The following is a 144,179-nucleotide window of genomic DNA, read 5'->3' as shown; positions in this document are numbered from 1 at the left end:
AGATTGAAAGAATACATCGAATTGGACCGGACAGACAAACTACAAGAGACAGACCAAGACCCGTAATAATGCGAATATTAAATTATGCGGATAAAGCTCGACTAATGGACGCTTATCGAAAACATCCTAATCTAATGTACCAAGATGAGAAGATTCTGTTATTTCAGGACTTTTCCTATATGGTGGCCACAAAACGCCGCGAGTTTTCACCAATATGTAAATGCCTATTTGAATCTGGATACAAGTTTGCACTTCTGTACCCGGCTAAATTGAAAATCAATCACGACGGGAAAGCATATATATTCGATTCTCCACTAGCCGCCAAAAAGTATGTGGACTCTCTGATATTATCAAAATCCCCCCGCAAGGAAGGAGCAGACTGAGGCAGATTGAGTATAAAAACTTGCCTTTCATCTTATCTCCCTTTATCTTCTTTCTTTTCTTCTTTTTTTTTTTTTAAACTGCATTATAGTCATATTCAAGTGTCAATGGAAAAAAAATGTTTGGGAAAATGTTTTAATTTGGAGTGTAGAGAAAATATGGAAATTTTTTGCTTCCTCCACCTTTTCTCTCTGTCCTACTTCTCCCTGTTGTGTAATATTTTTCATATAGGGATTAAGTGGACAGGAGAATTGGTGTGGAAGGAACAAAACAATATACATAAAAGTATTGATGTGAATGTAAAACATTGGCAGCAAAAAAATCATAAAAACAGAATATTATCTGGGTTCGAGGGGGAGGGGGAGAGGGGGGGTGAAGGGAGGGGGGGAGGGGAGGCGGGAGGGGGGAAAAACTTGATTGTTCAAAGATGTTAAAATGTAGTTCTAACTGTAGAAATGTTTATGATAATGCCAGGAATAACCAAGCATATCGAAAACCCAATTATCCGTACGCTGGGACGGATAGGGCCAAGATATATGTACAAACCAAATACATGAAGCCAAGAGAAGGTGTGGGTTAATATGCCAGAAATTAAAACAAATCAGGAAAAAAGAGAGATCAAGTTTGTGACATGGAATATAGAAGGCATTAACACTCCAGTAAAAAAAAAGAAAATATTAACAGCACTTAAACGGATGAAACCAGATGTCGTTTTTTTACAAGAAACGCACTGGAAAGCATCAGATAAGAACACTTTTAGAGATTCATGGACAGGTAGCTGTTATACTGCATTGTTTAATTCCAAACGCAGGGGAGTATTAATTATGTTTCATAAACAATTACAACATCAAGTTAAGTCTATACTTAGTGATCCTGAGGGCCGGTATCTATTCTTGAAAGTAGAAATTCAGGAGGTACAATATACACTAGCCACGATATACGCCCCCAATAGCCCTAACGCTTCATTTTTCACCACTATTTATACAAAACTAATTGATTGGGCAGAAGGAGAGATCATACTGGGCGGTGATTTTAATTGTGTCCAATCAATTGGTCTAGATAGGACGTCTTCCACTAATACTCTAAAGAATAACCCATCCACATTTTCACTATTATCCAATGCATTACATTTATGTGACCCCTGGCGCACTCACTATCCGATTAATCGCGAATATACTTTTTTTTCCCACCCACATAATTCTTCATCACGGATTGATTTTTGGCTTGTCGCAGAAACACTAATAAGTAAAATTGTCCAGACACATATTGAACCAATTATAATATCAGATCACGCACCTGTTTGGTTTACTTTAACACTACCCCGACCTATAGTCAAATCATTTAATTGGAGATTCCCTTCACATATGGAAAAATCAATAGACTTTTGCACACACTTAAATTCAGCGTTCCAAAATTATTCTAATGATAATATATTACACAAAGAGGATATTAATTTATTTTGGGCCACCTCAAAACCAGTAGTGAGAGGGCAAATACTGGAATATATGTCGAGGAGACGTCGTCTTCTAACTTCACAATTAAAAGACTTAGGGGCAAACTTAACAGAAACATATAATACATTTCTGCTAAATGAAACAATAGAAAATCGAGAAGAATATAAAAAGGCTAAACAACTATATGATATAGTCTGTACGGAGAAGGCACAATTCGCATATAACAACCAGCGTAATAAATTTTTTAGAAGAGGTAATAAAACGGGTAAAATATTAGCCAATTTGATTAGACCTTATTCTTCAACTTCATTCATTAAACAAATAGGTACAACAGATGACAATAAAACAACGGATACCACTCAAATCTCAGAAACATTTGTACAATATTATAAATCCCTATACACTTCACCAATAGATGACCCTGTAACAGGGATGGATTTTCTCAAAAAAGCTAAATTACCTACTTTAACAGAAGAGGAAAGGAAATCCTTAATTGAACCGATTACAGATAAAGAAATACTTTCAATAATAAAATTATTAAAAAAAGGGAAATCCCCCGGACCTGATGGACTGGGGGCAGAATATTATAAGATACTAGCCCAGCAAATAGTTCCCCATTTAACAACATTATTTAATTCACTATTAACAGGCCATATGCCACCTTCTGGGTTCAACGAGGCAAGAATAGTGGTATTCCCCAAACCTAATAAAGATCCTACGTTGGTACAATCATACCGTCCAATATCGTTACTAAATCAAGATATGAAGATATTTACAAAATTGATAGCGGATCGCTTACAATATGTATTACAACGTACCTTACACCCTGCCCAAAATGGCTTTGTGAAAGGCAGAACATCGGTACACAACATACGAATGTTAATGGCTGCGATCCACCACGCCCAGAAAACAAAACTTTGCAATGCATTAATAGTAAGCTGTGACGCCGATAAGGCATTTGACCGGGTATCGTGGACCCATATCCAACGGACATTGCAAATACAAAAATTTGGATCCCAATTTATAGAAATATTTCGTATGTTGTATAACCGACCCATGACATTCTTAACAATAAATGGGCTTAACTCTCCCAGGTTCCAATTGTATAGAGGTACACGACAAGGGTGCCCGCTATCACCATTATTTTTTAATATTGCATTAGATTCATTGATCCGTACATGTGAACTGGAAACATCATGGGAAGGAATAAAGATAGGGACATACAACATCAAAGTATCGGCATTCGCTGATGATTTGTTGTTGTATATTAAAGAACCAAAACTTTGCATGTCCGGATTAATGAATATTTTCCAAATATTTCATCAGATATCAGGTTTTTTAATTAACCACCATAAGTCAGAAGCCTTAGCAATAGGAACAAGTACTATAAATCAGGGAGACCAAAGATTCCCCTTTACTTGGGCGAAAGACAGTATGCGCTACTTGGGACTACGCATTCCACAAAAGAAAACAGATATGTACAGCTATAATATTATCTATGGTATAAAACAAATGCTAAAAGACTTTACGAAATGGCAATATTTACCTCTTTCATACTATGGAAGATGCCATTTATATAAAATGGTATCATTCCCGCGCCTTCTATATATTGTACAGATGATGCCTTTTTTGGTTGCCAAACGGGACGTACATACTATAAATCAAGCATTAACAAAATTCATATGGGCAAACAAACGACCGAGAATCTCATTATTTAAACTACAACAATCAATAACATTAGGAGGGGTGAACCTGCCATCTATAGAAGACTATGCAATGGCAGCTAATTATAGATATGCGCTAGATTGGGCAAGAGGCATAAATAATTATGTTAACTTAGATCTGGAACAATCCATGATACCACAAACTGACTTAAGTGCCATTTTACACACCCCACTCAATTCTTTAAATGTGGAAATAAAAAACAACCCATTGTTATACACTACATGCTTGGCATGGCAAACTTTGAGAAAACGAAGGAGACTACCCATACAAATCTCGGGGTTCAGATCATTACTAGATAATGTACAATTTCCAGCTGGTGAAAATAATACCACTATCCGTAGCTGGCATAGACAAGGTTTACGTTGTATATACCAATTTATGGATAAAAATGGTTTAAATATTTTAACTTTAGAACAGTTAAAAAGTAAATATCCAGACATAGATTTCCCATACTTTGCCTATTTCCAAATACGAAGCTATATACAAGGTATATTACCCCAATTAAGGTTAATAGATAGTACATTTCCACTGGATAGAGTGATACGACTCAAACAAGATTGTGGATATTCTACATCATTAATACAGGATTTAACCAGGAGAAAAATAGATCTCCAAAAAATAAAGACAGGACTTGCCAAATGGCAAGACACATCTGAAAATATAAATATACAAAAGATCATACAATGGAACAATAAATTAAAAAAACAATTAGTATCCTCATCATATATGGAGATGCAAGACAAAATACTCCATCGAGCATATTATACACCCAAACTGAGATATCTAACTGGGGCATCAGACAACTCAAGATGTTTTAAATGTAATATGGAAAACGCAGATATTATACACTGCATGTGGGAATGCTCGATCATACAAATATTTTGGGGGGAAGTCCAGAAATATATAAATAATGAAATAGGGATTCCATTTGTTGTATCAAAACATTGGCTATTTTGGAACCACTACACACCCCAGAATAAAAATGTAACACAAAATACAAAACAATTACTAGCCCGAATAGCAGCAGCGGCTAAAAAGGCGATTTTATCCCAATGGATAAATAATGAGCCAATACCTATAGCCCTAATGACATCTAGACTCCAGTTTCTTTATCAGATGGATTGGGCAGAGTGCATTCTAGAGGTGGAAATTAAATCCAACAAATTTTTTGCTATATGGCTATTATATATAAAAACATTGCAAATGACAACTAAAGATCAAATACGTAAAATAGCGGGAAAAACTACATGGTATAATACAAGACTATTAGCTACAGGAACTACACCATTTTAGAAAAATATACATCATATTATAAAGACTTGAATGGGGGAGGGGAGGGGGGCGGGAGGGGGGAAGAGGAGAGGGACGGACCCAGAGAAAATAAATCATATTTAGTCTGGTTGAAGGATGAAGATAGGAACCAACAAATAAAGATATGGACAACTTAATGCTTATTAATTATAAATTGGGTTTAATGTAATGTATACAAAACACTTCAAATGATGTACATTGTAAACAAATATTTTGGAATACGAGATGTGACATATATGCATGAAAACAAAATATGTAAAATGCAAATGTTTATGAAATATGTAATTTTAACTTTTATACATTAATAAAGAAATATTAAAAAAAAAAAAAGAATGGGAATGTGGCAGTCTAAGTGGCAATCAACCACAGAGTCTGCTAAGGGGCGCAGCTGTGCTCAATCATGCAAATACCAGTACAACTATAAAAGTTCATATAAACTTTTTTTTATTATTTAAAACATAATAGACAAAATATACAATTTCATGAAAGTGCACTTTACAAAAAAATAAACATGTAAGACAAACAAGACTCACAACATATAACACTAAAAAGTCATTAATTAAATGGCTGAGGCTATGAGGCTAGAAATGGCTCTTTATCACTTTTGGGCATAGGTAAGTAGATACAATGAGATGAATGCAACCTTATATTTACCAGTCCCGCTCTTGTTGGATAGTCCTTGGTATTGATCTGTAATCCTGTATAGAGTAGCAGACAACAGGTTTGCAGTTTCCCTAATTTTACCAGAGTTGCGCTCCGGACAATGGAATTGTAGGAGGTACTCCTGCACCAATAGGACTCCAGCAAGCCACAATGGGAACTTTAGCAAGCGTTTTTTTAGCAGCAGTATTCTGGAAAAGTGACACAGTTCAAAACGCGTTTCTCCGCCTATGTAGAACACATCAGCGGCTTCCTCAGTTGAACTGTGCATTAGTATACAAGCGGGTTTTGTGGCGAGCGCAGCGAGCCCCACGAGGGTACGCGCATTACTTCAGACATATTACGTTTCCACTCACCACGCTTTGGGCTCGATGGCTCACCACACTATATATAATCAACTCCACGCCGATGTGGATAGTGGGGGTATGAAAAGGTCGGAGGACGTGTACCACCACCCCTCGCCGGCTCGATGCGCTCGCCACGCTTTGGGTTGACGTTGATCATGGTGTTGCGTTAACAATGGGGGGGGGGGGGCATTTGACATAAATAACCATCAGGGTGGGTTTACAATAAAAAATCGGGTCTGGGGGGCATTTAACATTGGGTCCAATGTAAAATCAGATCTCAGGGACCATTTTTACATTGGGTCCAATGTAAAAATCGCGTTGGTCGCATCGCATGCCATTATAATGGCATGCGATGCGACCGATTTTTAAAGTGCGTTAAAAACGTCTTTAAAGCCCAAAAATCGGGTCGGTCGGGTCCCATCGCATACCTTAAGTTAAGGTATGCGATGGGACCCGACGGGCGCCGTGCTAGGAAACAAGTACCAATTTTTTTTATTTTATTTTTACGGTACTTGTTTCCTAGCACGGCCACACCGATTCACATCGGGGTGGTCGTGTCGGAAAAATCGCGTCGATCGCATCGCATGCGATTTGGTCGCATGTGATGCGATCGACGCGACCGACCCGATTTTTTGATTGAATCAAATGTGAATAGGGTCCCTGGGGTCCCAACCCGAAGCGTGGCGAGCGCAGCGAGCCCACGAGGGGCGGCGGTGCGCGTCCTCCAACCTTTTCATTCCCCTACCATCCACGTCGGCGTGGAGTTGAGAATATATAGTGTGGCGAGCGCAGCGAGCCCGAAGCGTGGCGAGCGCAGCGTATACCTGTGAAGTTATACGCGTCCGCTCGCCACGCTTCGGGCTCGGTGGCTCGCTGTGCTCGCCACACTATATATTCTCAACTCCACGCCGTGGATAGTAGGGGAATGAAAAGGGCGGAGGACGCGCACCGCCGCCGCTCCCCACGCTTCGGGTTGGCGTCTATCGTGGGGTAACGACGGGGCCATATATAATGTGAAATGGGTCATATTGTCCCATTTCACATTTTTTCAATGTGAGATGAACTTAATCAAGTCCATCTCATCTTGTGCCATTATAATGGCACAAGACCGACGCGATGCTCATGATTTCAATGTTAAAAAATATTTTAACATTGAAGCCTATGGCAAAATCGGGGGCATCGCGTCGGTCGCGTCGGGACCAATGTTAATGGTCCCGACCGACGCAATGCCCCCGATTTTTTACCTTTGCCGGCAAAATGGACCTGATTTCAAAGGAAATCGGGTCCATCGTTGGGATCGTGTACCTTAACTTAAAGGTACACGATCCCAACAATTGTGACCGTGCTAGGAAACAAGAACCATTTTTACATTCGCCAGCAGGGGACGGGGAGCCGCTCATTACATATTCACTTCACACTGGTCCAGCTCATTACACGAGCGGGACCAGCGCAGCGCTCCCTGCACAGCATCCCTGCCAGCTCTACCAGGGGGTCAGTTTGTGCTGCCTGTATCCCCAGGAGCCCTCCCCGCACCCACATTCTGGGTTCAGGCAGGGAGACTTCCATCTAAACAGGTTTCGCTGCACATCGCCATCAGAAGCACTGAATACTGGCCATAGTATCTAACAACATGGAACCGCTATCAGATTATCCTGTGACTCATTAAGGTTGATCTTAGTTTACAAAATAATTTTAATAAAACTTCCAAACATGTAAAAATAAAAAAAATAAAAACACTGGAGGTCATGTGTAATATTTCTCTGTACTTGCAAACTTCAGCTTTCCCCTGAAGTGGAGATGTTGCCAATAGCAACCAGAATCTATTTATAGCACAGATGTCGACAGACACTAAAAAAGTGAAAACCTAATGTCAACATTTTCCTGTGTTAAACATTTCCATTCCAACTGTTTGCTTGTGTCGACCTTTTTCATGTACCAACCATTCTTGATCAACTGAATGACTATCGAGCATACCCATATGAAGTAATGGGAATGGGTTGGGTTTGTTTGGTCTACAGCAGTGGTAGCCAACCCTAGCCCTCGAGAGCTACCAACAGTTCACATTTTCCAGACAACCTAGCTGCTGCACAGCTGCACTCATTAATCACTGACACATTTTAAAAGATCCACAGATGGAGCTAATTAGCTCACTTGTGATTCTGTGAGGAGACCTGCAAAACATGCACTGTTGGTAGCTCTCGAGGACTAGGGTTGGCTACCCCAGGTCTACAGCATGCTGGTTGACAAGCATTAGGTCGACACCATTAGGTCGACATGGCTTTTGGTCGACAGGTCATTAGGTTGACACAAGCATTAGGTCTACATGGTCTAGGTCGACAGTCACAAGGTCGACATGGGGGTATTCTTGACACGTGTTTTTTTACATGAATGTCCTGATAATCCTAATCCCCCGGAATGGCCAGGAGGCTCCCCTGGAAATGTGGGTAATTCTCCTGCAATGGCTCCAGCCTTCCACACCCCCACTCGAGTCGGCCCTGCTTCCTGCTGTGCAATGCCTGTAATACCGGCACTGCACAGTAACCACAATGATGTGATCACAATGACCATGCCTCCCACTCATAGGCTCCTTTGGTGAGCTCCGCCTCTGGCCCTGCCTACTTTTGTTCACACTCACCGGCCGTGCCCTCTAATTTCAAGAGTTGGCTGCTCTTTCCTTGAGAGGGCAACCTCGAAGTCAGAAACTTTGATTTAATTGTATATGGCCGGTTCTGTCCAGCTCTGCATGGAGACCCATAGAGGTACAAAATATTATATTGGTTGCCAGTATAAATATATGTTCAATTTGCCACCTACATCCTTAGCCATGTCGACATCATCGAACGTCGACAAGGCTTAGGTCAACAGGGTTGAAAGGTCGACATAAGCATTAGGTCAACAATAGCTAGGTCGACAGTCAAAATGTCAACATGGAATTTACTGGTCAACCCAATGCATGTCGACCTAATATTGGTCGACACAATGACCCATACCCTTCCTTTCACACTCCAAAATATATACTGGTAGGCAGGGCTATTTTTCAGCAGGCTCCAGCAGGAACTGAGGCCCTCATTCTAGTTCACTCTTTCTGACAAAATATTTCTTAGATGGACAAAACCATGTGCACTGCAGGTGAGGCAGGTGTAAAACCCCACCCAAATCTAATTATCTCTGCACAAGTAACACCTGCCTCACCTGCAGTGCACATGGTTTTGTCCATCTAAGAAATATTTTGTCAGAAAAAGTGAACTAGAATAAGGGCCTCAGTTCCTGCTGGAGCCTGCTGAAAAATAGCCCTGCTGGTAGGTTAATTGGCTCAGATAAAAATGTTTTTTTTTTTTTAACCCTAGCCTGACTACATGTAGTAGGGATAATAGATTGCAAGCTCCACTTGGCAGGGACTAATGTGAATGGTGAAATATTCTCTGTATAGCGCTACGTTATATGCGTGCGCTATATAAATAACTGGTAATAAATAGAAAGGAGCTGGGTAAGAGGAGGACAAGGGCATTTCATGGAGCACTCTCAATGCATTTAGGTGGGAAACTGTATATAATTGCATTATTTAAACAAGCTGGTGGATAAGTGAATTTAGAGGGCATACACAGTAACCTAAACAATGCCCACTCAACTTATGTACATGGTGAATAAAACCACATTTAGGCATTAGAAGGGTCAAATTTCACAATCCAAACTTCTTTTAACTACATGTTTTAGGTCTCACCACTAGATGTCACTGTTCTCCTTCCACAGTAACAGCGGAATTTGATTTTATATTTGTGTGTGAAAAATTGCATACAAAGTACAAACTTATTACAGTAGACAGCTTGGATAATTCACTTGTTTTATTAACCCTTTAGTATCAGGGAGGCTCAGCTAATGTATATAAAATGATAATCAATGCTTTCACAGCCGATGCATTATAGAACATGTTAAAGTTTATTACATGACTGCCTACTTCATACTTGCCTACCTGACCCTCTCCATGAGGGAGAAAATGCTGTGGTGACTTCTCTGGTAATGTATGATTGCCATCACCTGTGGTGAAACACCTTTCTTATCAATTACCTAGCTCCCCACAGGTGGTGGCAATCATACATTACCAGGGAAGTCCAGGAACAAAGCATTTTCTCCAGCATGGAGAGGGTCAGGTAGGCAAGTATGGCCTACTTTCAGTTGCACACGTCATCTGTCCTGCACTCTGCTACTCTGAGGACTGTGACCAAATTACACCACGTAACCTTTATCTTTTTGGACCAAGGCAATGCATGATTATTATTACAAACAAAACAGAACCCACCTCCTCCTCTCGCCTAGGGTGACCAACTCATCCCTTTAAAACGGGACACATTAATTACACAGGTTCTGTGGAAGTTTAAAACCAGGTGAAATTGAGTCTTGAGGTGTGGCAGTTTAAAACCAGGTGAAAGCCAGGTACAGAACCTGTGTAATTAATATGTGTCCCGGATTAAAGGGATGAGTTGGTCACCCTACTCCCGCCTAATGTGTCAACTAAAAAAAGAAAAGACCGCAATGTTTCGTTTTAAAATTAATGCAGATGTTCCCAAACGTGGTCCTCAAGACACCCCAACAGTTCAGGTGTTAAATAGATCCATGGCTCAGCACAAATCAAATTCACTGAGGTACTAATTAGGTCACCTGTGGCTGGATATGGGTAACACCTGGGCCGTTGGGTTGCCTTGAGGTTTTTTGGGTACCTCTGGACTATAGTTTAAGTTCTAGGATCGCTATTGCACAGATGTATCCTCATACACTTGTCCTTATTGCACCATGGCAGAAATGGTGGGCACGCCCATAGAAATGCTGGGCGGGCCCCAGGGAACGCAGGCGTTCCTCTGCCTGCTGGGGGCGGGCGGATGACATCACATGACATCAGCGCCCATCCCCAATTTGGAGAAGACCATGCAGCCGAAAAGTAAGTCCTGGGCTACCCTTCGGCTGCGTGCAGAGGAAAAGTCATTCGATGGTGAGTAACAATCAAATGATTTTTCCTCTGTCCAGGCACTTGGCAGCAGAGGTGTAAGAATATACATCCGCTCGTAGCGAGGGTGATTCGGGTGGCGTTTGTTCGGTGAGGCAGCAATAACCTGCTCGCTAGGCTCCGAATAAATGCAGCCTAGCATGCAGGTCTGAATTACCCCCAATGTCCACAGCTGCCCACAGTAGTGCAGATACATAACGCCCACTGTAATAGCTCCACATACGCACATGTTTATGTGTCACTATTACCCCCCTCCTCCTCTCTCTATTTCCCTACACTTACCTAAATCTGGCTGGCAGCTCATCCTGTCCTGAGACTACGGACTCATGTGTGGCTCCGCCCTCCTAAGAAATACAGTGTCACAATGGTGGATACAGACCAGATCAAGTAATAATCCCATTCATAAAGAACTTGATTGAGATCCATTTCTGGCAACCACTCCAGCTAGGGTGGCTGTTTTTTTTAATTAGGAGGCCAATCACGGGATTGAAAAAATGCCCAGGGATTGGCATCACAAACACCAGCTCTGTGCAGAGTAAGCATTTGTGTAACTGCTGCTTGCATTGAGTTAAGCCAGGGGACAATGTACTGCCACTATTGGAGAGCTATTTGTTAGTTTTGCTGGTAAAGCAATGATACATACTGGGTCGTACTGTAGAGGTTTCAGGATTTCTTGTTGTCACACCAGGGGTCTGAGTCAACGAGACAGAGACCTCTGGTGGGGACCTGGACCGGTACCTGAACCGGGGAGGTTGGAGAGGACCCTTACGTATATGATGCGTGACAGTGCACCCGAAGCCAATGAACAGTCAATGGTAAAATACAACCGAGTTTTATTAGCAGATGGTTGTAAGACACAAGCAGTAAAGTATGCAGATGATTAGTACAGTCTATGTAGATGGCAATACTTTACAGCTGGATGATGATATGGTATCGATGGTGGAACATCGGATCCGGAATATCGGATATGAAGTTGGAGACTGTGGGTCCGGAATGACGGACGGAAACTGGAAGCTGAGAATCCGGAATATCGGACTTAGTAATGGCGGAACATCGATGGTAGATGATGACGGAACATCGGAAGGACCAGAGTCCTGGAGCTAGGCTTGAGTGCTGGGCTGTGGAAGCAGGATCGCAGGAGATGGAGTGCCTGGAACTTCACAGGAGATGGAATGCCTGGAGTACACTGCAGAAACGGAGATAACAACACCAGCAGGAAACCACTTGTGGATACAAGGACAGCTGAACACACACTGGAGACAACTGAAGCACTAGCAATGATTCTGAGAGCTCCCTGCATACTTATACCCACTGGGTGGCCAGGATTGGCCGGGCAGGTATGACAGGGAGATCAGAACCATCAGGATTGGATAGTGCAAACATGTGACTGGGAAAAACATGGCAGCCCCATGTCTGCTATGGCGGGAAAGAGTGTTTGTAAAAGCCATGCTTGTGGCCGGGAGCAATGGCGGCGGACAGACGGATTGCCGTGCACTGGGTACTGTCACTGTGGGTGAGGAGAGCGGTGCGCCGCGCAGCCGCGGACTCAGCAGCGCTGAGAGGAATGGAGGATGACAGCGATGATGGCGCACGGTAGACAGGACGCCGGCAGGGATGACATCTGAACCGCAAGCTGAGCCTGCGGAGGCACTTAGCCGGTAAGATAGCCTGTCTTAATACTCGGATCGTGGCACTTGTTAATGAATGACACTCTGTTGATCTCTAAAAGGCTGAGACATGTAGTTTATCATTTTAGAACTTAAATATTGAACAGCAAGACGTCTCATATAGATTAAGCAATATGTATATTCAAAAAATCGCATATTCAAAAAATCGCTGGCAATATGGTTGCTGAGCGACCATATTGCCAGCGATTGGAGTGTGCACTGGTGATAAATCTTCAGATGTGCGCTCCCGTTTTCAGTCCCCTAATGGTCGTTGGTCGGAGGAACATGCTCCTCCGACCAGCGACTTCACCTGCCTTTTCTCCCGGCAGTGTGGAATTTTCATCAGGGACCATCTCTGTTCGCTGATGAAAATGGAAAACACTGAGCAATATGATTGCTGAGCAATATATTGTCAGCGATCAGATTGCTCTGTGTGTACACAGCTTTAGCATACTGCTTGCGCAGGGCTTTCAGTTTATTTACTACCTGTTGCTGTGTTTTGATGATGCCACGGGCAGACAGGATTTTGGCGATGTTATAATAAACTGTGGAGTCCTTCACTTTGCCAGAGACTTGCTTTTTTATCTACTGCTCTCGTCTCACAGCCAGCAGCTCCAAAACTTCCTCATCCCTCCAGTGCGCCATCTCTGCTCTCTTCTGTGCAGCATTTAATGGTCGTAACATGTCTCCTGATTACATCCTCCAATGAGCTTGTTTTTTGGCATCTTGTGTGAAAAACCTATGTCTAGGCTGTTCACAATGCCGTACACCCGTGTATTACCCAGGAAAAACCCTGCAAAAAACCTGTGTGTAATTTCCGGGGCATAACACCCGGGAATTTCAAAGACCCTTTCACACAGAGAAGCGACACGGGAAATTACCGCTCGCCCTGGCAAATACCTGGGTTTTTGCGGCAGTGAGAACGGGGTATGAGAAAGTAACACTGATTGACAATCAATTTTGCATGCTGTTGTGCAAATGGAATTATAGGCAATTAGCAGGGCAGCCGAGAAGAATGCCGGGCCCTGGTAAAATGTTGGGGGCGTGGCCTAAGTGTGGGAGGTGTGGGCACCTCCCACACTTATGTCCCGCCCCCAAAATGTTTAGAGGAGGGTGAAAGAAAACTCTGAAAACTGTAATCTCAGCAGCAGCACACACCTACAGCATGTGCTGTGCAAGTGTGTGCTGCTGTTGATACCCGGGAGGGACGGAGGGGGAAGGGAGGGGTCGGACCAGGGCCCTGTGGGGCCCCTCCAGCAAGCCTGGGCCCGGGTAATTAGTACCCGCTCCCCCCCACCTCTCGGCTGCCCTGGCAATTAGCAAGACACCCCCAATAAAGTAGTTGTTCTGCAGGTGCAGATCAGATCACTTCTCAGCTCCTATGCTTTCTGGCTGATGTTTTGGTCACTTTTGAAAGCTGGCGGTGCTTTCCCTCTAGTGGTAGCATGGAGATGGAGTCTACAACCCATACAAGTGGCTAGGGTTACCACCTTTTTGTTGAGAGATTCCCGGACAGTGACCCGCCCCTTCACTTACCCACATCCCTCCACTCCCTGCAAAATAACCCTAAGCCTCCCCTGCAGTGCCTAACCTTAACCCACCTTTCCCGCAGCCTAATCCTAAGTGTCCCCCATTTCCCTGCAACTAATCCCCCCCCCCCCCCCCACAGAAGCCTAAACCTAACCCCTACACTTTATCCCTACCTAATCTTAAATTTTAAATATCCTGAGGCCGGGTAACGCTGACTATTCCCCACCTGCGGCTGAACCCAGTGTCTGCTGCACTTCAGGCGCTACTCACACTCCCTGTAGATTGCTCCTCGAGCCAGCTGGACTGAGCGGTGACCTGCTTACTGCGCCGTCCCGTGGACTTCCGGCCGGACGCGCTGCTGCCGCTGGACTGGAGAGGACAGGTGAGAGCTGCAGCGCCCCGTGTGAACCACTCGGCGTTCCCAGCCTGTCACACGGCGGCTCCTTCACCTGGCGAGCTATTATAAAAATTGCGCCTGCACTGCTCGTGGTCCTGCTGTCAATCAGGAGCTGCCGCACTCGATTGGCTGGCTGGCCGCGAGCAGGGCAGGCATAATATTTTAAATAGCCGCAGGTCCTGCTTGTCCTCCGAGTCCTTACACAGTCGCAGCTGGCTGTCCCCGGCAGCGCTGTGCAGGATCTCCGGTCTCCAGTTCCCGGACATTGTATAGTCCGGGAACGGCACCCGTCCGGACTCCGGACACCAGGTCTAATTACCGGACTGTCCGGAGTAATCCCGGATGGGTGGTAACCCTACAAGTGGCTCAGGTAGTGCAGCTTATCCAGGATGGCACATCAATGCGAACTGTGGCAAGAAGGTTTGCTGTGTCTGTCAGCGTAGTGTCCAGAGCATGGAGGCACTACCAGGAGACAGGCCAGTACATCAGGAGATGTGGAGGAGGCAGTAGGAGGGCAACAATGTAGCAGCAGGACCGCTACCTCTGCCTTTGTGCAAGGAGGAGCAGGAGGAGCACTGCCAGAGCCCTGCAAAATGACCTCCAGGAGGCCACAAATGTGCATGTGTCTACTCAAATGGTCAGAAAGAGACTCCATGAGGGTGGTATGAGGGCCCGACGTCCACAGGTGGGGGTTGTGCTTACAGCCCAACACCATGCAGGACGTTTGAAATTTGCCAGAGAACACCAAGATTGGCAAATTCGCCACTGGCGCCCTGTGCTCTTCACAGATGAAAGCAGGTTCCCACTGAGCACAGCACAGGACAGACGTGAGAGAGTCTGGAGACACCAAGGTGAACGTTCTGCTGCCTGCAACATCCTCCAGCATGACCGGTTTGGCAGTGGGTAAGTAATGGTGTGGGGTGGCATTTCTTTGGGGGCCGCACAGCCCTCCATGTGCTCGGCAGAGGTAGCCTGACTGCCATTAGGTACCGAGATGAGATCCTCAGATCCCTTGTGAGACCATATGCTGGTGTGGTTGGCCCTGGGATCCTCCTAATGCAAGACAATGCTAGACCTCATGTGGCTAGAGTATGTCAGCAGTTTCTGCAAGACGAAGGCATTGATGCTATGAACTGGCCCGCCCATTCCCAAGACCTGAATCCAATTAAGCACATCTGGGACATCATGTCTCCCACCATCCACCAACGCCATGTTGCACCACAGACTGTCCAGGAGTTGGCGGATGCTTTAGTCTAGATTTGGGTTAGGAGGTTTTCCTCAAGAGACCATCCGCCACCTCATCAGGAGCATGCCCAGGGATTTTTGTAAGAACTTACCATTCGAATCCCTTTCTCTGATATGGTCCTGGTGACACAGCTCACATTGGGATGTAGGAGGGTCCGCAGGAGCCAGGCACCTATACTAAAGCTTTTAGAGTGGTAGGCTCCTCCTACTGCATCCCAGAATCCTCAGTTGCACAAACTTAAAAATTTTTATAACCATCATAACATGAAACATCATGAACACTGGCAATACTTACTGAGAGTAAGGGAGGGATCGCTGTGTCACCAGGACCATATCAGAGAAAGGGATTCGAACGGTAAGTTCTTACAAAAATCCCTTTTTCTCTTTCAATGGTCCTGGTGACACAGCTCACATTGGGACGTTCAAGAGCCGGTCCTTTGGGAGGGTACGCTCAGGTTTGCAGCTCTCATCACTGCTCGCCTGAATGATGCGTCCTACGACGCAAACTCATGGAACCTGTAGAATTTGGCAAAAAGTGTGAACAGATGACTAAGTGGCGGCCCTGCATACTTGCTCAGCTGTAGCCCCATGGCACACCGCCCAAGAGGTGGCAACAGACCTGGTGGTATGTGCGTTTATCCTGGCCGGAACAGGTGTACCAACCTTAGTATATGCAAAAGCAATAACCGATCTCAACCACCTGGCAATTGTCTGTTTAGAAGCGGGCCAGCCTATCTTGTGTACATCATACAAGACCAATAAGGTATCCGTCTTCCGAAAACCTTTAACTCTGTCCACATAAATGCGCAAGGCACGCACCACATCCAAATTCCTCAATTTGTCCCTTTTCCTAGAACCCTCTGGGGGTTGAAACACAGGCAGAACAACCTTAATGGTTCAAAAGGAGGCTTTGGAAGACCAGAGACAAATCCCAGGGTGCCACTGGTTGTTTGTTTGTGTGGTGGTTTCAACCTGAAAACTCACTGAAGGAAGGTTTGCACCTCCAGAAGTACAGTCACTCTCTTCTGAAAGAAGATTGACAGAGCTGATATTTGTACTTTAAGCGATTGGAGACTGAGACCTGAAGAAAATCCATCCTGAAGGAATTCAAGCAATTTTGACAGTCGAAACCTGGACGTATGAGACTTCTGTCGCTTACACCACCTAATATAGGTCTTCCAGACCCTATAGTAGTTGGCCGAAGACACCGACTTCCTGGCCTTAATCATGGTATTCACCACTGCCTCAGAGAAACCTTTGCTCTTCAAAATGGTGGTTTCAATAGCCAAGCCGTCAAAGTTAGCCAAGCGAAATCCAGATGGAAGAACGGTCCTTGGCTTAGTAAGTCTGGCCTTTGAGGTAGGCGCCACGATTCCACTGACAGTTTCCGAACACTCGAATACCAAGACCTCCTTGGCCAATCCGGAGCTATTAGTATTACCAGAATTCCTTGGGACCTGATTCTCTTCAGAACCCTTGCAATCATCGGAAACGGCGGAAAAATATATGCCAGATTCCCCATCCAGGGAACGGTCATTGCATCCACAGCCGACGCTAAGGGATCCCTCGTCCTGGAGAAGAATTTGGGAACCTGACGGTTGAACCTGGACGCCATTAGATCCACCTCCGGGGTCCCCCATCGAGATGCAATCTGTTGGAATATCTGTGGATTCTACATCCATTCCCCTTTGAGCAGCTCCTCCCTGCTCAAGAAATCGGCCTCGACATTCTTCACCCCAGGGATGAATATCGCCGATAAGGCCGGAACATTCTGCTCCACCCATAAGAAAATCCGAGATACCTCTCACATGGCCAGTTTGCTGCGTGTGCCTCCCTGATGATTCAGGTACGCCACAGCCGTGGTGTTGTCCGCCTGGACCTTTATGGGGAGACCCCTCAGCCTGTCTTCTGCCAGGGATAATGCCTTCCAAACAGCCCGGAGCTCCAGGATATTTATCGGCAGTGCTGACTCCACCGTAGTCCACAGGCCCTGAAGCCTCAAGTCCAGGACCACTGCTCCCCAGCCCCTGAGACTGGCATCGGTAGTGACTACCAGCCAGTCCCAAGACTGAAGAGACCGACCCCAACTGAAGGGAATCCACATCTGTCCACCATTGTAGGGAAGACCTGGTTTCTAACGTCAGCTTTATCCTCTCCGACTTCATGGTCTGTTTGTTCCCCGACCAAGACGTCAGAATGTTCCATTGGAAGTTTCGAGAATGGAACCTGGCAAACTGTAGCGTCTCGAAAGTCGCCACCATTTTGTCCAGCAATTTTAAGCACTTCCAAACCGAGGGATCTGGTGCTTCCAGAATTGACCTCACCAGGAGGGACATGTCCTTGGCTTTTGTGTCTGGCAGGAATATTCTATGTAAATGAGTATCCAGGATAACTCCCAAGAATTGGATCCTCTGAGAAGGGACCAGTTGAGACTTTTGAAAGTTTAAAAGCCAAACGTGAACTTGCAAAAACTGAATAGCCTCCGCCAAATGTTTCTGCAAGGTCTCTGCTGAATCTGCTTTGAACAGCAGATAGTCCAGATAAGGTATCACAATGATACCCTTCAATCGGAGAACGGCCGCCATCACTGACATGATCTTGGTGAATAGTCTTGGAGCTGTGGCCAGTCCAAAGGGCAACACCTGGAATCGAAAATGCCGGTCCCCTATTGCAAACCTTAGGAGTGTTTGGTGCTCCAGGTGAATTGGGACATGCCAGTATGCGTCCTTGATATCCATGGACGCCAAAAATTCTCCCTGGTCCAGGCTGAGAATAACAGACTGCAAAGACTCCATCTTGAAGTGGTCCACCCACAGGTGGAGATTTAAAGATTTTAAATTTAAGATCTGTCTGAAGGTACCGGCTTGGGCACTAAAAACAGAATGGAATAAAAGACTTTCTTCCACTCCTCCCGAGGCACCGGGATCACCACTCCTTTTTCTAGAAGGGACTGAGCCGCCCCCAAAAGAGCAGTTCGAAATCGTGACTCCTTCTCAGAGAAAGACCTTTGAAAGGGATTTTGTATCCCTGTGATACAATGTCCAACACCCAAGGATCCCGATCCAACAATGCCCAAGCTTCCCGGAACCATAACAGCCGACCCCCCACTTTGATAACAGCTCCCCAGACAGTCATGCCGAGGGTTTATCTTCACCTTTGGTGTTCGGTTTCTTGTGGAAAGAGCCGAATCTAGATTTTGGGGCCTTTCCCTTTAGATGACTGAAATTTTCCCCTGAATGACTGTCCTCGAAAGGACGCACCCCCTCTAGGGGCGGGCCGAAAGGACGGCCGAAAGGCTGAAAACTTAGAAGATTGGGTACTTGTTTCCTATCTGGGCGCCCACGATTTTAATCGCGGGCATCGGGGGTAAAATCGGGGCCATCGCGGCCGATAAAAAATCGGGTGCGATGGGCCAGACGCGATGCCCGCGATTTTCCCATAGAGAACAATGTTAAATGCCTCAATTTACCCGCGATGACCACGATTTACCATAGGAAACAATGTTAAATGGATCAATTTACCCAAATCAGCATAGGAACAATAGTAAATGGGCCAAAAACACCCCTGAACATTGAAATGTCCCCCCAAAAGTAGTTGACGCCACCCCGCCATCAACGTGAACCCGAAGCGTGGCGAGCGCAGCGAGGCCGCGAGGGGCGGCGGTACGCGTCCTCCGACCTTTTCATGCCCTACTATCCACTAGGGCGTGGAGTGAGAATAGAATAGTGTGGCGAGCCCGAAGGGTGGCGAGCCCCGCGAGGGGACGCGGATACCTTCACAGGTAAACGCGTCCCTTCGCGGGCTTCCCAGGTGTCCGCGTCGCCATGGACACCTGGGAAGCCCGCGAGGGGACGCGTATAACTGTGAAGGTATCCGCATCCCCTCGCGGGGCTCGCCACGCTTCGGGCAGTAGGGCATGAAAAGGTCGGAGGACGCGTACCGCCGCCGCTCGCCACGCTTCGGGTTCACGTTGATGGCGGGGTGGCGTCAACTACTTTTGGGGGGACATTTTTATGTTCAGGGGTGTTTTTGCCCCATTTCCCATTGTTCCCTATGATAATTTGGGGAAATTGATCCATTTAACATTGTTTCCTATGGTAAATCGTGGTCATCGCGGGTCAATTGGGACATTTAACATTGGTCCCTATGTAAAATCGCGGTAATCGCATCGGTCGCATCGCATGTCATTATAATGGCATGCGATGTACCCGCGATGGGCGCCCAGATAGGAAACAAGTACCGAAGATTGCTTTGCTGAGGGGGCAGGCAGAAATGTACTTTTGCCCCCGTGGCCTGCTTAATAATCTCCTCCAGCTCAGATCCAAACAGTAGTTCACCTTTAAAGGGCAATGCCTCTAAGGCCTTTTTGGATTCATTATCCGCCTCCCAGGCCTTGTGCCACAGGACTCTCCTAGCATTAACGGAGACCATGGGATACCCTAGAAGCCAACTTGAGAGCTTCCTCCTCTGCCTCAAGCACATATTCAGCAGCTGCCTTCAGCTTTTCAGCCAGCAGCAACACACCTGGGTCAGCATGCAATATAGTACACAAATTGCTAACCCAAACAATCATAGCTTTTGAAACCTGGGCTGACGCTATAAGGGGCCTGAGTGTAAACCCCACCACCTCAAATATGGCTTTGAGGTTTCCTTCAAGTTTCTTGTCCACGGGGTCCTTAAAAGCCGCACCCCCTTGGACTGGTAGCACAGTCGCTTTTGAAAGCCTTGCCACAGAAGCATCCACTACAGGCACTTTTTCCCAGAGGACTGTATGAGCCTCAGGCATAGGATAAAGACTCAAAAACCTCTTTGGCATTTGAAGTCTCTTATCGGGCGTTTTCCAAGCCCCTTCCAAAATATCCTGCAAACCTTCATCTGCCGGGAAGGTGACAGCCTCTCTACGCTGCCGTTTAAACACCCCTCTGACAGGAGTCTTGTCCTCTTCAGACAAATCCAAAGCCTGCTTGACAGCAGCAATCAAATCCTCCACTCCAGGGGCCGAGCAATCCTCAGAATCATCACCCTGGTCCCAGAGGATGTCTGACGTGCATTCTCCTTCCTCATCTGACTCAACAGCCAGCAAAGGCACTGATTAAGACCGTTTAGGAGTCCCCTTGGCATCATTATCAAATCTATCAAGCAGCTCATTAAATCTGCTAATACCCTTTGCAGTATCCTGCATCACCTGCAACAGGCCATGATCTGCTTGGGCCAGAGGCAAGGAGCCTGAGGACTGCTGAGAGGATGACATAGGTTTAGGGGAAGACACCACAACATCTCTCTGCCTGTCCAACAGCTGCACTAAGGCATTAACTGACCTGCCAAGGGCACTGGCCCACGCAGGCTCTGTTTGCTCTACCCTCTGGGGTTCACTGCCCATGGGTCTCACAACTGCGCAAGCAGGGCACAATCCCCCCTTGGTCATCTGTTCAGTGGCAAATTGTAGTGCACAAACACTGCACGCTCAATGCAATTAGGGCTCCCTCCCCCAAGGCCACAGACTGTTGCTCTACCATGATGCAAATAAATCACACAGTGCAAAATGAACAGGTGTTATACACAGAGTCAATATATATCACAGCCACTTATCTGTCTGAAGCTCTTCTCAGTTAAGGGGGGAAACGATGCCCAGGAAATCCACACTCAGCCAGTAATCAGCCACCTCAGCTCCGCAGACTGCGTGTCCCGAGATGGCGCTAAGCAGAGTGAAGGAAGAGACCAAAGTCCCCGCTGCTGTGGGGTCTGTAGCTTTTTGGCGCCAACTACCCCCAGTCAGCCGCTCCCACTACTGGACTTCCTCATTCCTAGTGTCTCCCCCTCACCTGGGGACCACTTGGAACATGCCTGTAACACACTGCTGTCCTTTTGATGAAGAAGCTCAGTGTGAAAGCTCCTCAGAAAATGGCCGCCGCCATCACGGAGCGCCTGTCCCCCATGACCCCCACCTAGCGTGGAGCCGGTTCAAGTGCCCTCCGGAGCCCAGGCAGCTTCTTAGCAGAAGCTGTCAGTGCCGCACAGGGAGACCAGACAGTGTCTCCCCTGTGCGCAGTGAGCTGACAGGACGCGCTTCTGTCAGCTCCTGCAGCGCTGGCAGTGTGAGGATTCTGTGAGAATCCTCAGCACTGCGCCCTACCAATAAGTGTAAAAATTAATAAAATAAAAAACACCTATCTGACTCTAATCTTCGGCTGCGCAGCAGCTTTTTCAGTATAGCACCCACTCCGGTGGGCACCTAAAACAAACTGAGGATTCTGGGATGCAGTGGGAGGAGCCTACCACTCTAAAAGCTTTAGTATAGGTGCCTGGCTCCTGCGGACCCTCCTACATCCCAATGTGAGCTGTCACCAGGACCATTGAAAGAGAAATTAGTTATATTAGTAAAACAGTGGGACCTATTTATTAAGATAGAAGCTTGTGAAGATGCTTATTTCCACATGATGGGCAGCATGGACAGTGTAATGGTTAGCATTACTGCCTCACAGCACTGAGGTCATGGGTTCGATTCCCACCATGGCCCTACCTGTGCGGGGTTTGCATGTTCTCTGGGTACTCCGGTTTTGAGCATTAATTCTGGAGGGCACTGGTCTGCCAAATTTAGTGTATGCAAAGGCAATAAACTACCTTAACCATCTAGCAATGGTCTGCTTAGAAGCTGGCCACCCTCTCTTATGTACGTCATACAGTACCAGTAACAAGTCAGTCTTACGAAACTCCTTCACTCTGTCCACGTAAACGCGCAGTGCACGAACAACATTAAATTTCTTCAGTTTGTCCTTATTCCGAACCTCCTCTGGTGGACAAAACATTGCTTCAGCTAGACACACGTCTAGTTGAAGCAATAGCCAATAGAATCATCATTTTCCAGTTCAGAACGTCTGCACCTCCGGCATCAAAGCCACTTTCTTTTGAAAGAAAATAGACAAGGCTGACAACTGCACCTTCAAGGATTGCAGGCTCAACCCAGTGGAAAATTCATCCTGCAGGAATTCTAGAAACCTTAAATCTTGAGGTGCAAACTTTCTATCTCACACCACCTAATGTACGTTTTCCAAACTCTGGATGAAAGAGAAAAACTCACTTTGATCTTTTAATGTGTGGCCCATTGTCATGTCAGCCTATTGCTTGTAACATAGTAATTAAGGCTGAAAAAGACATTAGCCCATCGAGTTCAACCTATTTGACTTGTACCTACTGACTTGAGTAAGTCATATCTATACGATTCCCTTAGTGGCCAAAAATGTATCCAGTTTTTATTAAATTTTATTAAATTCATAGTTACTGTAACCATCCCCACCGGCAATGAGTTCCAAAATTTTACTGCTCTAATGGGGAAGAATTCTCTTCTTAATTCAGTACGGAATTTATTTTCCTCGAGCCTCAGTACATGCCCGCATGTCCTAAGTATAGGCCTGTTAGTGATCAAATCATCTCCCAGTTCCATATGATTCCCAATCCTGTATTTGAACATACTAATCATATCACCTCGACCTCCTTTTCTCCAGTGAAAACATATTCAGCCTGGTTAACCTGACTTTGTATTCTAGTGATTCGAGACCTTTTACTAGCTTAGTCGCCCTTCTGTTCCCATTCATTTATGTCCTTTTTAAAGGTGTGGTGCCCAGAATTGAACACAATATTCCAAGTGTGGTCTCACCAGTGCCTTGTAAAGAGGCACTATCACATTGGCATCCCTTGAATCCGTGCCCCTTTTAATGCATGCCAGTGTCCGGTTTGCTTTTGCTGCAGCACTTGAGCAGTGTGCACTATTACCCAATTTTTCATCTATGATGACTCCCAAGTCCTTCTCTACAGCAGAATTTCCTATAACTCCATTTAGCCTATAAGAAGCTTGTATAAACCTTTTGACCATGCTGACCATGTCATCAATATGTCGACCTAGTGAGTGTCATTCCCCCAAATCCTCATTATATTCAGCATGGCCCCCAATAGCCAATGGCCATATTTAGAGGTCATTAGCCATTGTAGCCTGTAGGCTAGGTTTTCTGATGGAGTGGGAGCTTTGCATATGATCCCAGCAGCCTATGACAGCACATGTGAGGCCCAACGGCTGCACATGTGTAGTAGGTAATCCTGGTCTCAAGCATAAGAAATCACTATTATTCACAGTTAAGATGGTTGGGCTCTTACCGAAGCCAAGCACATTTCCACCAAGCACATTTTATTAAATAGCAGCACACAATTTCCAGTTGCCACTATATGTGGTGGAAAAAAAAAGAATTGTTTGCAGGTTCGGGTATGGCATAACTTTTACTATATACTCCAAACATGCCAAGAAGTCTAAAAGCCCTTAATAGCAGCAAGGCCAAAGTTTCCCTACTCCTGGTTATGCTAATCTTGATACAGGGGACCATGCCCACTAAAACAAAAATAGGATTTATGGTCTTACTATGGGAATTTGTTTTCTTTGAGTCCATAGGCGCACAGGAAGAATCCTTACAGTGGGTATATTCTTGGCTGACAGTCACCAAAATAGTTAAGTCAGAACTCCAACAGTGTTTTTCCTCCCAGCCCCCTATACCCCATCCCCAGCCCGCCAGTTTAGTAGCAAGCCCAAGGCAGGACTGGGCAAGGGAGTAGGACTACACATGAAACACGCACTACCAGACTTTTTGGAAGTCAAGACCACCCACACCACAAATATAGGAAAATCCTCCGCAAGTCAGGAGTGACAGGGAGGGTGTCCTGTGCCTTCTATGGACTCAAAGGATTTACCAAGGTAAGACCATAAATCCTATTTTCTTTTCAACCACGGGAAGAAACCTTACAGTGGAAGGTCTTAAAGCTGTCCCTGTTAGTGGCAGGGATGCACAGAAGACGCAAAGGTGTCAAATGCATAGAAATGGATAAAGGTCTGTGAGGAAGACCAAGTGGTCATTTTACACAATTGTTCAGCTGGAGCTCCTGTGAAAGCTGCCCACGAAGTATCCACAGATTTAGTGGAATGAGCAGTAACTCCCAGCGGAATAGGAATGTGGCCAGACAATGCCCGGAATTGATAGTTTTGGTCTCTGAGAGCAAACCGAAGAAACATTTGATGATCTGTTCTGATTGGACATGTAGATATGCATCCTGGATGTCCAGGTATGCCATGTAATCTCCTGGCTGCAGGGAAAGAATAATTGAGCGCAGGGACTCCATGCAAAACAGGGATTCGCAGATATGCAATGAGGTCCATGAAGTTCAATATCAGTCTATAAGTTCACCATTCTACGGCTGATGCTGCGGGGATATGCAACAGAAGTCTCTATAGCTGCTACCCTGGCAAGAGGTGCTAGAGCGGCCACGCCAGACGGCCTGTCACCTGGCCGTGCCACCCATGTAAAATAATAAACAATTAAAAATAAAAAACGGGCTGAGCCCTGAAAAATGGTGCCTGCTCTGCCTTGGCACCAAAAGAAAAACTGACGGGCTGGTGCTTTGGGGTGAGGTATAGGGGACTGGGAGGCCAGGCACTGTGGGAGTTTTGACTTAACTATTTTGGTGCCTGCCAGCCAAGCCTATACCCACTGCAAGCATTCTTCCTGTGCACCATACTGGACAAAAAAGAAAAGTCCATTCACTTGGACTTCTAAGTTTACCTGCTGAAGCTCTATTTATAATTATTCTTTCAGCAACATCTTCTGTTGGACAACATCCACACCAACTCACTACACTAAATTTGAATTTGTGTTATTAGCGGGTAGGTGTTTCTCTTGCCGATGCATACATATCACTTCGTAATTAATGTTGCCTTTTATTCCCTTTACCCACATTCAACCTTTGCTTCCCGAATTTGCCTTTTTTTCCCCACACAGGATTCATCTCCAGAGGCACACGAATACTCATATACACCTTATTTTGCTCCATTTCTTCCTAAACCATTCCAAAATCCCCCCAGAAATATGGAGACACACCTCTTACTTTCATTACACCTCTGCTCCAAAATCACTGACCGTCTCTAAATGACCCCTATATGACCTTTACTCTACAATTATTTAGACACATAGATTTAAATCTGCTCCCTATAATGTAGGTTTATACAAGATGGGATTTTTCAGTTTGTGAATCTATTTCAATGTCCCCAAATGTTAAGTCCTATGAAATATATGTATTGTGTGTTATTTACAGTATGAGTAGAATATACACTAGTGTTCATTCTAGCACCTGCTATCTTTGAAAACCCATGCCGTTCCTCTTCCCTGCCTGGGGTGTCACTGTTGGCTGTAGTGCTTCTAGCACAGCGTGGACTGTATATCAGCACTGATATGCAAACCATACCAGTTCTAGAAACACCACAGCAGACAGCGACACCCCAGGCAGGGAAGAGGAACGGCATGGGTTTTCAAAGATAGCGGGTGTTAGAAAGAACACTATACACCAATGTAAGGATAAGGATGTGTAGTCTCATGGCAATGAAAATGTATTAAAGTGACATGTTATTCTAAGAAATAGTACAACTAAGGAAAACTGATGATGACATTAACACACAGTGAATATATGTGACAATATTAGCACAGATATACATTTATCTGGCAAATACAACAGAATACTTAAGGTGGGTACACACTATATGATTTGCAGTAACTATATGCACGATAACTATATCATCGTACATATCGTTCAGTGTGTACCTGTTAATGATGTGTGCTCCTGCAGACCATCAACAATAACCCCTATCATCTGACAAACATGTAGTCGCTGACAATATCGTCAGGTTTAACTGCATGTTCACTGAACAATATTGTTCAGTGTTTAAATCGCATAACATTCATGTAATAATGGGACCTACCCAAGTGCAGTGTTGTAACCTGCAAAAAGTCATGCCAAAACGTTCACTGACAGCACATATGTAAAAAAATAATTGAGTAAAAAGCACACGTGCAAAGTATTAAATCAGGAAAGTCTGAAGTAATCCGTGCTATGAAAAGCTGGCTACTAACATAAATGTTCACTCTTCCTTACATAGATGGTTCAAGGAGTTTCAGAAAAACAAGAAAAATAAAATATTGATCTTTATGCATGGTTTGCTTGACCCGATTCTTCTAGATCAGTGATTCCCAACCCTGGTCCTCAAGTACCCCCAACAGTGCATGTTTTCCTGGTCACCCAGCAGGTGCACTCATTATTCAGATTCATTTTAAAAGATCCACAGGAGGAGCTAATTATGTCACTTGTGATTCTGTGAGGAGACCTGCAAAACATGCACTGTGTGCGGTCCTGAGAACCACGGTTGGGAACCACTGTTCTAGATCACATCTTCTCAAAGTCGGTCCTCAGGACCCCACACAGTGCATGTTTTATAGGTCTCCTCACAGAATCAAGTGAAATAATTAACTCCAACTGTGGATCTTTTTAAATGTGTCAGTCAGTAATGAGTGCACCTGTCGGGTGACCTGGGAAACGTGAACTGTATGGGGTCCTGAGAACCGAGTTTGAGAACTACTGGTCTAGATCTATTGCTAGGAGCTTGATGAAGATCAGATCATGAAATTTATGAAATTGATGTAGGAATACAAAAGAGTTTCTCAACCTTTTTCTATTGGACTTTATAAATTCTAATAAAAACCTAACTCGTACGGCCATTTCCAGCACAGTGCTGAAAGGATGCAAACGTGATATGGGAATAAAAAGTAAAACACACAGCCATTTACCACACAAACATTTCTTTAGTCTTAATAATAAATCATTTAATATTTTCCAGGGTCCATATTTTCAGAGGAAAACAAAAACAAAAAACACACAAGTACTTTATATATTTCCCAAGCTATAGAAACAATAAAAAACAGTGCAGATGCAGTTTAATAGAACTATTTTATATATTTATTTGAAAAATACTTACAAAAGCAAATGTTTTGACACTAAAATATTTAATTTTTACTCTAAACTGTTAACGTCAGAGGGTTTAAGCATGCAGTGGTAACAGTCATCTGTTATAAGCTTGCTACAATTATTGGAGGGAAGAACAAAGGGGTGGGCAAGCCTAATCTTAAACATCTGTGGCCTTGCCACCCCTCCTCTCCCACCCTCCTTACAGTAGTCAAGAGTTGTGCTTAACTAACTGCACGGTTAATGCGGAGTTTGTTTTTCAACTAACACTTAAGCCCCTTGACTGCACGCTGGTTTATTATAACGAGTTCAGCAAGTGCCTGGCCTGCTTAATACTATACACCACACTACCGGTGGGAATTCCAGGTATTTTCTGGCAGGAAAAGCTATTAAAAAGGTACAGTCGAGGGAGGACAGAAAATACTGTAAAACACCCTGTTGGATATCAGTGTGTGGGTTACGGAAACAGATATTGTCCTTTGGTGGCATAGACACCACAAGGGAAGCTACATATAACTGCAAACAGTTATATTTTACTCTAATTATCAACACTGCAATATAGAACTATTGCTAACTGAAGCGGGGTCTGAAAGAGCAAAGGTAATGGTTTACAAAAAACAAACCTAGAGTCGTATGTACTTGATTTCTCCGTTATAGAGTATTTGATAAACACCCTGTACACACGAACTCTCTCTAATAAGCAGATTATTGCTGGATGAGCACCATACTGACAAAGTAGAAAATCTTCAATTGTTGTCACTGTGTTGAGTGGAAGAATGGGTTGTCAGAAATTCACACACCTGAAGGAGCAGCGAGCAGGTTGAGTGCACACTTCGGGGAAATGATCTGCTTGTTCTGGATGTTGGGGTTAGCCTTTCTGCACCAGTTGGGCAATCTAAAATAATAATTTGGATTCTAAATCTTGCTCACAAATCTAGCACAAAGGGACTTTCCACAGGCTTAAAGGTGTTAAGACAACACTGGCGATCACTCTACAAACAAATATCCTTTGCGTTACAAGGCTTGGATCAAAAGGTGTAAGATGCAAATCTGGCAGGTTTTCGCAAAAACCTATTCATAGGTTTGCCGAGCGGTTATAAAAATACATTTACCTCCCATTTCTAGGCATGGCAGAAGTACCCCTCCAGCTGGCTGTACCATAGACGTCAGAGGCGGATGAAAGTGTCCGATGTGGGGAGTATGGTGGAGGCTGCCTCCAACCACCCATTTGCGGTGCAAAACTATTGTGTCTCCAGTCTTGCTCTGGTGGCATGTCTACTCTCTTTGGACCCTGAATCCTTGGCTGTGGAGCAAAAACATTTCCCCATGTATCTCCTTTACCCACGGAAGTACTACGTGGCATTCTTAAGGTACAGTACTCTGAAGTTGGTAGAGGTGGTGGTGGCCTGCGGTTCATTGCTGGGGAATCATAACCTCCATAGCCCGATGTCTGCTGAAAGATTCCATTGGGTAGTCTTCTGGCAGATGAGCCCAAGAAGCTAGAATTGACCATGTTTTGGTCAGGTCCATTTGTCTGCACTATGCGACCTGGCCGCTGGTGGTAGCTCACACTACTTTGCTCTACAGCTCCTGGTTGTTGCCACAAGTCACCTGCAGACCTCTGCAGTGTACTGGAGTATACGTTGGAATGCATCTTGGGTGTTCTTGGGAGAGTTGCATAGCTCAATGCCACATCTGAGAATTCGCTACCTCGGACACTTTCACTCCTGTCAGGCAAAGCCAAAAACTTTTGGACATTCGGGTCTCCTAAAAAGACAAAAATGAAAAAAGGAAGCATTCGCATTATATTATTTCTAGTAAAAATATACTTCAATATTAAACTAATATTAAGAAAACTATTTAAAATCCATAAAAGAGGAACCAAATACACATATTATTTACTATGCAATACCTCCATATCAGATTATATAGCGTTACTACTTAAGGCAAATTATCTACCTTCGTTAAGGATATCAAGCAGGGGTCCCGAGCGAACTATATAGTGCATACACGCTGAACGATCTTGTTAATGCTATTGTTTAGATGACAATGAATATTGTGCATCGGTAACTATATATTGCGTGCACACACTAGATCAGTGATTTTCAACCTTTTTACCTTGCGGCACACTAAATAAGATTTTAAAATTGCCAAGGCACACCATGAGATCCCCACAGGGCAAAACACATTGGCCCCCACAGGAAAAAAACAAACCTATTGCTCCCCATATAAAAAACAATCACACTGGTCCCCAGAGGTAACACAAATAAAATATGTTGGCCCTTTAAATAAGAAGAAGAGACCAGTAAATAACACTTGGACTGGTGGTGGCTGTAAACTAGTTTGGGCATCTCTAGATCTGGAGGCACACTTGAGAACAGCTCAAGGCACACTAGTGTGCCACGGCACAGTGGTTGAAAAACACTGCACTAGATGATATGCACAATATATTGTTAATGATATAGGCTACAGTGTGTATGCGTCTTAAGACATGCCTGAATATCAGGATCAGGGCAGAGTAGTTAAGGTTTAGCATCTCTGTGTTTTACAAAACTATAGTTGGCTTCATTAAATACTGAATTAATCAGCAGCCATTAAACTCTTGTTTAAGAACAGCAATTTATTTACATATTCTATAAATGTATAAGTAAATGGTAATAAAATATACTGCTTGTAATCATGAATAAATCTGATTCGCACTAGATTGCAATGCTATATGGTACAGGTCTTTTGAACCCATTTAGATGAAGGTGATTTTTGTAGCATCCAGTGGCACCAAGTGGGGAAAGTGTGGAAATGAGAAGAAAACCTGATTATTTCTGATATATATGTATTGAAATTGACTTTAGGCTTGACTCTGATTCACTTGCAAGCAAATTCTCTCTCTGATGGACAGAACCATGTGCACTGCATGGGGGGGGGGGCAGATTTAACATATGCAGAGAGAGTCAGATTTGGGTGTTATTTTGTTTCTGTGCATACTGGCTGCTTTATGTTAACACTGCAATATAGACACCAGTTTGGAGTACAAACACCACCCAAATCTAACACTCTCTGCAAATGTTACATCGGCTCCACATACAGTGCACATGGTTTTGTCCATTAAAGGAGTTAGCTTTTGTGATTGAACCAGAATCAGGCCCTTTGTTCGCGGTATTGAGCGGATATCCTGAACACCGTCAATGATTTAGAAAGTTTGGTTCATTTGGTCTAGAGTGTCTATGTCGACCCTAAAAAAGGTAGACTCATAAAATTGATGTGAGAAAATGATGGACAAGAAAAGGCCAACATAAAAAATGGCTAACAACTGAAAAAGTTGACAGGAGTTTTTTTTTTTTGTTTTAAAGGTGTTTGGGGTGTCAATTTTTTACTTTTAGCACATAAACCCCCAAATTAGTGTAGCAAATGTGCTTGCCATGCTTAAAACAAGATGTCTCCCTGCGTTTGCCATAAGTTACTGCTCCCAATCATAGTTCACATAGAATAGATGGTAAAACAAAAAAGTTATAAAAATTAAAAATAATTGTGAATAACCCATGTCGACAATATTCTGTGTTGATCATTGTCATGTTGATCTTTTGACCTTGTACATCTAATGTACGTCAACCAATTGTGGTCAACCTATCGCCCTTCAACCTCATTAATGACTATCTAAAGTCTGTATATGCGGTTGGCACACAAGAAAGAGGCAATCTTAAAGGAGTGGATCTGCTGATGTCACCTACACATTTATAGTAAAGTGGGGTTCTGGAGAAAACCCTGGTACCTAATATCACTAAAATAGTGCACAAAAAATAAAAGAAGAGGAAGGAAAGGAATGGGAGGAGGTGGAACCAGGAAGGCGAGGCTGGGGATTGGGAGGCGGGGTCACAAAGTTTTCACTATGGGTCCCTGCTCCTAGATACTTAATCTATGATATGTGTGCCCCAACTGATTTATCCTTTGGTACAGTCACACCAAAACAGCTCCTCTAGGCATACCAGGTCCCATGAGACTCTGCTAGTGGTGAATTTAATCTTTGCATATTATATTGAAAATCAAAAAGTCAGAGCTACTTTATAGGCCATATAAAAAAGACAACACAAAGGACATAATGGGTAAAGCGAGTGATAACACTACTGTAAATGAAGATCATTGCAGACTTAAATAAATAAAAAAGAAACAAAAAAACACATGCAGGAGGGTTGTGTGCAATTACCTGGTGGCCTGTGTGCCTCACCCACCATGCTGGGCGCCAGTACCTCATGAGATGGGTGCTGCATCTGGGTTGGGTAGTGCTGGGGTTCATAGGATAAGACATTAGGATTGTGGGAATAAGGGTATGAGGAGGAGCTGTGAGAGCGATGACTGCTGTCCACAAGCGGTTTCCTCTCATTGGATGCCTCCTTTTAACAAAATGAAACAGAAAAAAAAAACAAATAACAAAAAACCCATAAACAAGATGTTAACGTGTAGCAGGATCAAATATCATCATAAACCAATTTTTTTGCACAACAAACAGGGATAATATGTGGCTAAACACATGCTACACACAAATCCCCCTGTAGCTGAACAGTACAGACCATATACATAATGTGGATTTACAATCGTGAAAATATATTATTAATATTTAGGATAAAGGAGTAGTCCAAAATAAAATAAGCACCAGAGGAAATACAGTTTTGACAGGGAAAAACAAAACAAAACTGTGGATCTAGTGGTAGTTGGTCATTACATACAAATTTTGGGCCAGATGTACTAAGCTTCAAAAGTGATAAAATGGAGAGTGATAAACAGCCAGCCAATCAGCTCCTACCTGCCATGTCACAGACTGTGTTTGAAAAAGGTCAGGCAGGAGCTGATTGGCTGGCTGTTTATCACTCTCCACTTTATCACTTTTGAAGCTTAGTGCATCTGGACCAAAGATAGAATAGTGCAGGTAATATTTGTCCCAGAAAATAAAGCGGTGACCTTTTGTAGTTGCCAATTTTAGTTTTCACACCAAATGTTAAAGCACACTCCTCATACAGTAACCCACAGTAACATAAGATGTAGTGAAATGATGGCGTGTTGAGAAATGCCTCTCCTAAAAAGCACCCCATAGAAAAATGATTAAATAAAGCCAAGCCTTTATTATACATATGGCCCTGTCCACTAGCAGGATAAGCAAAGCAGTTAGTAGCACCATTAGCCCCTCCCATGGCCTTAAAAAGCATGAAGTTTAAATTGGAAGTTGTTTATGCACATCTGGCTAACATTTGTCTGATCTCAAGTTGTCATACATTCCAGTGAAGTCGTTACTACTTACAAAACTGTGAGAAGAGACCAGGGTCTCTGCTCTGCTAGAGATGACAGTCCCACTGAGGCTCCGTGCCAGCCGCCGAAAATTCTCTGCACTGTACAGCTCGTCGTCGTCTGGTTCCCTGCTTTGGTCCCTGCCATGAGCGACCTGCAGGCGCACACAGAATTTGGCAAGTGGCAGAAATGCTCGCAGCATACAGCACCAATTACATCTGCCACTTTTTTGTTTATAGAGCCACCTAACTCATATGTTTGGTCTTTTATAGCATGAACAATTTCCAACCTGTTGGGATGTCACAGGCTAGATTTGCTAAAAGTTAATTTGGCCAGGACGCAAATCAAGTTTAATGTTGAAATCCTTTGAGAGAAATCAGAAAACTTGTTTGCATACATATACATTATATATATATATTTACAAAAACTCCTCCAGTTAATTTTCCCCACAACCCCCCTTGATTCCAAATCTAATGGGCCTGGCATCCAGGATTCCGGCCACAATAAAGCTTCATCCTAATGTGTTGTACGGGAAATAAAAACTTAAAGAATGGGTGGGATTGTGGGTAAAATTAATATATATGGAGATCTTTTAACCAGTTGTTATTAATAAGCCAAATTACCATATAGCAAAGCAGCCCATCATGGAGTGGATTAGTGCTGAAGGCAAAGCATAAGCAAGACTCTAGCTCTGTTACTAATATGTTAAACAGCAAAATAGAGAAAAGAGCATATGAAATGAACAAGCCATGGGCATTCCATATGGTGTGCATCATCATAGTTGTCGCAGAAGTACGTCTTCCAACACTCACGCATGCTACCAAGCATAATGGGACATTCAGCACAACAATACCTGAAATATCACCCACTCCAAGTCTAAATATAATTAACTATTATGCGGACACCACAAAGCCTAGACAAAATTCCACGTGCATTGGGATCAGTGCCCAGTTTTGCCTCAAATGCAGGAGACCAAACTGGATGCGATCCATTGATTAGGTCAGGGACGGGAAACCTTCTGCCCTTCAGCTGCTGTTGAACAGATCCCAGCATGCCCTGCAACAATTGTAGCAGGCCACATAGCAAAACTGTAACAAGGCTTGCTGGGATGTGTAGTTCCACAACACCTGGAGGGCCGAAGGTTCCGCATCCCTGAATTAGGTGCACAGGCAAAACCGTTAAGGCCACCATTTAAGAGTCAGATTTGGCCTGTTTTCTTCAGATTCAGATGGATCTGACATGAGCTCCCTCAGATTAGATGTGTGACTGTCTCAGATACATCTGACGAAAAAAAAAATCTTTGGTGGTGCACCAAAGATCCGTCTGATCTGAAGCTGTCAGGGGCCCTTTACAAATCTGATCAGATACACTGGGGCAAAAAAGTATTTGGACAGCCACCGACTGTGCAAGTTGACCCAATTAAAAAGATGAGAGAGGTCTGTAATTTCTATCATAGGTACACTTCAACTGTGAGAGACAGAATGTGGAAAAAAAACAAGAAATCACATTGTATGATTTTTAAAACAATTTGTATATTCTTGCAGAAAATAAATATTTGGACAACTACCAACCAGCAAGATTTCTGGCTCTCACAGACCTGTTACTTCTTTAAGAAGCTCTTCTATCATCCACTCGTTACCTGTATTATTGCCACCTGTTTGAACTGGTTATATGTAACCACGCCCTCAAACAGTCTGCAACCACTCCACCATGGCCAAGACCAGTGAGCTGTCTAAGGATACCAGGGACAAAATTGTAGAGCTGGACAAGGCTGGGATGAGCTACTCAACAATATGCAAACAGCTTAGTGAGAAGAGATCAACTGTTGGCAAAATTATTAAGAAATACAAGATCACAGACAATCTCCCTTGACCTGGGGCTCAAAATCTCACCACGTGGGGTATCAATGATTTTGAGAACGTTGAGGAATCAGCCAAGAACTACATGTGGAGACCTGGTCAATGACCTCAAGAGAGCTGGGACCACAGTCACAAAAGGTTACCATTAGTAACACACTACGTCATCATGAATTCACATACTGCAGCACTCTAAAGGCTGCACATGTCCAGGCCCGTCTAAGGTTTACCAGTAATTATCTGGATGATCCCGAGGAGGATTGGGAGAATGTCATGTGGTCAGAGGAGAGCAAAATATAACTTTTTGGTAAAAAAAACTCCACTCGCCGTGTTTGGAGGGAGAAGAATGAGAAGTGGCATCCCAAAAACACCATACCCACTGGGAAGCATGGGGGTGGAATCATCATGCTTTAGGGCTGCTTTTATAACTTTTTGGTTGTCCAAATATTTATTTTCCGCAAGAATATACAATTTGTTTTTCCCCCATATTCTGTCTCTCACAGTTGAAGTGTACCTATGATGGAAATTACAGACCTCTCTCATCTCATCAAGTGGGTCAACTTACAGAATCGGTGGCTGTACAAATACACAGAGTGAAAATTTAACCCAGGGTCAGATCAGATTCCTGGGAGAGCTCATTGGAAATCTCAAGAGATTTATAGCTTCAGATAGGTTTGAGTAGTGGATGGATGGCTTGACCTAATATGGTATAATTGGCCCTACAGGTGCAGCTGGTAGGTAACCTTTCATACGTTACAGATCTCTAACCACCTTTACCATGTGATGCCCAATAACAAATGTAATATCTGGCATGTTATTTCAGAGACTACTACCAGTCACAGGAAGAGACTTACCTTCCCCCACCCAAGTTACCACACCCACGTTACCTTAGACACAGGTGAATGCGAGGTTCCACAGAGACTACGCTCTATCTCAGCTGTTGGAGTCCTTGAAAGACCACGGCCAGCGACATACTGAATCTTTCTTGCTGATGTGTTGTCCAAAACTGATGAAACTGATGAAAACAGAACGGTAAAGTCAATTATAGCAACACAATCACAATTCAGCAGAATCTGAATAATCATCAACATGTAGCACTGCTTGTAAGGTCAAGATGAAATGTGGGTAGCAAACACAAATTTAATGTGCACAGACAGATGCGGTGCTGGGAACATAAATAATCTCTAAATCACAAATCAGTGCTAGAATATATATATATATATATATATATATATATATTATAACTGATATGCTCCTGACTGTAAATGAGACTGTTATTCAGCCCAGACCATCACGTGATATTTGATTTAATCAATAAAAGGAGAACAGGTTCTCACCTGGTTTTCCAAATGTCTGTCTGGCATTCTCAGATCTCCACTGCACATTCCTGTTGCCTGGAAATGTCTGCAGACTGGTATTATACAATGCATCCAAATCTGTAATGTCTTGCTCGGAATCATGCTTCCAATCCTGACGTAAATCAAGGGAACTCTTTGATAAACCGTACCTTACAGGCTTTCGAATGGGTGAGAAACTTGGACGAGCATGGTGGTCCACATTTGAGTCATCCATATTGGCGTTATTATAATACCTGCTGACACTATCAACCCACTGGTTCGTGGGCGCAGAAGCAGGCAAATGAACCGTACTTCCAAATTTCACCTTCTTCTCTGTTTTGTAGTAATACTTTCTGCAATTAGCATTGTCATCTATATCTCCTGGTAACACTTCCTTAGTTGACACCATGTTTTGTTTGTTGAGATGGGGCATACTAGACCCATTTATATTACAAGACCCATCCTCCGAGTCTGGAGATGTACTTGTTTGATCTGTGCTAACGGATTTATTCTCTTGAATGACAAGAGGCTGAGAACTGGAGTCCGTATCCAAAAGATTGAAGGAATTCTGTATTGGTGAAGACTTCTGCTCAGAACTGTCTATTCCAGTAAAATTCACACCAAAACTGCTTCTCTTTGGTGAGCCCCCTTGCAGCCTTTGGAACTGTTGTGCCAGAGAGCGCACTAACCCCTTGCTTTTTGGTGCCTCCGATTTGCTAGACTCAGTGATGTTCGTCTCGCACTGTTTATCTAACAAGGTTGCCTCGCTGTTTGTTCTTGAGGACACGTTGCCTGGTTGAAGGTTGAAAACCTTTGTGCCAGCTGGAGAAACTGGTGCGACAAAGCATGAACCAACCTGGTCTTCACTTGTATGAATTTCTGTACTGACAGATTTGTTACAATGACTCGGTGGGTTGCCTTTGTCTGGAGACGGAGCTTGTGTACGGCGTGCCCAAGGGAATAGTAATGATGGTAAAGAACCAGATTTAATGCCATTGAGCTTCATCTTCCGTAGAGTTAAGGGACCATCTTTAGCTTGGTGTTCCTCGGCAACCATACCGTTTTCAGGACTTCCATCATTATTTCTCTCACTCTTTAACCTCTTGTTTTGTAGATCCTGGCTATAATCATCCGCTCTTACCATTTTCTCAACTGTGCTGTGTGCCGATGTTGAGGCACTCTCTGGTGAGTCGGGATCTGTAGGAGCGCGGTAGTGTGAAAATGTTTTGCTACATGGGCTATGCTCAGAAGCGGACAAGCTGGAAGACTCAGCGGATGATGGAAGCAACTCATGGCTAGAAGCAAACGGGTGTGTTAATGGAGTGGATGCAAAGTCCTCCTTTGTGGTGGTCTCCGGCATTACCTGTCGGATCATTGGAACTTTGTCCGAGATAGCCTGGTCACTGCAATGATATGTGACATTTTTACATATTATTTTTTTAAACAGGTATTTTAAAGGGAAATTGGGGCAGATGTATTAAGCCTGGTGAAGAGATGAAGTGGAGATAAAGTGGAAGGTGATAACACACAGCCAATCAAACCCCAACTGACAATTTCTCGAACATAGCATAGATTGGCTCATGTGTTATTTCCTTCCACTTTATCTCTTCACCAGGCTTAATACATCTGCCCCATTATGCCTAATTATGAAGAAAATACAATTTGTCTTCACACTCAAAAGAAAGACACCAACGCCATTTGCTGCCAGATATAGAATGTAAGGATAAAAGGGATCCAATGGTACTTTCCAAAGTACACAAACTTCTTATATTTGGCAAAGAGACGGAAAAGGAACGACAAAATGTATGCATGTCATAATCAGGTAAATTTCCAAATTAATAGTAAATTTACAATAAGTTTGCAAATAGGACAGAACATCATAGAGGCAAAATTTAGTTAAGCACCTACAAGGGCAGCAAAATGCAAATAACAATGATACAACCAAGCGGCATGAAATTAATGCAGAAGAACTTCTGTACTGTAGCTGGGAAGGAAGGGGGAGAGTTCCTGTAGTCATTAATTGTACATTTCTTGATTGGTGGATTTGTTTCACTAATCCTGGAAAGTAACTTAAAGTGCTACATATATAATGTACATTTCTATTCTTTTCCTCATTTGTATTACCTGCTGAGATGTCCCACTTAAAGGAAAACTATAGAGCTCTAAAATAAAATATTCTGGCTGTAGAATGATCAGCAGGGTACTGAATGATCAGCAGTCTATAAATGTGACCGACCCAAGGAAATCTTGAGTACCGTAAATACAGTACATGGTTAACCCTTTGAGTGCCAAGTGAATTTGTCAAAATAGGTGTGAAAATTCCCATGCAAACATTTTTATTCATCATAATGATCTGTAATATTTACCTTATATATAAAATATAATCTTTTTTTACACAACATTTTTTTACTTGATTTTATATAACAAATGTGAGAGATGCTGCCATTTTTGGCGGATATTTTGAACATCTCTCACAGAGATGTTGGCACTCAACGGGTTAAACAGACCTCCAAATGCTTGATGCCTTGACTGCGGCTTCCTCTGCAAGGCAGGCTAAGCAACTTAAGAGAGCGGGACTCAATTGTCGAAGCATGACTCTTGTTCATGCAGTATATCCCTGAACACTGCTTCTGAATACTCATGGAGGTCAAAAGGCAAGGCTAGCTGCTTCCTTCAAAGCACAAATCAAGCAGAAATGTCCTTCCATGCACATCAAACAAAGTGCCATTTATTCAAGACCCCATGCTGATCAAACTAAAGCCAGTTTTTATTTTCAGTATAGCTTTCCTTTAAAAGGTGTTCTAAGTCAAGTAAAAAGCAACAGTTCACTGGTTCATTCCTAGTTAAGGAAGTTTCATGGCAGCTACCTTGTAGATTGGTTTATAGCTCCCCCTTGTGGAGAGGGGTAAGCTGGTGGCAGCCGTTGAGGAATTGTCGGCAGCAGCATGCGATCCTGGAGGCTCCGTGCTTTTCGTAAACACATTTGCAACTTCTTATCTGCTAGGGCTCTGCAGTGTGTACTAGATCTGGCATCATGCATGGCAAGTCTGAATTTAGCTAAAATGCAAAAGAAAACATAGCAGAAACAAATGCACGCACACAAACCAAAATAATAAAAAATAGGATGCAGAAAACAGCATAACATGGAAACATGCAATACAGAGGATAAAAAAAAACCAACAAAAACAAAATAAAAAAGAAATGTCTTTAAGTCATCAAAATGAGCATTTATGTAAGCAATGCATCTTGGGCATGTTAGTTGTACCAACTTAATGGATATGAAACAGACTGGTAGCAGGAACAGCCATTGTTGTTAATTACATGCCATCCAAAATGAGCCATATCATTAAGATAATGGTCTGCTGCGTTTAAGACATAATTTCTTATTGCAATTACCCAAAAGCGTAAAAAGAAAACAAAATGGTAAGGTGTGTTTTAAAGCAACGACAGCCTGGGTGATTGCAAAACTGGGCAGACAATTATCTGATGCTGAAATAACTCCTGTTGGAAGGTATGTAGAATGAAATTTAAGGCTTTAGCTAAAGTAGCATAGCACAGATGACAAAAAATGTTACTGTATTTTATTATAAAGCACAATAAAAACAAAGAGAACATTTGCAACAGGTAAAATGAAGCAAACTGCACCAAATAGTAAGTTCACTCTACAACAGTTTCTTGGTATTGTATTTAATGGTGTGGATAGAACTGGCTTACGCAGGTGTGATTTTAACTACTAATAACCCTCAATACCTAGATAAGGCAAAACGCATCAGGCAATTATTGAGTGTTTGTGTGGGACATTACAGTAACCTTGGTAGATAACCCTTTTCTGTGGATGCTAACCATACATTCAATCAACTTCCATCCATCTAAAACCTGGTATGAAAGCAAATGACTATCCATAATTTGTTCCCAAACGACAGAAATAAGATTGATGGAATGTCAGTCATTGTCTATTGACCGGGGTGGTGAGCAATTGGCGGATACTTTTTTTCCAAACATCTAGTTCAATATTTGGTTGAAAATCGGTGTGAACAGGCGCTTTGACTATCCAATCAGTTGCCTCAAGACTTAACTAAATGTCTATAGCAGCTGGAGTAAAGACAGAATGAATTCAATAAGAAGCACTGGTACCGAGATAATGACGGAAGTCCAAGGGGAAGGGGCAAATGGGCTTATTTTGGGTAGAGCACTCGTACAAGAAATTTTAACAGCTTTGAACTAGAGTACCACAGTCCTTGGCTATTAATGTGTTCTGTGAAAGAATACAATGAACTCATTTCTAGTTAATATTTTTCCTTTTCTAAGCTCAGAAACCTCCACAGACGACATCCCATTCCAGGCATGGATGAATCGAGCATCTCTGTCCGCATAACACAAGATTTTTTTTTTTAGTCGTTTCTGCGTGATACCATCTGAACTATAATTGTACAGTTATAACTGAAAAAAATCAATGCTAAAATGAAGCAGTGGTTTTGAAACCAGATATTACAAACTGTAATAGGGGAGAAGGACTTGATATCATTCGTAGCGTTGTCACCAAAGAGCAGTAACAGTAGTGTTGGATATATCAAACGATCCTCCTCCTGATACTAGATCGCACATTAGACGAAACAGGATTGTTGTTCTCACAGAACAATTCCGCAATAGCATTTGATGGGTGGTTATCACTCCCAGAGTTTCCAGATTACTACAGAACAAAATATCTATGTATGATTTGTGGTAACCCTAAGGTACTACTTATACCACATTCTCATTGCCAAGCAAATTACAAATCTTGACCCAGTAAATTTGCCTTTCAACGTGTTTTTTTATAAGTGAAAAGCAGGGTTGGAGACCTGGGAATGTCAAACCGGGTTGACCCGTTCACACTGCAAAAGGACCAGTGTAGAAAGGAAAATTACCGGGTAGAACTGCTTCACCCGGTAATTTGCCTAGCAGTGAGAACACGGGTCTGAAGCTGCAGTCCAAATCCCGGGGAAAAGCTGTGTTGTTCACACTGGTAGTGATGTGACCTAATACTAATGAACATCACTGAGCACACTTGCATGAAAGTCAGTGCATGGAACATAAGTGAGGCCTTTCTTGAGGGCACCAATGAGCAATAATCAACATTCCAAAAGGGAGAATGACTAGGTGGAAATGTCTAGCCTTATTTTGCCATAAAGGGCACTGCTGATACTGTGGTTGCAAAGACTGGCAGTAGTAACAAGTACAGTACCTTAAGAATGTACAACTTTTCTATTCTGATCCGACTTACAGCTGAATGAAAGTTATTTATGTGGCAGATGTCACGTGAAATATATTTGGAAGCAAATGCGCTGTTTCCACACTGCAAAGCCTCTTTTGCTAAAAACACAAGCAAAGCAACAAAAGCAGAAACAAAGCAATGAAGAACTTTATTTCAGTCAACAGCAAATTGCAAGGACTCTGCTGAAAGAGAGACATCGGTCGTCACCTTCCACAGCCGATAGCTGAGCCACACAATGTAAAGCATGCCATGTTAAACAATACGCATTGAAAGCAGAGTAAAGCATTGGTTATGAGTTACTTACAAATCGCTTCATTACACAGTGCCAAAGCTGTAGAGTAATCTCCCTTCTGCTCCAGCCTCATTGACTGCTCGAAGACGGAGTCTGCCTCCTGCATGGACCGCTCAAAGCTGTCACTCCTCCCTGCAATAATCACACACAATCCTCCGGTTTTCTATTGCTCATGTAGCGTACATAAAAATGAGCGCCTTCCGCCAGCTTCTTTATAGTTGCTGTAGCCACAAGGGCATTTCTTGCAGCTTCTCGGCAACATTATTTAGCCAGTGTTTTGCGAGAGGTTTGTGCAATCAACACTGAATAACAGGGCTGCCAAGTAGGGTTCACAAAACTTTCTGTTGTTAATACTAAAACAAAAATAAATTGCATTCCTTATACTCAATAAAATCCCAATAACCAATGCAAACCTGCCCATCTTTCATCCTAGGTCACAAGTCAAACTACAAGAACAAGAGTGCACGTAAGAGAAAGGGAACCCTATGGCCCTAATTCAATTCAGGGTGAAGTGCCATTGAACACAATATTTGTCCATTACAGTAAACTGCACATCATTACTTTTTCTGTGCACCTCTATGGTTTCTGAGGAAATTATAGCAATGTTGCTGGCGGTGGCGTGCCTTTCTTATAGGCGAGACATGTCTATTAAAGTTGACAAAAGATAAAGTGGAGAGAGAGAGAGAGATTATCAGCCAATCAGCTACTTCCAGTTTGCAGGCCGTTTTTGAAAAAGGACAATGTCTGATTGGTTGATACTTTATTACTCTCCACATTCTCTCTTTTCAACCTTTGATACATATGCCTTTGTGCTTGAAGCAAAGAGATTCTATAGCAGAAAATGTAACACCCAACCTATTCTGGTTCAATCTTAGTGAACCGAATTCGGCCCCTGCCCCGATGGTCAGGGTTGGTGCCTGCGCATTTCTGCACATATGCAAACCCTGACTACGAATGGCCTCTGCAATTTACAATGTTGTCAGGCCATTGGCAGTCGGGAGGGAGGGAGTGGTGGTGGCGCTGGGCAATGGGAACGTCCAGTGTTTCATGGGCATCACCATAGGAATGCAGACGGGACGAAGTCTGCCGGCGGCAGATGGCTGACATCACAGAACATCAGCCGTCCGCCCTGTCTCCGTCCCGACGCCCGCAAATATAAAAGTTAGTCTGCACTGACTTATATTTGCGAAGGCAGGAGAAATCATTCGATGGTCGTCGTCCATCGAATGATTTCTCCTGCTGCGGGCACATACGAGGGGATGTGTCTTCGTAAACACATCCTCTCGCATGGCTACGAGGGGAAACTGCGGCAGGGGGCATTCAACGGGCAGCGTCACAAGGACTCGGTAAGCTGCAAGCTTTGTAGCTTACTGAGTCAACTATTGTCACCCCCACTAGCCCAACAGAATGCCGCATGTAGTAACGGAGGCCTGCGCAGACTTCTGAAACGACAGACATTTTTACACCGACAATTTGCCCTTACTATAAAAGTAGTTCTCCAGCTCTGTAACATACAGTAATAAGTGTTTTATCGTCGCACTGAAGCAATGTTCACAGAGTGGTAACATTCAATGTATTTTGTGGGTCAGCCTACTCAGGCATCAGACTCTGCAGGGTGAGGTTAGGGCTCATCTGAGACTCACTGAATTGTTGCCAAGAACACATTGGGCGGTATTCAATGAGGCTGATTCGCCAGGTTTTTATGGCGCTTTTGTGCTGTAAGGCGAATTTTTGACTAAAACAGTGAATCACCCTATTCAATGACCAGATGGCGAATACATTTCAAGGTTTTTTTCGCCATGATTCACTGAGTAGCAATCGCTATCTTTTTATGGTGAAGTGGAATGTGAACTTTTAAAATAAAGTGTTTTGTTTTTTACAATTGGTGTAAAAAAATCAGGAATTTTATTCTGAGGGGCATGCTATTTTTATTCATGTGCTGTAAGCACATGAATATATATTTAATTTTAAAAAAAATATTTTTTTTTTTTATTATTTTTTTTTACACAGCGCAGCCAGCAGGGGGCCGGAGCCGAGCCGCTCATTAGATATTCATATATTCACTTCACCCGATCATTACATATTCATGATCGGGTGTAGTGAATATACGCGGTCCCCTGCTGGCACCCCCGGGGGGGCAGCCTGTGCTGCCTGGCACCCGGGGAGCCCACCTCCCCCCCACAAACGTTCTGGGGCAGGCAGGGAGACTTCCATCTCCCTGCCTGCCACCGTCCTCAGGCTCCCTGCGGCGTCCGCCGCAGGAGCTCAAATTCACCAGTCAGGGGCAGCGAGCCCCTGACTCGTTGAATACCGGAGCCGGCGAGGCTCCGGAATGCAGCGAGCAGTGGCGAATGTGCAGCGAATCCTAAACAGGATTCGCTGCACGTCGCCGGTATTCACATTGAATACCGCCCAGAGTGTCAGCAAAGAACAACATTAAAGTGTTGAAGCCAACAATATTAGCAGAACAGTGAAGCAAAATGTATCTCCATTTACTTGGCTGATAATTCCACACTGAAGCAAATTACCCTGGTTCTGTAACTCATCCAGATCTAAAAACCGCCGCGGTCGTGGGTTAAACCCCATTGCAACCTCAATTTCCTTCTCGCGTTTCCAACGCAGCTCCTGCTCCCTGGCCCTTCTGGCCACTTCCTCTTGAAGTTCGTCCAGTTCACTCTTCATAGGCAAAGGTCCCTCTGTTACTACAAATGTAATACAGAATCGTGCTGAAAAACTGCAGAGCTGGCAGAGCATAGGATTTATTTTTATAAAGTCTGTTCATTGTTGTGTCTAAAACAGATTCTAATTGCATTTCACCATAACATGTGGTAGAGAGGCCCTAATAATGAACATACGTTTTGTCCAAATGCTATATCTGTAACAAAATAATTGGATACGATAGGAACTTTACAAGGGCGTAATAGTGAGGATGAAGAGCTTACTTATTTCAGCGCATTCCTCCAGATTTAAATACCCCATAACAACAAATCCTATAAAAATGTATTAACCACTACCACAAGCGTTCCCTGAAAACTCACCTCTTCAGGCAAGCCTATCATATTTAAGTTCTACACGCATAACCCTCTGAGGCACTTATGTATTATACAGCTTCCCTTCTGGACTTGCACCTTGATGGGGCTGCTATGCTATTACTGGTGTCTGTCCTTGTGTTTCCCTCCTATTTCCCTATAGCAGTGGTCAGGGAACTCGGTCCTCATTACCCCACGCAGTGCATGTTTTGCAGGTCTCCTCACAGAATCACAAGTGAAATAATTAACTCCACCTGCGGACCTTATAAAATGTGTCTGTGAGTAATTAGTACACCTGTGCACCTGCTGGGTTACCAGCAAAACATGCACTGTGTGGGGTAATGAGGACCGAGTTCCCTGACCACTGTCCTATAGATTGTAAGCTTGCAGCAGGGACCTCCAACCTCTATGTCTGTCTGTTTTACCTAGTTTGTTCTTTCAGTGTTGTCAACATTTGTAAAACATAACGGAATTTGCTGCACTATATAAGAAACGGTAAACAAATAAATAATGAACCATTTGTGTGCCAAGTGAATTTGTCAAAATAGGTGTAAAAATTGGCAAGCAAATATATTTATTATGCATAATGACCTGTAATGTTTACCTTATATAGGAATCACGTTCCTTTCCGAGCAATTGCCATTTCTAATATAAAGGCCCTGATCACCTAAAACAGCAAAACTGAAATACTTTCCTCACTGGCGCATATTCAATTAGCTGCCATAATTTACTGCAAGCTAATGGATTCAACCAGGGCTATTCAATTAGCTCTGATATGCCGCAGTTATGGGGGATTAGGTTTCAGATGCCGCAGGCACTGGAGAAAGATTTTTGCACGATTAACACATGGGTCCAGGAACTTATTGTCCAAATATGTGTCATTTACCTCACAATAAAAACTGGCTATAATTGAATAGCCTGATATTGCCATGCAGTAAATTAGTGCTGACCGTTGGATACGATCAAGAACCCACAGGATATGTGCATTTGTGTCACAGCCTTACCAACATGCGTGGGATGGACCTTAACCCAGACGCTTGAGGCAGAGTCTGCCATATCTAATGCACTGCTGCTCTGAGACTTTGGGATGTTTCGCCAGGTAGGAGCTGGAGCTGTACCAGGACTTTTCCTTGAGTGATATTCCCTTTAAAACAGAAAAAGGAAAAATCTAATTATGTAGCGGATTATAACATTTTAGTAAAACATATAACATGAGTAAAAAGGAAATAGATTTCCATCATTGCATGAGATTTGTGTACAATGTGTAAATTGCTATATGATCTAATAATTTGGGAAAAGGTGCATCAAGGCTAACCACATAAATGAAATGAACAGTCTGGTTAGGCTACAACATTTGTGTGTGATTTATCTGGTACATACAGCTGACCTGTAGCCAGGCGAACACATAGATCCTGTCCTAAGAATGCTGCAGACCATTAATGACAACAAACACATACAGACTGCAGTGGCTGTCTTATTCATGGGGCCAGGAGTAACAGAATCTGGGCAGACTATTACAGCTCACTGATAGGTGTTGGAAAAGGGTTGAGCAGTGGTGCTGAGCTGCTTGAGATCAGTAGAATCGCACACTCAAGCTGAATGTACACCAGCTTTTAAGAAAACATATAGGACTCTCCTCTATAGGTCGCAAGCGGAGACATTTTTAAAATATGTGAAAAAGTACAGGGATATATATATATCAAGCGCTATCCTGTTATATATATATATATATATATATATATATATATATATACACACACACACACACACACACACACACACACACACACACACAATCTTATTGGGCGCCACAACCTTTTAGTAAATTACCATTTGTTAATTTTTAAAATAATGGCCAAAGTCTGGCAACCATGCTGGATGCCAGCCAAACTCTGATGTTTTTAAAAGGGGCAGTCATTTACAAGGCATTGTTTTAAGGTGCCCATACACTAGTAAGATTTATCTTCAGATCTGGCTGGTTGGAACAAAAACATCATTATGGATTTATGGATGAGTGACAGTTTGTCAGTTTTCCAGCATTTCCAAGCAAATGGTCAACTGTCATTTGCTCTCATCCATAATCATGTTTTTGTTCCAACCAGACAGATCTGCAGATAAATCTGCGTGTGTATGGCCACCTTTACACTGTAAATGACTGGCCCTTTAAAAAAAAAAAAAGGCCCAGAGTTCAACAGGCATCTTGCATGGCCGCCAGATTACTGCATTGCATCCAGCCCAACATTTCCTACTTATCAGAGGAAACAGTGTACTTTTAAAATTATAATTTTTGGTACTTGTGAGTTATCCGGGCGTCCGATTTTTAAATCGGGTCGGATCGGGACATCGCATCGCATCGTATGCGACCATCGGATGCGATGCGATGACCCGATTTTTCCATAGGAATCAATGTTAAAATGGACTGAGTCCATTTTAACATGGAATTCAATGGGAAAAAGGGTCCTTTTCATACCCCTACTATCCAAGTGGGCATGGAGTTGGATATAAACCTGTGGCGAGCGTAGCGAGCCACCGAGCCCGAAGCGTGGCGAGCGTAGCGAGCCCCGCGAGGGGACACAGAATACCGTCCGCTCGCCACGCTTCGGGCTCGGTGGCTCGCTACGCTCGCCACAGGTTTATATCCAACTCCATGCCCACTTGGATAGTAGGGGTATGAAAAGGACCCCTTTTTCCATAGGAATCATTTTAACATTGATTCCTATGGAAAAATCGGGTCATCGCATCCGATGGTCGCATGCGATGCGATGCGATGCGATATCGCATCGCATCGCATCTGATTGTATGCCTTAACTTAAGGCATACAATCAAAAAATCGGACGCCCGGATAACTCACAAGTACCTAATTTTTTTCTCCATCACTTAAAAATAAATAATAATTCAGACATACTAATACAAATATTTACATCCAGCGAGTTAAAGCCATTGTAATTACCGAAAAGCACTACAATTCTCTGATAAAGGTAAGTCCATGCTGATCGGGCTGTTGCTGTTCCGTTCACTACTTTCATAGCCAGACTCCATCCTCTGAATAAGCTGAGGCTGCTGGTGATCCACCATGTGAGGAGCACCTCGCCCAACACCCCAGCTCCTGTATTTTACACACGGATGCTTCTCCTTTGTATCAGGGACAGGGTTTTCCCGCAGCTCACTGACTGGCAGTTCCTTCGCTATTACATGACGAAAGACAAGGAAAAGAAACTTAAACCACCAGGAAACTATTTTATTCAATATCATAAACCAAGAATTAGCCCTTCATCTTTGCAGGAAACTTTTCAGCATCTTGGTACATGTCCTTGTGGTGCCGTATGAGTTAATCCAATCTGCGGATCTCAGGCTCCTTTACAGAACATCATGTATTAAGGCATATATATTTATATAGCTTAAGACAGACAAATATTAAACAGTTTAGGATTCAGAGAGCTGTAGGGCAGGCACCTTATATGTAGATAAAATAGTTATGTAGGCCAGCAAGCATCACTGTAATACTTTATAGCTTTGTTATTTTTAACCAGACTAAGGGTCTAATTCAGACTTGATCGCTAATCACATTGTTTCTTGAATGGACAAAACCATGTGCACTGCAGGTGGGGCAAATGTAACATGTGTAGAGAGGGTGAGATTTGGATGGGTTTGTGTTTAAACTGAAATCTAAATTGCAGTGTTAAAATAAAGCAGCCAGTATTTACCCTGCACAGAAACAAACAGGGGGGGTGGGGTGGGGAAGAGGCTACTTGGGTAGCTGAATGGGCGCTGGCAAGGGATGCTATGTCAAGCAGCTACTAATGGGAGTGAGTAGATCCCAATTACACGAACTAGAAGGAGAGAGATAAAGTAGCGCTAGAACAAATGAGGAGTTTTAGAATAAAAATAACATTTAAATGGTACACATACAATGACAGACAGGTAAAAAAAATGTATTAAAACAAGTACACTGCCCTTGTGGCCACTATTAAATGGAATATACTTGGATCCGTTCCTATTTGTGCCGCCAAAGATGGTAATGTGGAAGGAAGGACCAGTCAGATAAAAGAGATTTGTACACTTTCCATAAAGGTAGAAACTTTTTGCGGTAGGTATAACTACCAATGTAGTTCACCAATGTAGTTCAGAAACAAAACAACTCACCCAAATCTAACTCTACTTCTCATTTGTAACTCTTCCCCCCCCCCCCCCACACACACACACACACACACACTGGCAGATTACATGAATGCAAAATATGTGGATTTTATACAACATTCTGATACATTCATAGGGCTAGGAACAAAACCAAACAACTTGATTTTGCTTTTGTGTAATGTAACAAGTACAATTACCAGTGTGAGAAGGTCTCTATGATGGGAGATCGGAATGGTGATGAAAAAAAGTTGTGTCTATTTTATGTGCAATATTTATCCAGTTCCTACAAGTATTAAAATTTCAAGACGCACGACTAGTGTATGTTCCACTACAGTAAGAAAAGCACCTTCCCACCTGTCACTCTAAAGTCGCCCATACATGGTGCGATAGCACCGTGCAATTCGATGTGATGCCCGCTCCCGCGGGCATCGCATTCCACAGTACAAAAAGCATGTGCTGCACATACTTTTTGTACTGCCTTCGGATCGCATGCAAATCGCACACGTGCGATCCGATGTGCTTTAGTAGAAAATGCACGGGTGCTAATCGCACCGGGTATGGGCACCTTAAGACACAGAGCAGCAGTACAATATCTTATGACCACCTAATGTAGACAATCTTATGCGGTAATATAAAATAAATCCTTACTAGAGTCTTCTGAGAAAGGACTAAGTGGACTATATCCTGTGTTTTTCCGCTTTTCTGTTCTGAAGATGCTATCAACATTTAATGGCTCTCGTGTTGGGCGCCAAGTAGGCCGATACCTATTGGATAAGCCAGATCTTGCCTCGTTTCCATTTTCCATCTCCCAGTCCCTTGGTCGTACAGCTAAGCTAGAAGGTGGTTTGATCTCTGCTTGCTCTATGGCACTTCCAACGTGATGTAAACTTTGCGTGGTTTGTGATGCCTGCGATGGTCTGCTGTGAATCATATTGCTTACAGTTGCTTTGAAGTCTCTCAATCTGCTGGAGCTGCTGGAAAGCTTCAGACCTGCTCTCGGGGCCTGCTTCTCCTTTAAGGTTTCCCCTATTACAATAAACAACAAGTTATACAGAAACTAACATGATGAAATGGGAAAGGAAAAACATAAAGGGATTTCTGGTAGGGGAAATAAAAACACGGCAGGTCAGACCTTCACTATGATAACCTGAAGATTGGGATTCATCTCCTTTTCTCCTAGGACGACTGGAACTTCGCTTCCGGTCCGTTAAGGGTCCCTTCCTGGAAAAGTGTCGCTGACTGCACTCGCTGTCTGTCAGGTGTCCTATACATAAGATAGTAGACCAGAAGAGAATGCATAAGACCGATGCCTTAGGAGCAACAGAATAGCTCATTACAGACATCATGGAGACCTTGAAAGCTTGAAGTAGTAACACTTCTGCTTTCTCCACACTGATAGAAGGAATCATTATCACATATTGCAATTTCTAACACGAGAAGCTGTTCATTTGATAATCTGCATTGCAATATATTGTTTCTTACTGCATTTTTTTATTATGTATAAAGAAAATCAATCCAAGGGTAAAAGGAGGATCATCACCATAGTTTGCAAATAGGGTTCTAGGAACCGGATTCAAGGGGCGATTCCGGTTGGCTCACGCAGCACATTTGGTTTGCTAATGGACAAAACCATGTGCACTGCAGGTGGGGCTGATGTAACATGTGCAGAGTTACATTTGGGTCAGGTGTGTACAACAGAAATCTAATGCAGCCAGTATTTACCCTGCACAGAAACAAAATAACTCACCTAAATCTAATTCTCTCTGCACGTGTTACATCTGCCATTGGCAAACCAAATGTGCTGTGCAAGTCAACCTGAATAACCCCCTCAGTTTTGTACATAAACCCTATGGGTCTGCGCAGGTGCAAAACAGGTCTTGGGCCAGATGTACTAAGCTTGAATAGTGATAAAATGGAGAGTGATAAACCACCAGCCAATCAGCTCAAGCTACAGACTGTACCTGGAAAATGACAGTTAGAGGTTTATCACTTTTCCAGACTTCGTACATCTCGCCCCTTTTGATAGAGCCGCAGCAGGATACTGCAGTGTTAGGGGGGCAGCAACCTCCATTCATATCAGCAGGATTTTAGTTTAAACTCCAGTACCTGTATCTCTACTGCTCTGTGATGCGGCATCATTTTCCAGGTTGTAAATGACAGTGCCTTGTGAGTCAGAGGAGAAGTGACTGACCACAGATTCATGATGTGAATGTTTGTAGTGATAGCTGTCTGTTGAGGAGTCAGTCCTGGTGTCGCTGGAGATGGACGGCTCCCTGCCTGGTGGACAACGTATGGTTTCAATTACAACAACTGTGAGAAACAATGTACAGTTTGCTCTGGAAAAAGTCAGCCTTCATGAATGAAATGAAATAACGTAAACCACTAATCGATTATAGTATTTAACATTCACATACACAAGGTTACATTTTCCACTTCTAAATAGAGAATATGTGGCCATCAAAATGTATGTTTAAGTTTTAAGTTGGAAACCGTAAGTTAGTGGAAAACAATTGCTATCGCATGTTTGGCAAATAGGAAAATGTCAGTAATATCATGAAAATCAGCTTAGCATTAATAATTTACAGGTGAAATACTGTATGAAATCTATACTGGCAACTGAACAGACTCAGGTAGCGAAGACAAAACAGTCATTTGGAACAGTGCAGAGACTGGTCTCCTTACCAGAGTCCTCACTATCATAGCAAGTTCTACTGTACTGTCGTATGTCCATCTGAGACAGGACATCCGGTACAGACACTGGGGTACCCCTGGGATCAGCATACAGGAGCAGCAGTGGCTGATAGTGGCCCTTAATACACTTTGTTACTACGTCTTTCCATTTCGGACCGATCTGAAGAAAAGACACAAAAAATGTCAACATAATCTAGGTTGGTGCAACCCAACAGTAGGGTTTAGCCAAATCATAAAGCAAATTTGGGAGTTGGAGAACTTTTAAAATGAATGCATACAGAAATAAATAATAATTTTAAAATAATAATAATTTAGAATAAAACAACTAGAAAATGCACGGAATGAAATAAGTATATTCGGTTCTTCTAGAGTTTCAGCTTTTTTACCTCTTTAACATGGGCATCATCAAAATACATCCACTTGCGTATTTTGGTTTGAAAGAAGAATGTGGAGTAATGCTTGCCATAGTAACAGATCATTCCCACCAGATACAGTTCAGAGTGCTTTGCTCGGTCATCTGTCACCCTGTAAAATAACTGAAGAGAAAGAATCTTGTTGACAAAACTACTGTAGATAATGAATTAACCTGTTTGTATATATCGGATCTATACATTTAAAAGTACAAACACAAAAGTCCTGCATAACAACTGTATGTCCACTTTGAAACCGATAAAATAAAAAGCACATCCATTTTCCGTGACCCGTATAACAGCATGTAATCTATGGCCCCGTGCTCTATATATAGTTCTGAAACGTATGGCAATCTATAAAGTATAAATAAATGGAAGGTTTTTAATACTTATGGATGGAGATCTATAAATGTAGGGTTGTTAGAATCTGTTGTGGTTGAGGATAAGCTGCAGGAATGAAGCTAGATCAGGCCCTATGGTTACTAAGCCTGCCAATTCAAGAGTGCAGTGCAGAGATATACTCACATCGCCAAGCTTCAAGCAGGTTCCAAGACTGTGTATGACATCCTCAGCCAGGTCAGAATGATCAGAGTCCCATACCAGGCCTATGGTGATGATCTGGGGTGCATTCATTAGCACTCGGCGGATTCTAATTTTCTCTCCGCAATTGCTCTGTAAATTCAATGTTGTGGTTACATTGAGTATGGTACCTAAAACACCACTAAATAAAACAAATACACTACACCAATCCACTGTTCATTCATCCATTGGAATGTAACAATATGTATCTTCTTTATGTCCGACTAAAGAAATGTAAATACTATTCAGTCTACTTACTGGACAGTTTCTCAGGTCTCCCATCGTACTAGCTTTTTGCAGCAATTCCCCAAACATATCAGGGGTCGGTTTTTCTCGTCTTTCCAACATACATATTGCCTGGTTGCTAGAGTTTTTAACAAGAAGGAAATAAAACCGCAATTAAAGCTATGAAATGTCAATGACTGCAATACTGGTTCTAGGCAAATTCAGCTCATGATAGCCATACAGTATGTATTTTATTTCAATCACAATGGCAGCTTTATCAGCTTCAATACACTTGTTCCAAGCTCAGCAGTGCAGGATGGAAAATCCTGTAGGTAGACTAGAAAACATTAAATAGCTGCCCCAAAAGCTCTAAAAGTCTGCTTAATTAATCAAAGGCATGAACAGAGAATCAATTTAGGATGGGCATCAACAACACCATGGTTTGGAATGGAGAAGAATGGGAGCGCAATCCATTAATGCACAATATGCATGGTAGGTCTATAAACTGGAAGCCAAACTAACATCACATGGATGGACTAATGTACCATGGGTACCCAAAATACTGCATTTCACACTATGTCAAATTTATAATAGGTTTACCAGCTTACCAGAGGGCAGTAGTTGAGATATAATGCACCATCTGAATAAAAGGCAGAGGGTCTGATGTGGCCCCACAGCTGGTACAAACACACTGTCATAGAAGATAAAACAATATTGCATTATGAAGGCAGTTTATATACAAGACCATGGCCCTTATTCAGATCTGATCGCAGTACAAATTTGTTCTCAAAATGGTCAAAATTATGTGCACTGCAGGTGGGGCAGATGTAACATTAAATTTGGGTGAGGTGTGTTGAAACTGAAATCTAAATTGCAGTGTAACAATAGAGCAGCCAGTTTTTACCCTGTAGAGATACAAAATAACTCACACAATGCTAACTTTCTCTGCACATGTTACATCTGCCCCACCTGCAGTGCACATGGTTTTGCCCATTTTGAGAACAAATTATTACTGTGATCAGATCTGAATAAGGACCCATAGGTTTTGTAGACCATAAACTAGCTATAACAAAAGATAAAAGGGTCTATTACTAAGCCTTGTAGAGAGTCACAAGTACTAACCAATCAGCTGCTGACTTTCATTATTCAAACAAAGCCTGGAACATGGCAGCTATCAGCTGATTGGCTGGTACTTTATCTCTCTGTCTCTCTCCAAGGCTTAGTAAATAGACACCAAGTAGACATATCTTCTGATAACACCAAATAAACGAAGCAAACTGATCTGTTGTCAGTACATTGGAAATACACACAACATTACGGTAACAGATCTGATGTGCTCACAGGTCTAATACATTCAGCTTTACAGGCCTATTAGTAAAAATGGAATATTAATAAAAAATCCATAGTGTATCTCCTTACATCTATGAGGCACGGTAAACCACCTCTCTTCCCCATTAGTGGATGCACATCAAAAAATGAGACATACCTGTTCAAACAAGGTCATTGCAAACTTCTGATGAGAAATACAGTGCTGGGCAGTGCAGATATCTTCTTTGGACTCATCTGCGATGTGAATGTGGAGGCGGATTAAAAGATTTTCCTGTATGTGAAATGAACGGAGATAAAAGTGTTGTAGGGAAATGACTAGGCAGTAAAGCTTTAGTCAATTTATCTCTGTGATCGTACAAATGACACTGCTGAAACAGTTCTGATATTAGAACAACAATTAGTCAACAACATAGGAACCATTAGTAATTAAAAGCCACCTAGGGGCACTAGATGGTAGGGGTGTTATTACTTAAATGTAGAGCCTCATCTTAAACATACAATATACACAAATACTGAAGAAGAAACAATGAGGGGACTTGGACTGCATTTTTAAACATAATGTTCCAGATGTAATTAGCCTTGGAGAGAGATAAAGTGGATGGAGCTAAAAGTAACAACCAACCATCAATATTTCATAGAATGTGACACGGCAGTTAGGAGCGGATTGACTGGTACTTTATCACTCTCCATTTGAAGGCTTAGTACATCTGGTCAAATAAAGGCGCCATCATGCTGAGGCCACATAGGAAAAATAAAAAACTTAAGTTCCCCCTAACTCTGTATTCGAGAGATGGATAAATGAGGGGTACGATAACAGTGAGACAGTTGAGGAGACAGAAAGGGTGGGGGGCACAGAGATTAAAGAGATATAGAAATCGTAAAGACAGGCATAAAGGGAGCGACAGAGATGAAAGACGGCAAAGATAGGAAGAAAAGAGAAGAGAACACTGCAATACGGAGGATAAATCCTAGCAACCAAACAAATGACAGGTCCTGAAGAGGCGGTAAAGGAATGTTTCGGTTTCTAAAGTGGAATAATAGTGCAACCCACCTTTATAAGGTTTTGTATTCAATGTGAACGGACAGTTTTCCTTAATCTTAATTGCAGCCTGTGCCAATGCCTCCCCACGTACACCAGCCACTTACAAGAATCAGCTTCCCTGAGAGAGTAATGCTCCTAAAGCAAAATCAGACTAACAGGCAGCAGTGTATGGAACTTATGTAGACTCACACCAATTATACACTGGGAGAAACAGAAACGCCAGCAGTCTGTCATAACAATAATGTCCCAATACTATAGGACAGGCCTCTAAGTAAGAGTCCCAATGTCATAAGCCATTCTAAGGGGCACTAGAGCAAGAACACTGCCACATCTGACAAGAAAAGGGAAAAATAGATCATCATTTACAGATCTCCCCATTAAATATATTCTGTGTCGGTAGAAAGTACACTTCAAAAACGTGACCACAAATGTCCAGCTATTGCCAAACACACCCTGCCATTCCTCCAGTTTGCTCGCATCGCAAGTATGACCAGGGAAAGGCTTTGAAAGACTCCCAGAAATGTATAAGATGATGTCAGCTATGAGTTCTAAGCAGACTGACCAAAGGGAGCATCTGACCTACAATAAGTCCCTCAGGAAAAGAGAATGTACAGTTTAATGTGAAGGCTGTGCACTGTATAGACTGAGCAATGTTACATTTACAGAAGATGTATACTTGCAGAACACTAATGGGACCAGAAAATTCTAACTCCAAATTTGTACTTGCTGGAAGGGGGGTGTGTTTAATTATTTTTTTTGGGAAGTATTCAGTGCCCGACAGAGCTATTTAATGGGAGTTAAATAAGAGGGGAGAAATCCGCAAAATGTCGGCTGTGAAAACCACCCTGTGACTTCTGCCGTTACAAATCTGCACTGTGCAGAAGAACTAGCGGGGATGTCTGCGGAATACTGGCTCTATACTGGAAGGATGCAGATCACATCCAATAAGGTGTCCTATGCTTTTACATCATCTTGCCCACTATGTATATTCACCATATATAAAGTGCAGAGATCAATGCTGTGATTGGAGAGACCACTGTTCATCTAGTAAGAAGGATGTAATAATATTATGTACTGTAATAAGGATAACATTTTGCGCCTACTTACAAAACATTCTGCTGCATCGTCCATGATGCCTAGCTGGAAACGCTGTTCATCTTGAAACGTCTTGGCAAGGGCGCTGCGGAGGGCATCCGATGGTAGAACTTTCTCACTGCTACATTGAAACTGATTGAAAATCCCCTATACAAAAACAGATAACGTTTTAAAATCGATGACATCTAATATAGGAACAGACTGCATTAATGAAAGCATTATACCATACAAGCATGTTTGGGGGGGATATTAGAGGAAATGGGAATGCATGCAAAAAATGATTGTCCTTTAAACCTGCACACATATAGGAGAGTGGTCATAATTGAAAATATGGCACCAGCGATGTGAGGCAGAAGCCCCTCACCACTGTGCCCTCTCTGCCACCATACCACTTTAAAGTTAAACCAGATGAAAATGACAGCGTAAAGGCGACATTGAGAAACTTCTATATTTATATCCCATAGAGCAGTGGTTCCCAAACTGTGCCGTGGCACCCTGGGGTGCCTTGGAGGACTAGCAGGGGTGCCCTTGTTTTGTGGTCCATGATTAATTCAAATTATTTAATAATAATGTAATAAGTTTATTGTGGACTTTATTATTTTATCAATGAGAAACGTTTTTTTGCCTAAGAGTGCCTTTGGAAACTCAGGGGTGCCGCGATTCAAAAAAGTTTGGGAACCCCTGCCATAGTGCATTATCACACGTGAAGCAGTAATACAGTTAGAACAAGAAGCACAACTAAGGAAAAGGTACACAAACTAGGGTAAACAGGCAAAATACAGATCATCACAAGACAGGAAGAGAATAGCAGCAGAAAGCCTACACAATAAATACCAGTTCATCAGATAAACTAAAAGGTGTCCTTCCCCCATTTATTTCACTTAAAAACTATCTTGCCTATACTCCTAACTACGCACATAACATAACATACCAAAGCAATGATGCTGCCTAAATAGCAGTGTAATGTATCAGACACAGGCAGCAGGCGTTCCCTATAATATTTCAGTTCTTGTCCTAAACCAGAAAAGTACCATAGCCACTTTCTTGTTAAAGACAGGAGACAGCAATATATATTTATTTTTTTAGGAATAAAAGAATGTGATCCATTCTGACGAGGGTGTACCCCAAAAATAAGGGGGGTGGCTTTCTCTTTTTGGGTCGGTTGTCAAGAAAATATAGCTCATTCTGCATCTTCTGTACTTGTTTTGGAACAGAAGAGCCTCGCTGTTAGAGTACAAGGTACTGCTGTTAAGAGAACAAACGGTCACTTCATTCCTCTACTACCGGTAATATGAATAAATACAATGAAGCGAGTATCAACAATTATTTCTGACACTGACAGATAAAATAGGTCTAAGTAAACTAGGTCTCTGTCAGTAGGATTTAATATTTTTATTTTATTTGATGTTTGGAGGATTATCCCTGGGATGCCTCAGGACACTTGCATGGGTGGCTCGGATTAGTGGCCCAGGACCAATTCAAATTATTTATGGTGAATTTAATAGGCAAATGCATAGATGGTGGCTGACCATCTTGGCCCTCAACACATAACTGAATGTAAGGATGAAATATAAACCAAATTTAGTTAAACTTACTGTTTATTCATTCACATTGGTCCCTGCCATCTCTCCTTAATGCTCTTCTTTCACCTGCTTCCATGAGTCATCAGTTATATAGGCAAGTATTTCCCATGAGTGGCTCAGCCCCCTGCCTGCCTCCTATGTAATTGTCCCATAACACATGGAATCCGGGATAAGTACCCGATACGATTATAATTTGTATGCCTGAGGCACCTGAAGCATAATTGATAAGTGATCAGCGCTGTTGATTGGGGCTAATTGTATAGCCCTAGCCAAATCTATTAGCTGTGGTAAATTAAAATAAATTGTACTTTATGCTACTAAAGATGTAAATCACACTTTAACATAGTTCTATTAACTCCTTGTCTTTTGAAAGTTTGTAAATTAAAAGTACTACATAAAATGGTCACAAATGTGCAAACACTGTCACCTAGCTTTGTTGTTTACAACAAAATGTTTGGTGTCAGCTAAGGCTTTAAAATAAATTCCCATCAGAGTGACAAAACTTAATTTTACGCATTCAATCTACTATGCCCATGTGCCAAATGACCGTGTCTGACCAGATGTATACCCCCTTATTTTACGGACTGAACTCCCTCTTACATCTGCATCAACTATATCACCTTTGATTTAAATAATTGCCTCACTAAAGCAAATGTCTATCCAATAACTTCATTTAGATTATTTTTAAAACAGAACCTTAGAGACGCTAAGAGAAGATACCTAGATTACACATCAATTTCTAGACCTTTAGCAACCTACGTTTCCAGATTTTCCAGCCACACCAGTTATGCACACCTTAAAAAAGCCATCAACACAGGAGATTCATTATCTTTACAGCTACAGCAAGAAAATGTAAGTAGTTAGGGAACCAGACAGGTGATTAGTAGCTAGCTGGGGTGTGTGGTTGGCAATATACTGTAAAATACACAAATGTCCAACCAGAATGACATCTTATAAACATAAGAACATATTACAGGGTTAGAGAAGGCTTCAACTGAAATACAGGGGCAGATGTATGAAGCAGTGATAAGGAAAGAGAAGTGAGCCAGTGGAAAAGTTGCCTAAGGCAACCAATCAGCTGCTATGTATTATTTTATAGTACACAAATTATAAAGGTTACTTTAGTGCTGATTTGTTGCCATAGGAAACTTCTTCATTGGCGCACGTCTCCTCCTTTAACACTGCTTCATACATCTGCCCCACAGTCACTCATGGTCAGATGTCTCAAGCCTCAAAAAGTGATAAAATGGAGAGTGATAAACAACCAGCCAATCAGTTCCTAACTGCCATGTTACAGGCTGGGTTTGAATTGACAGGAAAGAGCAGATTGGCTGGTTGTTTATCACTTCCTTTGTATTACTTTTTAAAGCTTGATACTTCTGGTGCTTACTGAAGCACAAAAGAAACTTAAACTTTCTTTCCAACTTCCCCTTACAAGTGATGGTGAAATACACCAGGCTAGAGAGGACAGAACTCCCACATAAAGTTGTACTTAAGCAAAAGATTGCGTGGAAAGTGGTCCCGAAACAACTGGTGATATAACTTAGTGATATGAATACAAAGGAACTTAACCTCAGAACAGTGCTATTGGAAAGAGGAATCATGCGTTAATGTTGACCATAAATCAGGAGAAAGGTAGAATCTATTTTGTAGCCAGAATGGAAGCAATATTCTTGACTGGTCGCAAAAAAGGAGGGGGAACTGGCAAAGTCAGTGATAACAAAAAGAACGTCATCCACATAGAGGGCAGATTTAAGAGTGAGCACCCATGGAGATCCCACGAATGTCTCGGCGCAAATTTTGGCAACCAAGGGCTCAATTATTATTATCCCATGAATGTCATGGTTGACGCAAATCTTGCAAACAAGAGATCTATAGATTGTAAGCTTGCGAGCAGGGCCCTCCTACCTTTTGACTCTCTGTAAATACTCTTGTTTGTTGTATCACTGTCTCCTTTGTAAAGCGCAATGGAATATGCTGCGCTATAGAAGAAACTGTTAATAAATAAATAATAGTGCAAGAATGAGAGCAGATAGAAGGCAGCCTTGTAATCCACTGACCAAGACAGTGACTCTCTGATTACAGTAAAGGGCATTAATCATGTCCAGAAACTTGCTGCCAGAACCCAATCACGTCTCCATCAAGTCTAGAATCAGATTATGCTTGCAGAGTTCTATTGCTGCGGCTCCCCCAGCATTCTACTAGCATGAAAAGAGGTGAGAGGGGATGTCAACATTAGAGATGAGAGGATAAGAATCAGAGGTGTTCATTTTTAGCAAAACTATTACGGAAAACCATTACATAGCCTTTCCTTGTGTGGCACGGTAATTAGTGGAGCTAATTGAATATGCCCCATTGGCATATTCTATATGTCCCATTTTGCAATTTTAAGTTTAAATTGCTTTTAAAAAGAGTCATCGCCGAGCAAAAAAATAAATAATTTCATACAATGTGCCTGTGCATGTGGATTAATCTTTTTAATGGGCACAGCATTTCTCTCTCCACAAACCAGAAACATCCATTTAGAAAACGAGTGGGTACACCGCACACATTCTTCCAGTTCAGCCATTGTTTTAGATCTTCAAGAGAGCCGCCCGGATTAGTCTGTCTCCATGTTTTAATTAACACAGAGCAAAGTGGCAAAATACAAAACACTTTCTCATTAGACTTGTGGTTCATATTCACCCCTGGGAACTTAGTGACTGTGTAGGGTGTTCAGGAAATGGGAGTTAAAAAGGTGCTAATAGGCTTAAGTCAGATTTTCAAGTGAAACGGATTACCTTTTACTTAAACACTTTTGCACAATTGTGTTCTGTTCAGTTCATACTAATATTTACACTGCACTCATTTAAAGAGACTGAATATAATATAATGAAAGGTTGTTGTAAATACATTCAAGGAAAAACTATATACACATGCCTAAACTACTACAATAAAGATATATAGAGAAGAGTGTTTACAGTTTACCCAGGGTGGCATAGTAATTGTCTGCTGTGGGCATAATCATATTATGGTTTAGTTGATTTGTAAGGCTCCACAGTGTCGGACACTTGGGAAAACAGAACATACATAAAAAAAAGGGACAAGTTTAGCAGAAATAAAAGTAGATTTGGGAATACAGAAGTACCTTTTTCGTCTTTGTCTATGCAATGTGAGTAATGAAATGCAACACACTCCGGAGAGTACTGTATATAATCTAATTAAAGCAAATTAGCAAAGCTGAGCAAAGAGGTGTGAGTGTGCTTGGGATAGATACTGAGAGTCGTCAAGGTGTACCATTATACATACTATAGGTGGTAAAGGATTATATGGATGACTGGCTGTGGGGATGCCAGCAGTCAGAGTACAGACGATCGGCATCCAGATGCAGGAAACCCTGACAGGGGTCAGGTAAGTATATTTACCTTCCCCCTGCCCTCCCCTAAGCCCCCTCCTTATGCAGTCTAACCCTAACTTTCCTACCCCACTGTCTAAAGCCAACCCTCCTTCTAAGTTGCTAAACCTAACCCCCCCCCCCCCCCCTCCCCAGCCTAACTCAAATCCCCCTCTAACCCTAAACCATCCCACATATTTAAGATCGGACATTGGCAGTTGGGATTCCGGCATCAGCATCCTCATGGGATTCCAGCACCACTCTCCTGCCTGCTACTCAGGATGCTGGCGTCTGTATTCTGACTGCTGGGATGCTAACGGAATGCTGGTGGTAGCATTGCAGGCTCTAAGAAAGAGGTTGGTTTCCAGGGACATCTGAAATAATTAGCTTTACTATGAACGAGCCAGAGTGATGTGATTAGCTAACCGACTGGACATTCGGGACTTGGGAGGATTAGGAGGCATCTCACATTTACCAAAGCTTGGAGAGAGATAAAGTGGAGAGCTATAAACTACCAACCAAAAGCTTCTGTCATTTCTAATACATAGCCTGTAAAATGACAGGAGCTCATTGGTTAAGACTTTGGGGGAAATTTACTAAGAATACCAATACAATATATTGTATTCTTAATACGACTGCATACAGCTGTTTCAGCCGTATGCAAAATCGTATTCCGGAGGCTAATTTACAAAGCAGTCAAATACGACTGCTTTGTAAACCTCCGATGTCGTATTGATTCGTATTAGTGGCCATATATAGAAAAAAAATATAGAAAAATAAATAAAAACGGCGTGGGGTCCCCCCCACAGCCGAACCAGCAGGCTGGTAATAAAAAAAATAATAATCAAGAAACCCAGCAAATAGGGGTTCCCCGATTTTTTTTTAAAACCAGCCCCAGGGCCGGGGCTGGTTCCCAAAATACGGGGGACAAAATGACTAAGGGTCCCCCATATCTTAAGAACCAGCCCCAGGCCCAACCAGCCAGCAGGGTAATGTCACAGCCGGGGGACACTTATTATATAAAGGTCCCGCGGCCAAAACATTCACCCTACGGACCAGTCAGCCTTGTCAGGGGCCCTGGGAGAGTAGGGACCCCCCCCCAATAAATGGGTCCCCCTCCAGGGCTTACCTGACCAGGCTGAAGCCTGGTGCTGTCCCCGATGACCCTGGGCTGTGGTCACCGGGCTGATGAACTTGTATAAAAAAAATAAAAATAAAACTATTGTTTAATACTGTGGAATTAGGAGTCCCAGCAAGCCTCCCCCGCATGCTGGGACTTGGAGAACCACAAGTCCCAGCATGCGGTGCATTAAAGGGCCCGCTGGCACTTGTAGTTCCACAGTATTAAAAATAGTAAAATAAACACACACTGACACATGAAAAATAAAACTTTAATACATCCAAAGCCCTTTCATACTGATACTTACCTATCTTGAGCCCGTAGGTAGGTCCCTGGGTCCGGGGCTCCATGGTCCATGGTCCGGGGCCTTGGTTCCTGGGTCCGGAGCTGCAGAGTCCGGGGCCTTGGTTTCTGTACTCCAGGGCTGCAGAGTCTGGGGTCCGGGGCTCAAGGATCCAAAGAAATCCATAGGGGTGCCTGTGGAAGAAAATACTACTCACCAAGGTCCTCCGGCGAAGATCACGTCCTCTTCTGTCCGACGTAGTCCAGATCTTCTTAAAAAAAAAAAAAAAACACCCGACTATTCCGGCCGGTACCCGCAACGGACTGAGGAGAGACGCTGATGTTTCATCTTCAGCATCTCTCCTCCGAATGATTCCATTGGCCGCCTAGCGGCCAATCAGGAGACGACTTTCTAGTCTCCTGATTGGCCGCTAGGCGGCCAATAGAATAATTCGGAGGAGAGGCGCTGAAGATGAAACATCAGCGTCTCTCCTCAGTCCGTCGCGGGTACCGGCCGGAATAGTAGGGTGTTTTTTGTTTTTTTTAAGAAGACCTGGACTACATCGGACAGAAGAGGACGTGATCTTCGCCGGAGGATCTTGGCGAGTAGGATTTTCTTCCACATTTATCCCTATGGATTTCTTTGGATCCTGGAGCCCTGGACACTGCAGCACCGGACCATGGAGCCCTGGACTCCCGGACCCAGGGACCTACCTACGGGCTCAAGATAGGTAAGTATCAGTATGAAAGGGCTTTGGATGTATTAAAGTTTTATTTTTCATGTGTCAGTGTGTGTTTATTCCCCACTCCCCCAGGGCCCCTGGCCAGGCTGACTGGTCAGTAGGATGAATGTTTTGGCCGCGGGACCTTATATAATAAGTGTCCCCCAGCTGTGACATTACCCTGCTGGCTGGTTCTTAAAATACGGGGGACCCTTAGTCATTTTGTCCCCCGTATTTTGGTAACCAGCCCCGGCCCTGGAGCTGGTTTTAAAAATTGGCGAACCCCTATTTGCGGGGTTTCCTGATTTTTTTTTATTATCAGCCCTGGCTCTTTCAGCCTGGTGCTGGTTATGGCTGTGGGGGACCCCATGCCGTTTTTTTATTTATTTAAATTTCTAATTTTTTTTTTACACTGAAGCCTGCACGGATCGGACTGATCCGTGCAGGCTTAAGCCAAATAAGTCAGGAAAATGAAGTGTTATTTCCTGCCGTATTTGCCCGGCCATTCACGGCCGTTTTACGCCAATTAGCGGCCGTATTTTCAATACGGCCGCTTAGTAAATCAGGAAACACCATTCTTTTGATTGGTGATTTCTGTCGTATTCTATCGATGGTGTATTCATTCCTATTTGTAAATACAAATACGAATGTCCCATCAATACGAAAAATCAGATATTTTGGCATAGTAAATGCCAAAAATATGAATACGCCAAAAAAATCGTATTTTCCTATGAAAATATGATTTTTTTAAAAATGAATTTATCTTAGTAAATTTCCCGGTACTCTTTACCTAGCACGGCGCCCACGATGTCCATCGCGGTCATCGGGGGTAAAAAATCGCGGCCATCGCATGCACTAAAAAAAACGGGTGCGACGCGATGCCCGCGATTTCCCATAGGGATCAATGTTAAAAGTGTGATTGGACGCGATTTTACTGTTCAATGCCTCAATGCCCGCGATTTTTCCATAGGAAACAATGTTAAATGGGCCACAGAGCCCTAATAGTCCCCCTGAAGTCTGAAATGGCCTCCACAATTGTTAACGCCACCCCACGATCAACGTGAACCCGAAGCGCGGCGAGCGCAGCAAGCCCGCGAGGGGCGGCGGTACGCGTCCTCCGACCTTTTCATACCCCCACTATCCACGTCGGCGTGGAGTTGAGAATAGAATAGTGTGGCGAGCGCAGCGAGCCACTGAGCCCGAAGCGTGGCGAGCGCAGCGAGCCCCGCGAGGGGACGCGGATACCTGTGAAGCCCGCGAAGGGACGCGTTTACCTGTGAAGGTATCCGCGTCCCCTCGCCACGCTTCGGGCTCGCCACACTATTCTATTCTCAACTCCACGCCGACGTGGATAGTGGGGGTATGAAAAGGTCGGAGGACGCGTACCGTCGCTGCGCTCGCCGCGCTTCGGGTTCACGTTGATCGTGGGGTGGCGTTAACAATTGTGGGGGCCATTTCAGACTTCAGGGGGACTATTTGGGCTCTGTGGCCCATTTAACATTGTTTTCTATGGAAAAATTGCGGGCATTGAGGCATTAATCAGTAAAATCGCGTCCAATCACACTTTTGACATTGTTCCCTATGGGAAATCGCGGGCATCGCGTCGCACCCGTTTTTTAGTGCATTTGATGGCCGCGATGCCCGCGATGGGCGCCGTGCTAGGTAAAGAGTACCAATTTCCCCCTTTATCTCTATACAGGGGGGATAAAACTGTCACTAAATATCAAACATCTGATCTGACACTAATAAAAGGGCATGTCGGATTATACAGAGTACTGTGGAGAATGGGATTCACAATAACGCCCAGACTGCTGGACACACGATTTCTAGTGTAGGCCTTCCTCCACATTATTATTATTATTATTATTATTATTATTTACAGTTTCTTATATAACGGAGCATATTCTGTTGCGCTTTACAATTGGTTTAGTTCGTATATAGAAAAAAATGTAAATATGAATTCTATATATTCTTTTTTCCTATATACAAACATCCCGAGATATACAAAAATAAGACATGGTTTTGGACTTTCTATAGCCCTTACGTTTGTTAGCGCTGTGTGATACATGTGAAGAACTTCTTGTTGTGTTTATACTGTATTTTAAAGGTTTGGGGACCTTCTCTTTATATTGTATACTGTATGTAGCTGCTCAAGAGTGTGCAACTAGTGGCACTCCAGGTTCTTCTGTTTTTACAAGATCAGTGCTGCTTAGCCTTACATATGTTTCACCAAATAATTCTCTAATATAAAATGGATTCAGGTGCTTCCTTATAGAAAACCATATATAAGTATGCCCTTTAATCCACATAGGACTAAAAAAAAAAAACAGCACTTCAGTAATTAAAGTTATCATTTAGCAAGTCATAGCACAATTACCTTTCAATCTCATAAGCTCAACCTCCATACTTGTATAACATTCCAGGATCCAGTTTATCCACATTGTTAGCATATTGCTTTAATTATGGGATTTTTTAAATATACATTGGTTTGTATTCACAAGAGAAGACAATTAGTAATTGATGCCACATAATCTTAATTGTTACCAGGGCCTGATAAATTCCATTTATCAAGCAACAATGGTTTCCTTTTATGTGCCACCTGACAATTCCAACAATGGTTCTTAAAGCCACTTTAGACATCAGCTCCTCTTGTGGCTACATTATGAGTCATTGAAATGGCAATCTGGTAGAAGGAAGTAGGTCACTGCATAATAATGCAATCTCTACATTGATTACAAAATCTAATGCAAATCGAAAGGGATTTATGGATTTAAAAAGGATACCTTTGGTTGGTTTATTTATTTTTTAGAACACCCACTCTTACAACCAGGTAGATCCCTTTTCGACAAAAATTTATTTGTAGGTATTAATCCATCTACATATCACTCACTTAACCCCTACCTCATGCTGGGTACACACTTGAGCTATACATCGTTAAATAAATGCATTATACTGATATAATTGACGATACTTGGTCAAATGCATCGTTGACACGGCCCTCCCTTGTTGTATGTAGAAGTGGGGGGACAGGTGACGTGACTGGTATCAGTTAGTGTGTATGTCCTATGTTGTTTACCCAGGAGTATGGAGGGAATAACACCTAATTTAAAAGTTGGCGTTTAACATAGGGAGCAAGGAAAGCTTCTGTTCCAAATTGGCGAGGGTGCCTTTACCAGAACAGATACTACAACATCTTTCATAATCATATATTCCACAATCAAGGTCACTTGAATCTCTTGTCCATGTGTACATGCTTTTCACCCCATGTGACTGGCTGAATAGATATTTGAACTGATGAAGAGCTGTGGGGTAAGGTTTGGAGCCGCACTGACATAGATTGATTAGTTATGAGTTCATTTAGGTGACCAACATGAGGACTATATTATTCAAATTTTGATAGTTATTGATTGGTGGTGCGCCCACGATTTCAGTATAACAACTGAGTGTGGGTTTTTGTTTGCTCAAGGGAGGGCAAACGTAAGACAGAAAAAGAGCTTTGTGGGCGCACTCTTGTATTTGTTTGCTAAACTGACACCCCAGCGACAGCAGCAGCAGCGTTACCCACACGGAGACCTTCCACACTACGACCCCCAACCAGCCGTACCTCAGACCTGCCCGGACTTCAAGCTCTGACGCCCGTCGGCGTTCCAGGTACCCGTGTCCTCCATCTGCGTCTGGCAGAGGAGTGACACCTTCGTTTACTTAAAGGAACTGCTACTATCACACATGTATACATAGTAACCAGTGTCTAAATTACTGTTAGCAAGTTCCTGCAGTGGCCAGCATCGGAGCTGAGCTACTTTGAGGGGCAGCAGTGTTGCAATATTTGACTGTGGATATAGGATAACCCAATTCAGCTAATTACAATTGACCTTCAGAAATAAGCAGGCAGGCTATATCTGGCACTGAGGTATTTAACCCCTTGTCGGACCTGAGATACTCTGTGGGACAGCAGTGTTTTAATATCTAACTGTGGATACTGGACAAACCCCCCCTTTTTTTGTTAAGAGGAATTGACCACCAGAAATAAGTAGGCAGGTCATACCCTGTACTTAGGTATTTAACCCCTTGTTTACCAGAACTCCGCATACCAGATTAGCAGCTATACTTAAATATCATCCATACTAATTAGGCAATTCTGCCTTATCTATCACAAATTGCTACTACTTACCCTCTCCACCTCTCCCTTCCCATCTCTCTCCCCCCATCCCCTCCCCTCCGTATGTTTCTTTTTTCCCTGTGTAATGTCATTTTTGCAGCAATTTTGAAGAGATAATTATTTAGCTGCAAGTCCCTTGGTGGCCACACAATTTTGGTATCCAGTCAGCTATCAATGCTCTAATCCGCAGTCAACCAGGCAATTTCTATTTTGGGAAAGAAAAACCTCAGAAAATACCACCATACCTCACTGGAACTGCCCATACACTTCCCGAACTTGGAAGCTAAGCAGTGACGGGCCAGAATAGTATTCTTGTGGGGGACCCCTGAAGAACATCTGGTGTGGTATTAATATAGAGGTATCCCTAAGATAATTGCACTGGACACGCCTACTGCATGAGCAATACAAGCTGTGATAATACCAACATACTGTTGCTGGGGTAATCTATATCCCTACGGGTGATCCGAACCTGTAGGTGATTAAAACCATTCACTTTCGCCCACAATCACATTGTCCACATGTCAATGATGATAAGGACGTAGTGCGCCGAATGGAGAGTAAAGTGTGAAAAGTGAAAAGTGCCATCACACAACATTTTATATATTATATTATATTTTTCATACTATTGGTACCCTTTTCTAACTCCTTATACTCTTTTTCCTATTATTGTTAACCTTGGTTACTCTATATTAAAAGATCGAAATAAATGTTAAGTTTTAAACTAATTTCATATCTACAAATACAAGAGTGCGCCCACAAAGCTCTTTTTCTGTCTTACGTTTGCCCTCCCTTGAGCAAACAAAAACCCCACACTGATGAAGAGCTGTAATCAATAAACTGGCTACTGAGAGTATATACAGAGCTTCCATTAACAGCCCGTTACTTTTTCCACATTTTGTTATGTTTTGTCTGTCAGCCTTTTTCCAAAATGGAATAAATAAATTTTTCCCTCAAAATTCTACATACAATACCCTATAATAAAAACTTTAAAAAAATTATTCAGGAGATATTTGAAATTTATTGAAAATAAAAAAAACTAAGAAATCACATGAACATAAATATTCACAGCCTTTGCTCATTACTTTGTTGATGCACCTTTGGCAGCAATTACAACCTCAAGTCGTTTGAATATAATGCCACAAGCTTAGTACACCAATCTTTGGGCAGTTTCACCCATTCCTCTTTACAAAACCTCTCAAGCTCCATCAGATTGGATGGGAAGCGTCTGTGCAGAGCCATTTTCACATCTTTCCAGATATGATGTTCAATTGGATTCAAGTCTGGACTGTGGCTGTCTAATGCTGGTCAGCATCTGAGCACCCACTCAGATGCTACCTGGCTTATTCCTTTCGAGGCTGTGTGACTCTGCGCAACGTGATGTGGTCAGAGGTCACGATGCGCAGGCCGCATAGCTGCTTCCGCCTCGCTCTTGGACGCATGGCCTACCTGGGGAGTTTTTTTATTATTATTATTAAGGAAGCCAATCCTGGGATAGAGCATTTTTCAATCCCGAATCCTGGGATTGAAAAAATGCCCCGAGATGGGCTTTCCTACTGCAAAGGGCATTTAGAGCATTTATTGGTGGGCCAATTACTTATCTAAATAGACAGATAATCACTTTTAATAATTAATAAGTAATTTTTTTAAATTGTCAAGTATTCAATTCCTTGTTTATTTATTATAAATGTATAGTTTGTTTTCTAGATTATTTTATTCACATATACTGTAAATCTATTTAGCATGTTTGTCACATATACATAATGATAAGAAGTTTGAAGAATATAATATCTGCCTATTGTACAAGAAGTTGGAAATTCCCCATGAAGTGATGTTCCTACCTATGACATAAAATACAGCACCAAATTCTAATTTAAGGTTCATACACTGTATAACCATTCTGCGTTGCTTCTGTGGTAAATGCCCAATCTTTACAGGAAAAGAATCATCAGGAGCAAATTATCCCAATGTTTCACCAAATTTTGTTCACAGCTTTCCTGTTAGGTAACTGGACAAAAAAAATTATCACACCTGAAAATGGTGAAATAAAATACCAGTAATCAATGATCACGGGTAACTGCATACCCCCATTATATATTTAAACAATATAAAATAAAATAAAGACAAACTTTTTTAGATTTTGCATTAGAAATAATTGCTGCTTTAAGTTTACCAGCTAAATAATGTAAATCGCACTAGTCCGTGCAAAACACAGGCTTTTAAATCTGGACCTGTACATATGATCAGGATTTGTTTTTTTCCTTCGATCTTTAAAAAGTAGAAGTTTTACCAATGCAGCACATACAAAAAAAATGTAAAAAAAAAAAAGAAAAAATTACGTACAGATTTTTTAGTAGCAGGAGACAGACAAATGTTTGGGACAAAAACAAGTGGTTTATTATATTTGATAACGGTCCGGTTTGTGGGTGTGAAAAGTCTCTGCCTGGAATCAGTTTTGCAGGTGGTACAGGAAGGGCCCATAGCTCTGCATGCTGTATGGCCGATTGTGACCAGTGACAAACAGTTACCATGTTTCAAGCAAAAATCTATCATGCCCAGCTACAGGAGGGGAAGAAACCTAAAAGACATGCTAGTGAGGACCAACATAACCCGTAAGACAACAGAAAACACCCTCATTAATATACAAAAAAAAGAAACCCGGCTGCTATAGGTGCCCTTACTGTACCACCTGCAAAACTAGGTTTCCAGGCAGAGACTTTTCACATCCACAAACCAGACAGGTATTTAGATTAAAACACGTATTAACGTGCAAATCGCAATTCATCATATATATATGATCATCTGTCCGTGCGGCAAGCATTATGTAGACCAGACAATTCGAACCTTCCGTGAGCGCATGGCGCTACATAGATCACCAATAAATGCCGGCCTGAGAGGAGAAAAAAAATTTGAACAGCCGTGGCGAAACATTTTAAAGAATGTGGCCACACACTAGCAGATCTGAGCAGCAAGATCATCGACCACATCCCCCCTTTAAGTCAGGGTGGAGATACACAAAAGCTGCTTACCCAAAGAGAATCCCAATGGATCTTTAAATTGAACACTTTGGCACCAGTGGGTCTTAATGAAATGATAGCGTGGAATGCTTTTATCTGATTTTAACATCTAAAAGTATAAATCTTGCCAATTTTGTTAAATATAGGTTTGCATTTTCATGATACTATGCAGTTCTGGAGTGAGCGCATAAGATGCTGTGTTATCTCTACCCACATATATTTGCCCTGCCCCTTCAGAATTTTTATATATGTTCCTTTATGTAATCGCCAATGATAGCTTTATGCACTAAGCACTTCTAGCGGCCATATCACACTCAAGTTTTAGGTTTTACATTTTTGTCACCCAGCAGGTTTTAAGCTGGTCTGATTTTTTGAAGTCCTACCACGAGGTGGGGAACACGCACTGGTAGCGTCCTCAGTATCCTAGCAACCACCTAGGCACACAGCGGAGATCCCGGAAGCCCAGCGCGCACACACTGATATCTGTGTTTGGGACTGTACTCTTTGAGCTGCCAGATAAAGGTAAGAGAGCACACAGCTTTTTTGCACAGCACCTTATGCACTTTACTAAGCACACGTCCTGATGACAAAGCCGCACTGGCTTTGAAACGTCGACATGACATTGCTTGTATCACCACTTTGATGCCATAAAATTTGGATTTCCATCCAGCCGATTGAGTGCCTCCTGTTTCTTTGGGGACCCTGCCATAGGCTCCAGGACCTCTGTCTCTACATCATTTTTGAGGAAGGCACCACGGCGTTTGACTTTGTCTCGGTTAGAGACTTCATCAGGGGTTCATGATCTTTATAGTATTAATGGAAAAGATAAGAGCACAATCTAGTGTGACGACCTTTCTGTGTCTGGTAATAAACCAGGAGGTTCACCTCTTACAATAGAAACCTTAATTCAAATTTAGTGGTAAATAACCTAGACCTCCTTAAAAGGAATAAGGACCAACTTGTCAGCAGCAAGACTAGACTCCTAAAAGTATTTAGATCAGTGGACATCCAACCAGAACTTGGAACTTCACTATGGTATTCTAAACCATGGAATGGTCATATGGTCAATGGAAATAATTCCCTGTGGGGTGGATAGGTGTTCTCCTTGGAGTCCAGTCAGAAAGTATATTTACACACACACACACACATACAAAATACAGAAATAGATTGGCGTCAAAGACTCCTATTGTAGAGTAACATGTTAGTACAAATGTATGGATAGTCCATTGTTTCGATTTCATTCAGACAAGCGGATGACCATCTATAAACCCAGGGCGTTTCATCTTATGCAAACTTAAATCAGGGGTTGTTTCTTTGATTTTCAATCAACTCCATTTTAAGTCGGGTAGAGGGTTAGTTATGTAACATTATGTGGTATTGCCTTAATTGAGGTAGTAGAGGTTTGAATCATAATTAGTGATTTAACAAGATATGATTTTTTTGACAATTTTATGACAGCAATCTTAATGTTAACATGGTCATGGAAACCAATTCTAAAAAGGAAAAGGTTAGCCTGGAGACTTTTTATTCTCAGGGCCTGTGCAGTAGGAAACAAGGTCTAGTAGTTTTGTGGTCAGTAATAGATAGGCTGCCTGTATTTTAATTAAGAAACATTTGTGTTCCTTAAATAATTGAAAGTCTATCATAGCTTCTTGCACAGTTTTGAACCTGGTTTTGATTCTTTGAAGATACTTTGAAGTTTGCATTTATAATGTTGTATTTCATTCACTGTATGTTTTAAGTTAACTTGTATTTTAGCGCTGTTCCAGTAATGTGCTATATTGTTTAGATATGGCGCCACATTGCCGTGGTGACGGGGGGCATGTCTCATGTGCATGGTACTGCCGAACCGGAAAGTTCCTGCTGGAATGCACGCCGGGACACATGGCTGCGTGGCACCACTTCATTCTTTGTCCACATGTATTTAAGGTGAGCACTGTTAATGGTATATTTTTTCTTGTTGCCTGACCAAGGGCCTAATAAAGCCTGAAAGCTTGCTATACTCATATGTATTAAGAGAATTGTTTTCTTTGTGAAACCTGTGGGGCTCACCCGTGGAGCTGGTATATATTATATTTTGGCTGGGAGCACTATGGTGGCTGTGATTACGCTGCAGGAGGGTGCCTGTCTCTCTGGACTTTTCTCCCTCTATATACATTTTTTTAATGACTTGTTAAATGTATTATCCAGCTGCAGAATTGTGTGCTTGCTAGTAGTGCTCGCTGAGAGCTTCTATTTTGATTCCTTTCTCTGAGTCCTGTCTAACAGTGGATTCTTTTCTGTGGAGCTGCTTTTGGTGTATTAGTGTCCGTGTGTCTCCGATACATTGCCATCTGTTCGCAGCCAGTGAAACTACATCTCTTTTTCTCTCACACATGCACAAACACAGAGGCAATCACAAGGTAGCAGACTAGCTTTCAAAGCATTTGCTTTGCTTACTAGTATCTATATCACAGGTTGGGTATCTCTTATCCCGATTTTGGATGGGGGACTTACCTTGTCCCCCAAAGTCCACGGTGACCATCGGATTCATCTTCAAAGGCATCCCCAGTCCTAAAAGAAAGAATCCCCAGTCCTAAGGATGCATTGCACATGTGCGTGTGTACACCAGTGAAGTCACCGTCGCACCTGTGCAATGCATCCTTGGGACCGCCAATGCCGCTGAAGATGAATCAGATGGTCACCGTGGACATCGGGGGGGCTGGGAGGGTAAATATAAAAAATATATTCTAAAATCCACAATAATCCCTTTTCTAAACAGCTCAGGGTCCCGAGCATTTCAGATAAGGGATACTCAACCTACATCAGAAAATTTTTTTATACAATTCTCAGCATTTCATGTCCTACCTTTAATGCACAAAATATGCAGGAGTCACCCATACATTTGTGCGTTGTTAGTTGTCGGAAGCTCCGGCGGAAAATATCGAGATGCCACAGAACCTATGGAAGAAGAGCAGAGATTTATTTTATCAACATCAAAAAGTTAAATCAACAATAAACTGATGTGTGTTCTCAGGAATAATGTCAGATCAAGCCTGCGGAAAAAAACAAAATGTATAAGGCAGTGGTTCCCAAACTTTTTTGAATCCCAGAACCCTAGAGTATCAGAATTTTTTTTTTCACAGCATTGCTAGGCCAACATTTTTTTTTATAGAGAAATGTAAAAAAAAAAAAAATTAAGTTGATTGTGTTTAGATCATACTTAAATTGATATGGTGATGCACAAGAGTCACTTCTGTTTGACCACATATTTTATGATTGGCAGCCACCAGCACTGATTTTGCCTATTTTTTTGACCATAATTATTTATAATTGGTTCTGGACCACCAACCCGAGGCACCCCTGCAAGTGTACTGAGGCACCCCAGGGTGCCTAGGCACACTGTTTGGGAACCAGTGGTATTAAGCAGAAAATACAAAATGTATTTGGTCTTGATCGTATCCATTTAAAATTCTAATTGTTGCCTCGGATATCTGAAGATAGATCCCTTCCAAACAAGTTGAATGTATAGACTTTGAGGTGTGTTACACAAGTCCCCTATACGCAAACACATTTCCTTTTCCAAGTTCAGAGAGTTGGAGGCAGGAACATGCAGAGCCGTCCTATGCAACCCATAACAGTGCATCTAAATTGTGCATGTTTATCTTTTCATGCATTTGGTATTCTTTTTTTATGTTAACAGATGCACTTAAACACAGATTCTATGACAAAATTACATATATTTTCTTTAAAAATGGTGCAGATTTTCAACTAATTTCATATTATATTAAATATGACATTACTGAAGTGAAAGTCAAATCAGGGCAAAATACACATCCATGTGTGTGCAAAGTTCATGGGTCACACAGTCACAGACAACGTAGACCTAAATATGAATATAACAGGGTCAAAAACACTAGTATGACCTGCCAAAAAACAATAAAAAGGTAATGTTTGTATAGATCTCAGAAGATGCAAAACACTAATATAGGTCATTTTTAACCAAACAATAAAGTGCCTAATAAGCTTTAAAAATAAGTAAAATAACAAAGGAGGCACTTACAATGCCACTGCAAATATTTTGTTTGGGATAAGACAAACAGCAGCTATGCTGCATTCCTAGGTAAGCGTATTCCCACGAGCTGGAACAATATTGTTTTATTACAGGGAGTATGTAGGGAACAGCTTGTCTCTAAAGCTTGCCTTTCTCCAAGGTTACTCTACCAGTAAGAAAATATTCATTAGCGTGGCCAGCTGAGCCTCTGGTCCTCCCCGCTCAGGCTTTCAGCTATGCAAATAGAAATAACATCACGGAAATTCTAATTAATGTCTTAGTCACACGATGATGAAGGGAACACCCTGTTGACTGCTTGGAGAAAATTATATTAGGTTATTAAAATAGCAGTCACATTAAGGATACTGTAACCTTGGCACAGCCCAGTGATTTTAGATTCTTTTACAGTGAATCAAAAACTGCTCAAGGTGCACTTAAAGTCGTCCATCAAGTATTTAAAATATGCATATGAACAGACTGCAGTAACACAGATTTGTTTTTTGGTTTGTTTGTTTGTTTTTTTAAACATGGCAGATTAACCTATAAGGAAATCACTGCCCCGTCTATTTTTAGGTCAGAGGAAGGGTGTGGAACATGCACTACAGGGGTTGTTCAGACCTGATCGCAAAGCACATTTCTCTCTAATGTACAAAAATGTTGTACTGCAGGTGGGGCAAACGTAACATGTGCAGAGAGTTATAGTGTGTACACATGGTACAATTTGCCTTCCGATGTTGACGATATAGTCAACATCGGATCGGCATCGGATGCAGATAGCAAGGGTTTTAACCCTTACGATCCCGATGTGCATTCACGTATTGCAAGCCAGAAAGTCTTGGCTGCCTTGACTATATAGTGCAGATCTGCACTATATAATCAAGATTTTATGCAAATCGGAAATACAGCAATTCGTAGTCGTATTGATGTGCTATCAATACGAATACGAATTGCCGTATTTTCAGGATAGTAAATGTAAAAAATAAGTGTATTTCTGGATACAAATACACCTATTTTTTACTAATTTCCTTTAGTAAATTTCCCCCAATGTGTTAGTAGTTAGGATATTAGGGACCCACTGATGGTGCTCACCCTTGCATGTGCATCACTGCCTTTCTAAGCAGTCCGTGGATATTTATAGAGCACAGCCAGCCCCATGTTGTGCTGCGTACACTCTTCTCTCACTGGTGCATCTCCCCGAGCTGTGCAGTCCCGCCCCCAAATTCACCTACCAGTTTATTTCTTGGTTGAGCAAACCATGTGGCCCATATCACCTCCTCCTCCTCCCAGTGCGATTGCTTTAAATGCATGATCCTGCCATCTCCACCTCATAGTCCGGCCTAGTCTCCACTTCTCTCCTCCTACACTTTAGAATGACAGTGACTGGACTCCTGATTGAACTACCCTCTGTTTGTTAGTGGAAGAATAAGATACAACTCCAACAGGTAGTGTTTAACTGCCCCAGAAACATAACCAATCACAGCACAACCTGCAGACACACACCAATCTCCCAGATTCAAGCCGCAACAGCGGGAGCGGAGGTGCTGCAAACTGAATGGACCAGGTCAGTGCTGCTGTCCACAGCCAAGTGCCCCAACCTATAACCAACTATTCCCTATTTGCCAGCCCAGTGGCTCCCACCATCCCAGTGTCACCCTGCCAACTATCAACTGCTCCTTTCTCACTGCTCACCACCTTACCCCCTAACCAGTACAGTCACAGTGCCCCCCAGAGGGTCGCCTCTTAACCCTCCTCCTCTTCAGTCTCCAGCTGGTCTGGTCCTACCTTCTACTCTGTCATAACCCTCTTCCCTCTGCTATTCTGACCCCAACTTTCTCTCACCAATCCCTCTCTCATCCTGGTGAAGTGTTGGGGGGGGGTTCCAAATTTTGTTACGGGCCCCACAAAAGGTCTACTTTTGCCTCTGTTTGTTGGGATAAAAAAAGTATTTAGGTCTAGGTGTGCCATGAAAAAGCTGATACACTACGGGTGCCATGAAGTTCAAATATATTTGTGTACTACTGGCATTAAGAAAGTGCATGCATTTTCCTTTTCCTGCATGGTGCTACAAGTCGAAGCATGGCCTCTTATGTTTAACATTAGCGTGTGCAGTCCAGGCCACCCTCCATCCTATTATTCAAATCTATAAAAAAGGTATAGCTTTTATCAGACTGGTTGCACTACAATAGGTGGTTTCTATGGCAATGACAATATGCTGCATACCGACAGCTTTCCCAATCTGTTAATTTGTTGTATTCGGCTTTAATCTTGACATCTGTTATCTGGTTTTAGCAACAAATTAATGTTTGTATGCAAAAATCCTCTCAGTTTTCTCTTTATTAAAAGAGAGGCCTGCAAACCTCAGATGACCTATGCTTTTCTGCATGTAGTATTCATATGCAGAGCATGTAAAAATAGTAAAGTCATGCATAATAATTTCTTTGGAATTAAAGCCAGGAGGGACACTACTCCAATCACCCAGTACATGTACATTTTTGGGGGGGATTTCACCCGATCCCGATGGATTGGGCCTAGAAACCGGCCCAAATTGGATGTATTTGACACCCCCTCCGACCCGATGCACACATCTGGACGGACCCTACAGATTGAACCTGCTGCAAGTTCAATCTGTCGGATCAGACGCATCAGGGGCACAACGCAGGTGCTTTTTAGCACCCACGATGTGTTGGGTCCGATTCATAGGTGTGTGCCAGCGGTGAATATAATATACGTTACTTAGGAATGAAAGAATACTTGAAAATTGAAATATGGGCGCTGGAAAAAATAGAGATTATATAGAGAGGCTAATACTTCCCTATTTTGATCCTTTTGTTGTCTTCCTCTTTATTCCTTGTCTTGTATTGTGATATGAAATGACAAGAAAAAAGGGGGAGAAAGAGGGCAGATTCCCTCGTGTAATCCTGTTTTGACTGGATTGTCAGGTGCAAACAAATTCTATAATATTCAGTGAAAGTATAGATTAATGGAGTGTGGGGGTTATATCCCCCTTTATGATGCACTCACACTGTGATAGATTTCAATAGCGTATAATATATCTTATGCAATAAACCTGGAACTGTATTCCGATGAAAATACATTTTTTGGGGGTAAATCCCCCTATCCCAATTACTCACTCAGAGTTGGAAATCAATTCGCATGTAAGAAGGATCTTTCGTTCCTGCGTCCTCCGTCCTGGATTCGATGTTGTTATAGTGTAAAGAATAAATGAAATAAATGACACTTGTGGATACTGTATATGATAAAAACAGTTATCCTTTTATTCAAATCAGTGTCATTAAAAAACAATAACTCTGGAGCCACTTGTACTATCATGGATCGGTACAACCAGAAGAACTTCTTGTTGTTTGTATCAGTGGACAGGGTATTTGGGGCCCCGTGTTTACCTGACCACCTTAAGTTCTGGAGTTTCCGTCCTGTAGACAATAGGCATCCAAGAGTCAAAAAATATATGAGAGGATCATCCACCGATGCGTTTCGATCCGGACTGGATCTTTATCAAGGTGTATCCTCTCACTGTGGCTTCCTGGTTTATATAGCAGTTTGAATGGAGGTCATTAGGGGCGGGTCCCTCTGAATTCCCGCCATTGCAGCTTTTAACCCTTAGCAATGGATATGGTTCCCGTCTTCCTTTATATGCTACTAAGTGTTTATACATTATGCAGGTTTCTCCCACACAGTTACACATGATTTGGGTCCGTTCACGTGACTTTTCACGTCACGTGATTAAGGACTGGCAGCGTGTGTTCCTTCTGCTGTGTCCGTCTCGTCTATTTACGGCCGTCTTGGGCAGCGTCCCGCCGTCACGTCCGGCCGTCGTGGATCCTTTCCTTATGCGTGTCACGTCCCTCTGCGTAGACTTCCGGCTTTTCTCTTTCGGTGATCACTTCCGGTACCGATTGTCTCTTGCGTTCCATCTTCCATATCCTGTTTGCGTTTCATCTAGCGGTACTTCTATCTATATCTTCCCCGTTTAAATAGATTTGTATTTTAATTCTGGATTGGATGGGTCTTTCTTTTTTAAGTTTCCTATGAAGAAAATTTCATTATTTAGCAGCATGGTTTATTCACTACAATTTAATCACTATTATAAAAAAGGGGATAATTCTAAAAGTGGGTCATAGCAGCAAGATATAGAAGTGGCTTATTAAAAACCTGTAGTATCAATAAAATCATCTTTAGAAAAAGGAGGAGAAAAAGGAGAAAAAGGAGCAGCTATTTAGGGTTGTTGTGGGACTTAATCGATAGTAATCTGGATTATAAAAACCATTTTAATTCAAAGTCTTGGTTTAACCCTGATGGCACTAGTGTTTTATAATTATAGATACACTTCATTTCTGTTTGTGCCAGCAGTTTTGCCAGATTTTTATTTCTTTCTGTGGTTCTTACGAGTTTAAATCCCCAGAAACCTTTTACGTGGTCTGTAGAGCATTGATGTTCTTTTTTGAAGTGAGCAGAAAGGGAGTGTGGTTCAAATCCCTTTCTTATATTTCTTAGGTGCTCTCCTATTCTCGTTTTAAGAGGCCTTGATGTCCTTCCAATATATATTTTGTCACATGAGCATTTGATTGCATAAACCACGTTTGATGTGTTGCATGTTACAAATTCAGTTATTTTTATGTTATGTCCATTAATTTGAATTGATTCAAATTTAGATTGGTTTGGACTTTTGATGTTACGGCATCCTAGGCAGAGTCCACATCTATAGAAGCCAATGGATCGGTTGTAGCTCTGTCGGGTAGCATCTGTAGGGCAGAGACTACGTACCAGTTTATCCTTGATATTTTTTGATTTCCGATAGACGTGTACTGGTTTCTCTGGTAAAAGTTTGCCTAAAATCGGGTCTTGTTTTAAAATGGGCCAATTTTTCTTAAAAGCTCTTTCTATGGCCTGATGCTGAGAATTGTACTGCGTTATAAAAGCCCATTTCATTCTTTCATTTTCTTTTTTCTTTTGTTGAGGTTTGAGTAGAGTTTCTCTTCCCACGTTTCTTGCTTCCGTCAGGCCCTTTTCTATTTTTTGGCTGTTGTACCCGCATGAACTAAAAGCCTCCTTCATTTCTCTGGATTGTTCTTCGAAAGTATCCTTATCCGTGCAGTTTCTTCTTACACGTTTGAATTGGCCTCCCGGGATTCCGTTCAGCCAATTCTCGTGGTGACAACTGTCTGCCTGAATATATGCTACAGAATCAGTTGGTTTTTGATAAGTTTTTGTGCAAATCTTGCCTTCCTTAATAAAAATAGTGAGGTCTAAAAAATTTATAGTAGTTTTATCGATATTAAAAAGTAATTTTATGTTAAAAGGATTGTTGTTTAAAAATGTGCAAAAGAGATCCAAATCCTCCATACTTCCATTCCAGATAAATAAAATATCATCTATATATCTATGCCAGGACACCAGGTTTGCCCCATATGGGTTATTGTTCCAGATATACAGCTTTTCCCAATGCCCCATAAATAAATTTGCATAACTAGGGGCAAACCTGGTGCCCATCGCTGTTCCTTTCTGTTGGAGATAAAAGTTACCTTTAAAAACGAAATAATTATGTACAAGGATAAAAGGGATACTTTCTAAAATAAATTCTTGGAGTGATGTGTTTATAGTGGATGTACTTAAACATTCTCTTATTGCTGCTACACCATCAAGATGTTCTATGATGGTGTATAAGGAACTTACATCTGCACTTACAAGGATAAAATTCTCCTCCCATTTGATTCCATCTAATTTATTTAAGACCTCTGTAGTGTCCTTTAAATGTGATTTGTTTTTTAAAACCAGAGGTTGAAGATGGTGATCAACAAATTCGGACAAATTTGCTGTTAAGGAGTCCACTCCCGAGACGATGGGACGTCCCGGGGGATTCTCAGGGTCCTTGTGTACTTTAGGAAGTACATAGATTGCTGGTATCTGTGGATTTTCAATGGTTAGAAACTTTGATTCTTTAATGCTTAGGGTCTCATTTTCCTTGTATTTCTTAATTAGATTCTCCAAGGATCTGGTGTACTCTGTAGTTGGGTCCTTTTTGAGTTTTTTGTATGTTGTGCTATCTTCTAATTGTCGAAGGACCTCCGCAGTATATTTTGAGGTGTCCATAAGGACTACCCCCCCCCCCCCTTTATCGGCTGGTTTAATAACCAGTTCATCATTCTTTTTCAAAGATTCTAGTGCCATCGATTCCTTATGAGTGAGGTTAAATTTTATCTTCGTTTTTTTCGTGTCCTTCAATTCATTCAACACTTGTGCAGCAAATACGTCTATAAAGCTGCCTTTCAAATGTGCCGGGAAGAAGGTAGACTTTGGTCTGAATCTGTCTATTGTGACTTCTTCTTCTTCTTCTTCACTATTCTTATCTTCTTCCTTCATTATGAAGAATTTCTTCACTGTTAACTTCCGGATGTACTGGATGTCCACATATAACTCGAACTCGTTTATCTTACTTGATGGGGAATATTTCAAACCCTTCTCCAGAACTTTTCTTTCGTGTTCATTTAAAAGATGTGAACTTAAATTGAAGATCTTCACTTTTCCCCTTTCTAATGACGTGTTCTCTATCATATTACCACATGTATTTATGTTCTTTTTAGTTCTTTTCTTGTTTCTTTTCCTTTTTTGGACCTTTGATGTTCTCTTCTTCCCTCCTCTTTTTCCCCTTCTCTGCGGACGTATTATCTTATATGTTGTGATCCTACCCCATGGTCTAAAAAATCCCTTTCTGGGGTTTTGAATTCATAATCTCTTAAGGTCTCAAATCTATTGTGCGTTTCCAGAACTCTCATAGGTTCTTCTCTTCTTCTTTCGACATTTCTTCCTGGTTCGTTTCTCCTTCTTTCATAGGCTTTGAAATTTCTTCTTTGTCCTTCATCTCTTCTCCAGTGGGGCGATCTTTCTGGACGATTGAATCTCTGCTCTCTGTAGGGACCATTTCTTCTCCTCCAGTTGGAATGTGTCTTTTCATAGTCCAATCTTTCTCCCGATCTCTCTCTGTTGTGTCTCCACTGTTGATGGTTGGGTCTCTCCCTAGAGGCCTCTCTATTTTTGAGAAATCCCTGATTTCTATCTCTCCTTGGAGATTGATTCCTATAGTTCTTAAAATATTCCCTTTTGTTCACTTTACATAAACACTTAGTAGCATATAAAGGGAGACGGGAACCATATCCATTGCTAAGGGTTAAAAGCTGCAATGGCGGGAATTCAGAGGGACCCGCCCCTAATGACCTCCATTCAAACTGCTATATAAACCAGGAAGCCACAGTGAGAGGATACACCTTGATAAAGATCCAGTCCGGATCGAAACGCGTCGGTGGATGATCCTCTCATATTTTTTGACTCTTGGATGCCTATTGTCTACAGGACGGAAACTCCAGAACTTAAGGTGGTCAGGTAAACACGGGGCCCCAAATACCCTGTCCACTGATACAAACAACAAGAAGTTCTTCTGGTTGTACCGGTCCATGATAGTACAAGTGGCTCCAGAGTTATTGTTTTTTAATGACACTGATTTGAATAAAAGGATAACTGTTTTTATCATATACAGTATCCACAAGTGTCATTTATTTCATTTATTCTTTACACTATAACAACATCGAATCCAGGACGGAGGACGCAGGAACGAAAGATCCTTCTTACATGCGAATTGATTTCCAACTCTGAGTGAGTAATTGGGATAGGGGGATTTACCCGCAAAAAATTTATTTTCATCGGAATACAGTTCCAGGTTTATTGCATAAGATATATTATACGCTATTGAAATCTATCACAGCGTGAGTGCATCATAAAGGGGGATATAACCCCCACACTCCATTAATCTATACTTTCACTGAATATTATAGAATTTGTTTGCACCTGACAATCCAGTCAAAACAGGATTACACGAGGGAATCTGCCCTCTTTCTCCCCCTTTTTTCTTGTCATTTCATATCACAATACAAGACAAGGAATAAAGAGGAAGACAACAAAAGGATCAAAATAGGGAAGTATTAGCCTCTCTATATAATCTCTATTTTTTCCAGCGCCCATATTTCAATTTTCAAGTATTCTTTCATTCCTAAGTTTTCCAAAAAGGTCTGGGTGGACCTTTCCACTTGAAAAAGAAATACAGGCAGCTCTCTGCGCAGATTGATTCAGACCCCACTATCTTTCTCTATAATATACGTTACTGCTTATTAAGGCTGTACACTTTATGAATTCTACTATTAACAGTTTACGGCTGGTCATGCTTCAAATTGTATTCCCAGACATTAACAGTTTGCTGCTAATCAGGCTGTATGCAACAAAAATTCCCCCTCCCTGCCAAACAGGCAATTTGACAATTTATACAACGTTGTATAAGGATTCAGACATCTAGTTTTATGAAAACGTGGGACATTGTTACATTTAGAACTAACCTTTATTTCTAAAACATGCATTTCTGCTTAAATTTTCTTGGTTTTATTGATATTTAAACATTTTCAAACAATTTGAAACCGTTACTATCTATTATTACTTGTGCTTATAGAGTGACAATTCGTTATAACCTGCACTACTACCTCCGTTTACTCAACACATGAGCTGTATCCACTATTTTCTCTCCATCACCATCCTTCTCCTCAGGTCATTTCATTCAGGTGTACTTTATTTGCCAGCCTCTTACTTTTACATTTATTGCTTTACCATTTTACCACTTTCACCAACTGCATTTTGCCTATATTGCTTTATATGTGCATGTCATTTGCCACTGTAAATACCCCTATTCCCTCTCACAAATACTCCTCCACCCTCCTCTCTCCCCATTGTATCACTCCTTCATCCTGCTCATACATAATCCGGCAACAGCTATGGTTGCTAAACTGAAATCCTTCTAACATCATCATTTGACACACATACACCTGAAAAACATAGCTCTGTGTAACGCTTACACCCCTATAACCCTTATTATGCATCTATCTGCATTGATGGGCACAGCATTGTTTTCATAACTCATCTATCTATATCGGTGGGGGGAAGCAGCACCCTCACTACACAGCCATCTACATCCATGGGGCACAGCATCGTTCTCACTACGCATCTATCTACATCGGTGGGGCGAAGCAACATCATCACTACACAGCCATGGAACACATGAAATCAGCTTTTAAAGACTCCTATTAGTAAAAAACCCGCCTGATGTAAGCCTCACAGCAAAACATATTATAGAGCCTTAAGGGACCCCTTCTAATTGCAAACAGGGCTCAGAGAGTTTACTAACTACAGCTATTAACATGTAGAAGCAGACTTCAATGGGGAACACTAAATTGCTCAATTAAGGTTTTGATGGTTAATAAAACAATAAGGTTAATAATATTGAAACATACTTTCATAATTACTAGTATTCATCTACAACGTGAGGTTTTTAGTACTGTTGTTTAATAAGACATTAACAATATGGGAAAAACTAAAATTCTAATCTAGCCAAACAAGCCTCCTCATAGAATCCTACGGTATCAGCATTTTTTTCCAGAGCATCGCCAGAACACATTAATTTTTTTTACTGATGAATTTGGAAACAAATATTAACATCAATTGTGAATACCTATGTTCCTTAGGGTCAGTTATATGGTGATGTACACATGTCCTTCTGAATATTTACATGTTTTATGACTGGCAGCCACTGGCATTGATTTTGCCTAGCTCATGGACCATAAAAAGTATTTGATACGGTCCTTGGCAATGAAAAGAGTGCCAGACTGATACAGGTAACTATAGTGGCAGTTAAAGTCAAGGAGTTTAATGTTAGAAAATATGGTTATTTAGGTACGACTACAGAGCACAGTATATACCATCTGTATATGGAGTGGTCCTCAGCCTATACAAGTGGTACAATTATTTTCACCTGCTACCCCCTGTGAAAAGAGCTAAATCGTTGCGCACCCAAATGAAGTGTCCTCCGACGTGAACACATGGAACTGGTAGAACTTGGTGAAAGTGTGAACAGAGGACCAGGTGTCAGCCCTGCATAACTGCTCCGCTGAAGCCCCATGATGCACAGCCCAAGAAAAAGCAATGGCCCTTGTGGTATGGGCATTAACCCAAGGCGGAACAGGCCTGCCAGCTTTGGTGTAAGCAAAGGCAATTACCAACCTCATTATGCAGTACCAGTAACAAGTCAGTCTTGCAAAAAGTCTTAAATAACTGTGAAACTCACAAACCACATCCAACCTTGACAATTTGTCCCTATTACTTGCCTCCTCAGGAGGACAAAACACCGGGAGCACAATCTCCTGGTTCAAATGGAAGTCTGAAATGACCTTTGGCAAAAACTTAGGTACCGTATGAAGGACGGCTCTATCCTCATGAAACACCAGAAAAGGTGGCTTACAGGACAAAGCCCTTAATTCTGAAACTCTTCTGGCCGAAACAATTGCCAGAAGAAAAGTAAGTTTCCACGAGAGAAAAACTTTAAATCAACTGACCTTAAAAGGTTTCGAAAGTTGGCTTCTGTAACACGGCCAACACCAGGGATAAGTCCCATGGAACCACCGGCTGTCGATATGGAGGTTTAATACGTAACACCCCCTGAAGGAAGGTCTGAACCTCTGGCAAGAGAGCCACCCTGTTTTTGAAAGAAAATGGATAGCGCTGAAAGTTGCACTTTCAAGGACTGCAGATTTAACCCTGCTGAAAACTCATCCTGGAGAAAATCTAGATGTCTAACCAACCTAAACTTAGAGGTGTGCAACTTCCACTTCTCAACCACCTGATATAAATTTTCCAGACCCTATGGTAATTTACTGCAGACACTGGTTTCCGAGACTTCAACATTGTATGAATAACTGCCTCAGATAAACCTTTTTTCTTCAACAATGGAGATTTCAAAAGCCCTGCCATCAAATTTAGCCAAGCTAGGTCCTGATGAAAGAATGGACCTTGACTGAGCAGGTCTGGACAAAGAGGAAGATGCCAAGGTGACATCACTGACAATCTCAGTATTTCCAAATACCAGGACCTCCTGGGCCAATCCGGCGCCACCAGAATGATCTGTGACTTCTATACTCTAATTCTCTTGAGGACCCGAGCAATCATGGGAAATGGAAGGGAAAACATAAACCAGCTCGAAATTCCAAGGAACCATCATGGCGTCCACAGCCCACACTGCTGGATCCCTGGCCCATGAACAAAACCGGGGCACCCGACAATTGTGTCTTGATGCCATCAAGTCCACATCCGGGAGCCCCCAGCGAGTCACAATGTCCTGAAACACCTACAGGTTCATGGCAAATTCCCCTTCCCGCAACTCTGATCTGCTGAGGAAATCTGCCTCTATATTCGGGACTCCTGGAATGAAGACTGCCAACAGGGCCAGAACATGTAACTCCGCCCATTGAAAAATCGGGGACACCTCCCGCATTGCTATCTTGCTGCTAGTGCCCCCTTGATGATTCAGGTATGTCACAGCCATGGCATTGTCCAACTGAATCTTTACTGGTAATCCAGCCAATAACTCCTCAGCCTGTTGAAGAGCACTCAACACCACCACTCTGAGCTCAAAGATGTTTATAGGAAGAGTCGACGGGTGTGACCACAGTCCGTGAAGCCTGAGATGTAGAGCAACTGCTCCCCATCCCCTGAGGCTTGCATCGGTAGTAACCACAAACCACTCCCAGGTCTGCAGAGACCGACCTAACTGGATGGTTTCCAAATCCGTCCACCAGTGTACGGATTCCCTCGCCTACTGAGTCAGGACAAGTCTTTCTTGTTTCATGGTCTTCGGATTCCCCGACCAACTGCTGAGAAATGTTCCATTAAAACGCCCTCGAATGGAACCTCGCATATTGCAATGTCTCGAACGTGGCCATCATTTTGCCTAGCAGTTTTAGACACATCCAGGCTAATGGACTGAAAGATTGGAGAAACAGGACTAACAGCTGTTTGTCCCTGGCCTTGGCCTCCGGTAAAAACACCCAATGTAAAGGAGTGTTCAGAACCACCCCCAAAAATTGCAACTTTGGGTCGGGTCCAAATGAGACTATTTGTAAGTAACTATAAGTTCAGTATCCACCCGTGATCCTAGAGAAACTGCGTTGCCAAATATAGGTGCTCCTGCAACACCTCCTTGCCTTCAAAAGCAGGTCATCCAGGTATGGAATAATTACTATTCCCTTCACCATGACCTCCATTCATTTTGCGAAGACCCTCGGGGCAGTTGCCAGACCAAACTTAAGGGCCTGGAACTGAAGATGCTGAGAGCCCACTGCAAAATGAAGCAGAAATTGATGTTCTTTACAAAGAGGCGCATGTAGATATGCATCCTGAATATCTATGGACACCAAAATTTCCCTAGCTCCATGCTCAGGAACAGTGACCTCAGAGACTTCATACTGAAATGATCTACCCACAGATGTTTGTTCAGGGATTTTAAATTTAGGATAGGTCTGAAGGACCAGTCTGGTTTGGGGACCAAGAACAGAATGGAATAAAACCCCTTCCTCTGTTCCCATGGCAGTACTGGAATTACTAAATAGTTTTGAATGAGAGATGCCTTTGCCCCTAAAAAAAGAGCCTGTCTCATGTGGGCTTCTCATGGCAAAGGTGTTGGGATAAAACAACTTGGCGGGTCCCCCTTCAGGCTTATCCTGTAACCCTGTGAGATCACAGTCTGTAACCAAGTATCCTGAGTGGAGCGGGACCAGGTGTCCTGAAAATTAAGGCGTCGACCCCCCACTCTGATCCCAGAATGGGGAGCCTTCTCCCCATCATGCCAAGGTTTTTATCTTTTATTCTTTGCAAAGGCACTAAAGCTGGATCTAGAGGATCTCCCCCCTAAAGGAGGAACCCACTGGAGTAGGCAGGAAGGTACTCTCTCCCAAGTAGCCTGTTTTATCAAGGTCTACAGTTCTGTGCCAAAAAGGAACTACCACTTAAATGCTAGTGCTTCTAGTGACTTCTTGGATTCACTATCTGCCTCCCAGGCTTTAAGACAGAGAGCTCTCCTAACAGTAACAGAGATGGCCGACACCTTCACCAGCCTCATAAACATACTCTGCAGCAAATTTGATCTTTTCCGCCAAGGAAAACGCCTCAGAATCAGGCTGAAGTTGTGTACACAGGGTGTCGGCCCACATTATCATGGTCTTAGAGACCCAAGCAGACGCAATTACAGGGTACAGAGTAAACCCCCCCACTTCAAAGGTGGCTTTAAGGCAACCCTAAATCTTCTTATCAACCGGGTCTTTGAATGCTGCACCCGTTCTTACCATTAAAAGTTATATTTTATTTATTACCATTTATCATCCTATCATTTACATGATTTCTTTATAAGCGTGCCCCAAAAAACCTTGAGTCTTTTCTTAGACAATTTTTTTCAGCACATGTGCATCTACCAAGGGAACCTTTTCCCACAGCTTCACATGATCCTCCGGCATGGGGTACAAATGATCAAACCTCTCGGGAATAGCCAGTTCTTTTATCTGGTGTTTTCCACGCTTCGCCCAGAAGAGCATTCATGCTCTTCTCAGTGGGAAATGTCACCGCAGACCTGCGCTGCTTCCTAAAAATGGCTTTCTGCTGAACCATGTCAACCTCAGCAAGTTTCAAAGCCTGGTAAACAGCCAAAAATCAAATCCTTCACCCCAGGGGCAGAGGTCTCAATATCCTCCTCCTGTCCTTAAGTAATGTCCTCAGGACACTCCCCGTCTTCCTCCTCAGAATCAAGACTAAGTGGAGGTGGGGTAGATAAAGGGTGTCTAGGAGTGTTAACATCAGGTACCTTAATAAACTGCTCCATAAAAGCACTCATTTAATGCACATCCTGCGCTGTGTGCTGCATAGATGGTGGAGGGGAGCTCACTGAGGGTTGTAGGGTTGTGAAGAAGGAAAACATCTAGGGGAACTATTAAGAACCTCCCTCTGCCTATTCAGGGCCTGCACCAAGTCAGCCATTGATCTACTCAGGGCAGCCGCCCACGCAGGTTCAGGCTGCTCTATCCCTGTGCTTGAGCCCCACTGGGAACAGAGTCACAAGCAGGGCACAAATCCCCCATCTGTTCACAAGTTAATTTGATGCTGCAAAACCTGCAGTCTATTAACATGGCAGAAGCCCCCTCCTCCACAACAGCAGAACTGCACCTGTCATTATTACAACAAACACAGCGCAAATGTCAGGCGCTATACAGACTAATGTAACCAGTGTACTTATCTGCCAGCTGCTGTTGTTGCCGACCCTCAGCGGTCACTGGGAAAGGCACTGCCCAGAGGAATCCACACTGAAGTCTGCAGTCAGTAACTCCTTTTAGCTACGCAAGGTATGGTGGAAAAGGCGCCAGACCACAGTGAGTAAGAGGCCAAGTCTCTGCTACAGTGGGGAGGTAATGAGTTTTGGCGCCCTTCCGCTTCAGCCACTCCTATCAGCTGTTTCCTTTGCCTCCCAGTGTCTCCCCTTGAAAAGGGATCACTTTGGAGTGCCCTGCTATGCAGGGCTCCTGTAACAGGCTTGTTCAACATGGATCATGCCTGTAAGCCCGTCAAAGTGGCGGTACCATATTGGGGGGGTCCGTCACCCATTATCCCCCTCTAGTAGGGAGACAGTTCTGGGCACCCCCCAGGGCAAAGCGATGTGCTGGGAGAAAGCAGCCCTTGCTCACCAGCTCAAAGGAATCTGATAGGGAAGCGCTTCTGTCTGCTCCTGTAGTGCTGAACACAGTGTAAAGAAGTTTCCCCAGGAAACTTCACACTACATCTGCAAATAATTTTTAATTATAAAATTTAATAAAAAATCCTAAACCAACTTTAAATAAGCTGCTGCACACGGCCCCATAGCATACCTCTTAAAGTCATAGCATAGATGCCTGGGCTCCTCCGGACCCACTACTTTCCATAGTGGAGTTGTGTAAACAGGATGGACACTAAGTGAAATGTTGTAGAATGGAGAATACACCCGTCAAACCTGATACAGCTGGAGCAGTTAGCTCAGGAAGAGTGGGTAAAAACTACCTGTAGAAATTTGCGAAAGTATTTTAAAAGATTCGGAAGTCTCTTCATTGAAGTGATTGCCTCTAAAGGTTGGGAAACAAATTATTGGGTTAAGGATCTCTTCATTTAGGTCTGTGCAATGTTCTCTATATTCTCTAGAACAGGGGTCATCAAACTATTTTGCTCTGGGACTCCATCAGACGATAAAAATAATGACAGGACCCCAGCAAGTTACAGCAGAAGGTCATCACGTCACATGTGTGGTCAGCAGACAGCACATACATTGCAGCACTGTGGAGGCACAAAATGATGGGAGGAGTCTAAAATAACAGACAATTCAACAGATCTTCCAGACTCCTTGAATCACTGACTAACATTAGAAAAGTCATCAGCCTGATGGTCAGCAACATGGAGTCGCGACCTCATGCTGAGAAGGTCAGGACCCAGTGTTTGAGAACCGCTGCTCTAGAATATAAATATTACATCGAATAAATATGGTTGTTAGGGCATCAATGCACAGTGAGAAGGTGCTTAATTCCTGGAGGGCTGCCAGTGTTGTCTGTGGTCTCAGTGCTATTAATATTGCATGTGTCCTGTTATGGGTTATATTTTCCATGTCATACCTTCTACCTAGATCTGTATACATGTGTTTTTCTTGCATACTTTTTTTCTGCACTGTTTTTGTTGAACACTTTTGTATATACTTACGAAGATAGATGTTCTAATTGAGAAGCGCTTTGGAGGCACATTTCAATGCCAATCTACCAATATCTGGGATATCCCCAATTAAAATAAATGATAAAATCTGAAAATAAAATTCAAATGATCTCTAAAATATACAATCAATTATTGCAATTGGACGAGGATGGACTGGATGATATGAGAGAGAAATGGGAGAAGGACGTGGGGCCCATAGAGATAGATGAATGGTCTAGTGCGATGTCATCAGTGCCAAATGCCACAAACTCAATTAGAGTGCAGCAAATACAATTATTTAGGTTACATAGGTTCTACCTAACAACTGCAAGATTGATGAAATTTGGAGGAAGAACATCTAATACATGCCCAAAGTGTAAATGCGCCCCTGGCACATTTTATCACCTGGTCTGGGAGTGCCCAGTAGTACAGGAATTTTGGGGTAAAGTTAAGCAAACCTTGGAAAACTTGGGAGTCAACAGCGAGAGCTTGACAACTAAATGCTGCCTGTTGAATATGATCAGTGATGGGAGCATGAGCAGAGAGGAAAAGGCCTTTATTATTAATGTATGTGCTCTGGCCAAGGTAATGATAGCCAGGACGTGGTTGGCAGATACAGGACCGGAGTTTGAGGGTTGGAAAGCTCTAGTAGACTACAGAGTGATACACGAAAAATATATTCACATCTATAGAAACACAATAAGTAAATTTAATAAAGTGTGGAGCAAATGGATAAATTGATGCAGGGCTCAATAAATTTATAAAAAAAGCTTGAGGTAAGCCCCAATGTTTGTAGAAAAAACCAGAACAGAAAGTATTACACATTGTACATGTCTCACATAAAACATTTTTTTTAAATTCACATTAAAACTAGTCCACACCTGATTTTTCATTTTAAGCTAGGTTGCATAAAACAAATCTGGATCCAGCACTCTTGATCAATAGGTGCTCCGATGCCTACCCAAAATAGTTCTATACATTCACAAATGGCAACTGGCACTCAGGGGACTTTATCAGAGGAAATAAAGAACACACTGATCACTGCAGGGACTTCCTTCGTTGTCAGGTTTCTTCGACGATGAAGTAATATTCAAAAATGTTATATAAGTCCCTGCGGTGGTGAGCAGTGTGTTCTATTATTTCATCTGGAAAAAGTCCTCTGAGTGCCGCCTGCTATTTGTGAATGTATACGGTAGGTTTGTTTGTTTTTTACTTTAATAGATTAACTTTTTTACAACTAAATTATCAACAAAAAAAAACATATTTGACATGCAAGATCATAGGCTGATGTCATAAATCACAAGTTCTGACATTAAAGAGACGGTTTCAGAAATGATCTGGGATTTCACTAAATCCAGATAATCTTCTTTGTGCAGTAAACAAAAGTGATAATGTTACTGCATTCGCGGTCTGTTATTAGTGTTCTGCTGTGATGTATTCGGTTAGAGATTCATAGACAGAGATTTCCTCATGTATTTAGTTATCACCTAGGCATCAGTACTCACCGCCATTTTTTCAAGTTCCCCTGATAGTCACATTTTGTTGGTTTAATCGATATTTGAGCCTCAAATGTACCATACCCCCTCGCAGAGATTTCATGAAATGGGGTAAAATGTCCAAGGAGTTTGTCATACAAATTACAGCCATTTTAAAATTTACTTTAGGAATACTCTGCACAATTTTTTTTTTTTTAATTAGTCTATGTTGACAGAAATTGGTTTAAAGGTTGGGACTTCTTTAACTTGGAGTAGCACCCCGCCCACCTAATATGAATGGTTTTAACCAGTTTGGTTTCTAGTATCTACAGACTGCAAACTGAAAGCACAATGAAGGCAGAAACTACAAATTTGTACAATTTGGGGCTCAGCTCCCCTTGGGTTGGTGTGGCTGAGTTGCCTTGGGGTGAAACGGATTCGGCATGAAAAGCCGGCGGTCGGGATCCCGCCGTTCAAAATCCCAACGCCGGAATCCCGACAAGGGGGGGCATGGATCGTCCGCCCTTGCGGGCTCGCTGCGCTCGCCACGCAGCGGGCCCGGTGCCTCGCTACGCTCGGCACACTAATTTATTCTCCCTCCGAGGGTGTCGTGGACACCCATGGGGGGAGAAAGTGTCGGGATTTCGGCGTTCAGGATTTTGAACGCCGGGATCCCGACCGCCGGGATTTAAACTGCATCCCGGTGAAACACAGGAACATTTATATAGCACTATTTTCTACTACTATTATACGTTCTAGCATTTTTTACTTATGTTGCACTTTTAACCCCTAGCTTTTGCTGCTCTCTTATTAACTCACTAACACTTTAGTTTTTCCCTAGTGTGTTAGGTCTGGTCCCTCTGCTGCTTTCTCTCCCTGTGCGTGCTCCTGTTACACGAAGACAGGAAGTGAACGCAGACTCTGCCCCTGAGGACAGGCTGTCTGTTGTGGGGTAGCTGCTGCTGAATGTATCATTGTGACCTGAGGAATCACCTTAGTTTATCCCTCCCACATTTCCACCCACAAATGGCACTCAATGGCACCCTTGTTGAGCACCTATTAGCAGCCCTGTGTCATAACTCCACTAGTGGCTGTACAGGCATAACCACACTCTAGGCTAAGTTTGATGAGGGCATATAGTTGGAAAGGTGGGCCATGATGGGCTGTGGGTATACAGCTAACTGTCCGAGTAATGTGATCCCTTGTAGCAGGTATAGAGCAAGTACAAGTGTGCATATAATAATGGCTGTTTTATGAATGCAAGCATATGGCTAGGAGGCGTGTGTTCACGCTGATCTGTATAAACTGGCATACGTGGCACATATCTGCATTTGGTACCATGCGTGCAACTCTGAGTTCAGCCCCTGTAATGTTAAAGGATAGAGGGCAGAAAAAAAAATATATAATATATATATATATATATATATATATATATATATATATTATAGTTAAATTATTCATATACAGGTCCATCAGTGTCCTATCAGTGTCTCATAATGAGTAAGTGATGAACAATAAAAAAAGTTTATGCTGTGCAATGAGAGTAAACTTGCTTTGTTAAGTACGAGAAGCTTGTTCTGGCCGGAAACATAGAATACACTCTGGGAGCTATAAACTAATCTAATTCATTCAGGCACAGAAGTAGAATAGCTGGTCAGTGACTGAGGAGATGGACTATAGGAGTAAGTCTATAATGGCCAACAGGAATCCCAACCAAGCAGTCACTTGCAGCCCCAAGCTCCCTCCTGCTTTTATGTCAGATTTGTTTTATTAAATCATGCAACTGATTGGAATGCCTGCTAATGTTATTACAAATAATGCTGCTTTCAGACCGCATAACTGGCTTTGACCCTGTATTTGAAAACGTTTCCAAAAACGGGTCTGCCAGATAAAACCCCTTTCACACCGCAGCTCTTAAACGGTATATTACCGTTTAAGTGCCGATTTTTTGACACTGGCAGACCCGTTTTTGGAAACTTTCCAAATACAGGGTCAAAGCCAGTGCAGCCTTCAGCCCTCCCCTCCGTGCAGCTCCCCCCTGCGTGTCGACCCTGCGCGATTCGACACCCCTCCCCCCCCCCTTGTAGCCGGTACCGCCGTTGTGGATCCCGGCACTGAGTTCAGTATGGTCGGAAGCACTTATGAAAAAAAGTGTCTTTCAGAAAATGGCTGCCCCATAGGAAAACCTGTTTAAAAAAACTGTCTTTCGTATGGGGGCAGCCATTTTCCAAAAGTCACTTTTCTTATAGTGACTTTTGGAAAATGGCTGCCCCCATACGAAAGACAGTTTTTTTAAACAGGTTTTCCTATGGGGCAGCCATTTTCTGAAAGACACTTTTTTTCATAAGTGCTTCCGACCATACTGAACTGCAGTGCCGGGATCCACAACGGAGGTACCGGCTGCACGGGGGGTAGGTCGACACGCGCGGGGGGGAGGGGTGTCGACACACGCGCGGTGGGGGCGCGGGGTGGCTCCAGTGCTGTGAATATTTAATGAGCGCTCATTAAATATTCACTGCGCTGAATTTAGGACCCAGCTCATTGGCTGGGTCCTAAATACCGTTTCAGACCCGATTTTGAGCCTAAAATACCGGTTCTGAAATGGGCAGGACCCTGCATTTTAACCGGTTAGAAAAAACGGTATTTTCTAACCGGTTAAGTGGTCCTGCACCTTTCAGACCGCACAGATTACCGTTTTAAAACGGTAAAAAAACGTCAATATACCGTTTACAAAGTGCGGTCTGAAAGGGGCATTAGAGTTCCATTCTTTGATTATCCAAAGTATACTCATTTATTACAATGGAATAAGCAGCTCTGACAAAATAAGAAGATTAGATAGATAGATAGATAGATAGATAGATAGATAGATAGATAGGTATTTTAGGGGTTTACCAAATAAGTGAATTTTGCATAATTATGTTGCTCTGAGTCAAATTAGTCCAACTTGGGACAGGTTTCAGATTGGGTTCCCTTCCTAGCCCCCTAACCCTTCCTTTGGGGTCGTCCCACCAAGGCAACTCCTCCTTAAAGAGACCATAGGCTTAGCATAACATTTTCTGTGTTCTACAGTGGAACCGGCCTAGGTGGAGTGCCATCTATTTGTGCCCACAGGTAATAAGGAATGTCATTACTCATAAAAGCACAAACTAATGTGTCACACATGTGTCACTGGAAGTTACGTACTATGCTAGTTCATAGCGCATTTACATTTTAACACTGCTATTTAAAGGTCAGTACATGCCTTTCAACCATATTCATCACCAATCAAAATGCTGAAACGTGATCTCTATAACTTGTATCTTTTTTTTATTTCAGGTTATAGCATCCTCTGGTTATGGCTGGTAGTTTCAGCTTAGCCGATTGGTTCCCAAACTTTTTTGGATCACAGCGCCCTTAAGCATCAAAAAAAAAAATTTCCTGCACCACTAGACTGATTGTCAATTATTGATAAATTTTGAAAAAAATATTAAATGAAGAAAAGTTGTGTTTATAGGTCATCCTTGGGGTCAGTTACATGGTAAGAGACAGGGGTTAATACGGTTTGTCCACAGGTTATCATCGACAGCACTGGTTTCACATGTTATATTTATAATAAATAATTTTAATTGGTTCTGGGTCATTCTGGGTCACCAACTCAGGGCACCCCTACAAGTCTCCTGGGGCACCCCAGGGTGCCACGGTACACAGTTTGGGAACCACTGGCTTAGCCTATGGTTTTTTTCTTAGTCTATTGATGTGGGTATATGTACTCAATCTTAAATGTCACAATGGATAATTAGGCCCTCTATAAGACTTGAAAAGTCCCTGTTCTACATTTCCCCCATCACTGCACTGATGTATTGCTATTTCATTTACATTCTCCTCCAAAATAATTATGGGAATATCTTTCAATCTCATTAGTATTCAAATAAACATAACCAGGTGGGTGGGGATATTGGACTGGAGCGGTTTATCAATTTGCTCATTTATATGCCACTTGTTTTGGCTTGTGCTATAAAACACCTACTAAAATTGTATATATCACCTTGAAGGAAAAAAAAAACCCTACCATACCCGGCATTCAACTGTCAGTGTAATACTTTGCCTTTTTTCACTTAGATACTGATATTTTAACCATCTATATATCTATATCTAGATGGGTCACAGCCAACCCCTTGTACAACGTTTTGGTGTTGCCACCTTTATCACTAATATGATGAAGGTGTCAACACTGAAACGTTGAACTAGAGAGATATACACATATACACACACATATACATACACACACACACACAGATACCACAAGGTCAAGACTAAAGAAGGAAATACAAAACTGGCTATTAGTAGTGCGGCATGGCTGTACTTACTGAAGCCCTACACTCACCTGTAGTGCACTGTTGAGGAAGCAGCTGTTCTGTCCTGGCTCATTACTTAGTCCTTTGCTTGGAGCGATGGATATGGAATTGCGTGGCGTAAACATCTCATGCACACCGCCTCGACCAGCAGAAAAATAATTTCTCTTCCAGGACATCATTTAGGGCAGTGCAAAAAGAAACGTGAATAAATACGATACACAGAATTTAACCACACGATTCAAGCGATACTAAATCCAAAAGATCTTTTGTAGAGCTCACAAGTTTAAAATAGTCGACATGAACAAATAAATACAGAAATATTTCCTGCAGCTCTGCCCGTAGGAAAGGAGCAGAGTGTAGAAGTGATGCTGATGCAGGGTTTGAAATACTTTGATGAAAAGTATGGTAATTGTGTTCCAAGTAAATCACTTAATAAGAAAATCCTTTTAGGGAGGTTCAGCAACAAGAATACAACAGATTATTATTAGCAGTCCAGAGAATGTGTTTACTGATGTCCAGTACAAAGATGTGTCTTAATCCCCTCCAGATCTCTCAACGGGGCGAGGCAGGGCAGGAACATAGAGGAAACAAATGAAGAAAAATAACTTAAAAAGTAAACGTAACAAACTGGAAGAAACTCCGACCCGCACAGCACCAACACTTCACAGGGGGGGGGGGGCACTCAGTCATGTGAGAAGCAGTAGAGAACGCCAACTACAGCAGGTTGCAGCATGAAACTACAGGAGTCTTTAGGATTATTCCTATTCCAAGACACTCAGAATAAATGTGTTTTAGACAGGCGAGCTCAGCCTGGCTTCTCTCCTTTAGAACTGGAAATCCCAGGCAGCCGAGAAGTTTATATGCGAGAAGGAAAAATGCAAGGTGTTGCGTCACTTAATTACGGAGCTGCTTTGTTTTGTGGTGTGCTGCCAAGTCTGGCAAATCTGACCTCCCACAGTAAACTCACAGCCTTTGGAGAAGACGTTGTCAGGGGGGTGGGGGAAGCAGCAACAAGGAAGACCAAGAACCGTGTTTAACAGATGCAATTAAATAATATTTGAGATCGCTAGGGAAGGGCCAGCGAACATTCTCACTAAACAATATGTAATTGTAACAGATAATAGGTCACTTCCTTATAATTGAAGTCAGAAGGCAAGTTTGAAACAGTGTTCACTTCACTGAATTTGACGGCTGCTCTAGTGTAACTTGGTCTTGCACGTACTCCATGGTTTTAAACATTACGATCTGTGCATACATCCCCTTCAGTTTCCAGGCTTGGTGTCGATCGGTGCAAGATGCTTCCTGGGTGAAGTAACAAAACAAGGTTTTCTGCTTTCAAGAGCATTCTCAACGTGTCCGGCACCTAATGCAGAAAGGAAAAACAAACACGTTTCAAGCTCAGAGAAAGTGAGAGGATAATTACAAGCAAGTTTGTACAAGTGTAAAAAAAAAAAAAAGTCTGTACCCTCCTGTGTTACATAATGTTGATCATAAGATTCCCATTGTCACATCTGATCCTACCTGCAGCAGCTGAAAGGAGCAACAATCTAACATAGATCACCTATAACTGCTGCAGGTCTACCATTGTAACCATGGGGCAGATGTATTCAGCCTGGAGAAGTGATAAAGTGGAAGGTGACACTGTACCAGCCAATCGGCTGATGTCAGTTGTTTAGGGGCTGTAATCCAGACACCTGACTTTCTTCATATAGATAATAGATTTGCCCATAACCAATCAAATATGGCTTTTTTTTAATCTAAAACATGCTAGAAAAATGGTAGATTGGTTGATAACGGCTTCATCTCTTTTTCTTTTTATTAGAAAGTTCTATCCCATAATCCATTAAAATACAGTTATGTGTGCATTAAATAAAATACATTCATCTTTTTTTTTTTTTCAGCTGACGAGTTCATTCTTGTCAGCTGAAAAAAAATAGGCAAATAATGTACAAGAAATGAAAATGAGTTATTGGTTAATATTAGTTACTGCTCACATCCACGCACAAACCATGAAATGTCAAAAACTGGCATGACTTCCATAAAAGCTTATGCAAAAGTTAGATAACGTTGTACAACCCCCAGTTTCAGAATGAAAGTAGTGTGAGAGGAACAACTCCCATTTCTTCACAGCAGCTTGTGATTGGTTCTTCCACTCACATGTCAGCTTTTAGCTGGGGCTGCTAGAATGGCGAACCAGCCTAGGTAGAACTGCAGCTTTAAGCACGGGTTACATAATTAATTTCTAATTATTTGTATTATTCTTTCAGTCATTCTGAACAGAGTCCATTCACGGCATCTACAAGCATCACTTGGCTATAACCACTGGTATATCATTATTTTCCTGAGCATACATTACATATTTATATTAACAGAGTAGTTTGTATGTATAGGGCACACAGTTGAAATTTTTAAGATGTATTTTTAACATATAAAAACATAGTACTGACTGGGTAGATTGTCTGGGTTGCACCGCAAGATTTATTTTACAAGGTTTCATCTTATTTATGTTTTTAGTTAGAAAATAAATAAAACAGTACTCACACATGTTTTATAGTCTCTAATTTAGGATTGGGTGGGCGTACCTTCAGAACAAAGAACTGCGGTTTAAATACGTGGCGTCAGCTCCAAACTAGTTGGACATAATGTTGTGACTTGGGTGGACAGTCTCATTGCGGTCCTTTAGAACAGTGGTTCTCAACTTTGGCCCTCAAGGACCCCCAACAGTACACATTTTTCAGGTCACCCGGCAGGTGCACAGATTATTCACTGACACATTTTAAAAGATCACAGGTGGAACTAATTGTTTCACCTGTGATTCAGTGTGGAGACCTAGAAAACATGCACTGTTGGGGGTCCTTGAGGACCGAGGTTGAAAACCACGGCTTTAGAACACAAGAAAAAAAAATCTATTTATTTGATGGTGCATCTTAAAAGGTGGCCATACACTAGTGTGATCTGGGCCCTTTTCACACGATTTTGACATACTGGGACGATAAATAGTGTGAAAAGTGTCAAATCATTACGTGTGTAAGTCGATGTGCGGTCCAGTGTACATTCGATCGGATCCGGAGATCTCCATGGCTTCCACAACGATTATTCATATCCCGCAGCGGTGAATGTATTGGATACGACACATCATATACAAAGTGATCACATAAGATGCATCGTATGTAAACTAGCTGCCGGGGCGCTGCTGGTTCAGTTGCTGGGGTATCGCATGCAATACCGCACACTAGTGTAGGGGGCTTTAGACCCTAGAGTGCCAGGTTGTGGTCTTAAGAAAAAAATCACACAAGTGACACCCTAGGAAAAAAAAAAAACACTTATGGCTGGGTACACACCTAAAGATATAGCTATCCAATCTGCCTGGTGGAAACAACAATCTAGTAATATATGGGAGCATAGTGTAATTAAACATTTGCTACCAAACCCTGGAAAAGAGACAAATTGGTTAAAAGTGATTGTCTTGAATTTATCCAATCGTTTTTAACCTTTTTTCCAGCATCTGAGGGCAAATTTGAGGGTTGATTGCCAGATTTTTGGGCTCACCAGACAGATTGGACAGATATATCTTTGGGGGTTGAATATAACTGACCCACTAAGCTGCTTAGCCAGGATGCTAACACCGCCCCCCCCCCCCCCCCCTCTCTCTCTCTCTCTCCCCTCCAAAATGATATATTATATATAAAATAAGATACGATAAAATAAGATTCTGTCATTAAGATTTTTTTTTAAATGTTACATTTTAATCAGCCAATACTATTATGCCAGGAACAAAGCAAAAGTCATTGAGAAAATTGCAATTATTACATATAGCAATGAAAGACTATCCTATGTAAACACTAAACTCAAATTCTGAAATCAAAGCAATGACTTTGAACAGCCCCGAAAATCCACCTGCAACGTCCCCTCTTCAAATAAATGCAGTGCTCCGAAATTCTTCTGTATTAGTAGATTTGATCTCAAAGCTTCCTGCATTTCTTGTGATGCATAGGACTTTAAAATACACAAATTGCTGCAGGTACTTATGGGGGGGAAAAGGGTCAATAACTTCTAGGAGATCAACTTAGCTGATCATGGTCATTCTTTAAGGGTGTGGATCGTTTTATCGATCATAGTTAGATCGACAGTCATTAGGTCGACACCGCTGGGTCAACAGGTGGGAAGGTCGACAGGGTTCTAGGTCGACATATGTGTTAGGTCGACATGGGTTTTTCCACGGTTTTTTGACATGGACACAGTTGGAAGTCAACCGCAGCCCCTTGCATCGCTCCCCATGCTTCGGGCATGGTGCCTCGCTGCGCTCGGCACACTATTTTATTCTCACACCACGCCCTAGTGGATGGTAGGGCATGAAAATCCGCCTGTCGGCACATGTCGGTTTAAAAAAAAAGTGAAAAACCCATGTCGACCTAATGACCTGTCGACCTAAACACCTGCCGACCTGATGACTGTCGACAATACGACCGTATCCCTTTCTTCAAGTGCAAGAATATTTGGCTGAAGAAGACAAATTATTTTAGATTAAAGTAACTCACAAAGAAAGAATTCATACAACTTCCTATTTCTTACTGGATTGATAATTCTGTCAGTAGTATGTAAACCTCAAATAAGTTCTCAAGAGGGAATTACTAGAACGGAATGCCCAGTTACAGCAACAAACTTTGGGAACATCAAGCAGCAGATGTCCGACTTTCCAAATACAAAGGGAGTTTTGTATTCTGCATGCAGAGCTTTGTAGAGCATGGCACACACTGCAGAACAGGACAAGAAGCGCAGTGCCAATTCAGCAATACACTGCTTAATCAAGCCGCACTGGTTAGCACGGAAATGTGTTACTACAGTATGATTAAAGATAAAAGAATAAAGAAACACATACATCCTTTATAGAAAGATGACACAATATTATGTAAGGTAAGCCATACGTAGGTGGTTTCCAAGAGCTCTGTAGAAATACCAGTTAGCATTGTAATACTTAAACAAAGCGGGTGTAGCACAAAAAGATTTAAGATGTCAATTTCATGTAACCACAGCCCATCACCTGTCAATCGCTAAGAATTTAAAGGTGTACAATATAAGGATTAACCTAATTAATCTATCTTAGAATTTGTCTAGTTGCTAAACACAGAAGTTTCTCTCCATAATATGGTGGGCAGGTGTGTGGGTGGTAATCATGTAAAATGGTGCATACTGTGTCAGTGGCATTACTGTGATAGGTAGGTGGTTTGAAATCCCAGCATGAATTGCATCGGTCCAATCGCTAGCCATCAGGCCATTTGAGCGATATGTATTGGATATCTCGCTACAGCTTGGTAGCGGTGGGGAAATGCAATGTGGTCAGAGTTTACCATCGGTGTGGGATGCTGGCCAATCTCTGACATTTCTTTAACCCTTTGAGTTCCAAGTGAAATTTGCAAAATAGGTGTGAAAAATGGTAAACAAACAAATTTTCATCATAATGACCTGTAATGTATACATTTATATGAAATATAATTTTTTTAACACATTTTTTATTTGATAAATGGGAGACGCTGGCATTTTTAGCGAATATATTGCACATCTCTCACAGTGATGTTGGCACTCTAAGGTTTAAAGCAGCAATCATTTCCAAGGCCAAAAATGAGATCGGCCAGCATCTCGCACCACCGGCGAACTCACACCCTGTTGCATTTCACCGCCGGTATAAAAAATTGACAGTAATATCTATTGAAACATATACCATATATACTCGAGTATAAGCCTACTTTTTCAGAAAAAAATTTATGCTGAAAAAGCCCCCCTCGGCTTATACTCGAGTGAGGGTCCCACTTGAGTCAATACGTTTTCCCAGTTTTTTTGTTGTAAAATTAGGTGCCTCGGCTTATATTCGGATCGACTTATACTCGAGTATATACGGTATGTAAACAAATTCATAAATTGGCAGTAGTACTAGCAATTATAACCACGGGGCTGTGTTTTAGATGGTTTCCAGGCATGGATACCTTATTGGGCTTTATCGCTAACAGGTTATTGGAGAGCTCAAACCGGGATTCCAGACTCACTACCAAGTGGGGAAATCAGAGTTTCTATTATATTGTGGTAGTGTTTACTCCAGAACCCTGCACCTGATCAGTGAGCACTTCATGCCCTTCAGAATTAAAATGAGTCCTCCTCACTGATTATTGTGGTGTCCCAAATAAGTACACAATAAAAAAAAATGATCTCCAACAGCCTAGCTGCATGTCTTGTATTGATCCATTTGTCTGCGAAAGGTCAAGGGAAGGTCATTAACAGAAACACTTATCCCAATTACACAACAATCAGTTGCCAAATAGTTATCACATATGACATCTTTCCAGAACAGTCCATATCCTGAAAGTGTGCGCTACCTGTTGCAAATTCCTTTATGATGGTCAGTACTTAACATTCAAACAGCAGGAAGCGGTCAATAAAAATCGACAGGCATTAGGTTGACATGGTCAAAAGGTCGACACTAACAATAGGTCTACATGGAAAACGGTCAACGTAAGTTGACCGTTTTTTGCACAGATACATAAAAAATGGTAAAATATTTATATTAATGGTCAGGGCCACACCAGCATCCTCAGCAATACAGCTGTTTTGCCTAGCAACTAACATGCTGTGGGCTTCTATAGCAACAGGTTCTTCTTGCACAATGCTTTTCATGGATCCTATATCATAAAGTCCAGATCCAAACACATACACCTTTTACACTGTTAATGTGCCCATACACAGTGAGTTTTTGCCTTGCGATGCATGCTCCCGCGCACATAACATAGCAAAGTACAAAAAGTATGTGCAGCCTGTTGGATACCCAAGGCTAACGGATGCGCCCGGAGAGCGCAGACCAGCCTGTCACACTCTATCATGCAGAAGAGCTAATGCAGCACAAACTGCTGTAAGTGTTCATTCGAACTATGATAGAAAGGTATCAGAAAACACATTGCATTACAACTTGCTGTATAAGTGGCATCTCTAGTCGTGGTGGATAATATTCAGCCTATGTGGACTCTTATCCACCACCGATAGCGCCTACAATAGGTAATATTTTACTGGGAATTCTTGGGTCCTGGCATTCATATGTAAGCTACTTTTACATGTACCACCTACCTAAACATTGTTGGAAACCAAGTACAACCACTGAAAGCAGCATTATTCACAGAGGACAGTGGAGAATGTGTCCAGTCACACTGCAAACATTGTTCAGGAATGGTTTAACACCTTCATTGGTAATCCCGAGAATGTTCCGGGTTATGCTACAGGGCCCAGACTGGCAAGCCTGGAAAATTCTCAGGATTACCACTGTCTGTGATGTTGGGTGCCAGGCAGTGCTGCTCATCTGATCACTATGCTGAGCTCAGCGCCAGTCGCTGCCCAGCCCCACCTCCTTCCCCCCAGCTGTGTGCGCCATGGCTTGCTAATGTCACGCCACACACAGCCGGGTCGCCGGGGGAAAGGCATTTATTGAGAAATAAACAATTTGCTTGTTTGTCTACATATGTTATGATGGTAAGCCACAAGCAGTAGTTTTGCCTATTACACTGACCGATTTGAATTTGAATTATTTATGAACCACCAACCCGAGGCACCCCTGCAAGTGTCCCTACGCACCCCAGGGTCCCACGGCACACAGTCTGGGAACCACTGGTTTAAGAAATTGTTTTATTGGGGCAACCGAGTAATGCAATTGTTGCTCCGATTGGGCCCACATACCGTATGTGCCCATTATTTCTGCTCACGCCCTCCTGAGGTGGCAGGCAGAGATTTGTGAAAAGTCTGACCTTTTCACACCATTTTCATTGTGCATAATACTTAAGATGGGTTTAGCTGCTAAACCCACCGCTTTTTGGTGCAACAAGCGTGAAAAACAGTGGATGCCCAGCTAAAGTGGAGGGAGATATGCCATGACAGGACTCAAAGGAATTACTTAGTTTCTGAAACAAAATCACGCTATAGAAGTATAAATGAATCACCTCTCAACTTGCAGGACTTCAAGGATCCACCACTTATTATATTATAATAGAAAAGGTGTCAGAAAACACATTCTGTAAATATATTACACACATATACACATTTGGACTTCAAAACTCAGGGAAGCCACTGCTTGGTGCACATACCCCTGTGTGTTTATTTGTTTTTTAAATGGACCTTGTATTTCCAATGCTTAACGCAATACAAAGCACTGTAACCAACTACAAAAATCAGCCAGTGAGAAATAAAAATATTATTCACTTAGAAATTGCAATCTAAAAGGAATCTGGTGTGAATACAATGGCATCATTGTTGAAGCAAGCAATAAGATTCTTCAGAGGTCAGCTCTGAGACCTTATCATCAGTTTCATGAAAGTCTGCCAAAAGGCAGCCCAGAAAGAACAAAAAAAAAAGAAAAATCGCATGAAAACAACAACCTGTTCAATTACATAACATGTTACAAAGCACATCAACATGAGAACATGAAAGATTCAGAAACAAGTGATGTGGTGATGTAAGACTGACAATAAAAACCGAGAAGGGAAAACCAAACCACAGAATATAAATATGACCCGTCTGAACATGTTAGTCACTGCGTATGTTTCGCAACACTAAAACATTCTGTTTAAACTAGTTATTTATGAAAAGAGACACATAAATGTACATCAGGGATCCCTACCTGACCCTCTCCATCAGGGAGAAAATGCTCTGTGCCTGGACTTCCCTGGTAATGTATGATTGCCAGCACCTGTGGTGACTTCCCTGGTAATGTATGATTGCCATCACCTGTGGTGAAACACCTTTTCGTATCAATTACCCAGCTCCCCCACAGGTGATGGCAATCATACATTACCGGGGAAGTCCAGGAACAGAGCATTTTCTCCCTGAAGGAAAGGGTCAGGTAGGCAACCCTGATGTACATCTAGTGTGATAGTAATCTAACTCTGTGTTTCTCAAACTCAGACACAGTTTCCAGGTCACCTGGCAGGTGCACTCATTAATCACTGCCACATTTTAAAAGAGCCACATGTGGAGCCAATTCTTTCACTTGATTCTGAGGAGACCTGCAAAACATGCACTGTGTGGGGTCCTGAGGACCAAGTTTGAGAACCTGTGATCTAACTCATGAGAGCACTGAAATCTGAAACAGTTGATATAAACCATGGTCTCTGACAGTTCCTATAAGGATATAAGTAGGGAGGCCAATCCTGGGATTCCGTGATTAGTACCCTCCGTGCAAAATTCACCTTTTTTTTTTTAAAGCCAGGCAGCGATGAGCACCTTAGAATATGGATCAGATGCTACCCGGCTTACTGCTACTGATCCACAGTGGTTCCGCTGCTCTCAACAGTGTGCTGTTATGACAGGCATTTCGGCACCCAGGCTGCCCAAGGCTGTCCCCCCTGACATCACGACACACTGCGCAGCCTGGCCACCGCCATGCCTGTCAGCACAGCACACTGTCCCGAACCCGGATGCCCAGTCACATGCCCGCTGCGCTGCTCCCAGCCGCCCGCTGGAGATGGATTGACGGTCCTGCTGCCTGTTACCACCACCGCTGTGACAGTGCAGGGGGGATGGGGAAGATTGTCAGGGTGGGCAGATTTAAAAGGGCCTTTATAGTGACATTTGGGTTCGGGCAATTTTTTTTTTTTTTTCTTTTATTAGGAAGGCCAATCCTGGGAATCCCAGGATTGAGCATCCCTAGATAGAAGATGCACCCAAATTACAATGCAATGCCTTTTGATTGAACATGCCCTGCATGTAAGCAAAACAAAATTACCATTATATAAAAGTGGATGAGTTCAAGGTCAGATTGAGCATTGCAAAATCCAGCATAATTAAACAGAAGCCAGCAATATCTGACCAAGCAGTGTACTAATGTGCTGCAAAAGACAAACCAACCTACTTGTTCCAGCTGCATCCTAATCACTGTTTCCTCACCCACACCAAACCTGTTCCTGCTTCTTCCTTCCAAGTCGGCTCACCAGAATGCATCCAGGACATTTCCTGTAATTCATGACTCACAATCCTGTGGCTCCTGCTTAAGCAATCAGTGCATTGCCTGTGGATTCTGACTTCTTTCCACCAAAAGCCTACAGGATGTGTTCAGTAAATGGCAAATGTAGGCGAGACCTCATTTGTAAATTTACAATGTACAGTAAATATATATTTACATAAAATGTAAAGTATATTACAGGGATACATATACGATATCCCGGTGGTGGGGATGCTGCCAGTCAAAAGACTGACCCCAGCATCCGATACAAAGAACCCCGTCAGAGGCTCCGTGAGTAATAGCCCTCTCTCGCTTCCCTTCTAAGGGTAGGGGTCATAGGGTCCACACAGTAAAAGGTCAACAGTCAAGTTTTTCATCTTTTTGAGTGTATCGCCGAGCTCTCCAATGCCCCAAAGAGTGTACAGCTGAGCTCTCCAATGCTTTGGGCATGGTGCCTTGCTGCGCTCGGCACACTTATTATTCCCCCTCCACTGGGGTGGTAAAGTACGAACAAGTCGATTTCAATTAAAAAAATTATGAAAAACTCATGTCTACTTTTTGCCCGTGTCAACAATTTGACCTTGTCTGTATTTTGACCATTGGGATTTTGATTGTAGGCAAATTGACTGCATCCCCTCACACACACTATCATATTCCCCCTCCATGTCCGCTGGGATGGTAAAGTATAAACAAGTCATATTTTTTTTTTTTAAATGTAAAAAGTGAAATACTCATGTGGACCTTTTTTTGTCGTCCCTTTGACCATGTCGACTTTTCATGTGTTGACTTTGACAGTCCATCAATAATCGTTGCTCTATTCACTGTCAACCAAGACACTGTCGACCGAATGATCGCATCTCCCCTCCTAACCCTTAAGCCCTGTACACACTATGCAATAAAGGGAAACGATATGCAGCAATAACAATATCGTTCACTGTGTACAAACGATAACAATGCGCGGTCCTGAGGGTGATCTGTACACGCAGTAAAATTTTGTCAGCGTTTTTTATGACTGGGGGGTTAATTCAGACCCAATCACACAGCCGAATTTGTAGATGCCGCCCCGCCAGAGTGAAATCCCACCTAGCGAATTGTGTTCCCTATGCGTGTAGATGTTTTTGGCTGCAAATCTATTTGCAGCTGTGCTAATATGTTCAAAACCATTCATAAGCCGCTCACTATTTGATGATTTTTATACTGGGCACCACTGATCACAGAGATTTATTCGGCAGCTGCGATAAACACAGGCATATCTGGCCTGTTGCCGACCTCACACACACTTCCCTAAAATGCTTGGGCACGCCTGCGTTTTCCCGGTCACTCCTAGCGCTTATCTCGGAAATCCAATGAAACAGACAGTTACCACCCCCAGACATCTGATTCCTGTCAATCACCTTGCATACGGCAAGTGCTTAAAAAAGTAGCAGGCTTTCATCGCATGTGTAGTCTACCGATAATAGGTCTCTGTGCAAATTCTAGTCGTGCGATCAGGTGCGAATTGCCTCCTAGGTGCTTATAGTTCAGTGTGTATGAATGATAAAATATACATTTTTCTAAGACCATATAGTCAGTGGTAATACAAATACTTTACCTTTATCATTTGAAACCATTTATACAGCTTTCACATAGCAAACTGCCGGGTCGCACAGCCACCGTCTCGAGCAGGGTTGGGGGAACCTTTGGCCCTCCAGCTGTTGATGAACTACACATCCCAGCATGCACTGCTACACTTTTGCTATTTGGCCATGCTAAAACTGTAGCAAAGCATTCTGGATGTGTAGTTAAAAAACAGCTGGAGGGCCGAAGGTTCCCCAACCCTAGTCTAGAGCAAGCATTGCCAAACTGCGGCTTTCCAGCTATTGTGAAACTACACATCCCAGCATGCCTTGCCATAGTTTTAGCATTCCCTAAAAGCAAAACTGTGGCAAGGCATGATGGGACTTGGAGGGCCATAGTTTTATACTTTACCTAAAAAAACAATTAGACACGGAGACACACTGGTGCTTTAGAAATAGAGTGTTACTTCCTTTCGTGCCAGTGTGTCTTCGTCTGGAATTGTTTTTCTTGGGGAGTGGTGTCTCCTCATCAGGTGTTGAGACGAGATTGGCTGCTGCGCCAGAGGGTCGCCCACTTATCCATTTTGTCTGTAGTTTGGCCACGCCTGGCCTAGAGCATGCCCAGAAAATGGCGCCAACACTCCCCCACACACACACACCCATTTTCTGTAACACTGCCTGTCACTACTTCATGGTGCAACATTGCAGGCCTGGATCTATACACACAGTGCTGCATCTGTGCATAGCTGATAACATTGGAGATAAATGTAAATATCAGGTTTACGTACATCTCTGAAATAGGCCCATGATGTGTTGTATGGGAATGGTACATTGCATCTGGTGGCAATGTAAGTTTTTGTCAAACCCACTACCGTAAATGGGTGGTATCTGTGTAGATAGCCGACTATAAACTACTACATTCATTTTGCTGCTCACATAAAATGATTACCTTCACTGTCAAGTTTTAATGCCTTCCTCCTTTTTTGTAATAATTATATAACTAATCTGTAATGTATACATCATACTCAAACTCAGGCTGTACACAATATAGTTCTTCAGGGACTAGTGACTAAGCATAGCTTGCTGTGCTTTTTCTTATGTGCATAGGTCTGTTGCACATGGCCCTTTATAGGCAAGGTATGCATGTAACTACAAATGCATGTAATATTTACCATTAAAAACATACTCGTCACAGCAGTGCTCACCCTATTTTAATAGCAGTAATGCTCGTGATAACGCACAGCCATTTTCTGCTTTTAATTTATTTTAGTATGGTCTGAAATGAGAATCATGCCATACAGATTTTGTAATGCTCAGACAGCCTGATTTAGAAATGAATGCAAATTAAATCAGCGGCTGTGCGATCCGTTAATGCCGCAGCGGCTGTGCGATAAAATACCAATGCCGCAGCAAGCGTCTTGTGTTAATAGAACCCTCCTGTCGGCTTCTCTGATCCGTTGCTGCAAAAAAAAATGTACCGGTAAATCCTTTTCTCGTAGTCCATATGGAATACTGGGGTTCAATACAATGGGGATAGAGATCCTCCGCAGGAGAGACAGGCACATAAGATCTTTCAGTGTGGGTGCACTGGCTCCTCCCTCTATCTCCCCCTCCACTAGTCAGTTAATGAAAAACTGTGCCGAAGGAGAGCAAAGTATATGAGGATTAAGCGAGTAAATGTGGTGAGATTCATACCAGCACAACGTCACAAAAATAACAAAATAGGTGAAGAAACCTATAATAATAACCTATGGTGAACACCATAACTGAAATATTTAATAAATATCTGTTTATATATGCATATATGGCAACAAGCCAACATTAGAACGTCACTTGTTCAAAAAGGCAACCAGCCAATACAAGAACGTTAACCTTTCAACAAGGCAACAAGCCCAAGAAAGCAAGGTATTACCTGCAGCAGAAAAATCCGCACTGAGGCGGGCGCCCAGTATTCCATATGGACTACGAGAAAATGGATTTACCGGTAGGTATATTAAAATCCTATTTTCTCTAACGTCCATTATGGAATACTGGGGTTCAATACTATGGGGAGGTCCCAAAGCCATCAGAACGGGCGGGAACGTGCGGAGACTGCTGTAACACCGCTTGCCCAAACTGGGAATCCTCCCTGGCCAGGGCATCAAATTTGTAAAACTTTACAAACGTATGCTGTGCCGACCAAGTAGAAGCTCTGCAAAGCTGTAAGGCCGAGACTCCTCGAGCAGCCGCCCAGGAAGTCCCTACATACCTTGTGGAATGCGCCTACAATGAGGATGGAATAGTCAATCCAGCCATCCCATAGGCATTTTGAATCGTGGAACGTATCCAACGGGCGATAGTCTGTTTCGATGCAGGAGCACCCTTCTTCTGTGCATCATAGAGCACAAACAGACCATCCGTCTTCCGGAACCTAGAGGTCCGCCTAACATAGACCCTCAGGGCCTGCACAACATCCAGGGATGCAGGAATCTCTGGATGAGCCAAACTGGACGGGACCACAATCGGTTGGTTTAGATAGAAAGCCGACACAACCTTAGGCAAGAAATGCGGCCTAGTCCTCAATTCCGCCCTGTCGCCGTAAAAAATCAAGTAAGGGCTTTTGCAAGCCAAGGCCAGCAGAACTACCGTCTTCCATGTAAGAAACCGTAAATCGGCTTGATCTAATGGATCAAACCAGGATGACTGCAAAAAGGATAACACAACATCCAAGTCCCATGGCGCAGTGGGCAGCACAAAAGGGGGTTGAACACCCCTTGAAGAAAAGTCTGGACCTCTGGTAAGGATGCCAGTTTTCTTTGAAAAAATACCGACAGGGCCGATACCTGGACCTTTAAGGACCCCAGCCGGAGTCCCAAGTCCAAACCTGCCTGCAGGAACCGCAAGAAATTACCCAGGTTAAACTCCGCAGGTGGTAAGACCTTTTCCTCACACCAGGCCACATATCTCCTCCAAATGTGGTGATAATGGGAGGCCGTCACCGGCTTCCTGGCCTGGGTCATGGTTGTTATGACTGAGGAATCCAAACCCTTGTGTCTCAGGATCTGCCGCTCAACCTCCAGGCCGTTAAACGAAGCCGAGGTAAGTCCTGGTAACCGAACGGCCCTTGAAGAAGAAGATATTCCCTGAGGGGCAGACGCCAAGGGTCTTCCACCAGCATGGCCTGAAGATCCCCGAACCAGGCTCGCCGAGGCCAATCTGGTGCCACCAGGATTGCCTCTGCTCCTTGGTGTCTGATTCTTTTTAGCACCTTTGCCAGTAGTGGCAACGGGGGAAAAGGGATAAACCAGCCGGTATTCCCAAGGCCAAGTTAGGGCATCCACTGCTTCCGCACAAGGATCCCGTGTCCGAGAGCAGTACCTGGCGACCTTGTGGTTTCTTCGAGAGGCCATGAAATCTATCTGTAGGGTCCCCCACAGATCTGCAATGGCATTGAACACCTCCTGATGCAATTCCCATTCCCCGGGATGGAGGTCGTGGCGGCTGAGAAAATCCGCCTCCCAATTGTCAACTCCCGGTATGAATATGGCGGACAATGCCAGAACATTTTGTTCCGCCCAAGAGATGATCCTGGCAGCTTCTCTCATGCACGGCATGCTCCTCGTTCCTCCCTGCCGGTTTATGTAGGCAACCGTGGTCGCATTGTCGGACTGCACCTGCACAGCCCTGCAGCATAGGAGCAGCCTTCAACAGGGCGTAGTAAACCGCCTTCAATTCCAGCCTGTTGATATGAAGCTTGGCTTCCAGCTGGGACCATCTGCCCTGAAGATGGACACCCTGAACCACGGCCCCCCATCCTCTCAGGCTGGCATCCGTGGTCAACAGAAGCCAATCCTGGACTTGAAAGGAACGGCCGGCCAGTAGATTTGTCGACTCCAACCACCATTGGAGCGACAGCCTTGTAGTTGCAGAGAGTGTTATCAGCCTGCACATCTGGCTGGGGCACCCCGACCACTTCGCCAGGATATCCAGCTGGAATGTCCTTGAGTGAAATTTGCCACCATCTTGCCCATCAGCCTCAAGCATAGGTGAACCGACACCTGTGGGCCCAACACCTCTACCACCAGTTGGTGGATTGCAGCCACCTTCTCCGGTGAGAGGAATACTTTCTGTTCTGCTGTGTCCAGGATCATGCCCAGGAACAGCATCCTTTGACTTGGAACCAGGGATGATTTCTTCAGGTTCAAAATCCACCCGTGGTCCGAGAGGATCCTCCTGGTCAGCTGAATAGCACTGCAACAGGCTCCTGCCGACACTGCCTTGATCAGGTCGTCGAGGTACGGGATGACATTCACCCGATGCTGCTGTAGAAGGGACATCATCTCCGCCATGATCTTCGTGAAGATGCGTGGAGCCGTGGACAGGTCGAAAGGCAACGCCTGGAACTGATAATGTTCCCTTCCCAGCGCAAACCTCAGAAACATTTGGTGTGGGGGCCAAATGGGGACGTGTAGATAGGTGTCCTTGACGTCTATGGAAGCCAGGAACTCCCCTGGCTCGAGACTGGCGATGACGGAATGGAGGGACTCCATTCTGAATTTGAACACCCGCAGGTACGGGTTCAAATCCTTCAGGTTCAGAATGGGCCTCACTGACCCATCTGGCTTGGGCACCAGGAAGAGGTTCGAATAGTAACCCTGCCCCTGCTCCTGTACTGGAACCGGCAGGATTACCCTGGACTGGAGCAGTCCCTGGATTGCCCCTTGTAGGAGAATCCGGTCCTCCGGTGATGCAGGGAAGGCCGATTTGAAGAACCTTCTGGGAGGCGGGCTGTCGAACTCCAGCCTGTAGCCCTGCGAAATAAGACTCCTGGCCCAGGAATCTAGGCACGAGGCATCCCACACCTGGCTGAAGTACGACAGACGACCCCCCACCTCAAGAGGATCCCGCGGTGGGGAGATCCCGTCATGCTGACAGCTTGGAGGCAGCTGCAGTGGCAGCACGGTCCTGTGCGCCAGAGGGGTTAGGCTTTCTGAACTTACCCCGTCCGCCCCTGTTGGCATTGGACGCACCTCTGGCCCTGGAGCGGAACCGAGCCCCGCAAAAGGACTGCTGGGTAGGTGAGGTAAAGGGACGTTTTGGCGCAGGAGGGGCTGATGGAAGAAAAGTGGACTTACCGGCCGTAGCCTTGGAGATCCACTCATCCAGCTCACTCCCAAAAAGCCTCTCCCCTGAGAAGGGGATACTCTCCATGCTGCGTTTGGAGTCCACGTCCGCCACCCACTGTCGCAGCCACAGGGCCCTCCGGGCTGAGACCGCCATAGTAGAGTTGCGGGCATTTCTGGCCCCCAATTCCTTCTGGGCCTCACATAGGACCTTTGCCGTGTCCTGAATGTGACGCAGATTTTCACCTATCTGCGCCACCGACATGTCCCCCAGCAAACCCTCCTGGATCTGGGTGGACCACGTGTGAATGGCCTTAGCCATCCAACAACTGGCCAGTACGGGACGTTGAGAGGCCCCACTAGCCATGTACATCGACTTGAGGGTGGTCTCCAGTCTCCTGTCAGCCCTGTCCTTAAGGGTGGAAACACCCGGGACCGGTAGTAACACCTTCTTAGAAAGGCGTGAAACTGAGGAGTCCACAACAGGAGGCTCCTCCCACAATTTTCTACCTGCCGGTTCAAAAGGGTACGCATTTGCGAACCTCTTTGTGAGCTGGAACCTCTTCTCAGGATTTTTCCAGGCATTCTTGAAAACACCCTCTAATTCCGCCTGCTGTGGGAAACACACAGACTGCTTTTTCTGTGTCATAAAGAAAGAGTCACCCTCCATGACTTCCTCCAGAGGGAGCTCTAAGACCTCCCTAAGGGCTCTGATAAGAGGTTCAGGGCCATGTACTGGTGCCAGCTCCTGTACAGGCTCCTGATCCTGCAACTCCTCCCCCTGATCAAGGATATCATCCTCATCTGTATCAGGGGCCACAGCCGACAAGGGCCTCTTCTGAGGCTGGCTAGACTGGCTGGGAAAAGGGGTGATGATATCCACCCTAGCTGACAGGATGGCTAAATCCTTCTGCACCCTCTGAGTCTGCTGTGTATTAGCAGCTAGCTGGGATGAAACAGCGTTTTAATGCTGCTGGCCCATGCGGGCTCATGATCTCCCTGTGACACCCTACTATATTGTGGGGGCACACCACTAGCCGGAGGGGTAGCCCCACTAGGCTGTGGAGACATACATGGTACACAGGTAACCTGTGACTGAGGCAGGGATAAACTTGGTGCTGCACACCATGCAGGTCAGCTTCTTCACCATTGTGAAGCTGGACACTCAGCCACACCACAAACACACACACACTCACACTGATTTGTAAGTGTTCTTTGGCTATGTGTTACAGACTAATATCTTTTTTTTTTTTTTAATCATGAATTTTTATTTGGTAACAATTCTTATTCATGGACATACATTTTTGGATACAGGGGTTGTAAGAGTACAATAAATGTTTGGTATTACGTCATGCACAATAACAATATTAATTTTTCACTTATACAGGTTTTTGTTAACAAGACTTTATCTCTATAGTGAGCTCCACAGAGAGATCCTGTACTCAAACTTATGAAGAGCAAGTCGGTTGTGATCCAAGATCATGTGTATACCAGAGAAAAAAAAATTTTCATTTAATATTTAAACAATAATAAACATTTGTTAACACGACACATCAGCATTGGTTTTCTGTTTGATATGATTCATACTGTGTGAGTCTCATTGATCGTATAGATACACACTTTACATAGCCAAGTCTTGTTTGTCTCACAAATGCTTTCTGTGTCAAAGATATTTCAGAGACAACATTTAAGCATTATAGTTGAACTTAGTTAGGGGTTTTAGGGTGAGAGAGGGAGGAAAGTTATGAGAAGGAATTTGGGAGCTGATTCCCAGGAGGAAGGAGGGGGTGAGGGGTAGAAAGGAGAAGTGTAGTATGGAGAGATTTAGAAGAAAAGAAGGGGAGAGATGGTAGAGAGAGAAAGAAGGTTGCGCTGGGTCTCCGGGGGTCTCACAGGACCTGCGTCGAGGAATCTTTTAGTCTGAGAGTTTTCCGCTACATCCGGGTCTGAGAGCGTTTTGTACCGGCCCTGACTGGGCGTCTGGATCAGTCATGAGTGTACACGTTATCAGGGTATACATATGCGTAGTTGGCGTGTTGTGTCTGGGGAGAGTGATTTAATATAGTTTTCCCACAAATTGAGGAACTTTATGTGTGTATGTTGGTTGTTTGTGTGTGTCCCTAACCATGTTAGTTTAAAGAACAAGAAAAGTTCATCTTCAAAAATTTGGAAGGAGGGTGGGAGGGAGGACAGCCATAGTTGCAAGATAGATTTTCTAGCCACACCAGCGATCATTGAGAGGATTCTTTTTTCTTCTGGGCTATTGTGTATGTAGGATTTTGTAACCCCCAGGATCGCCCATTCTGGGGAACTAGTAAACCTTATTTTCAGTGTGTGATTAATAAAGTCAGCGATTTTTATCCAAAAGTCTTGTATTTTAGGGCATTCCCAGAAGCAGTGTGTTAAATTTGACAGACTAATATCTTAACTAGCCAGTGTGGGGTAAACAGAGCTACTTGGGAAACCAGTGCACCCTGTAACCTGAGCTCACAGATTGGAGAGAGCTGGTTTACAGTAAAACACACAGTAATTCTTCAGAAAAAACAGTGCTATGCAATATTCATATGCTAGGCAAACGCAATGCAAGCGTTAATTAGCGATATAACTTGCTGTCTCTGCCGGCAGAAAGATCCCAGATCCACCCCACCGATGAGGAGCTGTTAATGGCGACCTCAGCATGCAGGAAGAAGCAGGAAGTCTTGTTAAAGCACGCCCAGCAGAGCCTGGTCCCGCTCTGAGCTAAGCCCCGCCCCCAAAACGGAGCTGGCGCTGTTAGCAATAAAAAGCTGGCGTTTTTAGGCTTATATAAGTTTTGTGCAAAAAACAGACATTGCCATAGCCCTGGTGGTCCAGTGGCTATCTATACCTGCCAGCAAATATAGAAAAGATGGGGGGTTCGCGCGGTACCTGTGGGAGGTCCGTCGCTACTGCCACCGCCATCTTGCCGCACATAAAGTCTGGGTACCCCCTGTGGGGGACACCGACCAGTACTCACCACTTGAAGTCTTCAGACCCTGCCAGGGGTGTGCGGCAGCTGGGAGGTCTGCTTGCCCCAGCGCAATGCTGTGCGGTGACAGAAACCTCTCTCAGGACAAAGTCCTGCAGCAGGGCAGCTCTGCGCCTGAAGAGGCCGGTGACTGACCCTTCCCCTGGCACCCTCGAAGCAGGACTGCTGCCTAGGTCTAAAAGCAGCGCCCCAAAATAACAAACTAAAACAAAATGTTGAAAAATCTCCCTGGAGCTCCCAGAAGCGCAGCCTCTCCTGAGGCACATTTTTCTAAACTGACTAGTGGAGGGGGAGATAGAGGGAGGAGCCAGTGCACCCACACTGAAAGATCTTATGTGCCTATCTCTCCTGCGGAGGATCTCTATCCCCATAGTATTGAACCCCAGTATTCCATAATGGACGTTAGAGAAAAACTAAGTAGGTCACTCTCCTAAAATGTTAATGCAGGTTTTAAAAAGTTATCATATAAAAGCACAATGCAAGAAAAACACATAGCTTATTAACTATGCCTACAACGTATCTAATAGGTACCCATACACTAGGGTGATTGCATGGTGATTTGGTCACTTTCCATCCAATTCAGATGAGAAATAGGAGTGTCAAAATTGCATGTGTTTGACATCAGGTCCAATGCCATGTGCGGCCCAAGAGCATCACATTAGGGCCGGAAGATCGCACGTGATGCACTATAGATATATCACATAGTCAAGCTTGGCAGGGATCTCATACGATACAGCTGTTCAAAGGGGATCGGGAGTCGCCCTAATATATGGGCACATATAGGCACTAAATTGTTTTCACCTTTTGTACCAGGACCAGTGTGTGAACCAATGCAGGTGCTAGTAATCTGTAACCAGGCTTTTAGGAGCAGAAACATACCATATGCCAACCTCAACTAAGAGAACTGCAAGAATTCAACTACTGTATAACCTAATCTTAAATGGGAAAAAAAAAAGATAAAATAAATGAGGATTGAAAATATTCCAAGCATGAAGGTTGTGAAATATGAAGTAATAAAACAGATTTCCATGTAAAAACATAAAAATATTTAGCATTCTTGTGATTTCTCTTAAAGTTACCTGGATTTCAAGAATCTTTCTATTCACATTTAGCACAACCACGCATGTAAAATGTATGTGGCTTTCATTGAGTTTGAAATGTACATGTTTAAGTTTTCAATGCACTAAAATCAGGCATGTCCAAACTGTGGCCCTCCAGCTGTTGTGAAACTACACATCCCAGCATGCTTTGCCATAGTTTTAGCATTCCCTAATAGCAAAACAGTGGCAAGGCATGATGGGACATGTAGTTTCACAACAGCTAGAGGGCCATAGTTTGGACATGCATACACTAAATGAAAGCATAAAATTTGCTTTTGTTTTGGGTAGCTACAAAAAAAAAAAAGCCCAAACTGAATCCTTTATTTATAAGACTACAGTATATTACACTACATAATGCAGGCTGAAAACATAACAAGGTAGTGCAGTATCCAATGCCCTCAGCAAGCGACGGCGAGGGGGGTTTGTACGGTGAGGAAAAGCTCCCTTTGTCGGCCGCTCTCCGTATTCTATGTTCCAATGAAATCCCAGATCGGCGAGGTTCCCGCAAATGCAGGTAGCCCACTGAATAAAGCGGCAAGCCTCGCTGTTTTGACGGCCTTACTCGCCGTTTCCACCTCGCCTCAGGGACCAGGAGAGGTGGAAACTGCGAGTGAGGGGGGAGCTATGAATACTGATGGGGGGCTAACGGCACTGTTCGCCGTATAGTTCGCTGTCAGACGCTTGCACCCCCCCCCCGCATTGAATATACCCCGAGGTGTACTTGCCCCAGGAGAATATACAATCCATTCAATGACACACCAGAGGCAATCTAGTTAAAAGGTCAATGAACTATGAGTTTATATTAGAGAGTGGGAAGAGTGATGCTGCTTTCACATTGCAAAACCTGCTTTAGACCCCGTATTTAAAACATTTCTTAAAACGGGTAAGAGCAAGTAAACCCCTTTAACATAGCATGTTGCAAACGGTATACTACAGTTTATATTACCATTTTTGCAGCTTTCACATTGAACCAGTTTCACCCATAGAAAACAGGTGGGGTGTTTGGTGCACCCCCCCCAACACCCTTGAAACAGCTCTGAACCGTGTAGGAATACCGGTTCTCTGTAACTGGGAAATGCAGTCTGGCGCTTTGACACTGCAGCTCTAACCATTTTAAAAGGCAAAAAAAATTGGCAACATACCGTTTTAGAGCTGCAGTGTGAAAGGGGTGTGAGACAGCGGTAATAGACATTCATAGTATGCCACGCTACTATAGGAACAAACATGAAGCTAGTCATGTCTCTAAAGTAGCAAAAAGACTCCAAATGGGATTCAGTATGAAATCCCGGCGGTCGGGATCCCGGCGTTCAAAATCCCGACGCCGGAATCCCGACCGCCGAAATCCCGTCAAGGGGGGGGGGGGACGGACGTGGATCGCCCCCCCTTGCGGGCTTGCCACGCAGCGGGCCCGGTGCCTCGCTACGCTAATTTATTCTCCCTCCAGGGGTGTCGTGGACACCCACGGAGGGAGAAAGTGTCGGGATTCCGGCGTCGGGATTCTGAACGCCGGGATCCCGACCGCCGGGATTTAAACTGCATCCCTCCAAAGGATATTGAGCGGCCATCCACATAAGCAAAGTAGCAGAACAAAGGTGGAAAAGATTTAGGGGGCCTATTATAATTTAATATGGAAATATCCCCACTATGCATGGAGTTTAGCTTACAGGGACATTGGTAGTGTTCCCCTGAAGCACCGTGTCCTTTTTGCGTGTGGGACTGTGCAAGCAGCGGCTATCAGTCAGCTCTTTCCACCGGCAAAGCCCTTCCTCCACAGACAGGAGGGCTGGCTGGTTTTGCCTTTCCCACCCTCTGCAAGAAGCATGTAATACCCCTAAGCAATGATAATGAAGCCTCCTTGGCAACTAAGCATGAAACCCTTGGCATCGAGTAAGAAACCGCTGGCAACTAGCATGTAGGTAACAGGCTCTAATGTGCCATCATATGAAATGGGCATTATGGTGTGTGTGTGTGCGCCACCATGTGAAATGGGCATTGCGGTGTGTGGTATAATGTGTAATAGCCATAATCATGGCACAGTGAAAAATGTTGTTATATATATATTTTTTGTTGTTGTTGCTAATGTAAAATGTGCCCTGCACGGTAGTCAGCACCCTGTGAACACTATATTGGTACCGATAATCGCTGCCCCCTGCAACTTACATACTTGGCACTGAACACATCCACATTGTCAATTTCAGGAGCTGGCCAGAGGTAGCAGGAGAGGGACTGCAAGAAGAAGAAAAAATAGAAGCAATGGCCACAAAGTTACAGAGAAACATTTGGAGCACTATTGCTATGCAGTTCCATGCACCCCAGTTTGACATACAGGAATTCTTGGTGGCCACACACAGGGCCAGATCACCAATGGGGTTGATGGAGCTGCAGTTCCAGGCCTCCACAAAAAAATAGGCCCACCATCATGACAGCATAATGGTCACCAGAGAGACACCAGCTGGCCCCATGGTTGGCCATAAATCATATGTATTCAAATTACATTTCTATTTTACACATTAATGTACTTTTACATTTTTAATAGTATCAAATGTATCAAAGTAACAGACTTGGGATTTTTCAGAAAATAGAAATAAAGATGCAGTACAACATTGTTAGTTGTAAAAAGTACTAAACAGTAATTTTTTTCTAACTTAAGAAGTATTAAAGCTCTGCAATCATTAGGTCGACACATGAAATAGATAGATAAACGTGCATTAGGTAGACATTGAAAATGGCGACATGAGTTTTTCATGGTTTTTTTTATATAAAGGTGGTTTTTCATACTTTACTATCCAAGTGGGCATAGAGTGAGAATATAATAGTTTGTCGTGCATAGCGAGGCACCGTGTCAGAAGCATGACGAGCAATGCGAGGGGATGGTACATTTATACGGTGTCCATGTCAACTTCAGTCAACATAGACACCATTACAGAACCTAAATAGTAACAAATCTGCTGGCCCGGACGAAACACCCCCTAGGATACTAAAAGAATAAAGTTCTTTCATAGCACTACCATTATATCTGATATTCGAGGAATCAATAAACTCAGGGATGGTACCAACGGACTAGCACATAGCTAACGTAGTACCAATATGGAAGAAAGGTAGCAAAACTAACCCTGAAAATTATAGGCCGGTCAGCCTTACATCCATTGTGAGAAAAATATTAGAAGGAATAATAAGAGATAGTATCCAAAATTTCTTAGAACAGGAGAAAATGATAAGGAAGGCTCAGCATTGGTTCGTCAAAAATAGATCATGTCAGACTAATTAGCTTCTATGAGGAAGTCAGTATAGGGCTGGACTTGGGGAAATCTGTCGATGTAATACTGCTTGATTTCACTAAAGCTTTTGACACGGTGCCTCATAAAAGGTTATTAATGAAACAAGATAATTAAGGGTTAGGGGATAAAAAATTTTATTGGATTAAAAACTGGTTGCACAATCAGGGACAGAGAGTGGTGGTAAATGGCATACATTTCAGATGGTGAAAGGTCCAAAGCGGAGTCCCACAAGGTTCATATTGGGACCCACCTTGTTTAATATATTCATTAATGATATTGGAAGTGAAATAGTGAGTAAAATTGCAATATATGTAGACGACACAAAATTGAGTAAGGAAATTAACTCAGGAGGGGATGTGGAAATACTACAAAGTGACTTAAATAAACTGGAAAGGTGGGCAGAAAGGTGGAAAATGCAGTTTAACGTTGCAAAATGTAAAGTAATTCATTATGGGAACAAAAATGAACAAGCTACTTATAGGCTAAATGGAGTTATAGGAAATTCTGCTGTAGAGAAGGACTTGGGGGTCATCATAGATGAAAAATTGGGTAATAGTGCACACTGCTCAAGTGCAGCATCAAAAGCAAACCGGACACCGGCACGCATTAAAAGGGGTATGGATTCAAGGGATGCCAATGTGATCGGCATTGGCGAGACCACACTTGGAATGTTGTGTTCAGTTCTGGGCACCGCACCTTAAAAAGGACATAAATAAATTGTAACAGGTACAGAGAAGGGCGACTAAGCTAGTAAAAGGTCTTGAATCACTAGAATACAAAGATAGGTTAACCAGGCTGAATATGTTTTCACCAGAGAAATTAAGGTTGAGAGGTGATATGATTAGTATGTTCAAATACAGGATTGGGAATCATATGGAACTGGGAGATGATTTGTTCACTAACAGGCCTATACTTAGGACACGAGGGCATGTACTGAGGCTCGAGGAAAATAAATTCCGAACTGAAGTAAAAAGAGGATTCTTCACCATTAGAGCAGTAAAATTCTGGAACTCATTGCCAGTGGGGGTGAATACAGCAACTACTGTTAATGAATTTAAATCAAAACTGGATGCATTTTTGGCCAAGGGAATCCTATAGATAGGACTTATTCAAGTCAGTAGTTACAAGTTAGATAGGTTGAACTCGATGGACAAACATCTTTTTTCAGCCTTAATTATTATGTTACTATGTTTATCCAAAAAAATCCTCATGTCAACCCTTTCAATGTCAACCTGATGACCATGTCGATTTAATGTATGTCGACCTATTTCATGTATCGACCTATAGTGGTCAACCCCACGAACCATACCCCTGCTCTTGTTAACCATGTGAGGGAAACCCCATTTGGACCTTCATAAACCCTGTTCTAAAATAGTATTCAGTAATAAAGCTCCAGTCTAAGCTTGGAAGCTACAGTGGATTCTCAATGATGGAAAGCACTATTGTTCATGAACATTTTGGGCTCTATTATATTATGCTCATCAATACAGCAAAGGCACCGCAATTCAGTGTCAATTTTGGGATGTATGCTTGGAAACCACTCTAGAGCAGTGGTTCCCAAAACTGGGTGCCTCAGGTTGGAGGTCCATGACCAACTCAAATTATTAAGTGTCAATGCAATAGGCAAAACCAGTACTTGTAGCTTCCAATCATAAAATAAGTAAACAAACAGAAGCAAATATTTTCCCTCACCAACATAATTAAACCTGAGGATGATAAAAACCATAAACTTAAATGCAAATAAAAACACTCTATGGCACCATGACTCAAAAAAGTTTGGGAAACTCTGCTCCAGAAGAAAGTCATGAGGGAGGAATTCAATTACATGCGGGGGATGTGACATTTGGGGTAAGTACGCAGCGCTATTCAATTCACAACACTTATGCCCAAGGCTTAAGGGATCTACACAAGGGGCGATTTTTCCAAGTGGTTTTGACTACATCAGAAATATTTAGTAGTCTTGCCTGAATCGCTCAGTGTGTACAAAGCATTGCTGTCGCCTGGCCAAATAGTCAGTGCAGGCAAGAATATTCTTGCTACACTGTGCATTTGGCCGTGGCTTCTATGTCAACGCCATATGCTCATCTATTCTGCCTATGGCGTTTGTCCCACTAACTCACTACAGTGCACCTAGTCGCACGGCAGCTCAATAAGTCGCACAGCTTGGTGTATGGTGTTACCAGATGAGTACAATACCAATGATCATCCACCAGATGTCGCTTTCGAAAATCACCACTGCACATGTGTCAAATGTATCTAAATAGGCTAGTTAAAACACACATGGGCTGCTGACAAAGGAACGGATGTTGCAATGATCAACCTGAAGGTCCAGTCCCCTACCCATACCACTGTCCAGGTTTCGTCACACCTGCTGTGCAACAGGAAGTTAAGCAGCTGACAGGAGCTGACCCATCAGTGTACAGGATTGCTCACAGTCACCTCACCGCAGTCTGGTTATGGCGCCCTGGTTGGAGAGGAAGCCAGAAGTAAGATTGGCGAAAATTGGAAGGGACCCCACATGCGGTTGCCGCATTCCTTGCTTGTGTCACATAAGCTAGTAGTCATTCCAAAAGCCAAGAGTCGACCTCTTTCATATGGTACTGGTCTCAAAGTCTCTAGGACACCTAGATCTGGAGATATCAGGGTGTAAAATGGAGACGTTTTCCCCATAGATTATAATTGGCCCGTTAATTCAGACCAAACATGGGTTTGGATGCTTGCCATTAGCCTTCTGGGAGTCTCAGAAACTTCTGGGTCAAATGGAGCCGCAGTGCTGTTCGCCAGTGTCTCATCCAGTGGTGGTGAGGTGTATTGCATGTATATTGTATGGCGCGCCTCAATGCGCCTGAGCATGCTACAAAAGTGGCATGCCACAACCCTGGCCTAGGCGCGCTGTCAGTATGAATGAGCATGGCTCCATATGTAGTTAACCATCTCTGACGGCTTAACTACATCTTGATATACACAGGGCTCAGCCGAATTCCCTACGACGGAGTCTTATTTGTACGCTGCTTTAGTCAAAGTAAACTAAATTTTCTGACGTAAGTAGTGTTTATTCTAGCATCCTGCACCTATCACAACCTGTGCATTTCTTCTTGGCTAAAGTGTGTCTCTGCTCTGGTACATCTTGCACACTATGCCAGCGCCTTACTTTAGCCAGAGAGGGTACAAGCAGAAATCCACAAGTAGCAGGTTTACAGCATGGAAAGCTGAATGGATGAAATTTAATAGGATGAAAGATTCAGAAAGTGAGACATTTGGTACGAAATCTCCTGTTTTTTTAAAGCGGCAATCATTTACACTGCAAAATCAAACTGGTTATGCAATGTAAAGGATTGCCGCTTTACAAAAACAGGAGATTTCTTACCAACACTCACTTTTTGAATCTCTCATCCTAGCCACCCAATATCTCTAGGCCAGGGGTGTCCAAACTTTTTGCAAAGAGGGCCAGATTTGGTGAAGTGTAAATGTGTGGGGGCGACCATTCATCCTGACATTCTTTGAATCATTAATCACATCAGAATGGTCCCCCCACTCTGCCCCATTCACTGTATTCCCCCAGCCTGCCCTTCCTTCACTGTATGTTCCCCACTCTGCACCCATTCACTGTATTCCCCCAGCCTGCCCTTCCTTCACTGTATGTTCCCCACTCTGCACCCATTCACTCTGTCCCCTAGCCTGCCCCTACTTCTCTTAATGTCCATCAGTGCCTCCATTCATTGTATGTCCCCAAGCCTAACCCTCCTTCACTGTACGACTCCCATGCTGTCACTGTGATTGTGGAGTAGGGTGATATACGATTGCAGCAGCAGGGGTAGGACGCCAAACACATCCGACTGTGGCGGCCGGCACCTCCTCGCTGCAGCAGACAGCAAGGTAAAGGCGCGCTCGCCGGGGCCCCACCTTTAGTGTCCTGTGCTTTGCTTCCCACATCTGATGCTCTGCCCGCTTCCAGCTGGAGGCTGCGGGCCGCTTGAAATGACAGCACGGGCCGCATTTGGCCCCCGGGCCTGACTTTGGACATGCCTGCTCTAGGCAATCATCCCAGGGGAGCTACATCCACTAATTTCTAATTATGCTAGTCATATGGATTAAAAAAAAAAACTGTGTCACATTTTTTACACATAGGGAACACATTTTAACACCAAACAAGTGCAACTTACTCCACAACTTTAAAACAACTGCTGTAACAAACTAGATTTCATAACTTATTGCAACATTCTCCATTATATAAGTGTGATTTGGAGTCAGTCAATCTACAACCCAGCCCTGGGATTTCCAAATGAAAGAACAAGTTTTAGGAAACAGATTGATTGTTTAATTAAAAATTATTAGTGTTCCCGACAGTGAACAGGAAGTAGAGGGAAAACACATACAACATAACAACAAAAAACCATGCATACCATAGTGGTGTTTGCAATGTTTTTTTGCGAGCTATGGCAGTGAGCAGTGCTGACTGCTTGCTGTCAAAGCTCACAGGGTCAGTATTCAACTGACCCCCCCTGCATACACCGTTTTCACCTCGCTGTGTTGTTGTAGTGAAGTGGAAACAGTGTATGCGGCCACTAAAACAGAGAGGCTTGCAGCTAAATGCATTGGGGGAATTCCACCGGGATGTAGAATAAAGTGAGCGGCCAGTGCGGGGGTTAAACGGCGAGGATCACTTGTTTTCGGCGATCCGTTTAACCCCCTCGTCGGCCGTATTGAATACAGCCCCATAAAATCTCTTACATATTTGTTGTCCGTTATTTGTCCGGCATGCATTTCGGCCACTATTGGACAGATTTGTATGAAATCAACGTGAGGTGGCTTGTTTGGGTCCAGATTAGGTTCTCGGCTAATAAAACCCCCAATCCGGGGGCCCAAAAAAGGGGTCTGGCCACTACACAAAGCGAATTAGGAAAGCAAGATATGGCAAAGTTGCATAACATAGAGGGGGAAAAGGACATGGGGTTTAAGAAAAAATGTGGGTCAGACCTGGGAGCCCACAACAGAAAGGGGTACTTATGTAGTAACTGGGCTGCCGATTTTGAAATCGGGTCCATCGCATCGCATCGCACCCGACCATATCGCATGCGATGCGATGCTATGCGATGCGATGCGATGGACCCGATTTTTGCATAGGATTCAATGTTAAAATGGACTGAGTCCATTTTAACATGGAATTCAATGGGAAAAAGGGGTCCTTTTCATACCCCTACTATCCAAGTGGGCATGGAGTTGGATATAAACCTGTGGCGAGCGTAGCGAGCCACCGAGCCCGAAGCGTGGCGAGCGTAGCGAGCCCCGCGAGGGGACACAGAATACCGTCCCCTCGCGGGGCTCGCTTCGCTCGCCACGCTTCGGGCTCGGTGGCTCGCTACGCTCGCCACAGGTTTATATCCAACTCCATGCCCACTTGGATAGTAGGGGTATGAAAAGGACCCCTTTTTCCCATTGAATTCCATGTTAAAATGGACTCAGTCCATTTTAACATTGAATCCTATGGAAAAATCGGGTCATCGCATCGCATCGTATGCGATGCGATATCGCATCGCATCGCATCTGATTGTATGCCTTAACTTAAGGCATACAATCAAAAAATCGGCAGCCCAGATACTACATAAGTACCCAGAAAGGTGTATGCCGGATACACCATAGGTATGGAGAGCATGTTCAGGGCCTTCTGCTGGACGGATTTGGAGGAGAACTTCAGCAAGGGATGGCAAATTGTCCTGAATGCCTATTGGAGTGGCCAGGACCTCTGTCTGATGTCAAGCTGGACAAGAACTTTGACCAGGGGAAGGGGAGCATGTTCTGAGCCTTCCTAAAGATGAATTTCAATGAAAATGTCACAGACCGATGACAAATGGTCTGTGATGCCTAACCAAGTGCTTGGGTTCCTGGTTTGACTTCCACCACACAAATTTACAAAATGCAAAAAATAGCCAAAAATATTTACTAAAAGGCAACCGATTCAGAAAAAAGCCACGGGAGGAAACCGGAGTACCCAGAGAAAACCCAAACAAGCACGGGGAGAATATTAAATCTCCACACAATTAGGGCCATGGTGGAAATCTAACCCATGACCTCAGTGCTGTGAGGCGGTAATGCTAACCATTACACTATCTGTACTCCCTGAAGGATTGGCGTAGGCATTTTGGATAATAAATACCAAGAGTTATGTGTTCCACCCTACCAAAGTACCAGGTGAGGCAGCCATTTAGGGCACATTATGTAGGCTTGATTACCCTGGGTGAAATAGGTGCGCCCTAGAAGGGATGACACAAAATGGGGTGATTGTAGCATCCTTATACACAAAGTAGGGTCCCCACAAAAAGTCAGGTCCATGTATTTTTCATGTGAGGGGGTGGAAGTACGCCGTTAGAAGAAAAAACGGCTACAGCCAATGACGTGTATTATTTGTGTTCAAGATTCTGATAACTCGATGGACCTACTGACAGATAATCGTTTTACCTTGTAGACTATTGAGACCCATGTAACTGCCCTGGTCGCACTACACATTTGTAAAAACAAAAAGCAGATCATTAGAAAGCACAGACGCACACGCACAGGTCAACAGACTGGGAGGATTTCTGTTTAAGTACTATGACAGTTTGCCAAATGAATCACAGGCTCTGTTCATCAGACTGCCTTATTGATTGTGTCAACTGAAACGGAACTTAATGATCAATAATCATGACCATAATCGCGTGGCTAAACCAGAACACATTAATTATTTACTTGGTGTTTTGTCAGGACATTAGAAAATCCGGTTTCATTTGGCATATATATGCAGATATACTGACAAAATGCACAATGGATAAATATGAAGGATATCAGGACCAGAAATGTGTCAGTTAACTGGATAAATCAAGAGCAGGGAATTAGCAAATCAAGGCTCAAGCAAATTCTTTGTTTTCATGACAACTTACAACTATCCCTGTATCTATGGGCTCTGATTGGTTTGTGCTGCTTTCCGATTCGCTATAAAGATTATTCTGCTAGAGAGAAAAAAGGCTAAATAAAGACAGCTTCACAGAGCACTCTGGCCCAGGACTGCAGTCCCCGAGGCTGGAGCAACTGACAGCTATGCTAATGATAACGCTGATATACCAGGAGCTGACAAACACAAACCATCTACCCTGCACAGGCACCAACAAGAGTGGACATGATTACACCTGTCCCTCCTATTCTCTGGCGCTGCAAAACACATCCACCTAGCTTACAGATTTATTTGTAAATGCCTAAAAGCATAAGCAAAGATAGCTATTTATACACATATAAAAAGGTAAAACAATCATTAACTAGAAAATACCAATTATTTGGATGGGTTTTTTTTTTTTGAGATACATAATTATTAGACACACACACACACACACACGTAGATATATTTTCTAATATACAGCTACAACATCCTCCATCTATTCTAGACTACAGAGCAGCATCCACCACGGGAATCTCTATTCAAAGCATTATGAGCATCACACAGAGCAATAGCAGTTATTACCTAAAATAGTCAGCCAATAGCAGGGCATCTTTTCTTCCTTCCCCTTTTATTAACCGTTACATTTCTGATTATGGCAGCATCATACAACAATGCACCAATATCTCCAAGCTATTTCACCCAGGCTGGCAGCTGAAGTTAATACAAAGCGCTGCCTTTTCCTTTTCAGTAAGTGGGTCAACAAACGGCAATATTGGAGAGGGCATGTAATCATGTGATAGCTTCATACAAGCCTCTGCACAAGATGCTTCTCCCTTCACCAGTAAAGCCTGCATGATTTAATGCTGCAGTTTAAAATCCATACTGGATTTTAATCCCCCCCCCCCCACCACCACCACCAACATTCTAGTTCTATGAGAAACATAATGTAAATAATGAATGGCATGAGAAAGAGAGAATGCTTTATTTTCTATCAGCTACCCAGCTATAACGAGAAAGAGAGAATGCTTTATTTTCTATCAGCTACCCAGCTATTACATGTGCGGCCTGTCTTTCGGATGTTCCACACACAGAGCATATTTACGACTCCTATATGAAGCAATTATTGATCCCTTTTAAAAAGGTGCATACACGGTGCTATTTTGACTATGTGCAATTTGACCTATGGCATTGTACACTACTGTATATGTGACAAAGTCAAAACTGCCTTGCCTGCACAGTCTATTTTTCCTTGCGATACTTACCTTGGGAGGCCGCGCCTCAGTATTGCAAGCAGGGTAAACCACTGTGCGATTTTGACTAACTTTTCATACAATTTTGACAATATAGTCAAAATTGATAGCAAAAATAACCCTGTGTGTATGCCCCTTAAAAGCGCATGTACAATGCATACAGGCGTTAAAGGCAATAGAATCAAACCGGTCAAAGCAGCTAATAACTCAGGTTACAGATGTGTCCATATACAATTATCCTTACACCTCACGTTTTCCTCAGTTTTGCATCTTCGCTTTCATATAAAATCTATTTGGTTCTAGGATTTATTTTTATGTTGCAAAAGAATTATACTGCTTTCAGACCGCAAACGCAGGGTCGCACCGGGACTTGTAAACTGTTCCGTCCAGGTGCAACCCTGCATGTGCGGTCTGTTCAGATCACAATAGTGAACCGGCAATATTGCGTGGCGGAGCGATGGCATGCCATTGGGGGCGGGGAAGGAGGCAGCACTTAAAACTGGCGCTGCTCCAAGCGCTGTCTTCTCCATAGTGTGAACAGGAAACTGGTCGCTCGACCCATTTAACCCGGTCAATCTGCATGGCAACAAACCGGTAAGAACTCTTTTTACCCAGTTCGGATTGCCGTGTTGCTACCATTAACTGTAACTGGTAACCCCTTTCACATCACACCAATTACCGTGTCGAACCGGGAAGAAACTGGCTTGTACCCGGTACTTAGCTGCGATGTGAAAGGGGTATTAGTATAGAGTCACAGATAAAGCATAACGATGCATGCTGCAGGTCACCCATGTTACACCTGTCTATTGCACACATTACATTTAGCCATTTCCCACCTCTTCTATTTAATGAAATACAGGGGCCTTTCTGACAGTTATAGGCATCACACATGTACAGTATATAGAAAAATATGCATACAGACACTTGCTAACCATACTTTACAGTTCTCATTGACGTCATTGGGTCCAATAAATCTAAAGCTAAGTCACATGTTTGAACACTAAAACTGAACTTTTCACGATTCGCCAATTAGTTTGGTTGGGTTTAGCCACTGTTTGGATATTGTGATTAAACATTTGAATACACCCCTAAAGGTCTTGTCTTCGTGATAAGATATTCCAGGGCATTTGCTATTGTCACCTCTTAATCTTTCTCAATTTGTTTTGATAAAATACGGCATGACATGTAGTTGATATGAACCCTTTGAGTGCCAAGTGAATTTGTCAAAATTGGTGTGAAAATTCGCATGCAAACCTTTTTATTCATCATAATGACCTGTAATGTTTACCGTACATAGGAAACAATCTTTCATTAACACAACATTTTTTTTATTTTGAATTTATATAACAAACGTGAGCGACGCTGGCATTTTAGCTGATATTTAGCAGATCTCTCACAGAGATGTTGGTATTTTTGGCAGATATTTTGGGCATCTCAGATGTTGGCACTCAAAGGGTTAAAAGGGAACATTTCAGGAAAGACCATATCAATCGCACATACAAATACACACCTTGCCCCCCAATATAAATGTGCACACAATTTAATTAAAACCAAATGTGGTACTCAGACAATATACATACTTGGACAAGTTTGGGCCCAATAAATCTAAATTTTTTAAAGTGAATAATCTTCCAATTTGGTTCCAAACAAAGGGGAACATTCAGTGCATTCACTGAGATACCTCCTCACGGCAGAATGAAGTGCAATACGGCAGCCCTATTTTTGAGTCCATTCTGTACAGTAGAGTCCAGATTCTTAAAAGAACACAAGAAGCAGTATACTGTAGCTTGCATATCAGTAACCTTTCACATGTCAGGTGACTACTTATAGCGATGTGAACGGGTCATGTATAAAATGAAGCATTGCTATAATCTGCTTTGTGAATAAATGTTTCTTTCTTGCATAAACTTTTCCGTTGGTGTGATGGCTAGCAGCACCCTTCTGTAAGCAGTTGTTGAACTGAGGTTATCAGTCAGAGATAGTGAATCCATGCAAATATTTCCACAAGTCAGTCAAGAAAGTTTATTAAAACCAGTGGGCTGTGCCTATGATCACAGCACACACACATTGCAAAGTGAACCACTACAGTCAATTTTGTTTACGAGGATCCCAATCGCTGTAATCATGGTCTACATTTAAATCCTGACATCCCCAGTAAACAACTAAACCAAATGTGTTACAATATATTTTTCTCCTTCAGCCATGCCAGCCAAATAAAAATGTAGTTTGGGAATATGTATTAATTCTATAGCACGCCTTTGCAACTGAACCAACATTCACGAGTTACATCACACTTCCATCTGGATAGCTACCTACGCTGCACTGAATGCAGCTTCTAGACCAGTGATGGGGAATCTTCGGCCCTCCAGCTGTTGTTGAACTACACATTCCAGCATGCCCTGCTACAGTTTTGCTTTTTGTCCCTGCTAAAACTGTTGCAAGGAATGCTGGGATATGTAGTTCTACAACAGCTGGAGGGCCAAAGGTTCCCCATCCCTGTTCTAAACCATGCTCATCAATAGCAGCCAGTCACAAAAACAAAAAGGTGCTGGCAAGTTACTTGAGAACTTTTATATGCTGGCATCTAGATGCTGGATTAGTTTAGAGATATCACTCAGGTGCTTGTAAGGAAGGGGTCATTCTAACTAAGAAAAAACACACTTTGTGATGTGGGGGGAAACAAAGGCCCTTATTCTGGTTGGCTCGTACTTGTGCGAATTTGCACCTATTGCACCGAAGGGGGGCCAATGTTTTGCGTATGCGCAGTAGCATTTCTGCACATCTGTATACGCTGGGTGCGTGTGAACTAGGCGAAAAATCTTTGCTGGGTGCACACTCTCCGCCTTTCGAGCGGGGGTGGAGAGGGGCGTGGGGTGCCGGGCAGGTCCATTGGCATATGTGAACACTCTACGTTTCATGGGCGTTCCCATGAAAACTTTGGGCGTACACATGCTAATGCGTTCGTAACGCAAGTGCAGGGGGCAGACAGCTGACATAACCGATTTCCCTGGAAATCTACAAGCATATGTACGAGGGGTCTGGACCACCCTAACATATGCATGCGCTTTCAGTGTCATTCAATGGTCAGTGACCATCGAAAGATGGGGAGGTTCTCACTGGCATGTGAATGGCTGTTTATGTTAAACATCCATTCGCATGCTGGGGCGAACGAGCCCGGCATGCGAAGGGGAGCGGGCATACCACCATTCGCAGGGTGGGTTCTGGTTGACTCACAAGGGTGCGAATTCACGCAAGAGCGGGTCAACCAGAATAAGGGCCAAAGTGTGTTTTTCTTACTTGAGAAACTGGTCATATAAAAAGAAGCTAAGCTGATAGATGTTTAAATACATTCCACAAAATTTGGTTAGCACAGAAGAGATTGGTTAACCAATCAAAGGGCCCCCATAGGGAGCAATTCATAAACACGTGATCTAAAGCCCCATACACATGGGACAACTTCAGCCCCTTCATTCAAGATCTAGTAGTCAGGCGATGGCAACACCCCACGTGTATGCCCCAAGCAACGGAGATGCAAGGTCCCACACCTTGCATCTCCGTTGCTTGGGGCATACATGGAGCGATCCATGCTTAATTTCTAAGCGATCTAGACAGATCGCTAAAAATCACCCCATTACATTGCATATTTTGGCAAGAAGTGCAGTACATACTGTACATTTAAAGTACATATAGAAACTCTATGGGGATTCCAGGTAAAATGTACAATGAAGGTTGTCATAGCTAGTTTATTTTATATTGCCCTCATAGTGCGACTTTCTTTTGGGCTTGTTCAGAAGTTTTTCAGACACTAAGGGGGGTATTCAATTTCCCGCAGGCATCTCCCCTTATTTTGGGGATAAGGATAATCAAGATAGGATCATATGTAGTCGTTAAGCAGCAAAGACTTGTGTGTTGCATTTTTTAATGTGCTTAAAATTTCAGGGCATTAACATGGTCAAAGTAGCAGCATATTTTAAAATGGCAGGAGAGAAATGGCGAGTTTTAATGCCAGTCCAATCAACTGCTGCTGAAATCATTTGGAATGCAAAAATTGTCCTGGGAACATTATACATTTTGGATAATTAAAGCTAAAAGCGGACCACCGTTTTATAGCCTGTGTGTACACGCCTATGTGCAGGCAAGGCAATTTTGGCTAACTAATTGTGATCTAGTACAAAAAGTACTCACTGCACATACTTTTTTTGCTTGCAATATAAGCTACGCAGGAGTGCACATCACAAGCCAAAATAAACGTGGTGCGATGTGAACTACATGCAATGTGTTTTTAACGAAAAGTTCAAAACGCATCCGAGAATCGCACCATCTGTGGGCACCATTAATCAAAATTGCCCATTAGCCATGTGTACACAGCTTAGACATGCAAGTAATAAATAACAGGCACAAGCTATTGTGACCTGACTAGCACAGTGATAGTCTACCTGCCATAACCCCTCTTATCCCTATCTCAGTAATAAAATGAAACAAAGAAAGAGATGTCTATCTGTAATGATAACTCAGGAGACATTTCCAACTATTGTGGTAACGAAGCAGGTAGGAGCTGGGGTCATAGAAGGTGAAGAATAACCAGGCCAAGGATCCCTCTTATACCGTTTTCAGACCGCAAATGCCATGTCACACTCGGGATTAGGACACATGTCCCATCCCCAGAGCGACACGGCATATGCGGTCTGAACGCTCCGCCACCGACACGGCTTAATGCCGTGTCGGTGACGTCACACGGGGCAGATGCGCGTCACTGGGGGCATCGGTGCTTAGCAGCACAGAGCCGGTAACCATACTGACCCCCGTGCCAGTGCTCAGCAGCACAGAGCCGGTCACCGTACTGACGCCGGGAGGAGGCAGCACTTGGAGCTGACAGTGCTGCCTACTCCATACTGTGAACGGGACATGGGTCGCTCGACCCAGGCACTCGTTCACACTGCACTTGACACGGGCCAGAGCCGTGTTCAACCCTGGTCATTACCAGGGTTGAACTCCTGTGTTGCTCGACCCATGATGGCGCTTTCAGACCGCACCTCGACCAGTGTTGGGGCCGCAAGAACACGGCAATAACACATGTCTAGAGTGCGGTATTAGTTTCTTTTGCACTGTGCGCCCTTACGCTGCCCTTTACCATGCTGACATGCCACTGAGAACTTTCAGTGTGTGCCATCATGTGTAATGGGTATTCTGGTGTGTGGTATAATGTGTAAGAGGCATTACAGTGTGTGCCATAATGTGTAATTGTCATTAAAACAGAATATGTAATGGGCATAGCAGAGTAGGACAATGTTTAATGGGTGTAATCCTAGTGCAGTGTGCAATTTTTTTTGTTTGTTTCTAATTCTGATATAAAATGTGCCCTCCCGATTGAAAAAAAGTGCACTGCATGTTGGTCAGCGCCCTGCCCTAAAAAAATAAAATTCCTAGAGTGGACGCTATTGCCTGTACTGTACTGTCTATTTGGCAAGGTGATAGCAATGCTGCAGGGGCGCACATCGCTATTGGCCGCTGTGTACACATGGGATGATTCAGGTAAACCTTCTTTAAAAAATAAATAAATAAATAAAAGAGAGAAGGTCAAAATCGCTTAGAAGAATCGGCCCGTGTGTACGCCCCTTTAGGGTTAGACAATTACAGGGAGGGGTTTGGGTTAGGCTGCAGGGCAGGGGATTAGGCACTAAAGTGGATGGTTAGGGTCAAACTGCTAAAAGGGAGGGTAAGGCTGCCTTCCGAGCCCCAGTTGTGATTTTCACTACTGGGACGCAATGGTCAGTGTTATGGCCACCGGCATCCTCCCTGCCGGCATAGCATACACCCCCCCATAAAATAGCAAGCATAGTTACAGGATTTAGCCATTAGTCTGTGTCTTCTGGATACTTTTCATGTGTGTTTAGTCTGCAAGGCAGATTTACCTAAATGTAACATATGGTAACTTTTCATGATTGGAACTCAGTTCTGGAAACTACAGCGCTCATCTGCTGCAAAAATGTCATTGTTTTATAACACTAATATAAACCACATAGATATCCAAAAGTGATTTCACACTATACTGAAGGCTACCATGTTCGCAAATGAATAGGATGCTCATTCCCAATATCTTTACTAAGCTACAAGACATCTGCTGCAACATAAGCACTGACACACAGACATACACTGACATAAATGTTGAAAGCTAAACTAAACCCAAGTATCACTGCTGCCAAAACAGCCAAATGTTTTTGTGGATCATTAATGATAAAATAATCTTGTGCATTTTTTATTTATTTAAATATATAATAATAAAAATAATAATAATAAATATCAGAAATTCAAATAAATAGAAATTGCATCTTATACCCCTTTCAGACATACGCGAAAATCCCGGGTTTTTTCACATGAACGCGCCCAAACCCGGGACTAGCGTATGTCTAAAAGGGTATACCCGGGATTTCACTCCCGGATACTGAGCACCTGCAATTGACCAGGGTTTTTCTTGGTATTTAACTCCCGGGTATAATACCCGGCTTATGTCTGAATGGGTTTACCCGGGTTTTTCAGTTTTAAACATGTGATGTTGCTTTTTTTTTGCTGCCGGGGCGTGTCCCATTTTAATGATGAAACACTGAAATGCTTGAAAAGCCTGGCTTATGTGTAAATGGGGTATACCCGGGTTTTTCCCAGATTTGAGGTGTAGTGTGAAAGGGGGTCCGTTACTAAAATCCCGGGAGTGACCCGGGTTGAAAATCCCGGGTAAACCTGGCCAAAATCCCGGGAAGTATGTCTAAAAGGGGTATCATTTTAGATTTGGGAACAAATGAAACCACTTATGAGGTCATTAAAAGTGCAAAATTTGCAATGCTATAAAAAAAAATTGTCATTTGCATCAGTCCCTGCCACATAGTCTAAAGCAGGCATGTCCAACATTGGCCCTCCAGATGTTTTGAAACTACACATCCCAGCATGCTTTGCAATAGTTTTAGCATTTTCTAATAGCAAAACTGTGGCAAAGCATGCTGGGATGTGTAGTTTCACAACATCTGGAGGGCCAACGTTGGACATGCCTGGTCTAAAAAGTCACACAAACCCACTAAGGTCTAGCAACCAATTAACCTATATGATGCTTGCAGAGTGTGCTAAGAAACTAGACCAACCAAAGTAACACAGACATAGGAAGAACGTGCAAACTCATGACCCCAGCATTGTGAGGCAACACTGTGCCACCATGTGCAGTTATTATACCCCTTTTCCAATAGGCAAGCCGGGTCGCACCCGGGATTTCGTACCTGGGTGCGACCCGGCTTGCAAACCCTTTCCCATTAGCAACCCATGACATCATGAGAGCATCTCCCAGTGACGGCTTTGTACTGCAGTGAATGAGATCCAGGTCGCATCGAAACAGAATACCCATTTCCACTGCCCTGGGCCCAGGAGCATCCTGTGTCCAACTCAGGTAAAAACCTGGGTCTGTTGACCTGGGATTTTGCTTGGGGATGAGTTTCCACTACAAATAACAAAACCTCTGGGCTATGCGCGTCCCAGCACAAAATCCTGGGTTATATTTGCTAGTGGAAAAGGGTGTAAATAAGAGCCTGTGTGTTACTAAACCAAAACTAGTACAGTATATCTAAGGGGGCATACACACACAGGGTGAAAATAGATCATTTTCTGAACAATTTGCTCTAGATGGCTTATGGAGCCTACACATGGGCAATTTCTCTCACTAGATCACTTAGAAAATGCCCCTAAATCGCTCCGTGTGTAGGAGTCATAGCTATGCAGCGCTGTGTGCTGAGCAATCTACATTACTCAGATCGCTCAGCAAAATCTCCCAGTGTGTGGGTCCCTTTAGAAATTAAGCACGTAGCACATACACTGGGACAATATTGCATACAATCCTTTGATTTCAACTGCATCTGTGCAATAAATCAAAAGGATTGTATGTAGGAAAAATGGATGCACGGGCCCGCCAGACGCATTTTGCATCGAAAAATATTATGTGTTTCACATAATATTTATTGAATTGCATGAGCAATTGCTCAAATGCGATCAGTTAGGGGTTCAGAGAGCAGGGCAGGAAAGCTGGCGGTGGTGGAGCAGGGGGGGGAGCACTGGTGGCGGATGGCGGTGCAGCACAGCACTGTGAAGGAGTCCTGGTGGCGAAGGTGGTAGAATTTGAAAAAACTATTTAAAACACTGGGCAGCCCTCTGATTGGCTGAGAGAGCTCTCAGCCAATCAGAGGCCTCACATTCAGTTGGATGCTAAAGGGTCTCTCAGCCAGAGGGCCGTCCAGTGTTTTTTTCAAATTCTGACATCCCCGCCACCAGGGCCCCTTCAAAGCAATGCCCTCCACGGCAGCCAGATCTGTTCACATGCCATCTGCAATGCCACATTGGGTGCTAAAAAAAAAAAAAAAACACACTGGGCACCTCTGATGGAGTGGACACTGCGCATGTGCAGAATGGGTCGTGTCCTCACATGCATTCTCCTCAAAAGTGTTTGGGATAGGCTACCTGGTGTGCTGCTCAAAATGGAGGAGTCTCTTCCATTTGGTAGAAGTGCGAGGTCACGGTCTGCATCTGGAAATGCAGATTTTCTGACCCCGGCTGCAGACCAGAGATGGATGTCTGAGTAACCTTCACCGATGCTCATGCAGTGTGATCCGATTGTGCTTCTTCAGACAAACCAGCAGATCACAGAAGCAGTCAGGAGGCGTCCATTTACACCAGATGACTCCTGCTGCATTTTGCATAGTACGCTACTGTACAGCCACTTCCTTGCTCCTGTGCAAGTGCTTTAGTCTGAATCAAGCCCAAAAATCACTAAACTAGCCCTAACATAAGTGCAGCATACAGCCATAATAATTCGGTTGACCCTATGGGTGAAATTCAATTATCGTCGGCAGCTGTCACTGCACGGAGCTATTCAATTGTTGCTCAGATCGGGAGTGCACAGCTGCCAAAAATGCCAGTATAGTAGGAATCAAAAATGATGAACTACAAATGATTCAGTTGAAGAAAAAGAGCTCTACACCAACATGTTTTGTTTTGTGATTTGTATTATAGCAGCACCACATGTAGGGTGCAAGCCATTTAACTTGCTGCATTAAGCAAGGGGGCAAGTTGCTGTTCCAATGGTGTAAAGCCCCATACACACCAAAGGACAGTGGCAGCGGCCAATATATTTAATGCAGCCCATACATGGTCTGTTTTCGCCGGCTCCGTTTAGTACTATGCGATGCGCGCTCCCGCACATCACATAGTACGGTACAAAAAGTATGTGCTGCACATACTTTTTGTACTAGGTACACATCACATCGGATCACAGTGCATGCACAAGGCATGCGATGCGTGCTAATTAAGTGCCGAACGGATCCATTAAACGGACCGTGTATGGGCACCTTAACAATAATGGTCGGTGGGTCCCAATATTGTGTGTGGGCAGCACGGACGGTGTAGTGGTTAGCATTACTGCCTCACAGCACTGAGGTCATGGGTTTGAGCCCCACCATGGCCCAACTGTGCGGAGTTTGTATATTCTCCCCGTGCTTGCGTGGGTTTCCTCCGGGTATTTCGGTTTCCTCCCACAATCCAAAAATATACAGGTAGGTTAATTGGCTTCCAACAAATTAACCCTAGAATGTCTGTGTGTGCGTATACATGTGGTAGGGAATATCGATTGTAAGCTCCACTGGGGGCAAGAACTGATGTGAATGTTCAAAAATTCTCTGTAAAGCGCTGCGGAATATGTATGCGCTATATAAGAAACTGTTAATAAATAAATACACACTTTTTTTACGCAGCTGCAAACAAACAAGTTCAAATCCAGCTGTGGTACTGTATGTGTGGCATATAGGCACATTTCCTCAGACCCACAAGTAAATCACAGCTACTTGGATAAAAATGCTTATATTATGTACCCCACAGGGCAGAATTGAATTCAAAGCAAAGTGCAACCACTTCGTAAATATTGGACATTTACGGTATCGCCAACATCACAAGTGCACCTCTATGGGATGAGAGGGAAAACTTGCAATGCCGGAAGATGCCAAGAATTTCATTCTATTGTGTGCACTGTGCTCGCCCCAACAAAGTGCAGAAATATGCTGCAATCATGGTACAACTGGGTTTGCGGATTTTTGATGACAGCTGCAAAGGGCTGTATACAGAAACTAGCAAGCACAGGGATGTGATTGGACCAAGTTCTGCTGCAGGTTCTGGTGTGTGTACACTGTTGCAACAGCAACTTGGACTGCAGTGACCCCCAATGTGCTGTTCTGAATTCCCTCCCCATGAATGTGCTCTCACACAAGTGCCCACATGCATTTCTCCTACGCATCCTGGCTGCATCCGCTGACTTGTTTGATCACAACACGGCATGACGGGCCTAACATATAGATCTAACACATTCCCTACACTGCTATTTATAACCAGAAGACATGTCATGAAGTAAATGTTCTGCAAATCTCCACACTGCTGTGTACATAGGAGGAGATCTCCACACCGCCTAGTAACACGGTGTGTAATGATGTGTAATGATTAACTTGGGACCAGATCAACACGAGAACTCAGTGGACATCTTCCTGCAGGAGATCTGCGCAGAAGATGCTGCTACTAAAAATGAAGGGAACGATGGCTGCAGAGCAGAGAGGCAGGTCAGGGTGTTGCAGCGCGGTTTAGGCCCGTATGGCAGAGCCTGGGTGAGAAGCAGCAGCGCAGATCTGGTCTGTGTGCTCTGTGCAATCAGTCCCTGGCCTGCAGTTCCCAAGTTATATAAACATCAGCGTGTCACCTTCAGGCTGCAGAGCGCGGCTGTACAGTGCAAAGCCCGGGTAGGGGCAGTAGGAACACAGCGAACTGGGATACTCACTGCACGCAGTCCTGAACGACTCCGTCTAATCCCCCCATCTGGAGTGCTGCAATTAGGGAAATCTCTCGCTCTGCATCCGTCGGTGCCGTCTCTTCCCTCCTGGGCAGGTCTCGTTAGAAGGATGACATCATCCCCTCAGACATGCACCTGATTCTCAGGATGCGGCCCCTCCTCCCACACACAGGTCATTGTATTCCTTAAAGGGGCTGTTGTTGTTGCTGCTGCTGCTGCACGGCGGCTGTAATCTGCTTTTCAGCTCTATTTCACCCCCTTCTGCTGCTGCTGCTGCTGCTGCTGCTGCTGCTGCTGCTGCTGCTGACAGGCTGCGGCTTAGACGAGAGCAGCCAGTGCGAGTCAGTGCTATGTACAGCAACCGCTGCAGGATGCACACTGCATGCTGGCTCTGCCACTGCATGGCCTCTCTGCTCCAATCACAGGATGGACTGGGACTATTGCCCATGTTTCAGTGCAGGACATTACCCGGCTCTGGTCGGTTATACAGTGCTTAGCAATACTTTGGTTGCGCCCCCCCCCCCCCCCCCCCCCCCCCCATATTATTATTATTATTATTATTATGTTATTATAATATTTTTATCTATTATGTATTTGTGAGGTGCTACAAGGGTTCTGCAGTGCTAGTATTACACTGGTAGCTACGTTTGCAGTATTGGTTGTCATATCTATTTTTATCTGACAATTGAAATGTTGACTCTAATGCTGGGCACACACAGAAGCAATTCTCGCAGCCACCAACATAGTTAACTGCATCAGCAATGCTGCGGGAGAACTATATAGCGCATACACACTAACTGATATCGGTCAGTGACATCACACGCACCCACATGTAGTTGCTGTAGATATTGTCAGATTGAGCTGCATGTAAAGACGACTGGAGGCCACTAATAACCTGTGGCCGCTTGCATTGTTAACAATATTGACCATACACACTGGACGATATGCACACGATATTATCCCTATCGTTAACGATAGATCTCCCAGTGTGTACCCGGCTTTAGGTGTGTACATACTTCGCGATATTTTAAATTATATCGCTCATTTTGGTGCTTCTGATAGCTATCCTTTTTAAAATATAGCACACTGTGTACACTGTGAACAAGGAACGATGCACACTCCCGCCGGACATTAACTACTCAGCCCACCCTCTCATCTGTACATGCAGCTCAGTTATGACTGCATGTAAGGAGTGGGGACCCAATGACGTTACTGAACATTATTGTTCAGTGTGTATGCCCTATATTGCTCTACCTGGAACACTACAGATATCATTGACTATATCGGCAAGGCCGCAAACCGCTAAGTGTGTATGCACCTATAACACAGATGGGAATTATGCACAGTTTTTAGATTGTTGTTATGAGACATCATGTGAATTAATTGAGTAGTGTTTGAGATAGACTTAAGTCTTAAGCTGGGTACACACTAAACGTAAACTCAGATTGCCCATACACATTGGCACAATGTTCATCATTAGCATACTACAGGACACTAGTGATATCATCAGGTTTGATGTGCAGCACATTAAGGGCCGGTTGAAGGGCAGGCAACGGGGGGGGGGGGGTCAAAGGGGACTCTTGCATCAGGCCCCAACCTTATGAGGGTCTCTGAGTGGCTCAGGGGCTGTAAGCATGGCTTATGAGGGTGCTGCCTGTCCACCTGGGATCCAGTAACCCCTCTCGGTCTTGGTTACCTGTCCGGCTACCAGTACCAGTGGTGTAGCTAGGTTCCATGGTGCCTGGATCAAGGGCATGTTTTGTGCCCTCCCCCCCCCCCATTTGTAGTAGGCGGGGCTCTTGTGCGGTGAACAGGGAGGCACAGCCTATCATTATACCACACACACCGTAATGCCCATTGCACATTTTAGCAAACTTTGTAATACGCATTACACATAAAGCCACATGCCGTAATGCCAATTACACATAAGGCCACACCTGATGCCCATTACATACTATATAACAAACTGTAATGCCCAATACACATTTGACACATAAGTGTCACTTACCTACATGCTCATTGCTAGGAACTTCCTCCTCTATGCCAGGGGCTTCATGCTGGATGCCAAGGGGGACTGACCTTGCTTGTTGCCAAGGGGGACTGACCTTGCTCGTTGCCAAGGGGGACTGACCTTGCTCGTTGCCAAAGGGGACTGACCTTGCTCGTAAAAGATAGAATAGCTGCTATAGTGAAGTCCAACACGCCTCTCCCAAATGGCGGTTTACTTGAGCTACAGACAGGTGGGTACCAAAAATGGTACCAGTTGGGGGTCGATCCTCAACACCAGCGCTTAAGGGAATGACTCTACCACACTTCCCTTAGAAGTAAATGGCGTTCCTCTTCTCCAAAGGTATAAAGCATGGGTTTATTCAAACGACATCCCAATCAAACCTTCATGTATACCGTCCCATATACAATATCCCTCATAGAAAGAAATAAAAAGTATATGGTGCAGAAAAACCTTTTATTTTGGACACAATTAAAATTCACAAAGAACAACAAATCCAGGAGATAGAAATAGGGTGGATTTTACCGCAATTGGTGGAGAACCTGGTGGAATTGGTTCTCAAATGGGCATGTAGTACAGTGATCTTAACCCGGGCAGGTCACAGCAAAACAGTCCCACTGGCAAGAAATCCCCTTCTTCCGTATCCCCTGTCTGTAGCCAAGGGGGACTGACCTTGCTCGTTGCCAAGGGGGACTGACCTTGCTCGTTGCCAAGGGGGACTGACCTTGCTCGTTGCCAAGGGGGACTGACCTTGCTCGTTGCCAAGGGGGACTGACCTTGCTCGTTGCTCAGACAGATAAACACATACTGTATTAAAAAAAAACAGTAAATAAAACATTTTAATCTTATTATTTCACTATAGTAATATTGCTGCTACTGCAACATGTTGCCCAGCTCACCAGAGAGAAGCTGTAACAGCAGCCAGCAGGACTGTGTTCTCCTGGATGGACCCTCACTGTCACTCTTCTTACACTCACAGCATTCAGCCACTATGGGCCTGGCATGTGCGTCCACAGTGCCGTACCAATGATGGTGTGGGAGCCTTCCGTGTCAGTGTTCAGGTGTCCTCTCAAAGCAGAAAGGCTCCGTGTGCTGTTCTCCCCCATTCCCGTCCGGCACAGCACGACCCTGCCCTGAACAGTGACACAGCATGCAAGATACCCATCCCCCCGCGTGCCACGCGGCTCCTCACTCTATTGAGTAGCAGCAGCTTATCCCCCAGAGCCCCCCCGCCTAGCACAGCGGGTGGGCGGGCGTCGGCAGGCGGCTAGCGGGTGTGCCGATGGTGCACTCTTTCTCTGACACCGGGCGCAGTGGGGAGTGGGCGAGCAGGGTGGGGGAGCCAGCGGCAGAGAGCGCGGCTCCGGCGCCCGGTGACATTTTGGCGCCCAGAGCTTGTGCTCCGCCCTAGCTACACCCCTAACCAGTACTAATGTATTAAATTACATCACACAACACAGCGAATATACAACGCACAGTGCTGCACCCTACCATCTGCCCTGCACCATTATATTGCATAGTGAGTATTAATTATTTTAAAAAAAAATCTAAAAATAAACACAAAAAAATTTGGGTGTGCTATTTGGGGCACCCTTAGATTTCAGTGTACCGGGCCCCAAGATTTTGGTTGCCAGCCCTGGCCAGACACACTAAGCTTCAAAAGTGATAAACAGCCAGCCAAACAGCTCCTAACTGCCATGTCACAGAAAAATGTCAGGCAGGAGCTGATTGGTTGGTTGTTTATCACTCACCATTTTATCACTTTTGAAGCTTAGTGCATCTGGCCCTAAACCTGATGACATTGTTAGCGATTACAGTCACCTGCATATCAGTCAAACACACTGCCCGGTAAGTGCCAAATGAGCTATACATTGGTCCAATGTTCCGAATCAGACGACATATTGCTCAGCGAATACCCATCTTTAGTCCAAGCCCTTGATGTATATTATATGTTTTATTATACCCCTTTTACATTGCAATCCAGAATCACTGAATATGAGTTCAAGCTGGGTTACAGCGGCTTCAAACCCTGTTTACACCACAAGCCACCCTCTTCTGGCACTTAGAGATGACATCATCTTCAAATATAGAAGAGCCAGCTCCATACAGTGTAATACCCCTTTCACACAGAAAATGAAATACCCGGGTGAAGCAGTTCCACCCGGGAATTTCATTAAATACACGGTCCTTTTTCTGTGTGAAAGGGCACACCCGTGTCGTAAATCCCGTGTCTCCGTACCGTGGAATTGGCCAGGTTCGAGGACACGGCATTTATGACCCGTGTTGACCCTTTCACACAGAAGAAATACCCGTGTTATTCAGCAAATTACCGGGTAGAAATTTTCAACCCGGTAATTTGTTCTTCTGTGTGAAGGGGGGTCAGGCTGCACCCGGCAAAATGACACGGCAAATGCCGTGTCTTTGCCAGGATTTTCAGACTTTTCTGTCTGAAAGGGGTATAAGTGGGACCTTGGCCAGATGACCTGCTCGCGGATTCGGTATGAAATCCCGACGGTCAAAATTCCGACAGGGTCAAAATCCCGAATGGGTCATAATACCGACAAGGACGAAATCCCAACAAGGACAAAATCCCGACATTTAAAATCCCGACAAGGACAAAATCCCGACATTTAAAATCCCGACAAGGTTAAAATAACGACATTTAGAATGTACAGGTAAAACAGTCAATATGACTTTGTGTCGACAGGTCGCGAGGTCGACATGGGTTTTTTTACAGTTTTTTTTACCCGAATGTCGACATGGACACAGTTTGAAGTGAACCGCAGCCCCTCGCAATGCGAGTGAAGCGAGCGATGCGAGGGGCTGCAGTTCACTTCAAACTTTTGTCCTTGTCGGGATTTTGTCCTTGTCGGGATTTTGTCCTTGTCGATATTATGACCCATTTGGGATTTTGACCCTGTCTGGATTTTGACTGCATCCTCTGCTCGCTAACCGAATTGGGTTGCCAGGTCAGTCGACCCAGGTTTTTCCTCTAGGATGCTTTTATACTGAAGCAGGGCATCCAATAACCAGGGCTATTTGTGCAGTGTAAGAGGGGTATTACATTTACACATTATATAGTAGGTTTAAATAGGGAAAAAATCCCAGGCTGTATATTCTCTGCATTGAAAGAAGGGGTACGGGTTGTTAGAAAGAAATGGGTTTGTTATCAGCGCACCGAATCGTGTTCGGCTAGCAGCTGCACTTAAGGATGACTAGTCCTTTGGTTGTACAGAAATATTAAGGTTTTTTAGTGCTGCGCTCTGCCTTAGTACTAAGGTGTGTGTGTGGTTTAAATGACAGTCTGTTATTAAATTGAAAAAACA

General features: G+C 43.2%; 1 protein-coding gene and 1 pseudogene across 3 annotated transcripts; one reads left to right on the top strand and one right to left on the bottom strand.

Annotated features, from left to right (window-relative positions):
• Positions 1-27,865: 27,865 nt before the first annotated feature.
• USP54 (ubiquitin specific peptidase 54) lies at positions 27,866-139,205 on the bottom strand. Of its 3 annotated transcripts, XM_083148582.1 has the most exons (23): positions 138,834-139,205; positions 95,847-97,180; positions 73,190-73,282; positions 56,102-56,236; positions 54,110-54,223; positions 53,232-53,314; positions 52,657-52,762; positions 52,345-52,491; positions 51,796-51,945; positions 51,401-51,569; positions 50,825-50,995; positions 49,851-49,982; positions 49,367-49,744; positions 47,532-47,766; positions 45,586-45,725; positions 44,081-44,254; positions 41,565-41,684; positions 38,877-39,066; positions 36,010-37,412; positions 35,560-35,687; positions 32,830-32,970; positions 31,741-31,927; positions 27,866-29,309 (listed from the first exon to the last, which is right to left on the bottom strand). In XM_083148582.1, exons 2-23 carry the CDS (start codon positions 95,994-95,996, stop codon positions 28,651-28,653), a joined length of 5,205 nt encoding a protein of 1,734 aa, XP_083004708.1. In that variant the 5' UTR covers positions 95,997-97,180; positions 138,834-139,205; the 3' UTR covers positions 27,866-28,650. The 3 variants fall into 3 exon arrangements, with proteins under 3 accessions (XP_083004708.1, XP_083004710.1, XP_083004711.1); XM_083148584.1 differs by lacking the exon at positions 32,830-32,970 and having other exon boundaries at positions 138,834-139,201; XM_083148585.1 differs by lacking the exons at positions 27,866-29,309; positions 31,741-31,927; positions 32,830-32,970; positions 35,560-35,687; positions 38,877-39,066 and having other exon boundaries at positions 37,249-37,412.
• LOC146011757 (5S ribosomal RNA) lies at positions 67,560-67,679 on the top strand (annotated as a pseudogene).
• Positions 139,206-144,179: the final 4,974 nt, after the last annotated feature.

The sequence above is a fragment of the Crinia signifera genome, chromosome 6, assembly GCF_055691185.1.
Source record: "Crinia signifera chromosome 6, ASM5569118v1, whole genome shotgun sequence".
Lineage (NCBI taxonomy): Eukaryota > Metazoa > Chordata > Amphibia > Anura > Myobatrachidae > Crinia > Crinia signifera.
The sequence above is the reverse complement of the archived record's forward strand: the minus strand, read 5'-3'. Positions and strand labels throughout refer to the sequence as shown.

What these genes read in the sequence shown, in the direction of transcription:
- USP54 (XM_083148582.1), bottom strand. Translation starts at nt 95,996, where the DNA reads ATGATGTCCTGGAAGAGAAATTATTTTTCTGCTGGTCGAGGCGGTGTG. An exon ending in CAATGACCTTGTTTGAACAG is followed by an intron (nt 53,315 to 54,109) that starts GTATGTCTCATT and finishes CTTCTATGACAG; the next exon opens with TGTGTTTGTACCAGCTGTGG. An exon ending in GAGAATTGTAGTGCTTTTCG is followed by an intron (nt 45,726 to 47,531) that starts GTAATTACAATG and finishes TCTGTTTTAAAG; the next exon opens with GGAATATCACTCAAGGAAAA.